At 32.0% G+C, this 144,179-nt stretch overlaps 1 protein-coding gene across 2 annotated transcripts; it reads left to right on the forward strand.

The window, feature by feature from the left end:
* The first annotated feature begins 53,064 nt into the window (after positions 1-53,064).
* On the forward strand, positions 53,065-103,558 carry LOC119601328 (protein SYM1). 2 transcript variants are annotated; one of them, XM_037952173.1, is made up of 4 exons: positions 53,065-53,347; positions 89,239-89,499; positions 89,559-89,766; positions 103,140-103,558. In XM_037952173.1, the coding sequence occupies exons 2-4, from the start codon at positions 89,345-89,347 to the stop codon at positions 103,368-103,370; spliced, it is 594 nt and encodes a 197-aa protein (XP_037808101.1). In that variant the 5' UTR covers positions 53,065-53,347; positions 89,239-89,344; the 3' UTR covers positions 103,371-103,558. The 2 variants fall into 2 exon arrangements, with proteins under 2 accessions (XP_037808101.1, XP_037808102.1); XM_037952174.1 differs by lacking the exon at positions 53,065-53,347 and adding an exon at positions 59,912-59,930 and having other exon boundaries at positions 103,140-103,425.
* Positions 103,559-144,179: the final 40,621 nt, after the last annotated feature.

A 144,179-nucleotide genomic window follows, 5' to 3' on the forward strand; every position in this document is an offset into this window, starting at 1 on the left:
GCATAAAGAATCTTTAGGCTGCCACATGCAGTGGTTGTTTTTCGTTTGTTGCAACAAACATCTTTATAAATACACAAAATAATATAAAAATTAAAAAAAAGATAGAATGTAAACAACTGAAGATATTAAAAACAGAGTGTTAAAAGAGTGTTTTTAAAAAAATAGCAATACAAAGTTGCGTTAAGAAGGAATGAGCCAAAATTTATTTAGGGTCTGTGGACTAATAGGAACTATGGTCACTGGATAATTAAGTTTCTAATCTAATAATATGATTCTATAGTCTCTGGAGTATAGAGTCTATTGTCTCTATAATATATTATATAATCTCGGTATTATAGGATCTATATTTCCAGTCTAAAAATTATTTAGTATCTGGACTATAATGTCAAAAAAATTGTATTTTTCGAAAACTATTAACGATTTTATTCCCTTAAAATCTGAATCCGACATACACGTTCCCATACAAGTGTACTAAGGTTTACACTATAAAACAAAATAACCGGCAACCGAAAGAAAGAGGTACAAACTCTAAATGACTAACAAACTAGCTGACTCGTTGTCTGGCAATCAGGCTGACTAAACTAAAGGAATGAATGACTGAGAGTACAAAAGTACAAGTATGCGAGAAGAAGCAATGCAAAGTATGGAAAAAAAGACCAAAATGAAAAAAAAACAGCATGAAAGCGCCATGCCGACGTTAAAATGTCGTAAAACATTAATCGTTGTCGGGGCATTTACAAAATGGGAACTCTGGAATATATGAAACAAGAACAGAAAAAAACAACTCGAAAAGAAAGAAAGAAATAAATAAAATACCGACGACATTCAATAACACAATCTAGTACTACAAACATATTGAGGTAGTCTCTCAAAGTCTGTCTGTCGGTTCCTCCATACAATTGTCTGTCTGTCTTTCTGTTGCTGCTTTAGATGAAGTGGCAATAAAGGAACATAAAGACCTAAAGAGGAGTAACATTTTTGAGGCCATAAAACAAAATTTATTTTTTTTATTTTACTGTTCAGTTTTGTATTTCTTTTTTTGAGGTACATAAAGAAATTTTATATAAATATTTGCTTGTATATAAAATCGGCGTTTGGTTTTATAAACTTTAGTTTATGACTTTTATCTGGTAGTTTTTTTCTTTTTATTTGTTTTCTCGTTTTAATTTACTTTTAGTTAACAAAGTTCTTTATCATTTGTGGTCCATAAAATTGGCAAAATTGGTTGTTATAGTGAGGAAACTTGAATTAAAGCAAAATAGAAAAAGTTTGCAAAAAAAAATTGATTTTACGGAAAACAAATTTCTAAGAATATAATAAGGATTTTTCTACATAGTGTGTGGAATATAAAGCCCAAAGACTCTGGACTATAGTGTCTGCAGTCTAAAGCCTATATATGCTTGACTATAAAGTCTAACGTATCTCGATTATAGAATCTATAGTCTCCGGGATACAGATACTCTATACTATTAACTATAGAGTCTGCAGCATCTGAACTAAAGAGTCTTCTGTCTCCGGATAATACAATCTATATTCTCTGGACTATAAAGTCTATAGCCTCTGAACTATAAAGTCCATATTATTATGCTACAAAGTCCATAATCTCTTGACAACAGAATCGATAGTCTCTGACCTATAAAGTCTATAATATCGTGACTACTGGTTCTCTGACTTTGTTATAAGTTCTAGTTCAGTGCTAGTTCAGTTTTAGTTCAGTTCTAGTTCAGTTCTAGTTTCAGTTCTAGTTCAGTTCTAGTTCAGTTCTAGTTCAGTTCTAGTTCAGTTCTAGTTCAGTTCTAGTTCAGTTCTAGTTCAGTTCTAGTTCAGTTCTAGTTCAGTTCTAGTTCAGTTCTAGTTCAGTTCTAGTTCAGTTCTAGTTCAGTTCTAGTTCAGTTCTAGTTCAGTTCTAGTTCAGCTCTAGTTCAGTTCTAGTTCAGTTCTAGTTCAGTTCTAGTTCAGTTCTAGTTCAGTTCTAGTTCAGTTCTAGTTCAGTTCTAGTTCAGTTCTAGGTTCAGTTCTAGTTCAGTTCTAGTTCAGTTCAGTTCTAGTTCAGTTCTAGTTCAGTTCTAGTTTCTAGTTCAGTTCTAGTTCAGTTCTAGGTTCAGTTCTAGTTCAGTTCTAGTTCAGTTCTAGTTCAGTTCTAGTTCAGTTCTAGTTCAGTTCTAGTTCAGTTCTAGTTCAGTTCTAGTTCAGTTCTAGTTCAGTTCTAGTTCAGTTCTAGTTCAGTTCTAGTTCAGTTCTAGTTCAGTTCTAGTTCAGTTCTAGTTCAGTTCTAGTTCAGTTCTAGTTCAGTTCTAGTTCAGTTCTAGTTCAGTTCTAGTTCAGTTCTAGTTCAGTTCTAGTTCAGTTCTAGTTCAGTTCTAGTTCTAGTTCAGTTCTAGTTCAGTTCTAGTTCAGTTCTAGTTCAGTTCTAGTTCTAGTTCAGTTTTAGTTCAGTTCTAGTTCAGTTCTAGTTCAGTTCTAGTTCAGTTCTAGTTCAGTTCTAGTTCAGTTCTAGTTCAGTTCTAGTTCAGTTCTAGTTCAGTTCTAGTTCAGTTCTAGTTCAGTTCTAGTTCAGTTCTAGTTCAGTTCTAGTTCAGTTCTAGTTCAGTTCTAGTTCAGTTCTAGTTCAGTTCTAGTTCAGTTCTAGTTCAGTTCTAGTTCAGTTCTAGTTCAGTTCTAGTTCAGTTCTAGTTCAGTTCTAGTTCAGTTCAGTTCTAGTTCAGTTCTAGTTCAGTTCTAGTTCAGTTCTAGTTCAGTTCTAGTTCAGTTCTAGTTCAGTTCTAGTTCAGTTCTAGTTCAGTTCTAGTTCAGTTCTAGTTCAGTTCTAGTTCAGTTCTAGTTCAGTTCTAGTTCAGTTCTAGTTCAGTTCTAGTTCAGTTCTAGTTCAGTTCTAGTTCAGTTCTAGTTCAGTTCTAGTTCAGTTCAGTTCTAGTTCAGTTCTAGTTCATAAATCCCTAATATAGTTCCACATTTAAGCCCGTCATTTTCATCTACTTTTTACTATTAGTTTCTAGTAGTGTAGGCCTCGGTTAGAAGATAAGATATTCACTATTCAATAGTGTCACTTGGATGGTGCGACAATAAATAATACTTTCTGAATAAATGATGTTTATCTTGAATAAAAGACGTTGTTTTTCATACATTTCTATAATATTTTTGAAAAATTTTGTTTAATTTTTTTTTACTTAAAATTCACATTAAAGACTTTTCTTAAAATATGTATTTCTCTTAGAATTCACCCACGTTTTAGCTAAAATAAAACAGCAACACCATTATTTTTATTGTCGTATTGCATAATTTTCAAGTTGTTTTATATAGACTTTTTGCTGTAATTTTTTTCTGTTCTTTGTCATCCAAGTCATTTGCTTCCAAGTCATTTCCCATGTTACAATTTTTGCATATAGAGCGTTGCATAATTTCATTCGTTACAGTGTTTCTTTAGATGTGTGAGTGCTTGGAAAGTTAAAGTTTATAGAAATAAGGTTTTTCTTAGTTTTCTATTCCTTAAGTTCATATTATTCTGAGGAATGTTTTTCTTTTTAAAATCTTTGTTATTTGTTCTTTTATATATGACTGTATATTTTCCAAGGAACTTTAAGAAAATTTTAAGAAAGAAGAGAAAAAAGGATGAAATAAATCCTCAGGGAGTGGTTTCTTTCTATGGCTGTAAAAAAAACTCATACACTCAAAGAAAGGAAACGAGAAATTCATAGTACTTGAATTAATCCAGATCGGTTTTAATAGTACGGTTTACTAGAATCAAGTACTAAGTTTCAAGAATTTTGAACTTGATTGATGTAATTATTTGTAGTTGATTTAATCCTAACATTGATTGAATTGATCTTGTGAAATATGAAACTGACCCAAATTAATCCCATAATAGGTTTGATTTAAACATGTTTTTTGTATAGTTTTATTGAAATATATGTACATAATTGAAAAAAATTACATTTTAAACGATTTTCACTTTTTTTAAGATATGACAACTGATTCCTCAATTTCTTTATATATGTACGTCTATATCTGAATTCTCAGCAGCACTTTTCTCCTCGTGTTGACAGGAATAATTACATTTTCCAAAACTTTGTCGTCCTTAGGTTCGACTGAAATCGTGTCGTCACAATCCCAAGCTGTAAAATGGATGCATTATGATTTTCCATTTAAATAGTTTCCCTCGATTTTCAATTCGAAGATCAAATGATGGTATAACATCTTGTCGTCCCATTTCGTATATTGCAAACTTTTATAAGTTACCAAGGTGACTACAAGTTCAAGAAATACATAAAAATAAAATAATATTAAATGACAATTTAAAATGTTCTATAAATGGGTCTGTCACAAAATTTCATTCCGATCGAAAGAGAAAATATAATAATAAACTGATTTAAACAGATATGGAATTCTGTAACAGATCCTCAAAATAAAAAATTATTTCTAAATAAAACCACTTACCTTTCAGTTAGTCATAAACCTCCGCCAAATTAAATCCCTTTAGAAACACAAGCAGACAACAATCATCAATATACATTGACCACACAAAGCAGACTGATACCAATCGCAGTTATTTTCTTGAGAATAGCCTGCAATTTAAAATATATATAAAAATTGAGAGTAGATGAGAGTGTAATTTCCACTTCTCTCAGAGATTATTTTAATCCTTTAAATAATACCTGTAAATTTGTATTTCTTTTAATTTAGACTCAAAGTAAAAGCTATTTACTAAATTTGAGAATTCGATTTTAGCAATATTAATCTAAATTTTTCAAATCAATCCCGATTTAAAGCGTTAGTACTTAATTATTTTCTGGCTAAAAATTTACCATAGAAAACTTTTCTTTCTGTGTACTCTGTGGAAAAAGAAAAAAGCAATAAAATAAAATATGCACTTTAGTTTGTAATACAGTGTGTTTTTATACCCTACACTAGGGTATTAGCAGTTAAGAGGTGATTTTTGTAACGCTTAGAAATTGTGGTTGTTTATTAATTTCAAAGTCAATGCAAACTTAGAATCCAACCGAAAATGGAATACAACTCTCATGTATGAGTCGAAGCTTGGAAGTCTATTTTAGAGCTACTCGACCGCGTACAAAAAAGGGCGAAGGTACTTATCGGTGACAGTAGGGTATCCAACTCTATTGATTCACTGGAGCACCGTCGCAACGTGGGGTATATTTCACTGTTCTATAGATACTATAATGGAATGTGTTCCTCTGAAATTACGGAACTCGTTCCCGAAACCCGTATATTTTTAAGCAGCACACGACTCTCATCAAGACCACACCCATTTGTGGTCGATTGGCCAGTGGGCCGCACAACACATTACAGGGAAAATTCATTCTTCAGCCGCACTGTTCGTATGTGGAACAAACTTCCTGCTGAAGTATTCCCCGCCACTTTCGATGTGAAAGGGTTTAATTCAAATGTCCACAAACTCTACTCCCTCTATCCTAGTTCCAGCACAATGCACTACATGAGTAGGTGCCATCCCCTGAGTGCTGGTCCAAAAAAAAAAATAGACAGTTTGTCTTTTGATAGCGAATTTTGTGTGTAAAAATATCGAATTTTAAACGTCATGCAGGACATTTTGTTTAACTTCTTTAATCCTCTTTAAAGGTTATGATGAATTTGTTTCAAAATTTTAAAAGTTCGAGATATGATTTGATTGTTCAGAAGTGGTGATTTTGATATAGAAGACAATTTGAAGACCAAGTATTGTAAAATTTAGGAGCCCCTCGAGATTCAATTTCAAATAAATTTATTGATTGCACGGAATCATTGCTAACGATGGATGATGAATCAATGACAATAACCCGGAGATTAAGAGATCGTATGTGAAGACCTCCCAACCAGCAGAATCAATACCATATATCCATGGCGCTATGATATTTGCTCTGTATTTGGTAGGACTAATAAGGTGATGTTATGAGCTGCAAAAATCTGGTTAGACCATCACAGGGAATCTTTACCGAATGTACATGGCCTCTCCTGGGACATGTTACCTTGACGATCATATTGTTATTGCAATCCGGGGGAAAAGAGGTGCTATCGATACCACTAGTCTGCTGGGATTATAAACTGGTGGAGTCAAATATATCCTCGGCCTTTCATTGGAATGATTTGACTAGGGATCGAACTAGGGAGCCTTATAATCTGGTACCACGAAAACGAATAGCCCACAGGGTATAATTTCGGACTTTGTCTGGTCCCGGTTATTGGAGAGATCGCAGGTGGTAAAGTCTATGATTCGGTATAAGTTCGGTGCTATTGCTTAGACAGCATATACTTCGAAGAGGTGTGACTGGAATTGAGTTGTATCAATTGTGTTTGATAAGGGATTGTATATGTATAGGTATGTGGACCCATCCATGCATACTGCTGGATACACCATTATCCGGGTATGTTCAGTGTTTACTCTGTTCATAACAGATTTACCACATAGTGTTTTCTAAGAGTAAGTCAAGTTCTCGGCTTACTGGTCTACCGTCTCTAGGTATTATTGTCGAATCAACAGAGGACATTCCATCTGCATGGTTGTAAACGGAAGTGATGTTTTTGCAACTCGGAAGTTAAGCAACGGATCAGAGATTAGATAGCTCGAGTACTTGAGCAAAGTATTTGTTCATGGACCGGCATGTGCTTGCCACCGTTGTGTAAGAAGCACAAAGACGCGGTTGGGAGTTGTCCAATAAGATCACCCTGTAGTTGTAAAAGTACCTGTGTGAATTAAGACCAACACGGCTGGTGTTTACGTAAAGAACTTAGAAATTCTCTACCGAATGCAACTGATTCGTTTAAACCGGCCAAACAACGCCAAATGTTGCAAATACCTGTTAAAACTATTTATAAAGAAGTGATTGTAAGCCCCGACTACTAGTTGTTTCGTTCGAATAGGGTAATCGAAATTGGCTTGATCCCTTCTTGGCCCCAAAAGATGATCAATGGGCAAATAGGAAAAGTTCGTGGCAAATATTTAATTTAATCACAAACCGTTCATAATTGAACATATTTAGAATTAAGAAAAGTCCACATCTAAAGAACACTCTAGCTCGCAAAATCGAGCGACAATATTACATGATAAATAATAACGATATAAGGTTTACTTCAGAAAATTGCATAGTATCTGTGTAGGGTATAATATAGAATTGGTTACACTGTCTCAGTTACTTTTTGTCCCTTAAAACTGCTCCTTTTATAAATTTTACTTTAAGAAAAATAAACAGCACAACAGAACCAAAAAAAAGAACTAAAGAAAAACAGATTGCACGACATGTTGTCTAGCATTTACATCAAACCCTGCACAGTAAACTACACTACAACAACCGAATGCATCATTTCAACTATTGATGTAGTTGTAGCACAATATCCCTGGCCTTTTTTCTTCATAAGTTTCCTTTTTTCACTCTGTGTGCATTTGTCCATAATGAAGGAACTCTTTGGGTATATGTATGTTTTTTCTTGATTTATTTTCTTTAGTTTTGCACAAATGGAATTTGTTCACATGTTCTTTTATTCTCTTTTCTTTTTGTTCAAATTTATATTTGTAAAAATTCATTTTAATACTTCTACATACATTTCTTAAAGTACTTACTTGTACTTGTTGTATAGAATTTTGTAATATTGTTGCCAGTTTTTGTTGTTTTTGTTATAACTGCTGCATTTTCTTATTCATCATGAAAATGTTTTTTGTTGAAAACGTAAAAAAAGTAATAAAAATTCTGAAAGCAACTACTTGAAAACTACTGTATGAATTCAAGAGTCCTTTTTTGAGTGCAAGATTGTGTTCAAATATAAGAAAAAAAAAACTTGTGTTTTTATTAAAAGTCAATATTGATTTTTCGTTTCTATTTTCTATTGAGATAGAACATCATAATGATGATGAAGAAGAAAATGTAATTTTCTACTGGAACTTTTTAACTGAAATTTTACAGGGAAGCGGTAACGGTTTAGGAATCAGAAATCAACTGTTCAACAGAACACAGAAATCTGAAATCAAACTTTCTCCATCTCCCAAGGGAATATTACCTTGTTCAAATCTCTATCTTTTCTGGCGAAAAGAGGTGCTACCAATACCTCTAGTCTGTCGGGACTATAAACTGGTGATGATCAAATGTATCCTCGGCCTTTCCTTAGAATGACTTTAAATGGGATCGAACCAGAGCGAATAATAATCCGGTACTACGGGTGGCCAGTTGTCCGCTGGGCTTTGTCCTGGCTGGTCAGTTGGTTGAGGTTCCTTCGGGATCCACGTAGTGGCTGTGGTTTAATTCCCAAATTCGAGAGGAGAGAATGTGTGATTGAGGAATGATATATCTAAAAGTCATATATGTCTGAATTCTCTCTCCGGTGTTTTTGCTCAGCAGATTTCACTGGGGGATGTGACAGATCAACTTATGTTGGATTCCCGTTGCGTATCTCTTACTCTTCGCATGGTAGGGTGCGAGTATAGGTTGGGGAATTGTCTGGTTGACATTCGGTTCTTTATGATCAGAGAATTGAACTGATGTAATCTCGGGAAAGTTTCCTTTGCCCGACGGGAGACTAGAACTGATTTAATATACCTTTTACTTTAGGGAAGTTCTTTGTGCTGTTGCCATCTCAACGGTTAAGGGCCACCACTTAACATGTTGGGGCAATTACATCCTTTATCATGTTTTCTCGATATACAGATCTGATCTATAAACTGTGTAGTTCGGGCTACCAAATACGTCTCTAGGTGCTGTTGCCGAAGCAACAGCGACTTGTGATTTGGTTGTGCGACTAAGCGACCAGAAATTTGGCTGAGCGGATCATTTGAGGATGGGAACGCTACGGCGTCGCTCATGGCATCGTATATACCTATTGGTGTGTTGTAACGAGATCACTTGGCAAAATATTAGATAGCTCGAGTACTCCAGCAAAGTTCTTGTACATGCACCGGCAGAACCATGTACAAAAATAGCCATTTGAGTGTTCTACATTTAAGTCGGTCGGTGTTGCTTGGTGGACCGTTCCAAGTCTACCCAGTGGATGAAAAAACCACCGTGAAATAAGGCCATCAAGACAGGTGTTCTCGTAAAGCACTTAGACATTTTTACTCGTCACATTAAGTTTTAAACCCCCTTTATTGGTCATAAGTAAGACGTTAATTAAGACGTGCATAGATAGGTGCAGTATCATAGATCTTCCTTATATCTTCGGCATATGATTGGGTCTTTCTAGCTTCGAATATAGTTTTTATGTTCATTTGGGTAGGCGATATGAAAACCTCTTCGGATCTCATCAGTTAACTGTGATGCATGGGTGGGGCTAGTTAGAGAATACAATTTAGCGCGCAAAATATCTGGGTTCTCGACACGGACAACGACTAATTAAGAGAAAATACAACTACAGATTCAATCCGATGGCACAAATTGTTCAGCTAACGACTAATTATGAGAAAATACGACTACAAATGTAATCTAATAAGACAAACTTTGCAGCATTCAATCGGCTAACTTCGCTCGGTTAACTATTATCAACTATACCGAGTCGATATTAATATGAACATCAAGGTGATTTTTGGAAGATAATCTTTTATGTGTATTTAAATCAATTATAGACCGAAGACCGAATTTTGATAGAGTTATGATTAGATTAGGTTGATAAGAAGATGTATACTATATCAAATCCAAAGAAATACATCTACGCCAGTTTTCATGGAAAATGTTTGTTGGTGAGAAAATCTTAAATACTGTTCACTGAATGTATTATCATTATATGTTCAGAATCACAGTTCTGTGGACGTATTCGTGAGGAATGTTATATCCGAAATAATATCACTCCCAAAATATTTGGATCTAATTTCGATGAATGACAAAGAAAGTGTTCGAGTGTTTCACTGTCCTCTCTTCATGCTCATAATTCGTCTGAATCCGCACTAGACCTCTCACTATTCAAGATTCGACTTACCAATATATATGTACAAGTACATAAGATTGCTTTCCCCCGATTTTCACTTATATTCCTTACGTAGATATGTACCAATATATAATAATTGAACATACAAATTGGTTATTGTACTACACACATACATATTTATAAAAAATAATAAAAAACGAAAGAATGAACTATTTCCAATTTATATTTGCATTACTCTTTAGAGAATAATGAAAAAAGTTATTAAAGTTTACTTCAAATATTATTATTACAACAAAATAATAATAAAAAGTAACTCTAAGTAAAATTTTATAAAACTCAAGTGGCAAAAGGATGCTTGGGAAAGAAATATACATACTTATGTAAAAAATTAAATTAAATATGTATAAAGCAAAAAAATTAAACTTTAAAAAACTTGGCAAAAGAAACTTATGCCTTAAAACTTCTTCACAAACAAATAAAACATTTTAATATTATTTTAAAAATTTTATAAAAATTTTACTAACTACATAAATACTAAATGCTAAAGTAAAAAAACATTTACTATGTAGGTTTTGCTGGAAAGAAAGACATCCTCAATTAAAAGAAAAATTAAAAAAAAATATATACAAATGGTTCAACAACAATAATTTCCTGTTGTTGTAAGTAGAAAATGTCTTAATGTTGTTTTAATTGAAAACTGTTTTTCATTTAGTAGAACATTATATTTGTTGTGTTGAAGCAGGAAAATGAGTTTTTAAAAGATAAACATCCCTCTTCAATTTGACACTAATTAAAAATAAAATTCAATAATTTATCATATTTTTCTGTAATTTCCTTTTTCAGCTGTATGGGCTTGATTTGTAGTAACAGTAGTAAATAATAATTTTATGTCATTTATTCGTTTAATTCGTTTTTTCTATTCGATTTTTTAAATATGTTTTTAGGGTTTTCAATTTCTTCAGAAATTTGAAAATATCGGAATTTATCGAAAATAGTCTAGTCTATAATATAGTCTATAGTATAGTCTATACTCTGGTCTATAGTCTAGTCTAGTCTATAGTCTAGTCTATATTCTAGTCCATAGTCAAGTGTATATTCCAGTCTATATTCTAGTCTATATTCTAATCTATAGTCTAGTCTATAGTCGGCCTATAGTCCAGTCTGTAGTCTAGTCTATAGTCGGCCTATAGTTTAGCCTGTAGTCTAGCCTTTAGTCTAGCCCATAGTCTAGTCTAGTCTAGTATATAGTCTATTCTAAAGGCTATTCTATAGTCTATTCTATGGTCTATTCTTTAGACTATTTTATTGTCTAGTCTTTAGTCTAGTCTATAGTCTAGTCTATAGTCTAGTCTATAGTCTAGTCTATAGTCTAGTCTATAGTCTAGTCTATAGTCTAGTCTATAGTCTAGTCTATAGTCTAGTCTTTAGTATAGTCTATAGTCTAGTCTATAGTCTAGTCTATAGTCTAGTATATAGTCTAGTCTATAGTCTAGTCTAAAGTCTAGTCTATAGTCTAGTCTATAGTCTAGTCTATAGTCTAGTCTATAATATAGTCTATAGTCTAGTCTATAATCTAGTCTATAGTCTAGTCTATAGTCTAATCTATAGTCTAGTCTATAGTCTAGTCTATAGTCTAGTCTATAGTCTAGTCTATAGTCTAGTCTGTAGTCTAGTCTATAGTCTATCTATAGTCTAGTCTATAGTCTAGTCTATAGTCTAGTCTATAGTCTAGTCTATAGTCTAGTCTATAGTCTAGTCTATAGTCTAGTCTATAGTCTAGTCTATAGTCTAGTCTATAGTCTAGTCTATAGTCTAGTCTATAGTCTAGTCTAGTCTAGTCTATAGTCTAGTCTATAGTCTAGTCTATAGTCTAGTCTATAGTCTAGTCTATAGTCTAGTCTATAGTCTAGTCTATAGTCTAGTCTATAGTCTAGTCTATAGTCTAGTCTATAGTCTAGTCTATAGTCTAGTCTATAGTCTAGTCTATAGTCTAGTCTAGTCTAGTCTATAGTCTAGTCTATAGTCTAGTCTATAGTCTAGTCTATAGTCTAGTCTATAGTCTAGTCTATAGTCTAGTCTATAGTCTAGTCTATAGTCTAGTCTATAGTCTAGTCTATAGTCTAGTCTATAGTCTAGTCTATAGTCTAGTCTATAGTCTAGTCTATAGTCTAGTCTATAGTCTAGTCTATAGTCTAGTCTATAGTCTAGTCTATAGTCTAGTCTATAGTCTAGTCTATAGTCTAGTCTATAGTCTAGTCTATAGTCTAGTCTATAGTCTAGTCTATAGTCTAGTCTATAGTCTAGTCTATAGTCTAGTCTATAGTCTAGTCTATAGTCTAGTCTATAGTCTAGTCTATAGTCTATAGTCTAGTTATAGTCTAGTCTAGTCTAGGTCTATAGTCTAGTCTATAGTCTAGTCTATAGTCTAGTCTATAGTCTAGTCTATAGTCTAGTCTATAGTCTAGTCTATAGTCTAGTCTATAGTCTAGTCTATAGTCTCGTTCATAGTCTAGTCTATAGTCTAGTCTATAGTCTAGTCTATAGTCTAGTCTATAGTCTAGTCTCTAGTCTAGTCTATAGTCTAGTCTATAGTCTAGTCTATAGTCTAGTCTATAGTCTATCTAGTCTAGTCTCTAGTCTAGCTATAGTCTAGTCTATAGTCTAGTCTATAGTCTAGTCTATAGTCTAGTCTATAGCTCTCGTCTATAGTCTAGTCTATAGTCTAGTCTATAGTCTAGTCTATAGTCTAGTCTATAGTCTAGTCTATCGTCTAGTCTATAGTCTAGTCTATAGTCTAGTCTATAGTCTAGTCTATAGTCTAGCTATAGTCTAGTCTATAGTCTAGTCTATAGTCTAGTCTATAGTCTAGTCTATTAGTCTATAGTCTAGTCTATAGTCTAGTTTATAGTCTAGTCTATAGTCTAGTCTATAGTCTAGTCTATAGTCTAGTCTATCGTCTAGTTCTATAGTCTGTTATAGTCTAGTCTATAGTCTAGATCTATAGTCTAGTCTAGTCTAGTCTAGTCTAGTGAATTCTATAGTCTAGTCTATAGTCTAGTCTATAGTCTAGTCTATAGTCTAGTCTATAGTCTAGTCTATAGTCTAGTCTATAGTCTAGTCTATAGTCTAGTCTATAGTCTAGTCTATAGTCTAGTCTATAGTCTAGTCTATAGTCTAGTCTATAGTCTAGTCTATAGTCTAGTCTATAGTCCAGTCTATAGTCTAGTCTATAGTCTAGTCTATAGTCTAGTCTATAGTCTAGTCTATAGTCTAGTCTATAGTCCAGTCTATAGTCCTAGTCTATAGTCTAGTCTATAGTCTAGTCTATAGTCTAGTCTATAGTCTAGTCTATAGTCTCGTCTATAGTCTAGTCTATAGTCTAGTCTATAGTCTAGTCTATAGTCTAGTCTATAGTCTAGTCTATAGTCTAGTCTATAGTCTAGTCTATAGTCTAGTCTATAGTCTAGTCTATAGTCTAGTCTATAGTCTAGTCTATAGTCTAGTCTATAGTCTAGTCTATAGTCTAGTCTATAGTCTAGTATAGTCTATCTATAGTCTAGTCTATAGTTGGTCTATAGTCTAGTCTATAGTCTAGTCTATTGTCTAGTCTATATTCTAGTCTATAGTCTAGTCTATAGTCTAATCTATAGTCTAGTCTATAGTCTAGTCTATAGTCTAGTCTATAGTCTAGTCTATAGTCTAGTCTATAGTCTAGTCTATAGTCTAGTCTATAGTCTAGTCTATAGTCTAGTCTATAGTCTAGTCTATAGTCTAGTCTATAGTCTAGTCTATAGTCTAGTCTATAGTCTAGTCTATAGTCTAGTCTATAGTCTAGTCTATAGTCTAGTCTATAGTCTAGTCTATAGTCTAGTCTATAGTCTAGTCTATAGTCTAGTCTATAGTCTAGTATATAGTCTAGTCCAGAATCTAGTCTATAGTCTAGTCCCACAGACTTCTTACTTTCTAAGATTTGTTACGTCATCTGAAAATCCAATCTGTAGACTTTAAAAAAATGTTTTAAGGTCTGTTTCGTTATATTTTTAACTTTATACAGTTCGAATTCCCGGTGAAGAAGAACCCTATTTGTGATATAAAAAAAGGGAAAATGATGACTGTTCGCCGTAGCATATGGAGAATGCTCTATATACAGCCCTTCCTCAATCTATATTGTGAAGAAAAGACTGAGAAGTTAGTAAAATTAACTAAGTGTAGCCATGCAGAGCATCAAGAAAGTTAAGTTGGAAATTTTTTTAAAATATTTACGTTTAAGAGATTTGTAGAGACATAACTCATATAAATATTTATTTAACCCGGTGAACAAAGTAACTTTTTTAAAGAATTGAGATGCGCTGAAATTGATCCTGCTTCAAATCGAGGTTTAACCTTTATTTTGTAATAAATTCAAGCAGATTCGTACTCAGAGCTTTTCAATCCTTGGTTTCTGAGTAGCTGCCAGTGCCAGTCTTGATTCCAAAGTCTTGCATGGGAGTCAGGACTAGTGGGAGTTTTGAAAACTTTGGAAAAAGAATGAATTAGAATCCATGGTTTTTATTTTTTCCAACCGACCCTTAGTTACTTTTTAGTAAAATACCCAAAATAAAAAGTAAAAATAAAATGTTATACAAAATTTTAGAAGAAAACTAACAACAGCAGCTAAAAAACAAGAATCAAGAACTGAACTGAACAAGTACAAACATTGTCATTAAACTGACAAATTGCTTAATTACATACTTCCCATTACATTTTCATGGAAAAGACGATAATATAATTCACATACCTGCAGTTCGGGATGGGTGTTCCAAACTATTGATTTCATTCCCCATTAAGCGTTTCACCTTAATGTTAGGGTTGTGGGAGAAAGGTAGTTGTTGCAACCCGGATAAATGTCACATTTTAGTTCGAATATGTATGAATGAATTACTGTACTCAAGATTAAGTATTTTTCTTCCAATATATAACTACTTGCTAGACTACTAGGAGGTGATGATTATTATCACACAAAATAAGGAGAAAAGTAACTTCTTCTCTAAAGTGCAAAGAGTAGAGTGTATACAGTCCGAAAAAGAATACATTGACTTCTTATAAAACTACCGGGAAACATGCACATGCAGGCGCACTCTTGCACTTTTGTATATTTAATCATCACATAAACATTTCCTCATTTTCTTTGGAAGTAAAGAAATAAAAGAAAGAAACATAAAAATTTTATACTCGATCATAGTACTGATAGTAAAAAAAAAACCTATAAACATTGAAACACAACTGCCAATGTGCAGCAGTTTCACATGACTAAATATTTTACATGAAAATCTCGAAAAAAAGAGTGCAAAAAAGAAATCTAAAGAAGAAGAGTGTTAAATTCGGCCATACCGAATTTTATATACCCATCATCAAAGTAGGTATTTGTCGGAAATTTGTTGTTGTAAAACCTAAAACTATTCACTTTTAATACGGTAAATCTGCTTTGAGGTCCAGAACTCATTTGTCTATGACGTTTTGACATTCGAACATCCCATATGCTGGACATATATTAGGGTTCTATAGGCGTTTAGGCTGTCGTTTTATCACGATCTTAGTTATGCCAGAGGAACTCCTGTTTTCCACAGCAGGGTTTTCTCTATTTTAAGTGGTGGGCAAGTATGGTATTCTTGCGATATTGCTAGAGTCTCTGTGAATGTCATTCGGAGCTGCTGTATACGAAGGACGATCAAAATGATCTCGCACATAATTTCTTATAATCTCTTAGTATACAAGAATGCTAAAGTCGGGAGGACTACTCCACTGACATTACGTTCCTTGACTAGGAGCGCCTTCTTAACCCATTACAGACGGTAGATCAGCATTTTCATATCTTTGAAGGTTTCAGCATGGGGTATCGTTCAGGGAAGGGCATCACACTGGTTCATCATAATTGAATTGGACCCCATCGATTACGACTTTGTCTCTCGGCATCAATTCGTATGGTACCCAATTTTCCTGCTTTTGGGCGAATCCTACTGCTCCCCATGATTTTGCAAGCTATTGTTGGGTTTGACAACAATCTTCAAGGAGAAATAATACCAATTCTTAGACTTTAAACTTGGAATATATTCACCATGAGCAATCGGTATTTCAGTTACCGAAATTGCTGATACATAATTCTACTTTCTGCACAACAAATTATGATTACGATAAAAAAAAATTCCAAAACTATATAAAAGGTATACTTTGTTCGACCTGTCCCTACCTAATAATCTGACTTGCTACTGTGTTTTCCCCTTCAATATTTATGCACTTTTGTAAAGTAAAACGCTACGTGTGTTTGACTGTATATTGTCTCAAGTAAATGCAGCCTTTCTGCATTTTGCCACAACACAAAAATTGTTGACGATGACAACGGAATTATGTTACAGAATTTATGCTTCAATGCTACTTGCAAGTTGCAACATATAAATTATAAACAAAATACAAAAATATACAAACTTTTACCCATGTATGGATGTTCACTGGTTGGTGATAATTATAAAAGGTCTTAACTGCAAATTCGTAAAAAAAATATTCAAAATAAAACATCAAGAGGTAAAATTCTAAAAACTTTTCTTAATTTGTATTTAAATAATTTTTTAATTGTTATCAACTTCATGTAAAACACTATGGAAAAAGAAAATCGAAGATGCACTTAATACACAGAGAAAAATTAGAACCAATATCTCGTAATAATTAAAAAATCTCTTATCAACATTTGCAACACATCCCTCAGTCAATTCAAAATCAAATCTGGTCTAACTTTCCTTGTTTGAAGTCAAATCGAATTGAGGTTTTATCAAAACAATTTTTCTCTGTGTATTTAGCAAGTAATTCATTTTTGTTATTTTTTTTTTTTGCAAAATGTACATGTCAAAGCACTATTAAAGTAAGGTTAAGATTTTGTTCAAAACAAAAAACATGAAAATAACAACTTAAATGATGTGAATTTTTTACAAGAACTACGGAATAATTTAAAACATAAAACGACTGTGTAAAGATGAATGATGTATACGGATGAATTATCTTCATGGAGGGTTTCTCATATTTTTTATGCGCGACTTCTTCAAAAATACATAATTTTAGTCATAAATTTTCGTCAAATGTTATTTGCTTTATGTGGCGATAATTAATTTAAATTGACTACAAAAATTTATGATTATATCAAGGAAATAAAGACAAGGAGAGGATATAAACGGTTTTACTTATATTGCTATAAATGAGTAATAGACATAGAACTGCACTGGAACTAGAACTGAACTAGAACTCAACTAGAACTGAACAAAAACTGAACTAGAACTGAACTAGAACTGAACTAGAACTAAACTAGAACTGACTAGAACTGAACTAGAACTGAACTAGAACTGAACTAGAACTGAACTAGAACTGAACTAGAACTGAACTAGAACTGAACTAGAACTGAACTAGAACTGAACTAGAACTGAACTAGAACTGAACTAGAACTGAACTAGAACTAGAACTGAACTAGAACTGAACTAAACTGAACTAAACTGAACTAGAACTGAACTAGAACTGAACTAGAACTTAACTAGAACTGAAAGAACTGAACTAGAACTGAACTAGAACTGAACTAGAACTGAACTAGAACTGAAACTAGAACTGAACTAGAACTGAACTAGAACTGAACTAGAACTGAACTAGAACTGAACTAGAACTGAACTAGAACTGAACTAGAACTGAACTAGAACTGAACTAGAACTGAACTAGAACTGAACTAGAACTGAACTAGAACTGACCAGAACTGAACTAGAACTGAACTAGAACTGAGCTAGAACTGAACTAGAACTGAACTAGAACTGAACTAGAACTGAACAAGAACTGAACTAAAACTGAACTAGAACTGAACTAGAACTAAACTAGAACTAAACCAGAACTGAACTGGAACTGAACCGGACTGAACTAGAACTGAACTAGAACTGAACTAGAACTGAACTAGAACTGAACTAGAACTGAACTAGATCTAAACTAGAGAACTAGAACTGAACTAGAACTGAACTGAACTGAACTAGAACTGACTAGAACTGAACTAGAACTGAAGTAGAACTGAACTAGAACTGAACTGAACTGACTAGAACTGAACTAGAACTGAACTAGAACTGAACTAGAACTGAACTAGAACTGAACTAGAACTGAACTAGAACTGAACTAGAACTGACTAGAACTGAACTAGAACTGAACTAGAACTGAACTAGAACTGAACTAGAACTGAACTAGAACTGAACTAGAACTGAACTAGAACTGAACTAGAACTGAACTAGAACTGAAACTAGAACTGAACTAGAACTGAACTAGAACTGAACTAGAACTGAACTAGAACTGACTAGAACTGAAACTAGAACTGAACTAGAACTGAACTAGAACTGAACTAGAACTGAACTAGAACTGAACTAGAACTGAACTAGAACTGAACTAGAACTGAACTAGAACTGAACTAGAACTGAACTAGAACTAGAACTGAACTAGAACTGAACTAGAACTGAACTAGAACTGAACTAGAACTGAACTAGAACTGAACTAGAACTGAACTAGAACTGAACTATAACTGAACTAGAACTGAACTAGAACTGAACTAGAACTGAACTAGAACTGAACTAGAACTGAACTAGAACTGAACTAGAACTGAACTAGAACTCAACTAGAACTGAACTAGAACTGAACTAGAACTGAACTAGAACTGAACTAGTACTGAACTAGAACTGAACTAGAATGAACTAGAAATGAACTAGAACTGAAAGAACTGAACTAGAACTGAACTAGAACTGAACTAGAACTGAACTAGAACTGAACTAGAACTGAACTAGAACTAGACTAGAACTGAACTAGTACTGAACTAGAACTGAACTTGAACTTGAACTGAACTAGAACTGAACTAGAACTGAACTAGAACTGAACTAGAACTGAACTAGAACTGAACTAGAACTGAACTAGAACTGAACTAGAACTGAACTAGAACTGAACTAGAACTGAACTAGAACTGAACTAGAACTGAACTAGAACTGAATAGAACTGAACTAGAACTGAACTAGAACTGAACTAGAACTGAACTAGAACTGAACTAGAACTGAACTAGAACTGAACTAGAACTGAACTAGAACTGAACTAGAACTGAACTAGAACTGAACTAGAACTGAACTAGAACTGAACTAGAACTGAACTAGAACTGAACTAGAACTGAACTAGAACTGAACTAGAACTGAACTAGAACTGAACTAGAACTGAACTAGAACTGAACTAGAACTGAACAAACTGAACTAGAACTGAACTAGAACTGAACTGAACTAGAACTGAACTAGAACTGAACTAGAACTGAACTAGAACTGAACTAGATCTGAACTAGAACTGAACTAGAACTGAACTAGAACTGAACTAAAACTGAACTAGAACTGAACTAGAACTGAACTAGAACTGAACTAGAACTGAACTAGAACTGAACTAGAACTGAACTAGAACTGAACTAGAACTGAACTAGAACTGAACTAGAACTGAACTAGAACTGAACTAGAACTGAACTAGAACTGAACTAGAACTGAACTAGAACTGAACTAGAACTGAACTAGAACTGAACTAGAACTGAACTAGAACTGAACTAGAACTGAACTAGAACTGAACTAGAACTGAACTAGAACTGAACTAGAACTGAACTAGAACTGAACTAGAACTGAACTAGAACTGAACTAGAACTGAACTAGAACTGAACTAGAACTGAACTAGAACTGAACTAGAACTGAACTAGAACTGAACTAGAACTGAACTAGAACTGAACTAGAACTGAACTAGAACTGAACTAGAACTGAACTAGAACTGAACTAGAACTGAACTAGAACTGAACTAGAACTGAACTAGAACTGAACTAGAATTGAACTAGAACTGAATTAGAACTGAACTAGAACTAAAGAAGATCTGAACTGGAAGTCAACTTTTACCCCTTGCAAGTAATATTTCGTTCCTTGCACGAAAGTTTATTCGCTGCCAATAATAGATCAAACTAATTTAATATTAATTTTATAGATGATTGTATAACTAATTATTATTTTTTTAATATATACTATTTTAAAGTTAAAAGTTAATATGTATATGTATTTAACAATAAACCTATAGGCCAAATTAAGGTCATGCATGCATGATTCACTTGTGTTTCGTTTTATTTCATACTCGTATCAAAAACTATATTGTAATTGAAAATGTTTAATCTTTTAAAAATTTCATAAGAAACCTTACAGCAATATTAAGGCGTTTCCTTTAATGTAATACAAGATTCATTTTTTTCCAATATTTTTTCCTCTTCAACTAAATTTATAAATTCAATATTTTCCTCTTGTTTTGTTGGGTCTGTATGTTTGTAGCTGTAAGTATGAGTAGTTTGCAATATAAAATTCAATACTGCAATGACAGATTGAATTACAACCCTGAATAGTGATGCACAAGCATGTACAAAAACAGAAACAAAAAACTCAAAACAATATTACAGGGTTTGACACTTGTTTTTATGGTATTGTCATTGTTATTTTTGTTGTAGTTGTTCTTGTAGCCAACACAACACAAAACTCGTAATCATGTTACTTGCATGATGCATGATGGTTTTGGGGATTGGCTGCTACCGCAACATCTGATGACTGTTTGTGTGGCTATGTCTGCTTATGGGGAAATACTCAGTGCTGTTGATGACATGAGAAGAAAGCAACAACACACCGCAACTGCAGCAGCATCAGAAAACACAATAATAATGCAAAAAAAAAAAATATAATAGCAGCAGCACCAAAACTATAAAAACTGTAATGCAGGTCATGTTACATTGAATGCCTGAAAATGACATGAACAATTTTATTTTATTTTTGTTTTTGTTTTCAAATTCATAAAAACCAGTATGTAGTCTTAAACACGAGGAGGAACTGGCGTACTGATAAATATAGACAATACTTATTTAAGATATAAATTATATTTTTCTTGTATAAAGAGCGACCTTATGTGTTTCTTGTGTCAAGTCTCAGCTGATGAGAAACATATTTTCTAAAGAAGTCTAACTAAACATGCGCTAGATGTTAAAGGTCTATGGCATTGTACTAATTAATATAATTTTCTTGAAATTCTTTAACAATTACATAATTAATTCATAAACAATTTTTTAAACTCTGTTGATGAAGATCTCCGTTTTGTCAATCAAGCCTAGATTTTTACACAGTCTCAGCTATAATCAGTCATAGTTTGTAATAGTTCAATTCCACCATTGTTGTATGACTAATTGAAAGAAAAAAGAACTGAACTAGAATTGAACCAGAATTGAACCAGAATTGAACTAAACTAGAACTGAACTAGAACTGAACTAGAACTGAACTAGAACTGAACAAGAACTGAACTAGAACTGAACTAGAACTGAACTAGAACTAAACTAGAACTGAACTAGAACTGAACTAGAACTGAACGAGAACTGAACTAGAACTGAACTAGAACTGAACTGAAACTAGAACTGAACTAGAACTGAACTAGAACTGAACTAGAACTGAATAGAACTAGAACTGAACTAGAACTGAACTAGACTGAACTAGAACTGAACTAGAACTGAACTAGAACTGAACTAGAACTGACTAGACTAGAACTGAACTAGAACTGAACTAGAACTGAACTAGAACTGAACTAGAACTGAACTAGAACTGAACTAGAACTGAACTAGAACTGAACTAGAACTGAACTAGAACTGAACTAGAACTGAACTAGAACTGAACTAGAACTGAACTAGAACTGAACTAGAACTGAACTAGAACTGAACTAGAACTGAACTAGAACTGAACTAGAACTGAACTAGAACTGAACTAGAACTGAACTAGAACTGAACTAGAACTGAACTAGAACTGAACTAGAACTGAACTAGAACTGAACTAGAACTGAACTAGAACTGAACTAGAACTGAACTAGAACTGAACTAGAACTGAACTAGAACTGAACTAGAACTGAACTAGAACTGAACTAGAACTGAACTAGAACTGAACTAGAACTGAACTAGAACTGAACTAGAACTGAACTAGAACTGAACTAGAACTGAACTAGAACTGAACTAGAACTGAACTAGAACTGAACTAGAACTGAACTAGAACTGAACTAGAACTGAACTAGAACTGAACTAGAACTGAAGAGAACTAAGAACTGAACTAGAACTGAACTAGAACTGAACTAGAACTGAACTAGAACTGTAACTAGAACTGAACTAGAACTGAACTAGAACTGAACTAGAACTACTAGAACTGAACTAGAACTGAACTAGAACTGAACTAGAACTGAAACTAGAACTGAACTAGAACTGAACTAGAACTGAACTAGAACTGAACTAGAACTGAACTAGAACTGAACTAGAACTGAACTAGAACTGAACTAGAACTGAACTAGAACTGAACTAGAACTGAACTAGAAACTGAACTAGAACTGAACTAGAACTGAACTAGAACTGAACTAGAACTGAACTAGAACTGAACTAGAACTGAACTAGAACTGAACTAGAACTGAACTAGAACTGAACTAGAACTGAACTAGAACTGAACTAGAACTGAACTAGAACTGAACTAGAACTGAACTAGAACTGAACTAGAACTGAACTAGAACTGAACTAGAACTGAACTAGAACTGAACTAGAACTGAACTAGAACTGAACTAGAACTGAACTAGAACTGAACTAGAACTGAACTAGAACTGAACTAGAACTGAACTAGAACTGAACTAGAACTGAACTAGAACTGAACTAGAACTGAACTAGAACTGAACTAGAACTGAACTAGAACTGAACTAGAACTGAACTAGAAACTGAACTAGAAACTGAACTAGAACTGAACTAGAACTGAACTAGAACTGAACTAGAACTGAACTAGAACTGAACTAGAACTGAACTAGAACTGAACTAGAACTGAACTAGAAACTGGAAACTAGAAACTGAACTAGAACTGAACTAGAACTGAACTAGAACTGAACTAGAACTGAACTGAACTAGAACTGAACTAGAACTGAACTAGAACTGAACTAGAACTGAACTAGAACTGAACTAGAACTGAACTAGAACTGAACTAGAACTGAACTAGAACTGAACTAGAACTGAACTAGAACTGAACTAGAACTGAACTAGAACTGAACTAGAACTGAACTAGAACTGAATAGAACTGAATAGAACTGAACTAGACCTGAACTAGAACTGAACTAGAACTGAACTTGAACTGAACTTGAACTGAACTTGAGGTGAACTTGAACTGAACTGGAACTGAACTTGAACTAAACTAGAACTCAATTAGAACATGATCTAACGAAAACATACATTTTTTGTATGTCAAAATTGGATCTTTTCTGGGAAAAATAAAGTTACCCTAACTCCATTGAAATGTACACAACTTATGTGTATTACTTACTTATACTAGAAGAATTATAAAAAACATAACCCATCAGTTCGACAAAGACAAAGAGCCACCTAGTTGGCTCTAATTCGTCTTTCGTCACCGAAGTACTCTTTGTAAATGAGTCGCTTTAGTTAGCGAGAGAGTGAATACTTAAAAAACAAACATAAGCTTTTTGTCTGGGTTACGATTGGCTTCCTCGTTGGACAAGCACATGTGAGAATAGCTAGACACCTGGCCAGTCGGTGGCTAGGGGTAACCCTAAGTGGTAGGTTAAATACGTAGTTCGGAACTGTCCAACAGTACTGCTGGGAATACTCATATAAAGTAAATTTCTAAAGATAACATTGTGACGTGAGTTTGACATCCTTTCATACTCTACAAATACCCAGGAGTAGTTGTGAAAGAGCAGCATGTTGCACACACAAAACCAATATACTCACGCACTTACATAATCCATTATTCTTTCAGTCCGACATTTAAATTCTGATGTGGTTCGTGTGCAATTCTCATGGTTGTGCATGCTTTTTTTCTTTTGTTGGAAAAACATGTTTCATAACAGTTTGTGGGCCATAAATGCAATTGTAAATACCCACCAAATACCTAGTAAAGAAAATATATTTATCACAAGTCGAAGTTTAGAAACACTCTAACAAAAATTTAATGAATTTCTTCTGAAAATTTAATTTATTTTGAAGGACAAAATGTGATATCATTTTGATAAACGGGTTTTCAAAGCTGGATCTGATTTTATGTACATGTAACAGTAGCCCATTCTAAATTCGTTTTAGCCGCAATCATTCTGCAGTCACATTTTTTGCCGTAAGACACATGGATGTTTATATTTTATTACGATTTAATATGCTGATGTTTATATTTCCGTTTCACATTTTTTTACATTTGTGCACTGAAATTCTTTTGGATTATGGTCGTTTGTAACGTGCTTGTAATTTTTGTTATTGGTTGGTTAAGTAAATGTGAAATGATTATTTAGTTTATTAAAGATATTAAATGTTCATATCAAATATTTATTTGCAGCAAGAAAATATATTATTTGAATAATAAAACTCTGTGGTTTCGAATGCAGTAAATTTAATCTAATTTTATTAATTAAATAGTAATTGCATAGAAATTGCAGCATTGTAAGGATCTCATGTGTAAGATTTTCCTTTGATAATAGAATTTCTTGTTATTTTATTATAACTATTGAATTCCTTAAATTAGTTTGACTTAACAAACTTATGAAAATGTTCTTCTAATAGATTATCTTTATTTTATAATTGAAAATATCGTCTAAACAAAAAATTTTTTCTATAATTAATATAATTTTTACATAACTGCTGATATCAAATATCATTATGTACATTATTTTATAATTTAAATTACATTCATTAAAAATTTTTCCAATTACATACAAAGTTTATGATAATACGTAATTTTTAAATTAAATAATATTAATCATACGCCCACAATTGTTATCATCTTAAGTTCTACATTAATCATTCGCCACAATTTAAAAAAACTAGGCTCTATAGTTTTACGTTCGGTACGTCAGTTCTAGTTCAGCTCTAATTCAGTTCTAGTTCAGTTTTAGTTCAGTTCAGTTCTAGTTCAGTTCTAGTTCAGTTCTAGTTCAGTTCTAGTTCAGTTCTAGTTCAGTTCTAGTTCAGTTCTAGTTCAGTTCTAGTTCAGTTCTAGTTCAGTTCTAGTTCAGTTCTAGTTCAGTTCTAGTTCAGTTCTAGTTCAGTTCTAATTCAGTTCTAGTTCAGTTCTAGTTCAGTTCTAGTTCAGTTCTAGTTCAGTTCTAGTTCAGTTCTAGTTCAGTTCTAGTCAGTTCTAGTTCAGTTCTAGTTCAGTTCTAGTTCAGTTCTAGTTCAGTTCTAGTTCAGTTCTAGTTCAGTTCTAGTTCAGTTCTAGTTCAGTTCTAGTTCAGTTCTAGTTCAGTTCTAGTTCAGTTCTAGTTCAGTTCTAGTTCTAGTTCAGTTCTAGTTCGTTCTAGTTCAGTTCTAGTTCAGTTCTAGTTCAGTTCTAGTTCAGTTCTAGTTCAGTTCTAGTTCAGTTCTATTTCAGTTCTAGTTCAGTTCTAGTTCAGTTCTAGTTCAGTTCTAGTTCAGTTCTAGTTCAGTTCTAGTTCAGTTCTAGTTCAGTTCTAGTTCAGTTCTAGTTCAGTTCTAGTTCAGTTCTAGTTCAGTTCTAGTTCAGTTCTAGTTCAGTTCTAGTTCAGTTCTAGTTCAGTTCTAGTTCAGTTCTAGTTCAGTTCTAGTTCAGTTCTAGTTCAGTTCTAGTTCAGTTCTAGTTCAGTTCTAGTTCAGTTCAGTTCTAGTTCAGTTCTAGTTCAGTTCTAGTCAGTTCTAGTTCAGTTCTAGTTCAGTTCTAGTTCAGTTCTAGTTCAGTTCTAGTTCAGTTCTAGTTCAGTTCTAGTTCAGTTCTAGTTCAGTTCTAGTTCAGTTCTAGTTCAGTTCTAGTTCAGTTCTAGTTCAGTTCTAGTTCAGTTCTAGTTCAGTTCTAGTTCAGTTCTAGTTCAGTTCTAGTTCAGTTCTAGTTCAGTTCTAGTTCAGTTCTAGTTCAGTTCTAGTTCAGTTCTAGTTCAGTTCTAGTTCAGTTCTAGTTCAGTTCTAGTTCAGTTCTAGTTCAGTTCTAGTTCAGTTCTAGTTCAGTTCTAGTTCAGTTCTAGTCAGTTCTAGTTCAGTTCTAGTTCAGTTCTAGTTCAGTTCTAGTTCAGTTCTAGTTCAGTTCTAGTTCAGTTCTAGTTCAGTTCTAGTCAGTTCTAGTTCAGTTCTAGTTCAGTTCTAGTTCAGTTCTAGTTCAGTTCTAGTTCAGTTCTAGTTCAGTTCTAGTTCAGTTCTAGTTCAGTTCTAGTTCAAGTTCAGTTCAGTTCTAGTTCAGTTCTAGTTCAGTTCTAGTTCAGTTCTAGTTCAGTTCTAGTTCAGTTCTAGTTCAGTTCTAGTTCAGTTCTAGTTCAGTTCTAGTTCAGTTCTAGTTCAGTTCTAGTTCAGTTCTAGTTCAGTTCTAGTTTAGTTCTAGTTCAGTTCTAGTTCAGTTCTAGTTCAGTTCTAGTTCAGTTCTAGTTCAGTTCTAGTTCAGTTCTAGTTCAGTTCTAGTTCAGTCTAGTTCAGTTCTAGTTCAGTTCTAGTTCAGTTCAGTTTCTAGTTCAGTTCTAGTTCAGTTCTAGTTCAATTCTAGTTCAGTTCTAGTGCGCTTGTAAACCATCAGGCACTAATCCGAAGGATTTGATCATTTAAATGTGTAAGCATGGAGAGAAACAAATTCTGAACATCCCTTAAAGTCGTGCAGAAGAATTTAATCCGAAGATAATCACAGAACGTAGTTCACAGAAATCCATGCTGCATGCACATCTACGGCATAATTCACTTCACGCCAACTCTATTTCCAAAATGATTATATGAATATATGTAAGTAAATTGAATTTATTTGAAAAACTCGTATATTTTATAGCTGTTGTTATTACACTTGCCACGTGTGGTATGCAAATAATTTCCTTTGTTTAATAATTTTCCCCATTTATTTTTCAGTTTTATTTTTGCTGCCACTAAGTGTATAAATCTGTTTGGTTTATCGACTGATGACAATTGATAATATTTGTTTATGGCAAAGTACGGGTGCATTATATTACTCTTACCACAAATTGTTGTAAACCAATGAATCGATTGATAATAATACTAAAATAATACAAATACTACACGGATATTAAGTATTTTAAGGGATTCGAAATTGTAAATGCGTTTGAAACACAAAATGTAATTGAGTGTGTTTGTAGGTTGCTAGTGAGTGTGTGTGTATGTGTGTGTAATAGTGTATTTAAATTGCGTTGCAATAATATTGATAGTCTGCATATATAACATAAGCACACACAAGTTACGGGCATGTGTATTCATCACATAAAAGTACATATCGATTGTAGACATATTGTGGCATGTTATTAAAATCCATGATTATGATGACGATGATGACATTTGTAAAACTATAGTTAAAATTAAAACGAATAAGAGAATGAGGATAAAATTACAAAAGTGACTACTGTTTAAAGGATGCAGCTCATGTTCAATGCATGTGATAAGTTTATGCCGCTGCTGCTGGTATTGTTTGGTGGTTGTGGCATTATTGGGGCTACTTCTGCTACAACTCATGCTGCTGACACTTTTGTTAATGGTTGAATGATGATGATGATGATTTTCATAATGAAATAAAATGAAAATGAGTCAAGTGTATTGTCGTTTTGTGTACATTTCTCAATATATGTTTGTCGGTGTAATATAATGTCAATCTGACGGACTGACTGTCCACCCATTCATTCAGACGTTTATTCGTCTGTTTGATTTAAGCCACGCACAAAATATGTGTGAGTGATAAACGTGCTTGTAACAAGTGATGAATGCCACAATGTGTTGCATGTTGATGTCTGTATATTTTGTATAGCAAAGTGTGAATGTATTTTAAAATTACATTTGTTGGTCGGTCGATTGGCTGGTTGGTTGTTTGGTCGGATGGATGTTCAGCATCACGTTATGAATATAAATTTTGTGTTTAATTAATAATTAAATACAAGTTTATACACGCTATTTGGGAAAATAAATTTATGTGGAAATTTCATGTTTATCTTTAAAAACAGAAAATAACACATGCCAACAAAAACGAATAATCATACAATTTTTTATCTAGTTTTCTTGGATATAATCAGGAAATATAATAATAAAATAAATAAGTTATTTAGAACTAGAACTGATGTTGAAAGAAAATCGATATGAATCTGACTACTGGTTTGAAGAGTTAAATAAGCGTGAGAATTATATAGTTATTTTTGATTAACAAACATTGGGAGAAGTTTAACAGGAATGTAGATGTAATACTAATATGTATTCTATTACACAACATTGTAACTTAGGACACTGAAGCTCGCTCTAGTTCAGTTCTATTTCAGTTCTAGTTCAGTTCTAGTTCAGTTCTGTTCTAGTTCAGTTCTAGTTCAGTTCTAGTTCAGTTCTAGTTCAGTTCTAGTTCAGTTCTAGTTCAGTTCTAGTTCAGTTCTAGTTCAGTTCTAGTTCAGTTCTAGTTCAGTTCTAGTTCAGTTCTAGTTCAGGTTCTAGTTCAGTCTAGTTCAGTTCTAGTTCAGTTCTAGTTCAGTTCTAGTTCAGTTCAGTTCAGTTCTAGTTCAGTTCTAGTTCAGTTCTAGTTCAGTTCTAGTTCAGTTCTAGTTCATTTCTGTTAATTCTAGTTCAGTTCTAGTTCAGTTCTAGTTCAGTTCTAGTTCAGTTCTAGTTCAGTTCTAGTTCAGTTTCTAGTTCAGTTCTAGTTCAGTTCCTAGTTCAGTTCTAAGTTAGTTCTAGTTCAGTTCTAGTTCAAGTTCTAGTTCAGTTCCTAGTTCAAGTTCTAGTTCAGTTCTAGTTCAGTTCTAGTTCAGGGACTAGTTCAGTTCTAGTTCAGTTCTAGTTCAGTTCTAGTTCAGTTCTAGTTCAGGTTACTAGTTCAGTTCTAGTTCAGTTCCTAGTTTCAGTTCTGTTCAGTTCTAGTTCAGTCCTAGTTCAGTTCTAGTTCAGTTCTAGTTCAGTTCTAGTTTCATGTTCTAGTTCAGTTCTAGTTCAGTTCTAGTTCAGTTCTAGTTCAGTTCTAGTTCAGTTCTAGTTCAGTTCTGTTCAGTTCTAGTTCAGTTCTAGTTTCAGTTCTAGTTCAGTTCTAGTTCAGTTCTAGTTCAGTCCTAGTCAGTTCATTTCAGTTTCTAGTTCAGTTCTAGTTCAGTTCAGTTCAGTTCTAGTTCAGTTCTAGGTCAGTTCTAGTTCAGTTCTAGTTCAGTTCTAGTTCAGTTCTAGTTCAGTTTCTAGTTCAGTTCTAGTTCAGTCTAGTTCAGTTCTAGTTCAGTTCTAGTCGTTCTAGTTCAGTTCTAGTTCAGTTCTAGTTCAGTTCTAGTTCAGTTTCTAGTTCAGTTCTAGTTCAGTTCTAGTTCAGTTCTAGTTCAGTTCTAGTTCAGTTCTAGTTCAGTTCTAGTTCAGTTCTAGTTCAGTTCTAGTTCAGTTCTAGTTCAGTTCTATCAGTCTAGTTCAGTCCTAGTTCAGTTCTAGTTCAGTCTAGTTCAGTTCCTAGTTCAGTTCTAGTTCAGTTTCTAGTTCATTCTAGTCAGTTCTAGTTCAGTTCTAGTTCAGTTCTAGTTCAGTTCTAGTTCAGTTCTAGTTCAGTTCTAGTTCAGTTCTAGTTCAGTTCTAGTTCAGTTTAGTTCAGTTCTAGTTCAGTTCTAGTTCAGTTCTAGTTCAGTTCTAGTTCAGTTCTAGTTCAGTTCTAGTTCAGTTCTGTTCAGTTCTTCAGTTCTAGTTCAGTTCTAGTTCAGTTCTAGTTCAGTTCTAGTTCAGTTCTAGTTCAGTTCTAGTTCAGTTCTAGTTCAGTTCTAGTTCAGTTCTAGTTCAGTTCTAGTTCAGTTCTAGTTCAGTTCTAGTTCAGTTCTAGTTCAGTTCTAGTTCAGTTCTAGTTCAGTTCTAGTTCAGTTCTAGTTCAGTTCTAGTTCAGTTCTAGTTCAGTTCTAGTTCAGTTCTAGTTCAGTTCTAGTTCAGTTCTTCAGTTCTAGTTCAGTTCTAGTTCAGTTCTAGTTCAGTTCTAGTTCAGTTCTAGTTCAGTTCTAGTTCAGTTCTAGTTCAGTTCTAGTTCAGTTCTAGTTCAGTTCTAGTTCAGTTCTAGTTCAGTTCTAGTTCAGTTCTAGTTCAGTTCTAGTTCAGTTCTAGTTCAGTTCTAGTTCAATAGTTATAGTTCAGTTTCAGTTCAGTTCTAGTTCAAGTTCTAGTTCAGTTCTAGTTTCAGTTCTAGTTCAGTTCTAGTTCAGTTCTAGTTCAGTTCTAGTTTCAGTTCTAGTTCAGTTCTAGTTCAGTTCTAGTTCAGTTCTAGTTCAGTTCTAGTTCAGTTCTAGTTCAGTTCTAGTTCAGTTCTAGTTCAGTTCTAGTTCAGTTCTAGTTCAGTTCTAGTTCAGTTCTAGTTCAGTTCTAGTTCAGTTCTAGTTCAGTTCTAGTTCAGTTCTAGTTCAGTTCTTGTTCAGTTCTAGTTCAGTTCTAGTTCAGTAAATACTACAGGAATAATCCATCGTCTACTATTGAGGCCAGAGTGTATTTTATATAGCCTATAGAATCTACTATAGCCCGATAATATTCATAATAATTGTAATTCGTACTACAGTTTTATTTCTCAAATAAATATAAAAAGAAAACAATTTCTGTTAATTTTCATTTTATTCTATTTAAGGTCTTGATTGTTTGGATTTGGTAGTACCCACAGATATTGAATAATAGAAATAACAGCAGCTGTTTTATGGTTGAAAGAAATCCAAGAAGAAGAAAAAGTAATAACTCCAAAAATAATAAAACAAATTGTTAAAAACTAGCAGCCTTATACGTTCATAAGGCAACATTCAAACGCACATTTTATTTTAACCACATGGCCCAGTTGTCCAATAAAGGTCTTAACTTCATATTTTCCTTTTATATTATTACTTTTCACTCCCCCTCTACAGCAACCACTAGCAGTATACCATAACTCTTTAAATAAATATTGGTCATATTAAAATACACACAGTTTATACATTATACATACAGTTATTATTATGATACACGAAGTAATATTTGTTTGCATTGAATTGCTGGCTGAATGGCTTGGATGAGTGGCTGCTTGGTTGTTGGAGTTTTTGTTTAATATGCTTGTTATGCCTGACTGATCAATTGTTGGAAGTTCAAAACCCAATAATATAATTTTTTTGTTAGTTTTCTTATTTTTTTTGGACTCTATGTATTTCATTGTGTTAAATTTTGTATAGTTTATGCCTGAATAGTCAATTATGGCCACAAAACTTCAAAATACATAAAGTGTTCTCTTACCCACCATGTGTGTCTAGAATTGTACAAAATAAATATAGACTTATTTTACATTCTCTTGTTTATTTTGTATGAATATGATATTTCTTTTTTCATCGCATTTCATTCATGCGAGTAAAGTTTGCATAAGAAGCGGATTTACGAAGGTGGTATCAAAAGGAAATAACACATACATTTTCAAATCACTGCAAAATGTCCTATCTCTCGTATGTCTTACTTCTCGTGAGGGCTCCTGCATAAATCTTGGACTTCATCTAAGTTCTGATATTAAAAGAATTAGACTCCTTACACAGAAAAAATTATCAGTAGTTTATTTTCAATTAACATGTTTTTCTCTTTCTTTAGTTTTAATTTAAGCAATTTTTTATTTGTCTTAATTATCTCGTTGTTTAAAACCTAAGTTTACAAATTTGATTAAATTTTCAATTGATTCAATTAGTTTTTTAATTGATTGAAAAAAATGTTCTGGCCAACTTTTCTATTTTAACTTTTTTTAAATATTTTATTTTGATTTCTTATGCTAACAATGTTTATAATTCTTAAATAGTCAATACGATTTTAGGCATATAATATTCAAGTTTCCTGACATTTTATAAAACACTTTATATGTTCAAATTTGATAATAAAGTGATATTTTTTGTAAATGCTCAAAGCTTTGTTAAAGGTCATGCATTCCTTTAACATTGTGAGTAATCAGTTAATAATTTGATTGTTTTAATCATCAACTTAATTGGTTTTTAATACATTTTCTACCAAACAAACTAATTCATTTGATTAATAAATTAATAAAAATTAGATTTTATTTTTATTAAATATTTAATTTATACAATTAATGAATTAATCAATTTTAAATTTTGTCTCAATTATTGATATTAATTGTTCTGATTAATTCGTTATTTGGAAAAAAAAAGTATTTTTTTAATTTTTTTTACAAATTTGATAATTGATATCATCATTTTGGTGATAGGTGCAAAACTTGCTTGATACAATTATTTTGATAATTGAAACATATTTTTAGTTTTTTCTGTGTATGAAATCCTAGCTGTTGAAAAAGTAAGTCTTTTATACCACCATTTTAATATCATTCACGAACTGTTGAAATACCACAGAAATTTAGTCAATAACATTCAACCACAAAAGCATTTGTGGTAAATTTGTTTCAACTTGCCTCATGTCTTCTGTATGGTTTTGTTTGTTAGTCAGTCAGTCAGTCAGTCAGTCAGTCAGTCTGTCTGTCCATCCTTTTTGTCTGCCTATCTGCCTTTAAATACTAAACTTTATTTGCTTTCTTCGTTAAATATTTTATGTTAATTTCGTTGTGTGTTCGTTTGTATATATTTTCTTTATCGTCATTATTATTTTTTCCCCTTTTTCTTTCTACTTTAAAGTTTTGAAGTGTTAATTTGATATGCAAATTTGTTTATGATAAGAATTTTTTATTAATTTATTTTTAGTTTTTGTATTCATTAGTTGTAGTTTTAGCTCTATAGTTTACAAATTGGTTTTGAAAAATGATCTCAATTATATGTTTGTATATGTTATATATTTGAACGTAAGTCAAGTAAAAAAAGGGTAATTTAAATTTAAAACATGTGAGAAAATCGATATTTTAATGTACCACAAAACATGTTTTGAGTTTAATCAGAGTCCAATGAAAAATATCGACAACCGATGAGGTGATTACAAGTAGTTGCGGATTTGAATTCTAATATACAATGGATTCTATTCTTAAGGCTATAGTTATTTCTAGAGTCAATTAAAAAGTCGACTTTGAAGTCAAGAACAATTCTATTTTAGTTCTAGTTCAATTCTAGTTCAGTTTTAGTTCAGTTCTAGTTTCAGTTCTAATTCAAATGTAGTTCAGTTCAGTTCTAGTTCAGTTTTAGTTCAGTTCTAGTTCAGTTCTAGTTCAGTTCTAATTCAGTTCTAATTCAGTTCTAGTTCAGTTCTAGTTCAGTTCTAGTTCAGTTCTAGTTCAGTTCTAGTTCAGTTCTAGTTCAGTTCTAATTCAGTTCTAGTTCAGTTCTAGTTCAGTTCTAGTTCAGTTCTAGTTCAGTTCTAGTTCAGTTCTAGTTCAGTTCTAGTTCAGTTCTAGTTCAGTTCTAGTTCAGTTCTAGTTCAGTTCTAGTTCAGTTCTAGTTCAGTTCTAGTTCAGTTCTAGTTCAGTTCTAGTTCAGTTCTAATTCAGTTCTAGTTCAGTTCTAGTTCAGTTCTAGTTCAGTTCTAGTTCAGTTCTAGTTCAGTTCTAGTTCAGTTCTAGTTCAGTTCTAGTTCAGTTCTAGTTCAGTTCTAGTTCAGTTCTAGTTCAGTTCTAGTTCAGTTCTAGTTCAGTTCTAGTTCAGTTCTAGTTCAGTTCTAGTTCAGTTCTAGTTCAGTTCTAGTTCAGTTCTTTCAGTTCTACTTCAGTTCTATTTCAGTTCTATTCAGTTCTAGGTCAGTTCTAGTTCAGTGGCTAGTTCAAGGTTTCTAGTTTCAGTTCTAGTTCAGTTCTAAGTTCAGTTCTAGTTCAGTTCTAGTTCAGTTCTAGTTCAGTTCCGAGTTCAGGTTCTAGTTCAGCAGTTCTAGTTCAGTTCTAGTTCAGTTCTAGTTCAGTTTCTAGTTCAGTTCTAGTTCAGTTCGGTTCAAGTTCTAGTTCAGTTCTTAGTTCAGTTCTAGTTCATTCTAGTTCAGTTCTAGTTCAGTTCTAGTTCAGTTCTAGTTCAGTTCTAGTTCAGTTCTAGTTCAGTTCTAGTTCAGTTCTAGTTCTAGTTCAGTTCTAGTTCAGTTCTAGTTCAGTTCTAGTTCAGTTCTAGTTCAGTTCTAGTTCAGTTCTAGTTCAGTTCTAGTTCAGTTCTAGTTCAGTTCTAGTTCAGTTCTAGTTCAGTTCTAGTTCAGTTCTAGTTCAGTTCTAGTTCAGTTCTAGTTCAGTTCTAGTTCAGTTCTAGTTCAGTTCTAGTTCTAGTTCAGTTCTATTTCAGTTCTAGTTCAGTTCTAGTTCAGTTCTAGTTCAGTTCTAGTTCAGTTCTAGTTCAGTTCTAGTTCAGTTCTAGTTCAGTTTTAGTTCAGTTCTAGTTCAGTTCTAGTTCAGTTCTAGTTCAGTTCTAGTTCAGTTCTAGTTCAATTCTAGTTCAGTTCTAGTTCAGTGCTAGTTCAGTTCTAATTGGATTAGACCCTAAAGTCCGACATATTTTGGACTATATACCTCACTAAAGAGTCAACCTTAAAAATAAATGTGATACTGTATGTTTGCGATTTTTTTCAGTTCAATAATTTAACAATAGATAATTTATACACATTCAAAAAATAAACTATTTCAAATTCTCAACAGACATCAAAGGCCCATCATCTACATTATTGAAAAAATAAATTAAAAAAAAAAAGAAATAGTCAAACAAAATTCTCACAGCATGATTTTTCCATTCTCCCTGCAGCCTGGAGACGCAGTCACAAAAGTACTCGTACAACAATACAAAGGAAAAAAACTTAACAGCAAAAGAATAAATAAATAATATAAAACACTATTGTTTCAAATCCATATAGAAAAAAATAAATGAATCTATACGTATTCAAAACTCAAAAAAATAATCTAAAACAAAAACTTAACAATAATCAACTGCTGCTGCTGGGGCTGTTTCAGTCATCATCAGCAACATCTTTTTTGTTGTTGTTGTTGTGTATTTCGAAAAACAATTGAATTCAATTGTATGAAGATTTTTTTGTTGTATATTTTTAGAATAATCAAACGTCTAACGAACTAAAAACCACTTCCAAGCAATTCAAATTCATTCATTAAAAGTTGACAATACGATATTTTTAAAAACAAATTCTAAAAAGCAACAAGAAACACATCTTTTGTATATAATTTTTAAAAGAACAAAAAGAAAAAAACTAAACAAGTATTTTGAAAATAACATTAACAAACGAATGGTTGGCAGTTTATATGGGTTTAAGTATCTTTATATATTTTTTTTTTGTTTCAATTATTATAAATCAATCAACAAGAAGTCTTTAAAGTTTTTTCTTTTATTTATTTTTGCTTATTGTTTTCCAAATGGTTTCCTTTAGCTGTTAGTGTAATATATGAAATATTTCAAAGAATTGTATAGAAATAAAAAATTTGGTTGTATGTGAGGCGATTTTGCACTCTAGGTGCAAAATATATTTTTCATTTTGGGATTTATAATTATATCATTTCAAAATCATATATTTACTTACAAATTAGAATTTTAAAAATCTTATACACATTGTTGTCTCTGCAATATCAGACATTAACATAAAAAATAGATTCAACTCAAGCTTTCAACAGCCTAATGACAGTTGTACTAGATGACGCCAGTGGATACTAACTAACTCATACTCTCAAGAAATTGGTAGACACCAATTTAAGATTTTATTTTATACTCTACATCACTATCTGTACTATAATAGATGTTATGCATTCTTACAAAGGTTTGTAACGTCTAAATATAGTGAAGCTAAATCTATCATAAAGTGTATTAAAGGACTCGAATAAGAGATTATGTCATATCCATCCGACGATTTGCTTATGTAAACCTTTCGATTAAATCTAGAATTGAACTAGAACTGGACTAGAACTGAACTAGAACTGAACTAGAACTGAAGTAGAACTGAAGTAGAACTGAAGTAGAACTGAAGTAGAACTGAACTAGAACTGAACTAGAACTGGACTAGAACTGAACTAGAACTGAACTAGACTAGAACTAGAACTGAACTAGAACTAGAACTGAACTAGAACTGAACTAGAACTGAACTAGAACTGAACTAGAACTGAACTAGAACTGAACTAGAACTGAACTAGAACTGAACTAGAACTGAACTAGAACTGAACTAGAACTGAACTAGAACTGAACTAGAACTGAACTAGAACTGAACTAGAACTGAACTAGAACTGAACTAGAACTGAACTAGAACTGAACTAGAACTGAAACTAGAACTGAACTAGAACTGAACTAGAACTGAACTAGAACTGAACTAGAACTGAACTAGAACTGAACTAGAACTGAACTAGAACTGAACTAGAACTGAACTAGAACTGAACTAGAACTGAACTAGAACTGAACTAGAACTGAACTAGAACTGAACTAGAACTGAACTAGAACTGAACTAGAACTGAACTAGAACTGAACTAGAACTGAACTAGAACTGAACTAGAACTGAACTAGAACTGAACTAGAACTGAACTAGAACTGAACTAGAACTGAACTAGAACTGAACTAGAACTGAACTAGAACTGAACTAGAACTGAACTAGAACTGAACTAGAACTGAACTAGAACTGAACTAGAACTGAACTAGAACTGAACTAGAACTGAACTAGAACTGAACTAGAACTGAACTAGAACTGAACTAGAACTGAACTAGAACTGAACTAGAACTGAACTAGAACTGAACTAGAACTGAACTAGAACTGAACTAGAACTGAACTAGAACTGAACTAGAACTGAACTAGAACTGAACTAGAACTGAACTAGAACTGAACTAGAACTGAACTAGAACTGAACTAGAACTGAACTAGAACTGAACTAGAACTGAACTAGAACTGAACTAAAACTGAACTAAAACTGTACTAGAACTGAACTAAATTTAAAATAGAACTGAATTATAACTTCACTATTGTTTATAATTCAATTCGTTTAATAAGTTTAATTAGAAAATCGTTTCACTATATTGCAAAAACAACGGTCCATACATAAATTTACGCAAAGCTAATGTAAGGCATCATATTATCGACCTTGACCGACTTTTCAATCTTATTTCATTCGTTGAATTGCATTAAGCCTCTGTCTAAATGTCTGTCTGACTGACTGTCTGCTGCATATTGAGTAGAGTAATAATATGATGGAATTGATTAAAACAGTTCATTCGTTCATCCTTCCTCGAAAAAAGAGAAAAAATCACAAAAACCGTCTGTTTGAAATCTCTTTTTATATTCTGAATTGAAAACAAAAAACCAAATTTATTTAAACAGAATTGTTGCTTAAATTGAATTTTTTATACAGAATTTATTGTTTGTTCTTCTCTTGTCTTGTCTTTTGTAATATTAATTTAGTCTAAAATATATCTGTAAAGAAAATCTTTAGTTGTAAGTTGCTGAATGAAAAGAATAAATTTTATTTGAAATTAATGCCAAGAGTGAGGAAAAAAATTCTTTATAAAAAAAATTCAACACAAGTCTTAAGAAATAGTAGTTTTTGAAACGAGTTAAAAATAAAAGTAATTTGTAGTGTAAAAACACATTTATTTTCTTTAATCTTATTTTTTCTCTTCTTAATATAAACATCGTTTATCAGTATTATTTAAGTAAAAAAGTAATGATTTAAGTTTGAAATGTGTGAGGTCCGGTTTCTTACCTAGTATGTCTCCTCATCTTATTGATTTTAACGTAAATATTTATTTATGGATTTATGTTAAAGAAGATGCTTTAAAATGCATCAGTTGTTTTCAATTCAATTTCCTTTAATACCTTATGTTTTTTCCAAAGTAGATTCTTTATGATTGTTATCGTAAAAATAACATGTTTGCAGACAACAATTGTTTTCTATTTTGTTTAAAAAAATTTCACACAATTACAGACTCATATTTCATTTAAGCACTTTATCTCTTTTTGAAATAATTAATTTTAAATTTGTCATTTGTTTTAGGTCATTTCTAGAAAAACTATTGATAAAATCATTGAAAAAGTGACAGAAAATCTTACTTAAAAATACGAAATAAAACAAATATTTTCTAAAATTTTGTATGACATTCAGTATTTCACCTTTAACATTTTTTATTCGAAAAATTCCTTAAATTTAAAAAAATATATTCTTGTAGTTTGCATTAAAATTCGAAAATTGAAATTTGAATGCTGTTCCATTTCTAATTCAGTTCTAGTTCAGTTCTAGTTTTGTTCTAGTTCAGTTCTAGTTCAGTTCTAGTTCAGTTCTAGTTCAGTTCTAGTTCAGTTCTAGTTCAGTTCTAGTTCAGTTCTAGTTCAGTTCTAGTTCAGTTCTAGTTCAGTTCTAGTTCAGTTCTAGTTCAGTTCTAGTTCAGTTCTAGTTCAGTTCTAGTTCAGTTCTAGTTCAGTTCTAGTTCAGTTCTAGTTCAGTTCTAGTTCAGTTCTAGTTCAGTTCTAGTTCAGTTCTAGTTCAGTTTTAGTTCAGTTCTAGTTCAGTTCTAGTTCTAGTTCAGTTCTAGTTCTAGTTCAGTTCTAGTTCAGTTCTAGTTCTAGTTCAGTTCTAGTTCAGTTCTAGTTCAGTTCTAGTTCAGTTCTAGTTCAGTTCTAGTTCAGTTCTAGTTCAGTTCTAGTTCAGTTCTAGTTCAGTTCTAGTTCAGTTCTAGTTCAGTTCTAGTTCAGTTCTAGTTCAGTTCTAGTTCAGTTCTAGTTCAGTTCTAGTTCAGTTCTAGTTCAGTTCTAGTTCAGTTCTAGTCAGTTCTAGTTCAGTTCTAGTTCAGTTCTAGTTCAGTTCTAGTTCAGTTCTAGTTCAGTTCTAGTTCAGTTCTAGTTCAGTTCTAGTTCAGTTCTAGTTCAGTTCTAGTTCAGTTCTAGTTCAGTTCTAGTTCAGTTCTAGTTCAGTTCTAGTTCAGTTCTAGTTCAGGTTCTAGTTCAGTCTAGTTCAGTTTCTAGTTCAGTTCTAGTTTCAGTTCTAGTTCAGTTCTAGTTCAGTTCTAGTTCAGTTCTAGTTCAGTTCTAGTTCAGTTCTAGTTCAGTTCTAGTTCAGTTCTAGTTCAGTTCTAGTTCAGTTCTAGTTCAGTTCTAGTTCAGTTCTAGTTCAGTTCTAGTTCAGTTCTAGTTCAGTTCTAGTTCAGTTCTAGTTCAGTTCTAGTTCGGTTCTAGTTCAGTTCTAGTTCAGTTCTAGTTCAGTTCTAGTTCAGTTCTAGTTCAGTTCTAGTTCAGTTCTAGTTCAGTTCTAGTTCAGTTCTAGTTCAGTTCTAGTTCAGTTCTAGTTCAGTTCTAGTTTAGTTCTAGTTCAGTTCTAGTTCAGTTCTAGTTCAGTTCTAGTTCAGTTCTAGTTCAGTTCTAGTTCAGTTCTAGTTCAGTTCTAGTTCAGTTCTAGTTCAGTTTTAGTTCAGTTCTAGTTCAGTTCTAGTTCAGTTCTAGTTCAGTTCTAGTTCAGTTCTAGTTCAGTTCTAGTTCAGTTCTAGTTCAGTTCTAGTTCAGTTCTAGTTCAGTTCTAGTTCAGTTCTAGTTCAGTTCTAGTTCAGTTCTAGTTCAGTTCTAGTTCAGTTCTAGTTCAGTTCTAGTTCAGTTCTAGTTCAGTTCTAGTTCAGTTCTAGTTCAGTTCTAGTTCAGTTCTAGTTCAGTTCTAGTTCAGTTCTATAGTCTAGTTCAAGTGTTCTAGTTCAGTTTCTAGTTCAGTTCTAGTTCAGTTCTATTCAGTTCTAGTTCGTTCTAGTTCAGTTCGAGTTCAGTTCTCGGTCAGTTCTCGTTCAGTTCTCGTTCAGTCTGTTCTAGTTCTAGTTCAGTTCTAATTCAGTCATCATTTAGTTTTGAAATAAAGATACATATATATTTTACTATCCTTTATCCAAAACAATTATAATATTTGTACAATTCATTTGTAAATAACAAATTTTTCATTAAAATTGTTTATCTTAAAAAAATATTATTTTTTAATTAAATACTTATTTAAAAATTCCATATTTTTTGTCTTTAAATAAATTATCAAAGATGTATTGCTATAAATATTTTATTATTTACTAAATTAAATAAAATTTCCATTATCATAAATAACGTATTGTGGGTATTTATTTTCTGGTGTTCAATTTAAGTTTTCATTTTGTTTATATTAAATTTCAAAAAAGTGAGTATTGCGGAAATCAATATTTAGGCACGTTTAATTATTAAATATTTTTTAAAATATTTATTAATAATAAATAAATAAACATACAAATGTATATTTTTTTGAAATATTTATAAATATAATGAAATATTTATATGCAGTTGTTAAAATGAGTTTTTGTATATAATTTATTTCTTTATTTATTTGCAGTTGAATGTCAAACAAATTTAATTTGTTTCAATTAATAAATGTTTTATATATTGTGAAGTATAAAAATAGCAAATATTTAAATTAAAAAGCAAAAAAAATAATAATAATAATATTTAATTAAATTTTATAGAATACGCTACAGTTCAAGGGACAGTTAGTTAAGAACTGTTAATTAATATAAAAACAGGAAATATTGTAAAAAAATTTAATTAACATATTAACAAAGATTTTATGATTTGTTTAACGATGTTTTTTAAAATTTTGTTGTGATTATTTTTTATATTTAAATTTTAGTTAAAATTTCATATTGTTTGTTTACTTTTGCATTTATTTTCTACACACGCTCGTTATTTTTTTAATTTTATTATTTTATTTATTTATTGTGTTAAACAATCATACAATACGAGCAAATAAATCGTGATAATATTTTATAAACATAAAAAATGCCTCTGCCAGATTTAAGTTGCGATAATTTCACGATTTTTTGTTTGTTTTGCTTTGAAAATGCATAATTTGCCTGGTTTTATAATAAAAAAAATACTAAAATACTTTAAATATTTTTAACATGTTTAAAGCTTTTTTTAGTATTTAATTCTTTTTTTATGGCTGACAGTTATTTTTGAATCGTTTTTTGAAAATACTGGCTTTTTCTGATAACAAAAACGCAATAAAAGAATTTCACAAGCAAACATATGGAGTCACATCATATAAAGATTAAGTTTTATCCCACAATCATAACTGTCTGGTAGATTAAAAGTGAATATCCGTATGTTGCCCTATATATGTATATGGACTTGACCCATTATATATCAATACTTTCGGCATTTAAATAGCCAGCACCCTGGATACCCTAAAAGAGTTCCTTGCCAAAATTACTTAAACATTTTCCTCTAATTACAAAATTTTTTAAAATTACTTTTTACAATTAAAATGTTTAACATTTTGTTTTATCTTTTATTTTATGTTTCTATTTAATGTTTATTCATATTTAATGTAACATTATGAATTTAATTTCATTTTTAGCATTTTAATTTCTTTTAGAAGTCATTAAAGCCATTGTGTCAAATTACAGTTGGTTTTTTTTTGACTATAGTTGCTTTGGTTGGTTGCTTGTTGTCAGTTGTTTTTTTTTGAAATGTCACATGAATAAAGACATAAAAACTGTTCAAATAGAAAAAACTAAAACGAGATCACTAAAAACAAACAAAAAACACACACATTCAGTTAAACAAAAAAAAAAGTTAAATATTGTCTAATTTTAATGTCTTACTTAACTTTTAACCTTCATAATGTTCATATTATTACAGAATATTAAAAATTTGTTATTATTAATACCCTACAGCATAGCGATATGTAAATTTTTTATATTGTCAGATCTTTTGTTCAACAATTTTTCAGTTCCGCCAGTGTATACATTTTATAGCTTACGCAATGAATATATTGCTTTAAAAAAAATATCGCTGTTGATGACCGATTTAACGATAATTACCTAAAGTAAGATATATATTTCGTTGACATATCCAGTGTGAATCATGTATTTTTAAAGTGGTACATTGGACAAAATACTAAGCCTATTGAAACTGGCCTAAATCGGTAAACCGCCCAACGTTCAGCAACTCCTTAGAAATTTTTAATCAGTGTTATGAGAAAAGGAGTTGCAAGAATTTAACTGTCCCCTCCATATGCTCTACATCCGCCTGTATTCGCTTGTCGAATTTTGTACGGCTGTTGCCGTGAACCGTTCTGTCCACTAAGAATGCGGACCAACATACTAGCCACGGTCTTATTCATTCTGAGGAGACCTCTCGTTGAACGGCGTTTCATTCTTAAGTGCCGCTTAACCAGTTAGTAAGTTAGTAGTTAGTTAGTTAGTTAGTTAGTTAGTTAGTTAGTTAGTTAGTTAGTTAGTTAGTTAGTTAGTTAGTTAGTAGTTAGTTAGTTAGTAGTTAGTTAGTTAGTTAGTTAGTAGTTAGTTAGTTAGTTAGTTAGTTAGTTAGTTAGTTAGTTAGTTAGTTAGTTAGTTAGTTAGTTAGTTAGTTAGTTAGTTAGTTAGTTAGTTAGTTAGTTAGTTAGTTAGTTAGTTAGTTAGTTAGTTAGTTAGTTAGTAGTTAGTTAGTTAGTTAGTTAGTTAGTTAGTTAGTTAGTTAGTTAGTTAGTTAGTTAGTTAGTAGTTAGTTAGTTAGTAGTTAGTTAGTTAGTTAGTTAGTTAGTAGTTAGTTAGTTAGTTAGTTAGTTAGTTAGTTAGTTAGTTAGTTAGTTAGTTAGTTAGTTAGTTAGTTAGTTAGTTAGTTAGTTAGTTAGTTAGTTAGTTAGTTAGTTAGTTAGTTAGTTAGTTAGTTAGTTAGTTAGTTAGTTAGTTAGTTAGTTAGTTAGTTAGTTAGTTAGTTAGTTAGTTAGTTAGTTAGTAGTTAGTTAGTTAGTTAGTTAGTTAGTTAGTTAGTTAGTTAGTTAGTTAGTTAGTTAGTTAGTTAGTTAGTTAGTTAGTTAGTAGTTAGTTAGTTAGTTAGTTAGTTAGTTAGTTAGTTAGTAGTTAGTTAGTTAGTTAGTTAGTTAGTTAGTTAGTTAGTTAGTTAGTTAGTTAGTTAGTTAGTTAGTTAGTTAGTTAGTTAGTTAGTTAGTTAGTTAGTTAGTTAGTTAGTTAGTTAGTTAGTTAGTTAGTTAGTTAGTTAGTTAGTTAGTTAGTTAGTTAGTTAGTTAGTTAGTTAGTTAGTTAGTTAGTAGTTAGTTAGTTAGTAGTTAGTTAGTTAGTTAGTTAGTTAGTTAGTTAGTTAGTTAGTTAGTTAGTTAGTTAGTTAGTTAGTTAGTTAGTAGTAGTTAGTTAGTTAGTTAGTTAGTTAGTTAGTTAGTTAGTTAGTTAGTTAGTAGTTAGTTAGTTAGTTAGTTAGTTAGTTAGTTAGTTAGTTAGTTAGTTAGTTAGTTAGTTAGTTAGTTAGTTAGTTAGTTAGTTAGTTAGTTAGTTAGTTAGTTAGTTAGTAGTTAGTTAGTTAGTTAGTTAGTTAGTTAGTTAGTTAGTTAGTTAGTTAGTTAGTTAGTTAGTTAGTTAGTTAGTTAGTTAGTTAGTTAGTTAGTTAGTTAGTTAGTAGTTAGTTAGTTAGTTAGTAGTTAGTTAGTTAGTTAGTTAGTTAGTTAGTTAGTTAGTTAGTTAGTTAGTTAGTTAGTTAGTTAGTAGTTAGTTAGTTAGTTAGTTAGTAGTTAGTTAGTTAGTTAGTTAGTTAGTTAGTTAGTTAGTTAGTTAGTTAGTTAGTTAGTTAGTTAGTTAGTTAGGTAGTTAGTTAGTAGTAGTAGTTAGTTAGTTAGTTAGTTAGTTAGTTAGTTAGTTAGTTAGTTAGTTAGTTAGTTAGTTAGTTAGTTAGTTAGTTAGTTAGTTAGTTAGTTAGTAGTTAGTTAGTTAGTTAGTTAGTTAGTTAGTTAGTTAGTTAGTTAGTTAGTTAGTTAGTTAGTTAGTTAGTTAGTTAGTTAGTTAGTAGTTAGTTAGTAGTTAGTTAGTTAGTTAGTTAGTTAGTTAGTTAGTTAGTTAGTTAGTTAGTTAGTTAGTTAGTTAGTTAGTTAGTTAGTTAGTTAGTAGTTAGTTAGTTAGTTAGTTAGTTAGTTAGTTAGTTAGTTAGTTAGTTAGTTAGTTAGTTAGTTAGTTAGTTAGTTAGTTAGTTAGTTAGTTAGTTAGTTAGTTAGTTAGTTAGTTAGTTAGTTAGTTAGTTAGTTAGTTAGTTAGTTAGTTAGTTAGTTAGTAGTTAGTTAGTTAGTTAGTTAGTTAGTTAGTTAGTAGTTAGTTAGTTAGTTAGTTAGTTAGTTAGTTAGTTAGTTAGTTAGTTAATTAGTCTGCCTGGCTAGTTAGTCTGTCGGAGACTTTTACCTATTAATATAAGGTATTGTAATAAAATGTTTATGGGAATCATTCAATAACTGGCAACATTCCTTTAAATATAGTCATAGTTGATGTTGGGTATCACAAAGTCGCGTTTACCCTACTAAACTTTCTTACTCATTGATATTTTATTTAATTCGTTTTATAACAGTCATGTCTGATGGTTTCATGTTTCCAAAAATAAAAGGTCTGTGTTTTCGAGATTATAAACAATGTAGATTAAAAGATAATTCTTTATTGTACTATGTGCATAATAAGAAGATTTCTTAAGAACTAAGCATAAATTAAGTTAGGAAGGTTGTGGTTTCTTGTTTTATGTAGCAGAATCTAAGAAATCTTTCACATTAAAAAAATAAAATCTTGAAATTTTAATAATATCATTTCGTTGTTGAAACCAAAAGTGGATCATGAAAATCTTATTAACAATAAATGTTCGGAGAAATAATTCTTTCGGTCTCTATACAAAGACATTTTCAAGGTTGACATTGATAGACTCTGTTGACCATATTTGCATCGCCAGGGTCCGTATTGACTATTTGATAGTATGGGTATCTCGTTTTTAAGTGTCGTGAATTCGTTAACATGATCGTGCGTTTTGGTTATGTTAGAATTTTAAAAAGCTTAAAGTCTCTGCTAATAATTGACAATTAAGCAATGATATCAAACTCAACTTAGTGTTGTAGCAATTACTGATGTTTATATTTTTCTCACAATCGAACAGATTAAATAGTTTTTACTTCAATATCGTTTTATTTAATACTCTCAGGAAATATTATATCATACAAGTTTTTATTCAACAAACTTTTTCCTTAAACAAAATCAAGCGGAGTGACAGTTAAAATTGAAACATTCATAAACATGTGTATGTATGTTCATATACATAGTTAAGTATGTATGTATTACAAATTGAAAATTATTTAACATTCCCTTCTAAAAAAAATTAAATAATTTAATTTTATGCCCAAAGGCCTACAAAAAAAACCACAATTGTAGACAACAAAATTAAAACGAAAATTTTTAATGGCATTAAAAGATTTTTTAATTAATTTTATTGACAAACAAAATACAATTTAATGAAACAGCAACAATAAATAATTGCGAAAAAAATCGTATTGTTTATGGCAGTTTTGCTACATTTAGGGATAAATAATATAAAATGACTTAAACAGTAGTAAAACTTGAAATAAACATGACTGGTTGGTTGCTTGACTGACTGAGATTACTTTATGCATTCACTGATTGTGCGATTTGAGAAGGGGCTGGTTATTGCTTTTAAAAATTGTACATAAAATTGTAAAGGAAATGTGGTACTTACTTTTGTTTTATTGGAATCCATAAATGTACTTATGTTTTATAACTTGTAACAACAATGTAATGCAAAATATGTATTTTTTCATGAATTTTCATATTTGACATTTAAGGTATTTTTTGTTCATTATACATACATAAATAATTTATTATTATTAATATTTATGATGTACTAGGGAAAAAGCCATTAAGATATGAAATAATGGACCGATTTCAAACATTTCCAATAGCGTTTGTCCTGGACCATAAGAGGCGTTCATGCCAAATTTCATCAAATTATCTACAGACAGACGGATATAGCTTAATCGACTCATAAAGTGAATCTGAGCCAATTGGTATACATTAAGGTGGATGTAGGACCAATATTTTTAAATGTGACAAACATCAGCACAAACGCATAATAACCTCCCCACTATAGTGATGAAGGGTACAATTAGTTGATAACTTAATTTAATTAAATATGTAAATTTATTTTTAATATAAAAACTTTCATAAAATGTTATAATTTTTTATTTCATCAAAATTCCCGAAAATTTTTTATTTTAAGCAATTTGTGGTACTACATTGAGGTCTTGAGCTGCAAAAATTTGACATTCCAGATTAGTACTTAAGCTGAATCCAAAAATTACCTGAGACCAATATTTCATCAAAATTTCTGAACAAAATTTCAGAACAATTTTACTAAAAAATTGTATTTCATCTGAAAATTTTCCAAAATTTCCACTACATTGGGGGGTTCTTGTCTTGACTATTGAAAAAATTTGCTAGCCAAGACGAGAACCTCACATATTGGACAAATTTTGATGTGAAATTAAATTTCATGGGATGTTTGGTTCAAAATATCTGTGCTGAAGTTTTTATTAAATATTGGACCTAGCTCAATTCTGAAACCATTTTCGGATTCAGCATAGATTTTAGTCTTAAATGACAAGTTTCAAGTTCCCTCGGCCTTAAGATCCCAAAATAATAGTATAAATTGTTCAAAATAAAAAAAAAATGTCGGGAATTATGATGAAGCAATGGACCTAGGTCCATTCTGAGTCCATTTATTGGATTCAGCATGGGATTTTACCAGTAAGTTTAGTTTCCAGCCAGTTGTTTTCGAGATTAAAGCAAACATAAAAACAAATTTGAAATTTTGTTGTTGTATGGGTCCTAGGTCCAATATTTATCAAAATTTCAGATTTTTTTTATTTTTGCTTCAAACTCGGAAACTAGTGGTCGAATTTGACTGGAAACTCATATTTCTGGTAAAATCACATGTTGAAAAAATGGAGTCAGAATGGACCTGGGACCATTATTTTATAAAAATTCTAGAAAATTTTTATTTTAAGCAATTTGTGGTACTACATCGGTGTCTTGAGGTCTAGAGCTATCTATCTATCTATCTATCTATCTATCTATCTATCTATCTATCTATCTATCTATCTATCTATCTATCTATCTATCTATCTATCTATCTATCTATCTATCTATCTATCTATCTATCTATCTATCTATCTATCTATCTATCTATCTATCTATCTATCTATCTATCTATCTATCTATCTATCTATCTATCTATCTATCTATCTATCTATCTATCTATCTATCTATCTATCTATCTATCTATCTATCTATCTATCTATCTATCTATTTATGCATTAACCGAAATTGTCTGCCACCTTATTTAAACTTATTTCGAAAATACTTGTGCCATATGACTAAATTTAAATTCTTATGTTATTATTGTAAATAAATTTTTAATCTCTTAAATCTGTTTAAGACGCAATTAAAAATTTCATGGCTCAGATGTAATATGTTTCAAAATTAATATGTTTTTTTTTTTTTTTCAAAATATATACAACTTAAAATACTTTTTGAACCCCACAAGCTCTAAAATCATTATAAATGCTTAACAAAAAATTACAGCCAATTATAAAACTCAAAGCAAAAAAAAAAACTCAACTAAAGATTACAAACTCCAAAGAAAAATTGAAACAAAACAAAAGATTCTTTAAAAACATGCAATTAGTTGAAAACTATAATAAAGTTAAATAATTGTATAGATACAGCCACAGCAGGTCATTAAATGATGATCTTGAACTATTATTCATTATTCATGGCTATAGAAAAACAAAAAATAAAAAACTGCAAGCTGAAAATAAACTACGACTAGAATGAAAATGAAAAAAATCACAGGTTTTGAACTCCCAACCCAAAAATATCTTTCGAAAAAAACAGAATACTACCTATAAACAAAAAAAACCTAAAATACTTAAAAGTAACAGACTGAAAATATCTCATCTTACCTCTGCTTACAGTTTACCTGCCTACTTGGAGGTGATGGTAGGTTGTTTGGTGGTATATTATATATTTGGTACTTAAATTACTGACTATTTTGGCCTCTGGCTTAAGAAGATAGATTTAACAAAAAGAAAAAAAAAACTCAAAAGAACAGCATGATCGTTTTGGGTTTCCTTTAGTTGAACACGTTAAATTTGAACCATTAATTTTGATTTTAGAAGAAAAAACTTTTTTGTTCTTATCTTTCAAAAGAATCTAATTTTATGGTGAAAATTGAAAACAATTGACTAATATCTCTCAATTTTGCAATATAAGCTAGTTGGCTAAGTTTAGGTTGGGTTGTGTAATGAAATGGAATGGATATAAAGGTATTAAAGTATAATGCTAAACAATAAAACAATTTTGATGCTTTGGATAATAAAAAGGGTTTCTACCAAATTACTAAATAGCAGTTTTTTTGTCATCTTACTTAAGAAATAATATTCAGCAACAGCTGTGATTGAAAACCCAACGGATTCCATAAAATACTGCTGTCAATGATTCGCTGTGTCGAAATAAAGCTACGGATGAAACTTAAGGGGATAAAGACCAAAGACAATAGTTAAGTCTTTAATGTATAGACTAGACTATAGACTAGACTATAGTCTAGTCTATAGTCTAGTCTATAGTCTAGTCTATAGTCTAGTCTATAGTCTAGTCTATAGTCTAGTCTATAGTCTAGTCTATAGTCTAGTCTATAGTCTAGTCTATAGTCTAGTCTATAGTCTAGTCTATAGTCTAGTCTATAGTCTAGTCTATAGTCTAGTCTATAGTCTAGTCTATAGTCTAGTCTATAGTCTAGTCTATAGTCTAGTCTATAGTCTAGTCTATAGTCTAGTCTATAGTCTAGTCTATAGTCTAGTCTATAGTCTAGTCTATAGTCTAGTCTATAGTCTAGTCTATAGTCTAGTCTATAGTCTAGTCTATAGTCTAGTCTATAGTCTAGTCTATAGTCTAGTCTATAGTCTAGTCTATAGTCTAGTCTATAGTCTAGTCTATAGTAGTCTATAGTCTAGTCTATAGTCTAGTCTATAGTCTAGTCTATAGTATAGTCTATAGTCTAGTCTCTAGTCGTCTATAGTCTAGTCTATAGTCTAGTCTATAGTCTAGTATAGTCTAGTCTATAGTCTAGTCTATAGTCTAGTCTATAGTCTAGTCTATAGTCTAGTCTATAGTCTAGTCTATAGTCTAGTCTATAGTCTAGTCTATAGTCTAGTCTATAGTCTAGTCTATAGTCTAGTCTATAGTCTAGTCTATAGTCTAGTCTATAGTCTAGTCTATAGTCTAGTCTATAGTCTAGTCTAGTCTAGTCTATAGTCTAGTCTATAGTCTAGTCTATAGTCTAGTCTATAGTCTAGTCTAGTCTAGTCTATAGTCTAGTCTATAGTCTAGTCTATAGTCTAGTCTATAGTCTAGTCTATAGTCTAGTCTATAGTCTAGTCTATAGTCTAGTCTATAGTCTAGTCTATAGTCTAGTCTATAGTCTAGTCTATAGTCTAGTCTATAGTCTAGTCTATAGTCTAGTCTATAGTCTAGTCTATAGTCTAGTCTATAGTCTAGTCTATAGTCTAGTCTATAGTCTAGTCTATAGTCTAGCTAGTCTATAGTCTAGTCTATAGTCTAGTCTATAGTCTAGTCTATAGTCTAGTCTATAGTCTAGTCTATAGTCTAGTCTATAGTCTAGTCTATAGTCTAGTCTATAGTCTAGTCTATAGTCTAGTCTATAGTCTAGTCTATAGTCTAGTCTATAGTCTAGTCTATAGTCTAGTCTATAGTCTAGTCTATAGTTAGTCTATAGTCTAGTCTATAGTCTAGTCTATAGTCTAGTCTATAGTCTAGTCTATAGTCTAGTCTATAGTCTAGTCTATAGTCTAGTCTATAGTCTAGTCTATAGTCTAGTCTATAGTCTAGTCTATAGTCTAGTCTATAGTCTAGTCTATAGTCTAGTCTATAGTCTAGTCTATAGTCTAGTCTATAGTCTAGTCTATAGTCTAGTCTATAGTCTAGTCTATAGTCTAGTCTATAGTCTAGTCCATAGTCTAGTCTATAGTCTAGTCTATAGTCTACTCTATAGTCTAGTCTATAGTCTAGTCTATAGTCTAGTCTATAGTCTAGTCTATAGTCTAGTCTATAGTCTAGTCTATAGTCTAGTCTAGTCTAGTCTATAGTCTAGTCTATAGTCTAGTCTATAGTCTAGTCTATAGTCTAGTCTATAGTCTAGTCTATAGTCTAGTCTATAGTCTAGTCTATAGTCTAGTCTATAGTCTAGTCTATAGTCTAGTCTATAGTCTAGTCTATAGTCTAGTCTATAGTCTAGTCTATAGTCTAGTCTATAGTCTAGTCTATAGTCTAGTCTATAGTCTAGTCTATTGTCTAGTCTATAGTCTAGTCTATAGTCTAGTCTATAGTCTAGTCTATAGTCTAGTCTATAGTCTAGTCTATAGTCTAGTCTATAGTCTAGTCTATAGTCTAGTCTATAGTCTAGTCTATAGTCTAGTCTATAGTCTAGTCTATAGTCTAGCCTATAGTCTAGCCTATAGTCTAGCCTATAGTCTAGTCTATAGTCTAGCCTATAGTCTAGTCTATAGTCTAGTCTATAGTCTAGTCTATAGTCTAGTCTATAGTCTAGTTTATAGTCTAGTCTATAGTCTAGTCTATAGTCTAGTCTATAGTCTAGCCTATAGTCTAGTCTATAGTCTAGTCTATAGTCTAGTTTATAGTCTAGTCTATAGTCTAGTTTATAGTCTAGTCTATAGTCTAGTTTATAGTCTAGTCTATAGTCTAGTCTAGTCTAGTCTATAGTCTAGTCTAGTCTAGTCTAGTCTAGTCTAGTCTAGTCTATAGTCTAGTCTAGTCTAGTCTAGTCTAGTCTAGTCTAGTCTAGTCTAGTCTATAGTCTAGCCTAGTCTAGTCTATAGTCTAGTCTATAGTCTAGTCTATAGTCTTGTCTATAGTCTAGTCTATAGTCTAATGCTAGTCTAAATTTCTATCTATAATATATTATATTTTACATATATTTTATTGAAAATAAATGTGAGTCACTGTTTCACAATTATTGCCATAACTAATTCGAACTAAAATAATTAAATAATTTTTATGCCATTATCAAACCATTAGCTCCACATTAAATAAATAATTCTTTATGATTGTTAATAGAAAAAAAACAACGACAGTAATTTTATTTTAATATCTTTTTAAATTTTTAAAATAATAGTTTGCTGTTTGTCGTTCATTGCATTATAATGAAACGTTTGTAGTGATTATTTTATAGTTACGACAAGTATTTTATATTTATAATTTTATTATTTTTTTCCATTTATTTATTTATTTGCAATTTGTTATGGCTGGAATACATTTAAACAAATCATTAAATTGTAGGGGATTTTTTATGATGGTGGGGCGAAACATGGTAAATAGTAATTTCATTTTAAATATAAATTATCAAACAATTGTTATTTATTGTTAAATACTTTAATGGTCTCTATTCAACAGCATTTATTATGATTATTTTTAATTCAATATTATTGCTGTTGGTTTTTATATATATTTTTGTAATAATACTATTTTTCTAATTTGTTTATAATTCTGCAGTTCCGGAGTAACTAGTAACGTTCGCTGGAGAAAATAAGAAACTTGCGCGGAATGTTGATATTAAGTGGAGATTGGAAAATTAGTCCAATGGTGCCTTGTTAGGCTGCATTGCTTGCGCTATCATTTAGTTTAATCATCTGGTTAATGACTTTTATAATAATTGTATATTATTAAATTATTATTATTGAATAATTATGGAAACTACATATTTGTTATTGTTTATGAATTAGTAACAACTAATTGAGGCAAATGTAAAAGTTTTGCTATTTAACGGAAACGGAAATGAAATAAATTAATAACATTCTGGAGAACTAAATTCTTATAAAAACATTTTTAAAATCAACTATCTTGTGAAACGATAGATAGGATAGATAGATAGATAGATAGATAGATAGATAGATAGATAGATAGATAGATAGATAGATAGATAGATAGATAGATAGATAGATAGATAGATAGATAGATAGATAGATAGATAGATAGATAGATAGATAGATAGATAGATAGATAGATAGATAGATGGATAGATAGATAGATAGATAGATAGATAGATAGAGAGAGATAGATAGATAGATAGATGATAGATGATAGATAGATAGATAGAAGATAGATAGATAGATAGATAGATAGATAGATAGATAGATAGATGATAGATAGATAGAGATAGATAGATAGATAGATAGATAGATAGATAGATAGATAGATAGATAGATAGATAGATAGATAGATAGATAGATAGATAGATAGTAGATAGATAGATAGATAGATAGATAGATAGATAGATAGAAGATAGTAGATAGATAGATAGATAGATAGATAGATAGATAGATAGATAGATAGATAGATAGATAGATAGATAGATAGATAGATAGATAGATAGATAGATAGATAGATAGATAGATAGATAGATAGATAGATAGATAGATAGATAGATAGATAGATAGATAGATAGATAGATAGATAGATAGATAGATAGATAGATAGATAGATAGATAGATAGATAGATAGATAGATAGATAGATAGATAGATAGATAGATAGATAGATAGATAGATAGATAGATAGATAGATAGATAGATAGATAGATAGATAGATAGATAGATAGATAGATAGATAGATAGATAGATAGATAGATAGATAGATAGATAGATAGATAGATAGATAGATAGATAGATAGATAGATAGATAGATAGATAGATAGATAGATAGATAGATAGATAGATAGATAGATAGATAGATAGATAGATAGATAGATAGATAGATAGATAGATAGATAGATAGATAGATAGATAGATAGATAGATAGATAGATAGATAGATAGATAGATAGATAGATAGATAGATAGATAGATAGATAGATAGATAGATAGATAGATAGATAGATAGATAGATAGATAGATAGATAGATAGATAGATAGATAGATAGATAGATAGATAGATAGATAGATGATAGATAGATAGATAGATAGATAGATAGATAGATAGATAGATAGATAGATAGATAGATAGATAGATAGATAGATAGATAGATAGATAGATAGATAGATAGATAGATAGATAGATAGATAGATAGATAGATAGATAGATAGATAGATAGATAGATAGATAGATAGATAGATAGATAGATAGATAGATAGATAGATATGGATGGATAGATTGTTAGCGAGGTAAGCTCCCACAAACGAAAAGACACTCATTAAATCAAACCTCTTCCATTAAAAAAGCTAATATTCTCCTTATTAACCCAAACGCTCTCACAAAAACTATTTAAAGAGATCTCTCAACTAAAAGAAACGGATGGCCACTCTAACAATTGTGCATTTTCCTTTTTGTATGAATTTTCTTTGAAAAATCTCAATGTAAAATTTCAAAATTTTTTCGTGCCATTGACATTGAAACAGATTTTGAACAAAATTAGTTTAATTGTAAAATTACGGACGGCATGTTTAACTAAAACTGAATCATTTTTATTTGTTTATAAAAAAAAATAACGAAAAATACACAAAATAATATTAAATAAAAAAAATTTAATTAAATTATTAATGTTTTTGCCAACCAATAAAAACAAAAATTAATAGTTTTAATTAAAAAAACAACAGATGATTTTCAACAAGAAAAACCTCCAAAAACCAAATTATTAATGTTAATCATAAAACATTACGCAAGAAATTTATTAAACAAGTAAGTGTAGTGTAAAAAATAATTTAAAAAAAATATAAAATAAAGAAATACAAACAACTAATTGCTGTAGTTTTTAGCTCAATTACCATGAGTAGGCCTGTTAATTTTGTAAAAAATATATTTTTTCTTTCAATTGCAATGCAAGTGCTTCAAAGTTAAAAAATTATTCATAAATTATTTATAAGTGCCTTAATTTAAATGATTGCACAATTTATGTATAAAAATGAAAAAAAAAAAATTATAACAAAAAATTGCAAAAACTATATAAATAAATGAAACCAGCTGTCTGTGCATTAATAAAGAAATAAATAAATGTAGAAAAAAAAACTCAAATAAAATTAAATTATATTTTTTTTTTGTATTTAATTCATTTCTAAATTTAAATCACGTGCCATGTTCATGATTTATTTCGTAAATGAATGTGAGTACAAGTGACCGCCGCACAAGAATTGGTGCGTATCGTAAAATGATTGAAAATGTGTTTTTCATTTAATTTCATCTACAATTGATGAATTCATTAGAGTCATACGAAATAAATTTGATTTATTTGATTTTTCATTAAAACGACAAAATTTGTTATTCATTTAATGACTTATGTATGTATTTTTCTTCTAAGAATTTCTATTAACAATTTACGATCAGGGGTATTGTTTGATAAATTGTTTTTATTATATCTTCTTACGAAATTGATTTCTTATTTAGGCAATTTAGAAATCTATAGGATTCGATAAGTGTGTTATGGGTTTTTGGCTGAGAAATTTTTCACACTACAACTGCGCATTATATTAGATACTTTTGGCTGCATTTGTTATAATATAAATACTTATGTATGTATGAATGTAAGTATGTACTTGTTATAGTAGTGCTTATGTATTACACTTAGCCATGACCTATAAAATATCCTATTATAATCGATTGAGTTTTCAAATTACGCGCCATTAGCTATTTATCAAAATTCTTTTGTGTATTTGGAGCCAACTAGTATGTAACGATGCTCTCGGTGATACTTACGGCGTAATTGTTTGAACGTAATATGTCTCAATAGCCATTTCTTATGCAAGATATGTGTGCATAAAATATTTGTAGTAGATTCGATATGAAGGCCAAATTAGCTGACAACTTAAGAATTCTAATAATTCAGAAGTCATTGTACCATGATCAGACTTTAGACATCGGTCATTACGGTATGTTTGCCAGAAATTTTGGAGACCATCTGGAACTACATGCTCGATTTTAAAAATACATTATCTCTATATAGGTGCAGTAGTGAGCAATGGACTGGGACTGCGGTTAGCCTTGTAGCACTACGCAGTCGATTTCTTAAGACCTCTTGGATATTTTAAAACTTATTTAATATGTCCATTAACCCATCTTGTACCTAAACATTGGTGGTGACATGAGGTAAGTTTGTTTGTAGTTTATCACAAATGAACCGTATATTAAAACCCAAATGATTCAAGCTGAAATAACTCCACCTGCTTATCAAGCTGCCAAACCATTGAAATACTATTCTGAATCACTTGGAGAAATAAACATTTTCAATATAAAGCCAGTCGCCTCCTGAGAAATTGAAAGTAACGAGCTCCACTTACGCGCTTAATGGGTGTGATTTAACTATCATAGTTAGTTAGTTAGTTAGTTAGTTAGTTAGTTAGTTAGTTAGTTAGTTAGTTAGTTAGTTAGTTAGTTAGTTAGTTAGTTAGTTAGTTAGTTAGTTAGTTAGTTAGTTAGTTAGTTAGTTAGTTAGTTAGTTAGTTAGTTAGTAGTTAGTTAGTTAGTTAGTTAGTTAGTTAGTTAGTTAGTTAGTTAGTTAGTTAGTTAGTTAGTTAGTTAGTTAGTTAGTTAGTTAGTTAGTTAGTTAGTTAGTTAGTTAGTTAGTTAGTTAGTTAGTTAGTTAGTTAGTTAGTTAGTTAGTTAGTTAGTTAGTTAGTTAGTTAGTAGTTAGTTAGTTAGTTAGTTAGTTAGTTAGTTAGTTAGTTAGTTAGTTAGTTAGTTAGTTAGTTAGTTAGTTAGTTAGTTAGTTAGTTAGTTAGTTAGTTAGTTAGTTAGTTAGTTAGTTAGTAGTAGTTAGTTAGTTAGTTAGTTAGTTAGTTAGTTAGTTAGTTAGTTAGTTAGTTAGTTAGTTAGTTAGTTAGTAGTAGTTAGTTAGTTAGTAGTTAGTTAGTTAGTTAGTTAGTTAGTAGTTAGTTAGTTAGTTAGTTAGTAGTTAGTTAGTTAGTTAGTTAGTTAGTTAGTTAGTTAGTTAGTTAGTTAGTTAGTTAGTTAGTTAGTTAGTTAGTTAGTTAGTTAGTTAGTTAGTTAGTTAGTTAGTTAGTTAGTTAGTTAGTTAGTTAGTTAGTTAGTTAGTTAGTTAGTTAGTTAGTTAGTTAGTTAGTTAGTTAGTTAGTTAGTTAGTTAGTTAGTTAGTTAGTTAGTTAGTTAGTTAGTTAGTTAGTTAGTTAGTTAGTTAGTTAGTTAGTTAGTTAGTTAGTTAGTTAGTTAGTTAGTTAGTTAGTTAGTTAGTTAGTTAGTTAGTTAGTTAGTTAGTTAGTTAGTTAGTTAGTTAGTTAGTTAGTTAGTTAGTTAGTTAGTTAGTTAGTTAGTTAGTTAGTTAGTTAGTTAGTTAGTTAGTTAGTTAGTTAGTTAGTAGTTAGTTAGTTAGTTAGTTAGTTAGTTAGTTAGTTAGTTAGTTAGTTAGTTAGTTAGTTAGTTAGTTAGTTAGTTAGTTAGTTAGTTAGTTAGTTAGTTAGTTAGTTAGTTAGTTAGTTAGTTAGTTAGTTAGTTAGATAGTTAGTTAGTTAGTTAGTTAGTTAGTAGTTAGTAGTTAGTTAGTAGTTAGTTAGTTAGTTAGTTAGTTAGTTAGTTAGTTAGTTAGTTAGTTAGTTAGTTAGTTAGTTAGTTAGTTAGTTAGTTAGTTAGTTAGTTAGTTAGTTAGTTAGTTAGTTAGTTAGTTAGTTAGTTAGTTAGTTAGTTAGTTAGTTAGTTAGATAGTTAGTTAGTTAGTTAGATAGTTAGTTAGTTAGTTAGTTAGTTAGTTAGTTAGTTAGTTAGTTAGTTAGTTAGTTAGTTAGTTAGTTAGTAGTTAGTTAGTTAGTTAGTTAGTTAGTTAGTTAGTTAGTTAGTTAGTTAGTTAGTTAGTTAGTTAGTTAGTTAGTTAGTTAGTTAGTTAGTTAGTTAGTTAGTTAGTTAGTTAGTAGTTAGTTAGTTAGTTAGTTAGTTAGTTAGTTAGTTAGTTAGTTAGTTAGTTAGTTAGTTAGTTAGTTAGTTAGTTAGTTAGTTAGTTAGTTAGTTAGTTAGTTAGTTAGTTAGTTAGTTAGTTAGTTAGTTAGTTAGTTAGTTAGTTAGTTAGTTAGTTAGTTAGTTAGTTAGTTAGTTAGTTAGTTAGTAGTTAGTTAGTTAGTTACTTTCTTCACTAACTGATACTAAATTTTTGAGGCCACAAAGCCCACACCTGCTACACAGTTTGGTGCGGATTACTAAAGTAAGAGTAAAATAAACAATAATTAAATTTACACAGAATCTATTAAATATTCATACCAAAATGAAAACCGCAAACGTTTTAAGATGCAAAAATAAATAATTAAATGGCCTTAAACAAATTTACATTCATACATTTTCAAGTGAAATCATTTCGTTTTAAAATTTAAATATTTTATTAGTTTAAACGTACTCATTTCATTTTCACTTGTAAATTTGCTAAATAAACAAAATTTACTTAAAATGCGTTTCTTGAAAATGCTGATTCACTACTTAGGAGCTAAATAATATAATCTTTTAGGCGGATTTGTATAACATTTTATAAGTCATAAATGTAAATTTAATACTTTACAGTGAATTTTATGCAGGAAAAAAATTCAATTAAAAGTTAAATGGATTTAAAATTCAAGGTAAATATGACATAAGTACATGACAATTGAATGGATTCAGAGTAGTAGAGATTAAGAATTTCAAAGCTACCAACTAGAAGTCCAGTCTATAGTCAAGTTTATAGTCTAGTCTATAGTCTAGTCTATAGTCTAGTCTATAGTCTAGTCTATAGTCTAGTCTATAGTCTAGTCTATAGTCTAGTCTATAGTCTAGTCTATAGTCTAGTCTATAGTCTAGTCTATAGTCTAGTCTATAGTCTAATCTATTGTCTAGTCTATAGTCTAGTCTATAGTCTAGTCTATAGTCGAGTCTATAGTCTAGTCTATAGTCTAGTCTATAGTCGAGTCTATAGTCGAGTCTATAGTCGAGTCTATAGTCTAGTCTATAGCCTAGTCTATAGTCTAGTCTATAGTCTAGTCTACTCTATAGTCTAGTCTACTCTATAGTCTAGTCTATAGTCGAGTTTATAGTCGAGTCTATAGTCTAGTCTATAGTCTAGTCTATAGTCTAGTCTATAGTCTAGTCTATAGTCGAGTCTATAGTCTAGTATATAGTCTAGTCTATAGTCTAGTCTATAGTCTAGTCTATAGTCTAGTCTATAGTCTAGTCTATAGTCTAGTCTATAGTCTAGTCTATAGTCTAGTCTATAGTCTAGTCTATAGTCTAGTCTATAGTCTAGTCTATAGTCTAGTCTATAGTCTAGTCTATAGTCTAGTCTATAGTCTAGTCTATAGTCGAGTCTATAGTCGAGTCTATAGTCGAGTCTATAGTCTAGTCTATAGTCTAGTCTATAGTCTAGTCTATAGTCGAGTCTATAGTCGAGTCTATAGTCGAGTCTATAGTCTAGTCTATAGTCTAGTCCATAGTCTAGTCCATAGTCTAGTCTATAGTCTAGTCCATAGTCCATAGTCTAGTCCATAGTCTAGTCTATAGTCTAGTCTATAGTCTAGTCTATAGTCTAGTCTATAGTCTAGTCTATAGTCGAGTCTATAGTCTAGTCTATAGTCTAGTCTATAGTCTAGTCTATAGTCTAGTCTATAGTCTAGTCTATAGTCTAGTCTATAGTCTAGTCTATAGTCTAGTCTATAGTCTAGTCTATAGTCGAGTCTATAGTCGAGTCTATAGTCTAGTCTATAGTCTAGTCTATAGTCTAGTCTATAGTCTAGTCTATAGTCGAGTCTATAGTCGAGTCTATAGTCGAGTCTATAGTCTAGTCTATAGTCTAGTCCATAGTCTAGTCCATAGTCTAGTCTATAGTCTAGTCCATAGTCTAGTCCATAGTCTAGTCTATAGTCTAGTCTATAGTCTAGTCTATAGTCTAGTCTATAGTCTAGTCTATAGTCTAGTCTATAGTCTAGTCTATAGTCTAGTCTATAGTCTAGTCTATAGTCTAGTCTATAGTCTAGTCTATAGTCTAGTCTATAGTCTAGTCTATAGTCTAGTCTATAGTCTAGTCTATAGTCTAGTCTATAGTCTAGTCTATAGTCTAGTCTATAGTCTAGTCTATAGTCTAGTCTATAGTCTAGTCTATAGTCTAGTCTATAGTCTAGTCTATAGTCTAGTCTATAGTCTAGTCTATAGTCTAGTCTATAGTCTAGTCTATAGTCTAGTCTATAGTCTAGTCTATAGTCTAGTCTATAGTCTAGTCTATAGTCTAGTCTATAGTCTAGTCTATAGTCTATAGTAGCTATAGTCTAGTCTATAGTCTAGTCTATAGTCTAGTCTATAGTCTAGTCTATAGTCTAGTCTATAGTCTAGTCTATAGTCTAGTCTATAGTCTAGTCTATAGTCTAGTCTATAGTCTAGTCTATAGTCTAGTCTTTAGTCTAGTCTATAGTCTAGTCTATAGTCTAGTCTATAGTCTAGTCTATAGTCTAGTCTATAGTCTAGTCTATAGTTTAGTCTATAGTCTAGTCTAGAATTTAGTCTATAGTCTAGTCTAGTCACTTTTAACAATTGCTGCAACGGTCGACTTTTTTCTTGTCAAAGCAGCGAGTTGAAAGTATTTTTTTAATCAACTGAATTTATAAATTTTTGTGGTCGTGCGAAAATATATTCCGGAAACCCAACTGCTCCTTATTTAACTCTTATATAATTCCCGCATTTTTACCTTTGAAATCGGTTCACACGAAATAATTAAATCTAAAAATACTTAAATGAATTACAAAACAATTTTCTCAAGAATTAAACCATAGAATTTTACAATTGACGTAAAATCTTTTAATGTCAATAGAATTGCAAAACAGCGAGAGAGAAAAACCCAAAATAAACTAAAATAAATGCAAACGAGAAGATAATAAAAACCTAAATAAAAGAAAAAACTTGAATGTATTGTCATTTATCACATGCTTTTACGTTGAAATTTACAACGAGGGCAAAAAATTAAATAAATTGAACAAAAAATGATTCGTTCAATTTAGAAGGACATTTACAAAAACGTGTCATTTCGCTAAGAATGTGTTTTAAGAGAAAAAAAGATTCATCTAAATTTAGACTATTGTAGTCTCATGTACGTACAAATATGTAACCCAAAATTTTTGTCGTAATTCATACAAAAAAAAAAAAAATTGTCTTACTTGTGCACAGCAGTGTCATTGTAAGTGCTAAAGAAGAAACGTAAAAAAATAGTTCAAATTTTTTAAATAGATGAACGAAGAAGAAAAATGTACAAAGTTTTGAGAAATTTTTTACTGTCGTACAGACAGAATTGCACCAAAAGTTTGTTTTTTGTTAAATGGTATTAAAAATAAATTAAAATAAACTCACTTTATAAAAATTATAAAAAAATTACGAGTAATATGAAAATAAAACACAGTGGGTGTGGAACTATAAAATTTTAAAATTATCAATCATTTAAAAAACATACAATGTATAAGTGTCATACGTTAGGGTTAGGTTGCATATATTGAAAAAACTTGTCTCATAACTTTGCAAAAGTTGTAATGTTAGTGTGACGAATTTGTCATTGTATTTCCTGTCTTAAAATTTTCGCCATCAATTTGCAATCAATCATGGCAACAGCTGTCAATTTCGTTACATAGTTGTAACAAAGAGTCGATTTTGGCGGGGAGATTTAATTAAGTTCAAAAACAAATTACGTAGCTTTAGAATAACTTATAATACCAAAGAAGTACCACCAGTTTCCAGAATTACCCTTATAAATTTGTAGTTGTTTGGTGGAGCAATGTGGAATAAGGAAAAGGCAAAAGTTCCCAACCACTTTCTTCTAAATAGCACTTTACAGGTATTGCAAAATGTCTTCAAGCGTTTTCCGGTAATTTTTTTCTAACGAATCAGCATAATTCGAAAAATGTTTCCTGGGACGGTCCAGCCGCTAAATCTCGTACGTTTCGGGTTATCATAATGGATCCATTTTGCATCGACGACTCAGTGTAGTCATAGAAAATTCAGCATATGGTCTAGTCAATACTCCAGTCTAGTATATAATCTAGTCTTGTCTATAGTCTAGTCTATAGTCTAGTCTATAGTCTAGTCTAGTCTATAGTCTAGTCTATAGTCTAGTCTATAGTCTAGTCTATAGTCTAGTCTATAGTCTAGTCTATAGTCTAGTCTATAGTCTAGTCTATAGTCTAGTCTATAGTCTAGTCTATAGTCTAGTCTATAGTCTAGTCTATAGTCTAGTCTATAGTCTAGTCTATAGTCTAGTCTGTAGTCTAGTCTGTAGTCTAGTCTATAGTCTAGTCTATAGTCTAGTCTATAGTCTAGTCTATAGTCTAGTCTATAGTCTAGTCTATAGTCTAGTCTATAGTCTAGTCTATAGTCTAGTCTATAGTCTAGTCTATAGTCTAGTCTATAGTCTAGTCTATAGTCTAGTCTATAATCTAGTCTATAGTCAAGTCTGTAGTATAGTTTATAGTCTAGTCTATAGTCTAGTCTATAGTCTAGTCTATAGTCTAGTCTAGTTTAGTCTATAGTCTAGTCTATAGTCTAGTCTATAGTCTAGTCTATAGTCTAGTCTATAGTCTAGTCTATAGTCTAGTCTATAGTCTAGTCTATAGTCTAGTCTATAGTCTAGTCTATAGTCTAGTCTATAGTCTAGTCTATAGTCTAGTCTATAGTCTAGTCTATAGTCTAGTCTATAGTCTAGTCTATAGTCTAGTCTATAGTCTAGTCTATAGTCTAGTCTATAGTCTAGTCTATAGTCTAGTCTATAGTCTAGTCTATAGTCTAGTCTATAGTCTAGTCTATAGTCTAGTCTATAGTTTAGTCTTAGTCTAGTCTATAGTCTAGTCTATAGTCTAGTCTATAGTCTAGTCTATAGTCTAGTCTATAGTCTAGTCTATAGTCTAGTCTATAGTCTAGTCTATAGTCTAGTCTATAGTCTAGTCTATAGTCTATAGTCTAGTCTATAGTCTAGTCTATAGTCTAGTCTATAATCTAGTCTATAGTCTAGTCTAGTCAATAGTATAGTCTAAAGTCAAGTCTATAGTCTAGTCTATAGTTTTGTCTATAGTCTAGTGTTAAGTCTAGTCTATGGTCATGTTTATATTATAGTCTATAGACTAGTCTATAGTCTAGTCTATAGTGTAGTGTAAAGTATAATCCATACTTTAGTCTATATTCTACTCTTTAGTTAATACCTAAACTTGTATAACAGTTGGACTTAAGACAGTCTTGTATCAAATAAGCGTGATTTTTTTATCTGTAAGTATGTAAATGTTTTATTTTCAAAAAATCTACTTTAAGCACTATTTCTGAAGAAAAAAAAAGAAGTAAAACCCGATCTTGTTATTAAAATTTTTCTTATGTTGCTCTGATGTCTTTACAGTTTAGCAAGATTTGCATTTTTCTGTTGGCTTTTGTTCGCAAACAATATCAAAGAAGAATAAGTATAAACAATGTGTGTTCAGAATTCGTACAATTATTTCGTAGAAATATCACAAGATGAAAAATAAAATAACAAAAAATAAATAAAAATTTAAACTGAAAAAAGTAAAACTACAAAAATTCACGTTTAATTAGATTTCGTGCCGGATTTTGGCATATGTGTCATGTCTGTTGCTTTTATTGAATGTTTTTTTTTTTTATATTTTCAACGATTTTTTCTTCGTTATGCGCAATGCACAGTGGTCAACTTCTAGGTAAAGAATGTAGAAAAATTTATGTAATGAAGAAGACAATTTTAGGACAAAAAATTTTTGAATTACTAGCGGAAATGTTAAAATAAATCAATATAATGTTTGAATTTTTCTCAAAATGAGCCACTGTGCTATATGAAATATATGGCATTTGAATGACATATCTGTCCTTCCGTGTCTTTAGGTTTTGAGAGTAACTTATGTGTGGAAATTACATAAAATATTTGAATATATGTAAATCTGTTGCTGCATAACTGTTTGTCATTATATATTGAAGGTAAATATTTGTTGTTGTTTTATTTTAATATTTTAAATAAGAAAAACAAGGAACCCAAGTACGTCGAATACTATCATCTAATCTATAAATTCTGTCATTCATGCGAGTACTTGTACATTGTCATATGTACATTGTACAATCACTGTCGTACTCATTATTAATATTATTATTTGTAGAATTTATTTACAAAATTTATTTTTATACCCTCCTCTACTACAGTGCATTGGGTGTTATAAGTTTGTGGACAATTATGTCGTTAGAATCAGAGAATAGTGTTCTAATTGATTTCTAGATCTTGATCCATCGGACTACTATTTCTTTCGATCGGAATACGTTTCACATAAGCTTTCTATATTAAGCTTCCATCATATATTCGTTGCCAAAATCACTGCTGTAGGGCATCTGATAACGCATATACCCATCAACACTTCCTCACTTTAGTACAATTTCATAATTGTTTATTCTTTCTTATCTGTTGTTTAAATAAAGTAACCAGTTTAATTTTCTCATTGTTTACTTTAGTAATTTCATATTGGATTATTTGTTTATTTATCTAAATATTAAGTTTTCTTTAAATATTTAAACAGCTCACTTTTAAAGCATGTGCGTGTGTTTGTGTGTTTTTGTTTATTAGCGTCCCCTAAATAAACAATGAATTTGTATTTTATTTAGATTGCGTTCACACTTGCAATGTTATTTTTAATTTTTTTTTTCAAGATTAATCACATGTTAATTAAATTTAGACGATTTTGACGTAATAGAAATGAGGCAAAAGTGACGTTGATAATTTTCTTTTGTATAATAGGGTTGTGATAAATAACGTGATGTGAAACTAATTTATGACAAATTATATAAACGATCGTTTGTATTTTTTATAATAACTTTGAAACATTTCTTTTTATTAATAATATTATAATAAAAAAACTTTATTATCTTTTTTATGAAATTTATTAAAGATCAAAAATAAAACAGTAAAGAATTACACTTTACGCGTTTGAGTTTTCGCTAGTAAGAACTTTTTTTAATCTCTATAGTCTATAGTCTAGTCTATAGTCTAGTCTATAGTCTAGTCTATAGTCTAGTCTATAGTCTAGTCTATAGTCTAGTCTATAGTCTAGTCTATAGTCTAGTCTATAGTCTAGTCTATAGTCTAGTCTATAGTCTAGTCTATAGTCTAGTCTATAGTCTAGTCTATAGTCTAGTCTATAGTCTAGTCTATAGTCTAGTCTAATAGTCGAGTCTATAGTCTAGTCTATAGTCTAGTCTATAGTCTAGTCTATAGTCTAGTCTATAGTCTAGTCTATAGTCTAGTCTTAGTCTAGTCTATAGTCTAGTCTAGTCTAGTCTATAGTCTAGTCTATAGTCTAGTATAGTCTAGTCTATAGTCTAGTATATAGCTCTAGTCTATAGTCTAGTCTATAGTCTAGTCTATGTCTCGTCTATAGTCTAGTCTATAGTCTAGTCTATAGTCTAGTCTATAGCTAGTCTATAGTCTAGTCTATAGTCTAGTCTATAGGTCTAGTCTATAGTCTAGTCTATAGTCTAGTCTATAGTCTAGTCTATAGTCTAGTCTATAGTCTAGGCTATAGTCTAGTCTATAGTTAGTCTATAGTCTAGTCTATAGTCAGTCTAGGTCTATCTATAGTCTAGTCTATAGTCTAGTCTATAGTCTAGTCTATAGTCTAGTCTATAGTCTAGTCTATAGTCTAGTCTATAGTCTAGTCTATAGTCTAGTCTATAGTCTAGTCTATAGTCTAGTCTATAGTCTAGTCTATAGTCTAGTCTATAGTCTAGTCTATAGTCTAGTCTATAGTCTAGTCTATAGTCTAGTCTATAGTCTAGTCTATAGTCTAGTCTATAGTCTAGTCTATAGTCTAGTCTATAGTCTAGTCTATAGTCTAGTCTATAGTCTAGTCTATAGTCTAGTCTACAGTCTAGTCTATAGTCTAGTCTATAGTCTAGTCTATAGTCTAGTCTATAGTCGAGTCTATAGTCTAGTCTATAGTCTAGTCTATACTCTAGTCTATAGTATAGTATAGTCTAGTCTAATCTAGTCTATAGTCTAGTCTATAGTCTAGTTATAGTCTAGTCTATAGTCTAGTATATAGTCTAGTCTATAGTCTAGTCTATAGTCTAGTCTATAGTCTAGTCTATAGTCTAGTCTATAGTCTAGTCTATAGTCTAGTCTATAGTCTAGTCTATAGTCTAGTCTATAGTCTAGTCTATAGTCTAGTCTATAGTCTAGTCTATAGTCTAGTCTATAGTCTAGTCTATAGTCTAGTCTATAGTCTAGTCTATAGTCTAGTCTATAGTCTAGTCTATAGTCTAGTCTATAGTCTAGTCTATAGTCTAGTCTATAGTCTAGTCTATAGTCTAGTCTATAGTCTAGTCTATAGTCTAGTCTATAGTCTAGTCTATAGTCTAGTCTATAGTCTAGTCTATAGTCTAGTCTATAGTCTAGTCTATAGTCTAGTCTATAGTCTAGTCTATAGTCTAGTCTATAGTCTAGTCTATAGTCTAGTCTATAGTCTAGTCTATAGTCTAGTCTATAGTCTAGTCTATAGTCTAGTCTATAGTCTAGTCTATAGTCTAGTCTATAGTCTAGTCTATAGTCTGGTCTATAGTCTAGTCTATAGTCTAGTCTATAGTCTAGTCTATAGTCTAGTCTATAGTCTAGTCTATAGTCTAGTCTATAGTCTAGTCTATAGTCTAGTCTATAGTCTAGTCTATAGTCTAGTCTATAGTCTAGTCTATAGTCTAGTCTATAGTCTAGTCTATAGTCTAGTCTATAGTCTAGTCTATAGTCTAGTCTATAGTCTAGTCTATAGTCTAGTCTATAGTCTAGTCTATAGTCTAGTCTATAGTCTAGTCTATAGTCTAGTCTATAGTCTAGTCTATAGTCTAGTCTATAGTCTAGTCTATAGTCTAGTCTATAGTCTAGTCTAAAATCTAGTCTAGTCTAGTCTATAGTCTAGTCTATAGTCTAGTCTATAGTCTAGTCTATAGTCTAGTCTATAGTCTAGTCTATAGTCTAGTCTATAGTCTAGTCTATAGTCTAGTCTATAGTCTAGTCTATAGTCCAGTCTATAGTCCAGTCTATAGCCTAGTCTATAGTCTAGTCTATAGTCTAGTCTATAGTCTAGTCTATAGTCTAGTCTATAGTCTAGTCTTAAATCTAGTCTAGTCTAGTCTAGTCTATAGTCTAGTCTATAGTCTAGTCTATAGTCTAGTCTATAGTCTAGTCTATAGTCTAGTCTATAGTCTAGTCTATAGTCTAGTCTATAGTCTAGTCTATAGTCTTGTCTATAGTCTAGTCTATATAGTCTATAGTCTAGTCTATAGTCTAGTCTATAGTCTAGTCTATAGTCTAGTCTATAGTCTAGTCTATATTCTAGTCTAGAGTCTAGTCTATAGTCTAGTCTATAGTTTAGTCTATAGTCTAGTCTAGTCTATAGTCTAGTCTATATTCTAGTCTATAGTCTAGTCTATAGTCTAGTCTATAGTCTAGTCTAGTCTAGTCTATAGTCTAGTCTATAGTCTAGTCTATAGTCTAGTCTATAGTCTAGTCTATAGTCTAGTCTATAGTCTAGTCTATAGTCTAGTCTATAGTCTAGTCTATAGTCTAGTCTATAGTCTAGTCTATAGTCTAGTCTATAGTCTAGTCTACAGTCTAGTATATAGTCAAGTCTATAGTCTAGTCTATAGTCTAGTCTATAGTCTAGTCTATAGTCTAGTCTATAGTCTAGTCTACAGTCTAGTCTATAGTCTAGTCTATAGTCAAGTCTATAGTCTAGTCAAGTCTATAGTCTAGTCTATAATCTAGTCTATAGTCTAGTCTATAATCTAGTCTATAGTCTAGTCTATAATCTAGTCTATAGTCTAGTCTATAATCTAGTCTATAGGCTAGTCTATAGTCTAGTCTATAGTCTAGTCTATAGTCTAGTCTATAGTCTAGTCTATAGTCTAGTCTATAATCTAGTCTATAATCTAGTCTATAGTCTAGTCTTTAGTATAGTATTATGCTATATACTATAGTATAGTCTGTAGACTAGTCTATAGTTTAGTCTATATGCTAGTCTATAGTCTAGTCTATAGTTTAGTTTATAGTGTAGTCTAGTGTATAGTCTAGTCTATAGTATAGTCTATAATCTAGTCTATGGTCTAGTCTATAGCTGGACTTTGAAAAGGGAAGAGAACTGCCATAAGAAATCTATACTTTACATTAATACGCTTCGATTGATAGGTATTTCTACATGGGATTCTTCAATCTCGGGATTGGTGAGAAGAAACACAAGTTTCTGTACGATTGTGAATTGTAGAAATTTTATATGATTCATATTGAAAAGTGTTTGTCTAATTGAGACCAGTAGATAACAGACTGCTTGCCAATTACTTTCTCTAAGGACAGCTGGGTCTGATCTAGAAAGTTTCTTCTGTGTAGCTTTTCAATTCCCCCTCGCAAAGCTAACTTTTAATATTTCAGTTTATTAAATTTTAAAACTATTTAAAAATGCTAAAAAATTTAAATTGAACTTTAATGTATTTATTGCAGTTCAACATGCTAAAAACAAATTTGTTCTTACTCTTACAATCAATTTCGTTTTATTTACTTTAAATTGAAAATACAACAATTATTTTCTTTCTTTAATAAGGAAAGAATAATAATTTCCAAAAAAGGGAAATAAATTTAATGATTATGAATGATTTCCCGTTAGCGTGTCTATTTTTCATCATTAACATTATGGTCATGATGATGGCATCCTGCTAAAAATGATTTCGAAAAATTGAAATGGTTTTTTTTTTTTTTAATTCACCCCTTTCGTTACAATACGTTTATTTTTCTTCCCCTTTCTGCAATTTTAATTAAGGCTGTTCGTTTGAAATCCTGTGGTAATGAAATTTTCTTTATATTTCTTTTATACTTTTAGTAAATGTGGCGTATAACATCAAAGTACAATTAAGATTTGTTACACCACTGCGTTCAAGTCTTTTGATATTTTATTTTCCGAGGGAGTGTTGTTTTTTTCTTCTGTTAATATAAGTGGAAGTATGTGTTTTTTCATGGGTTGGTGGTGTTTTTGATTATTTTTTCTGTTCATTGTTCTTGGTATTTTCTTAGGTGTCAAAATATATTATAGGAATACATATGTACTTATTGAAACTACAAGAAAAAAAAATGGAAAAAATCCATTAATTGATTGAGTATTGTAACGCCTTAAGATGGATTGATAGTAAATAGAGGTGGATAAAAAGCACATGTGTGGGCTCACCCCTTTTTTAACAAAATATGTTAAATAGTTTGTAATGCATATTTATAATAAATTTCATTTTATATGACAACGGTTCCTATTTTATCTTTAAATATAATTAAGTAAAACCGTGTCACCATATTTCTGATATCAAAGACCTTCCTTTCAAAGTACATATTGTATAAAACATCTATAGACCAGTCAACAGACTAGTCATTCTATGGACTAATCCACAAACTAGTTAATTGACTAGTTCATATATTAGACAAACTAGTCAATAGACTACCCCATATATTAGTCAATAGACTAGACTTGACAATATTCTAGACCATAGACTAGTCAATAAACTATTTCCGAGAATAGTTAATAGACTAATCCATGGACTAAATCACTGACCAGTCCATAAGGTAGACTAAGGACTAGTCAATAGATTAGACCATAGACTAGTCAATAAACTATTACATAGACTAGTTTCTGTGGACTATAGTCCAATCCACAGACTAGGTAATAGTCTAGTACAAAAACTAACCAATATTATAGTCCGCAACTAGACAATAGGCTAGTTCATAGACTAAACTAGTCCACAGACTATTCATTAATATAGTTCACAGAGTAGTTAATAGACTAGTCTATCGACTTGTCCATATACTAGTCAATAGACTAATCAATAGATTGGACCATAGACTAGTTAATCGATTAGTCCAATGACTAGTACACAGACCAGTCAATAAACTAGTACACAGACTAGCCAACACTTTAGTCCACAAACTAGCCAATAATCAAGTCCACAGACTGTACCATAGACTAGGTCGTAGACTAGTAGTCTAAGGACTAGTCCACATACTAGTCAATAGATTCCAACAATATACTAGTCAATAAACTATTCCATAGATTAGTCCACAGACTAGACAATAGTCCAATCCACAGACTAGCCAATAGTCTAGTCCAAAAACTAACCAATATTATAGTCCGCAGACTAGACAATAGGCTAGTTCATAGACTAAACTAGTCCACTGACTAGTCATTAATATAGTTCACAGAGTATACAATAGACTAGTCTATAGACTGGACCATCGACTAGTTAATTGATTAGTCCATAGACTAGTACACATACCAGTCAATAAACTAGTACACATACTAGCCAATACTTTGGTCCACAAACTAGCCAATAGTGTAGTCCACAGACTGGACTATAGTCTTGGCCGTAAACTAAGCAATAAACTAGTCCACATACTATCCAATAAGCTAGTCTACAGACTAGCCAATAGTCTAGTTCACCGACTAGACAAAGGACTTGTCAATTGCACAGATTACACAATAGACTAGTTAAAATACTAAGTAGTCAATAAACTAGTCCATAAACTAATTAATAGACTAGTCCATAGTCTAGTCAATAAACTTGTCCACAGACTAGTTAATGGACTTAGTCCTTTGTTCCAATATTTTCCAATAAAATGCCCTTGTAATTATTTAAGAAATCTTATAAATAAACCGAAAAGTAGTTTGGTACTTTTAGTCCTAAAAAGTACGATTTTTTAAAAGTTACTACTATTTCATAATTTTTCTCGGTTTATGAGACCCCATAAACGTATGCCGTCTTAATTCTTTGCCGTTTAAGTCTTTAAAATTTTCGTTCATTATTTGTTTATTTTTTCTCCTTACGACTTTTTAACAATTTAAAATCAAACCAATCAATCAGACCAAAGCTAAACCCCCTTACCGACTAAAAACACCAAACAGCCAACATGTGATGTTTACATATCATACGATGAAAAGAGGAGTATTTATCATTTATTTCGATCAATCTATCAAAAGACAGTTTTTATGAATCCAAGTATCTAAATATGTACTTTTCAATAAACATAAAAATACAATAATGTACGTATGTATGTATGTACGTACTACCAAACAAAATTGTTTACTAAATGTTTCCATGTATGGGGGGGGGACATGATTATGACGATACTGATAATAATAGAATTTCCACTCTTTGTAGATATTTTTTCGTTACCGATGTGACAAATGTTTTTGACATGCATTTGAACAGCCAGAGACAATAATTTCGATTACATGTTAAAACTACAAGTACAAAAGTTTTTCGATTTTCTCTTCTTTTTTTTTGTCATTTTGCTTGAAATATTTGAAGATAAAAGATATTTCTTGTACGTAGAGTACTCTACTTAGGATGACATTTTTCAATGTAAGAGAAAGAGACACATGCTTTAGAATACATACCTGTAATGGAAATTTCGTTTAATACCTAAAATAACACAGTTACCTTCGAAATTACAAATTGAACAAAATAATTTATCATTACATTCGCAAAAATACAGAGTCTTATATGAACTCTTTTGATTTGAGCCCATCAAACACCATCGAATATATGTATGATGACGCTGCAAAAAGTATTAATGCGAATCACCCCACCCCTTTTAAAATAGCAGTTATTGACATTTTCTATAAAGAATTAAAGTGAACTGTTATTTGACATCTGTCAAAGTGGGTGTGATGTTAGAAATCAACAATCAAGTTGAATTTTAAACAATCAAGTTGAATTTAAAACGAACTATGTAGTTACGTTTCAGTTAAAAATAAACCTTTCAAAATTGGGACATGTGGATTATAAAGTTCTTTGAATAATTCCCCAATTACAAGGAAAGTTCTTTAAAAAAATTAGTAAGAAACACTGATCTATTTGAACTGGTTATAATATATAGGAAGCTCGCATATTAGCAAGCACAAGAGGGCCAGAAAGCACCAGAACCTTCCTAAAGTGGGCGTCTGAATCATCCGGTACTTTTAGCAAACTTGACTTGATTCCTTAGTGACACATTTTTGAGATAGTCAGATCATAAAAGACGTTTCTACCAAGATACATATTTCAGTCACATCAAAGGTTTTATGTTGATACTTCCTAACGTTGCATGGTTAGCGCATACGATCTTCCATGCGTCCAAACAGAGTCGTAATAGATATCAGTCTGTTTACATAGATGTTAATTATTGACGTCTCCAAACTATCTCGAGATGAATAGGCATTAGTTACTCAATCTATTGGAGAATAAGAGACAAGCTCTTCGAATAAGATATCCGATCTAGTAAGCATAATTTTTTCTGAACCATATTTGGGACAGTGTTTGATGTCCAGTTTTCTTTTGTTGGTATTTTTACTCGGATGATCATATCAAAGCTTGGTGAAGGTTTTGTGGTTCTACTTGCAGAGTAAAAGTGAAAGGCCATGCAATCACGGAATGTGTTAACATAAACCTTTCTTCTTTATCCCTTTCATTGCAATATTTGACCAAATTGATTGAAGCAAAGCCCAAGCCGATATTTCAGTTATAAGATGACTAGTGCATCTTATAACATTTTAACTTGGGCACCTCTACATGTGTCTAGAAAAGTTTTGAAGAAAAATCTCGCCGATACTACCCCAACGAAGTTGCAACTAAAACAGTTTTGAAGATATCCCAAGCAGATCTTGTTCTGTCGCTCGTCTGCTAGTTAGTTTGTAAATAGGATGTAGTCTATAGTCTAGTCTATAGTCTAGTCTATAGTCTATTCTATAGTCTAGTCTATAGTCTAGTCTATAGTCTAGTCTATAGTCTAGTCTATAGTCTAGTCTATAGTCTACTCTATAGTCTAGTCTATAGTCTAGTCTATAGTCTATTCTATAGTCTATTCTATAGTCTATTCTATAGTCTAGTCTATAGTCTAGTCTATAGTCTAGTCTATAGTCTAGTCTATAGTCTAGTCTATAGTCTAGTCTATAGTCTAGTCTATAGTCTAGTCTATAGTCTAGTCTATAGTCTAGTCTATAGTCTAGTCTATAGTCTAGTCTATAGTCTAGTCTATAGTCTAGTCTATAGTCTAGTCTATAGTCTAGTCTATAGTCTAGTCTATAGTCTAGTCTATAGTCTAGTCTATAGTCTAGTCTATAGTCTAGTCTATAGTCTAGTCTATAGTCTAGTCTATAGTCTAGTCTATAGTCTAGTCTATAGTCTAGTCTATAGTCTAGTCTATAGTCTAGTCTATAGTCTAGTCTATAGTCTAGTCTATAGTCTAGTCTATAGTCTAGTCTATAGTCTAGTCTATAGTCTAGTCTATAGTCTAGTCTATAGTCTAGTCTATAGTCTAGTCTATAGTCTAGTCCTATAGTCTAGTCTATAGTCTAGTCTATAGTCTAGTCTATAGTCTAGTCTATAGTCTAGTCTATATCTAGTCTATAGTCTAGTCTATAGTCTAGTCTATAGTCTAGTCTATAGTCTAGTCTATAGTCTAGTCTATAGTCTGTCTATAGTCTAGTCTATAGTCTAGTCTATAGTCTAGTCTATAGTCCTAGTCTATAGTCTAGTCCTATAGTCTAGTCTATAGTCTAGTCTATAGTCTAGTCTATAGTCTAGTCTATAGTCTAGTCCTATAGTCGAGTCTATAGTCTAGTCTATAGTCTAGTCTATAGTCTAGTCTATAGTCTAGTCTATAGTCTAGTCTATAGCTCTAGTCTATAGTCTAGTCTATAGTCTAGTCTATAGTCTAGTCCTATAGTCTAGTCTATAGTCTAGTCTATAGTCTAGTCTATAGTCTAGTCTATAGTCTAGTCTATAGTCTAGTCTATAGTCTAGTCTATAGTCTAGTCTATAGTCTAGTCTATAGTCTAGTCTATAGTCTAGTCTATAGTCTAGTCTATAGTCTAGTCTATAGTCTAGTCTATAGTCTAGTCTATAGTCTAGTCTATAGTCTAGTCTATAGTCTAGTCTATAGTCTAGTCTATAGTCTAGTCTATAGTCTAGTCTATAGTCTAGTCTATAGTCTAGTCTATAGTCTAGTCTATAGTCTAGTCTATAGTCTAGTCTATAGTCTAGTCTATAGTCTAGTCTATAGTCTAGTCTATAGTCTAGTCTATAGTCTAGTCTATAGTCTAGTCTATAGTCTAGTCTATAGTCTAGTCTATAGTCTAGTCTATAGTCTAGTCTATAGTCTAGTCTATAGTCTAGTCTATAGTCTAGTCTATAGTCTAGTCTATAGTCTAGTCTATAGTCTAGTCTATAGTCTAGTCTATAGTCTAGTCTATAGTCTAGTCTATAGTCTAGTCTATAGTCTAGTCTATAGTCTAGTCTATAGTCTAGTCTATAGTCCTAGTCTATAGTCTAGTCCTATAGTCTAGTCTATAGTCTAGTCTATAGTCTAGTCTATAGTCTAGTCTATAGTCTAGTCTATAGTCTAGTCTATAGTCTAGTCTATAGTCTAGTCTATAGTCTAGTCTATAGTCTAGTCTATAGTCTAGTCTATAGTCTAGTCTATAGTCTAGTCTATAGTCTAGTCTATAGTCTAGTCTATAGTCTAGTCTATAGTCTAGTCTATAGTCTAGTCTATAGTCTAGTCTATAGTCTAGTCTATAGTCTAGTCTATAGTCTAGTCTATAGTCTAGTCTATAGTCTAGTCTATAGTCTAGTCTATAGTCTAGTCTATAGTCTAGTCTATAGTCTAGTCTATTGTCTAGTCTATTGTCTAGTCTATTGTCTAGTCTATAGTCTAGTCTATAGTCTAGTCTATAGTCTAGTCTATAGTCTAGTCTATTGTCTAGTCTATAGACTATAGTCTAGTCTATAGTCTAGTCTATAGTCTAGTCTATAGTCTAGTCTATAGTCTAGTCTATAGTCTAGTCTATAGGGTCTAGGTCTATTAGTCTAGTCTATAGTCTAGTCTATAGTCAGTCTATAGTCTAGTCTATAGTCTAGTCTATAGTCTAGTCTATAGTCTAGTCTATAGTCTTCAGTCTATAGTCTAGTCATTAGTCTAGTCTATAGTCTAGTCTATAGTCTAGTCTATAGTCTAGTCTATAGTCTAGTCTATAGTCTAGTCTATAGTTAGTCTATAGTCTAGTCTATAGTCTAGTCTATAGTCTAGTCTATAGTCTAGTCTATAGGTCTTAGTCTAGTCGTCTAGTCTATAGCTAGTCCTATAGTCTAGTCTATAGTCTAGTCTATAGTCTAGTCTATAGTCTAGTCTATAGTCTAGTCTATAGTCTAGTCTATAGTCTAGTCTATAGTCTAGTCTATAGTCTAGTCTATAGTCTAGTCTATAGTCTAGTCTATAGTCTAGTCTATAGTCTAGTCTAGTCTATAGTCTAGTCTATAGTCTAGTCTATAGTCTAGTCTATAGTCTAGTCTATAGACATCGCAGACTAGTCTATAGTCTAGTCATTACACTAGTATAATCTATTGTCTAATCTACAGTCTAGTCTATAGTATAGCCTATAATCTAGTCTATTGTATAGTCTGTTAGTTAGTTTGAAATTCACCTAGGCCTCTATCGGGCCTTTATAAAAGAAGTATCATCTGGCTCTCGACAAAAGTATTTCATCCTGAAAAACACTACAGTTATTCGGATGGCGTTGACAGGATCTTAGTCAGCTTCATCGCAGAAAACACTAGAATCAACAATGCAGTTAACCATAGATTCTAGTGTTAAATTCCTTGCAAAAGTCGCTTCTGGCAGGAATTTTTACATTATTTTAACTATATTGGCACTAAATTCTCATTCCAATCCGAAATTCTTATTTTAGTTTTTGTATACCAGCTATTGAGCTTTTTGGAATAATGCATGTACATTACAAATCACCAAATCACAATTTATATTGGTGGAAGTATAGTGTCTGTACATGACGGTATATCTGCTTACATCTATACTTAAACATGATTTCCTAAGCAACATGTATATCCCTTTCAATAGTCTGCTAATGACAAAGTTGTGTCAAAGGAAGTTCCCCCTTTAATTCTTAGACTTGTTGTTGAGTGAATACTCCGTTTATCAAAAGATTTATTTTTTCTTTGATGCCAACGAAACTTAAGTGAAGTATAGGAGGGAGTATTAGTTTAATAGTTTGACTTTTAAAGTTTCGTATAGGGTGTACAACAGTAAAAGGTTATTTGAATACAAAATTTTCAAATTCCAAAGCAACCATATAGTATGATAGACTAACCTAAACACTTGTCGCCAAACAACTCTATCCAAGCTTATCATTAACAACATCTAAATGCTTGCCTGGCAAATGGAAACGCATAAATAATACTTTAATATTAATTGCACTAAATTGTTTAACAACTTCCGTAAAACATTTATTGTTTTTCTTATATTATGTAAATTTATGCATTTCTGTTTAATTTAAGTTATGAACTTTCAAATGTTTTCAAATTTTTACGTAGAACAAACGTAGCAGATATTTATTTAAATATGCCAAACATGTTTGTACATAAAATTTTTGGCTTTGAGAAAGAAACCCTTAGTTAGGTACGTAGTAGGTAGTATGTTGCATGTAGATATTTTTTTAATTTAAGACTGCGGATGTTTAAACGTTAAGTATCCGTAACACATGACTACTAAAAAGTTTAAGGCAAACCATAAAGCTTAAAATCCCAAAAATGAAATGCCAAAAACACAACAAAATGAAAAAAAAAACGACTCAACATACACGACATTAGTATTAGAATTCTATGTAACAATGCTATTAAAGGTCTATATAATTTTATTTCTTTGAATTTCAACAGCTGCCAAAAAAAATTTCATACATTTCAAATAGCAATTGCCACAGCAACTACACGTTCAACAACAGCTATAATCCCAAAAACGAAAAATTAATGTACGTAAAAGTAATTAAGGAAAAAAGTAACAGCTATAAGTGTATGAATGACTATTATGTCTGCAACTACAACTAAAATTTAAACAATACAATACGACAGTTAGCCAGCCAACTTACTCATCCAACCAACAGAAACCACTACGCCAACGTATGTACACTTGTGGTTAGATAAATAGTTGTATGCTTTCCGAACTTTGATCATTATTAGAGAGTAATCCTGCCAAATTCCACCTTCCTAAGTCCCCTAGTTTAGGTCCTATAGCATCTTTTCTGCCAAATTTCAACTTTCAAGGTCCCTTCGTTTAGACCCTATAGGATCCCTTTGGACGACGATTAATCCGTTCAATTGATTTTATGATAAGTTAGATTAGTTTCAAAAGACAGCACCTATATAAGTAGCTACGTTGGGTCCATACAAATTCTGATTCCTTTGTGATACTCTAGTGGTTGCAGGAGTCTGTACTGAGTATTATTCACTGCTCCCTGTTTCGCTCCCTTATTCACTGCTCCCGGTTTCGTTGATTTATTTCAGATAGCTTGTCCATACCTGACAGGAAGGGAGTATCAAAGTGACGTTCTCTATTGCCAGTAAATGCCGGACAGTATCAAAACTGATATAGCTTATGCAGTAGTCATTTTATTCAAGACCTATTAATCACTGATAACAGCATTCTTATCTGCTCTCTGCGATAGCTTGTAAGAAACTTATATTTGAGAGCATCATATAGAGGTTACGTAGACCTCGAAGTATTATAGATGGTTTCTTTGACACCAGATTTGGGTTTTTCTATATATCTGCACAATTTCTATAAGGGACAGCACTTGAGACTTCAATTTCTTCATACCCATTATTGCGCCATTCTTGGCTAGTTTATCAGCTATATAGTTATCCTAACAAGTGTTGCGGCCAGGGACCTATATTGCCATTATCATAGAATGTTATCCAGATAGCACCTTTGCTATCTGTAGAAACACTTACGTACATAAGTACTTATATCCCTGATATATCGGAATAATGAACACTACAATAATAAGGAAGTCTGATGTATGATTTAATCTCAAATCGTTCAATAGAGAAACCATCACACATTTCAGCCCTACTTTTGGAGACGTCAGTGTAAACTTTCGTTACATCGGAAGGCGAATGAGGCTCTAGTACTGAATCTCATTCTAGAATCCAGATGAGAAAGAGTTTATGGAAACTGAAATAAAATTCTACCAGTCAAGTTAATCAGTCAAGACTAAATCAATTGTAGGCCAATTCCGAAGGAATTTAGTATATCGGTTTTCTCATGCATTTGTCATGAATTTTATTACATAATCGATATTAATTCGAAATCTATAAAGTTTAATTTTGCAAAGGATTAAGCTGTGAGATATCGATTCTGAGATATCGTGGTTTAATAGATATCGTTTCATTATCAGGTCTCATACGTAGCCAAAAACGGGGATTTTCAAACTTTATTATGATGGAGAAATTCTGGGACCCGACATTTTTAAAATTTTGTTGGAATATGTTTGAAATAACATCTTTTTTCTACACCCTTTCTCTAAGCTAATAAATTTTTTAAAGGAACTAAGGATCTATAACCAGAACTGATTCTGAGCAGATTGGTACTATTTATGTTGGGTGTAGAACCAATATTTTGGGGCCCATTAATGTGGTATTTTCCAGCTAATGTAGTTCGATTACAAGGTTTACATAGACTGAGGGACAGACAGTTCTTTATCGAAACTGATGCCGATTGCTATACTTGGGTATCACAATCATCAGCATAATAGACTTTATTTGGGTGTAGGGACTAACAATTTTAGGAAATGAATTACAAATAGTCCTTCAAATTCTTTAACAAAATAAAATCTAGATATTTATTATCAAAATCCTTAGAAGGTTGAAAAAAATTTCTTTTTAATAGATTAAATACAGCTGCTAATAATACAAATTTGCACATAATTTTCTCTGCCAATGTGTAAATGTACACACAATAATAATACAATTACATAAATGTACGTGTAGAGATGTTTGGTTTGTAGGTAATATTAAACATCCTGCTTACAGCAAAGACAACAACAAAATAAAAACAACGTCATCAACAAAAAATATTAAACGACCTGAGGCTAATTTTCCATACAAAGAAAAACTATACGTGGAAAATACACCCTTTTTTTCATTTTTATGTACATTTTCACCAAAATGAATAAAAAGCAAATCAAAGACAAACAATAATGACACTTGAGCCAACGAGCGAAGGAGAACCCAAGCAAACAGCTAAACGAGCTAACGAACGTAGTAGGAACGAACAAACGAATGAACGTTGGCATTTAAATGAAAATTACAAAATGTGTTTTTAAATGCATGAAATTACCACAAGGCAGCGACAACAACAACAACAAAAACTACAACAGCGGCAATATGAGTGAGCACAAGTCAAAGGCAGTCATACAGCCAGGCAGGCAGGCAGGCAGTTGGGTAATCAGACAGACATCGAGGCCGCCAGACAAACAGGCTGTCATACTATATGACAATGTAGTTGGAGTGTTAGGGAGTGGAATGGTTTTAACCCTGTAAAGACAATTAATAATGAGAACGGATATGTATGACGAATTTTTAATCTCTTTGCTTTTTGGTATATGACAGCATCGCTAAGCCCGATGTTTTTATGATACATGGGCTTAGAACGTTTTGTTTTGTGTGCTATTAACGTTCTTAAGAAAGTATTATAAAATTTAGAATGCTGGATTTAAAATACAGTGGACGTCCACTAGTACGAATTATATAGTGTCAGGCCCTTTCGTAATACCGAAAAATTCGTAATATTGAACAACACATTTTGTATGTTTAAATTCAAATAATACACATAAAATATTGGATTTTATTTATTTTTGTTTTATTTTTCATGAAAAATTACATAACGGAACAAAATATAATAAATGTGTATTATTTTAAATAAATTTCTTGTACATAAACAGGCATAAAAGGGACATATTTACGTATATGAATTGTTAATTTTGAAAGTATCGTGAGTCCAATGGTTGAAATGAGATATATGTAGAAGGTTTTAAATTTTAATGTTTTTAAAAAGATGGTGTGCCAAAGACAATTTGCAATTTACATATGTGTTCTGAAATGTATAACAAGTAAGAGTGTTATATTCGGCCATGCCGAATCTTATATACCCACCATCAAATCATCCTTATAAATAAACTTTGATATTATCGATCTATGTTGAATCATATGTCGATATTATTATGAACATCAGGGAAATATTTGGAAGAGGGAATTTAATAAAGGCTAAAGCATGGACCGTGCTCTTCCGAATTAAAAATATTAATTTTGTTTGATCCAATATTTATAACCATAAAATCATACAAAACTTGTTTATGTGAAATTTCATCGCTGTAGTCGCATTTGAGCGTTACAGCCAGTAACGAGCGTTACAGTCACTATCTGAGGGGGACCTTATATGGAGGGTGGGGTCAGTTATAGACCGATCCCCATAAAATGTGATAAATAGTTTTTGGCTAGTACAAAACTTGTTTATGTAGAATTTCACTGCTGTAATAGCATTTTTGAGTCAGTAATGAGCGTTAAAGTAATTTTCCGAAGGGGACCTTATAGGGGGGTATGGTCAATTACAGACTGATCCTCATAAAATTTATTGAGAGATTGTAGCTAATACGAAAATTGTTCATGTCGTACTCAGTACTCGCAGTTTTAAGCTAGTAATGAGCTTTAAAGTCATTTTCTGAAGGGGACCTTACAAGGGGGATAGGGCTAATTAAGGACCGATCCTTATAAAATTTGATAAAGAACTTTTGGCTCACACAAAACTAGTTTGTGCCTTAAAGTCATTTTCTGAAGGAGACCTTATATGGGGGGTAGGGTCAATTATGGACCCACCCTCATAAAATTTAAGAAAATGATTTTAGTTCCTATACAAATTTTTTATGTCGAATTTTATTGCTATATATATGAACATATGTTTCTTAAGGTCAGAAATGAGCATTAAATTCATTTTCTGAAGAGGACCTTGTATTGGGGGTAGGGTCATTTATGAACCGATCCTTATAAAATTTTACGAAGAGATTTAAATTCTTATAAAACATGTTTGTGCCGAATTTCATCGCTATTGATGCTTTTCTTAGCCAGTCATGGGCGATAAAGTCATTTTCTGAAGGGGACTTTATATGGGGGGTAGGGTCAATTATGGACCGATCCTTATAAAATTATATGAAGAGATTTTTGCTCCCATAAAACATGTTTGTGCCGAATTTCACCGCTATTGATGCTTCTCTTAGCCAGTTATGGGCGATAAAGTCATTTTCTGAAAGGGACTTTATATGGGGGGTAGGGTCAATTATGGGCCTATCCTTATAAAATTCCACGGAAAGATTTATGTTCCTATAGAACATGTTTGTGCCGAATTTCACCGCTATTGATGCTTCTCTTAGCCAGTTATGGTCGATAAAGTCATTTTATGAAGGGGACTTTATATGGGGGGTAGGGTCAATTATGAGCCTATCCTTATAAAATTTTAAAAAGAGATTTAGGTTCCCATGAAACATGTTTGTGCCGAATTTCACCGCTATTGGTTCTTCCCTTAGCAAGTTATGAGCGATAAAGTCATTTTTGAAGGGGACTTTGTATGGGGGGTAGGGTCAATTATGGACCGATCCTTATAAAATTTTACAGAGAGATTTAGGTTCCCATAAAACATGTTTGTGCCGAATTTCACCGCTATTGATGCTTCTCTTAGCCAGTTATGAGCGATAAAGTCATTTTCTGAAGGGGACTTTATATGGGGGGTAGGGTCAATTATGAGCCTATCCTTATAAAATTTTAAAAACAGATTTAGGTTCCCATAAAACATGTTTGTGCCGAATTTCACCGCTATTGGATCTTCCCTTAGCAAGTTATGAGCGATAAAGTCATTTTCTGAAGGGGACTTTATATGGGGGGTAGGGTCAATTATAGACCGATCCTTATAAAATTTTACAGAGAGATTTACGTTTCCAAAAACCATGTTTGTGCCGAATTTCACCGTTATTGATGCTTTTCTTAGGCAGTTATGAGCGATAAAGTCATTTTCTGAAGGGGTCTTTATATGGAGGGTAGGGTCAATTATGGACCGATCCTTATAAAATTCTACGAAGAGATTTAGGTTCCCATAAAACATATTTGTGCCAAATTTCACCGCTATTGGTTCTTCCCTTAGCAAGTTATGAGCGATAAAGTCATTTTCTGAAGGGGGCCTTATATGGGGGCTAGGCGAAATTGTGGACCGATATTGCCCATTTTCAATACCAAACAAACTGCATTAACTAGAAGTATCTGTGCAAAATTTCAGCTCGCTAGCTGCTTCCATTTGGACTCTATCGTGTTTTCAACAGACAGACAGACGGACAGACGGACAGACGGACAGACGGACGGACATGGCTAGATCGTCTTAGAATCTTATAAGGACCCAGAATATATATACTTTTATGGGTCTTAGACGAATATATCAATGTGTTACAAACGGAATGACAAAAACAATATACCCCCCATCTTTTTTGATGGTGGGTATAAAAATGTTCAGATTACATAAAACTTTTATTAGAAACTTGAATGGAATATACCTCAATTCTCTAATTTATAATTTTCTCTTAAAAATTAGAATAGTTATCCTTAAACCCATTGTTTGGAATGTGGAGTCACACTACTTTCAAAATTAACAGTTCATACATACATATGTATATAAATATTATTTTACTTATTAAAAAATCCATCATTTAACATCGATATTTATTACATTGTAAAATGATTCTTACGGCTTTTTCAATAACAGCGCTTTTGAGGCTTCAATATTGTTCTCAGCAGAGTTATTGTCGGGAACTAATAAAATACTTTCCACATTGGCGTTATCATCCAATTTAATTCTTCTCTTGGGTCATCAAAATTCCAATAAAATAAATTAATAACACTAAATAATTGTTGATTTGAAAATATACATGCAGTAAATTGTGTGTATAGGATTTTTAAAAATACAAAACACTTGTAATAAATACAAAAAAACTTCAAAATTACTGAGCTTAAGGTGAATGATACCGAAATAATAAAATAAAAACATAAAAAAAACTTCATTCATACGTAAATAAAACCAAAATTCCCATAAAAAATGCGTTATTCGTACTATCGAACAGAAAAATTGTGACTTTATTCGTACTATAGAGTAGACAATGCAACAATTTTGCCATTCGTATTATTGGATATTCGTAATAAAGAGTATACGTACTATTGGACGTCCACTGTACTTTCATAACCTATTTTCAAGAGGCTTAACATGATCAACTTGCTTCGGTTTCGAATGTTATAATAACCTAAGCCGATGTTAAGCTCAACAGCAGTCTAATAAGGCTCTGATAGAAAACTTGAATTACTCTAAAAACTGAAGACGGTTTTAATACTTATGCTTCCATTTCGAAGAATAACGTCACTCTATGTATCCATAGTTTTTAAAATTTTACTTTAACATCAACCATCGTTTAACTTTAACATCATCCAAATGACAGAACTTCCATTTTCATATCGGAAACCCTTTCACATCAGCATTAGACTTTTTCACCAGTTGGAAAAGAAAACTTTTACAAAGACTTCTCAAATACATCTTAATAACATGTATGAATATATAAGAGACGCCTTAGTATTTGAGGAGTTCAAGAAAGAGTATCGATCGATTGCAACCGTTAGACCTGTGTCTTCAAAAATACAAATTAAGAAAGATATTGAGGATATAAATAGGTAGTTCCGTGGAACAATATCGCTGAATTCGATTGTTATTGATTTGTTAAACTCGATGTTAAAAATAATGGCTTCACAAATATTGTTATCCATGAGAATCTTTATCAAACAGAAACTTTTTCTGAATGTGATTCTCCAGAACTAATGATTCTCGTAATTCTCGTCGAGGTTAAAGAAGTATGGTCTAATGGAGGTATAATGCCAAAAGTCTTCAAAAGATTTGGAATTCAAAAAATTGATGGATTAGAAATTATTGATGGTTCTGTAAGTTGACGTCCAATCAAATCAAAAATCAAATTGATGTTTCGTCCAAGCGCTCCAATTTTCGACTAAAATAGTTGGATGTTTTAAGGACGCTGCTCTAGGTCCCTGGACAAAACTCAGGTTGTTAAAATATGCTAAAGTTTTGATGTTCTTGTACACATTTAAAGCGTAGATTAACAGTCCTTATCTTTAGGAAAATTGACCAAAAGTGGCTATAGGATATATCATCATTGTATACTGGACACTTTGGAATGCTATACGCAAACATCGAAGAATATGTTGGAAAATTTGAGGTATTTAACTCAGATATCATGGCCAAGAGGATTTGCATATGTAACGATAATCTAGATGCCAGCTTTGCACCATATGGGTACCGGAAATGGAGAACCTGATGAATCTAAAATCGCATACTAGAGTTAAAATGTGTTGAGAAGTATGAGGCATTTATCTCGGATGGAATACCATGGCCAAGAGGATCACCAGAGATTTACATATTTAGCGATAATCTAGATGTCAGCTTTGCATCATGTGGATACCAGGGAAGACAACTTGCGAAAGTTAAATTGACGAAAGCAAAGTCGCATAGCAGAGACAAAATGTGTTGGGAAGTTTGAGGCATTAATTTCAGATATAATGTCATGTCCAAGAGTATCACTAGAGATTTACATATTTACCGATAATCTAGATATCAGATTTGCATCATATGGTTACTAGGGAGAAGAACTTGCGGAAGTGAACCTGACGAATGCGTCGTATTGTTAACAAAATCCACTACGAACACTTGAAATGAAGAAATGGTGGAGAGATTTAGAAAGATCCAACGGGAATGATCTGAATGATAAAGTTCGAGGTTAGTATAATGATACATATTCTGAACGGTCACAACTATATACAATAGGACAAATGGATTCAGACGTATGTAGAGAATGCGTAGAGAACAATAAAACGCTGGGAGGTGAGTTAAGAATTCTACGGATCTACGTCCCGGTTAGTATGATGGTACATATTGTGAGCGGACATATAGGATTACGAGTACAACTATACACAATTGGATGGATTCAGATGTATGTAGAGAATGCAGAGAGGACAATAAAAATCTGAAACATTTTCTTTATCAAGCTTTAGTGGAAATAAGATCCAAAGAGAGCAGGATTCTAAGGATCTTCGTAAAGGAAACTGAGTTTTTGAACATCGGTCAATTATATGTACTTCATAAATCGGTTTTCCCACCAATACTTCCCATGTAATAGAGCGCACAACAAATCTAGTAGTGGCCTAGCAGGCACATTCCTTTCAACCGGAACCAATCTAATGCGGCAATTATTGGAAGAAAACATTGATAATTTTTTCGGACATTGAGGGTTTTCGTTTCAATTATATCTCAAAAACTAGCCGGTTTTTTTGGGTTTCATAACAATTACTCCTATATATTATAGCAGTTCCACTCTGGTCTCTTTTGCTCACATTAGGGTTAATTTACAGACCGCCTTTTAACATTGAAAATTGTTAGTTACACTGCTGACAAATAGTAATAATAACATTGTAAATTAAATGAAAGAGTAACGCGATGTCTTTAAATGTTTTTTTTTCACCAATTTCATATTTTAAGTGGCAAGTGCATAAGCGCTAAAGGAAAAGGGAAAAAATCCAATAAAAAAAAACACACACAACCAAGTAAAAATAATAATATGAAGGGTACAACAAATGTTGAAGCCATACGGTTACGTTCAATTTACCCTTTCTACAATTTAACAAAATGTTTGATGACGATGAAGTCAATAAGATAAATCCTTTATAAAAACATTGAACCGTTTCGTAACGATAACATGCTGAGTATATCAGGAGGGGAGGTGTGTGAGTGTGTGTGTGTGCTTTCAAATCGACAACCAAAAGAAATTTAAACGAAAATATAGTGATAACAACAATCAATGAACGGGAATATCTTGGCAGTTTAATCTCCCCTCTTGTCGGTTAAAATATCTTTTTTTTCGTTTTTAGTTTTGTATCTTGTTATTTTTTTGTATTTTTTTGTAATTTGGAAATTCAAGTTTGTATTTACTTTAAAGAGGAACTCACGTAAAACATGAAACATTTACTGCACGACCGCACATTTTTCAAGACTGCACCCCTTTTATGTTGGTGTTACTGTTTACTTTTTATCTTTTTATACCCACCATCAAAAAAGATGGGGGTATATTGATTTTGTCATTCCGTTTGTAACACATCGAAATATTGGTCATAGACCCACAAAAGTATATATATTCTGGGTCCTCATTAAATTCTAAGACGATCTAGCCATGTCTGTCCGTCTGTCTGTTGAAAGCACGAAGAGTCCGAATGGAAAGAGTTAGAGGGTTGAAATTTCACATAAATATTTCTTATAGGTAAGGTTTGTTTGGTATTGAAAGTGGGCAATATTGGTCCACGTTTTCGGATAGCCCCCATACAAGTGGCCCCTCGAAAAGCAGCTTTAATTCGACATAAGTAAGTTTCTTATGATCAAAAATCACCGTGCAAAATTTTATGAGGATCGGTCCATAATTGACCCTAACCCCCATATAAGGTCCCCTTCAGAAAATTACTTTAACGCTCATTACTGGCTTAAAAATACTAGTATATAGATGAAATTCGACATAAGTAAGTTTCATACGAGTCAAAATCTATCTAAAAAATTTTATGAGGATCGGTCCATGATTGACCCTACCCCCCATATAAGGTCCCCTTCAGAAAACGACTGCAACGCTCATTAAAAATACGAGTGTAGCGATGAAATTCGACACAAATAAATTTAATACGAACCAAATTCTGTCTACCAAATTTTATGAGGATCGACCCATAATTGACCCTACCCCCCTATATAAGGTCCCCTTCAGAAAATTACTTTAACGCTTATAACTGGCCTAAATATACGAGTATATAGATGAAATTCGACATAAACGCGGTTTGATGGTGGGTATATAAGATTCGGCATAGCCGAATATAACACTCTTACTTGTTCGTATTATTTTTTGCTTTCAAAATAAATAAATGAGTTTTCCAAGGGGTTAAGAACGACTTTTGGACACATTACAACAAGTGTTTGGTTTAGATACTCTTATATTTGAATATCCCAAAGACTATAGAATCAGGAGTTTCTCGTGATCGGTGAATGAATCATGAAATCAATCAACAAAATTCTTGGGAATCCGAACAATTCTTAACATGTCACCAACCCAACAACTAATTCAAAACATTCCCCCAATTTCTCCCTAATGGATGGCAAACTTTAACTAGTGGCATTCAACAAAAAACACTCCACAAAGAAACTTTCAACTTTAAGCAAATAAAACGGTTTCTACAAAAACTAACGGAGGGACAGACAGACATATTATTACATTCTGTGGCTACTAAATTATCTTTTTTTTTCGTTAGCAAAAACTAAGGGGAAAAAAGTAACAACTATCAAGTGGTTAAATGGCAACAGTAGAAGACCAAAAAAAAAATCATTTAGAAAAAATTTCAACTAGCAAAGGGGTCGTTAGTTTAACAGTTGCTACAATCAGTTTTGTCGGTGAAGTTTTGTCTTTTATAGGAAATCTATACAAAAAAAATATGCAAAGAGTAAAAATAATACAAAATACTTAAATATTCAAGCAAGTATAGTTGGAGGCATAAATAGTTGTTTGAATAATTAAGGAAGTTCATTCAAGACTGTTTAAGGTTAAATTTTTTGTTTAATTCTTACTACCCACTATTTCGCCAATAAATTAGTTAAAGCTATAATGGGTTGTGATTTTAGCGGCTCAAATTATTTGGACTTCGTTTTTTAGTAGTATTTTGGTAGCCTTTTAAATTCTTCTTTAGGTTTCTTTGTAGCTTCCAGAAAAAAAATTTTCAATGTATTTAGGGAGATATTTATAATGTCGCAATGTTTGAAATCTGAGTTGAAATTTGTTGTTCCTATTATGAATTAGGTCCTTCTGGAGCGGAAATCCATGCACCCGTAGCACATGTTAACCTCAGCGATGGTGCTACCAATACCTATTTAACTGTTAGACTTCTAAACGTCATTCCTTAGAGCTCTTTGATTGGGCGTCTGACCAGAGAACATAATATAGTACTGCGGAAGTCGATGGCGCACAGCTTTCATCTTTTGCCTGCTATTGGCTGAGGTACGTTTGGAGTTTACGTGGCTGTGATTAAAGCCGAAATCGCAGAAAGAAAATGTTGTTTAAACCTTTCACGCACAAAGCTCAAAATCGAGAGAAATTTAAAAAAAATCTTGGGACACAGGTGTCCCGTATACGTGACAGAGTTAAAAGCCGGTCTAAGTTCAGTACAGTTTCTATTGAAAAGAATCCCTCTATGAAGTTGGGTACTAAATGTTGGGTATGACTTGACAACACAAGGATCAGAAAACATAATTAATCAGGGGTATGCAGAACTAACCCCAATCATATACCCAAATTAATATGCCGGATATTTTTCTCTATGTCTTACAACAGAGTTCTTTGATGGGGTTAAATATGATGGATCTGTTATCGTGAAAATCCCCTTCTTTTTCATGGTATTTATGGCTTACTCTGTCTCTGTTTTATTACCGTGTGTCCTCTTGGGCTTACTCACCCAAATGTTTATTGATCAAGATCATACTTCTGTCTACTAAATTCGTCTCTAGGTACTGTTTCCAAATCAACAGAGGTTGTGTGGTTATTGTCCAGAAATGCTTTTGACATGGTCTGATGATAGCCGGGGAGGAAGAGGTCTAAGAATCAAATACCTAAACAACGTGCTGTGTATGGATCCGCAACACCTGTGCACAAAAATTTTCACCTACGATTTCTTTGGAGGTCACAGTAGCGGTTTCGCAATTTCTTTGATATTTGAACCGTCAACCTATGCCAGTTCACTTCTAGTTCACTTCTAGTTCAGTTCTAGTTCAGTTCTAGTTCAGTTCTAGTTCAGTTCTAGTTCAGTTCTAGTTCAGTTCTAGTTCAGTTCTAGTTCAGTTCTAGTTCAGTTCTAGTTCAGTTCTAGTTCAGTTCTAGTTCAGTTCTAGTTCAGTTCTAGTTCAGTTCTAGTTCAGTTCTAGTTCAGTTCTAGTTCAGTTCTAGTTCAGTTCTAGTTCAGTTATAGTTCAGTTATAGTTCAGTTATAGTTCAGTTCTAGTTCAGTTCTAGTTCAGTTCTAGTTCAGTTCTAGTTCAGTTCTAGTTCAGTTCTAGTTCAGTTCTAGTTCAGTTCTAGTTCAGTTCTAGTTCAGTTCTAGTTCAGTTCTAGTTCAGTTCTAGTTCAGTTCTAGTTCAGTTCTAGTTCAGTTCTAGTTCAGTTCTAGTTCAGTTCTAGTTCAGTTCTAGTTCAGTTCTAGTTCAGTTCTAGTTCAGTTCTAGTTCAGTTCTAGTTCAGTTCTAGTTCAGTTCTAGTTCAGTTCTAGTTAGTCAGTTCTAGTTCAGTTCTAGTTCAGTTCTAGTTCAGTTCTAGTTCAGTTCTAGTTCAGTTCTAGTTCAGTTCTAGTTCAGTTTAGTTCTAGTTCAGTTCTAGTTCAGTTCTAGTTCAGTTCTAGTTCAGTTCTAGTTCAGTTCTAGTTCAGTTCTAGTTCAGTTCTAGTTCAGTTCTAGTTCTAGTTCAGTTCTAGTTCAGTTCTAGTTCAGTTCTAGTTCAGTTCTAGTTCAGTTCTAGTTCAGTTCTAGTTCGGTTCTAGTTCAGTTCTAGTTCAGTTCTAGTTCAGTTCTAGTTCAGTTCTAGTTCAGTTCTAGTTCAGTTCTAGTTCAGTTCTAGTTCAGTTCTAGTTCAGTTCTAGTTCAGTTCTAGTTTAGTTCTAGTTTAGTTCTAGTTCAGTTCTAGTTCAGTTCTAGTTCAGTTCTAGTTCAGCTCTAGTTCAGTTCTAGTTCAGTTCTAGTTCAGTTCTAGTTCAGTTCTAGTTCAGTTCTAGTTCAGTTCTAGTTCAGTTCTAGTTCAGTTCTAGTTCAGTTCTAGTTCAGTTCTAGTTCAGTTCTAGTTCAGTTCTAGTTCAGTTCTAGTTCAGTTCTAGTTCAGTTCTAGTTCAGTTCTAGTTCAGTTCTAGTTCAGTTCTAGTTCAGTTCCAGTTCAGTTCTAGTTCAGTTCAATTGTAGTTTAGTTCTAGTTCAAAATAACGTTTGAAAATTATTTCATTTAATTATCAAAGTTCTTGATACGCCGATTTTGATTGACGAAACCGTCAAAAAGACAACCATTGTTATCATTTCAACTACTAATCATTTCTATGAAGGATTGTTGTCATTATGACAACGCATTGTTGTATTGATACCAACGTTTAACTTTCCTCTCTAGATTAGTCTCAATCTAGATTTTTGTAGTTGTAGGTACCCTTAAACTTGTGTCCATTGAGAATACGTACCGTCGTACTTCATTGGAAGTGCAAATTTTTCCAGCAGGAAATCTGCTTTAGATCAGTTTTAATTTTTGTCTTAATGTACTTTTTCCATATTATTAGAGAACAGTTGAAGCTTAGAGTCCAAAATTCTTCACCAAAATACCGTGTAAATAACATTTGATACTAAAAATGGCCAAGTTATATCCAACTGAAAAGATACAACACATAAAACAAAACGATTCGAATAGTTATAGAAAATTTTAGAATAAGTATCACTCAATCCTAATGGGACTACTTAGTTACAGAACTAAAAACTACAGTTTAATTTAAAATGAAATTTTAAAAATCCCATACTCTATATAAATCCTTTATTAAATGTTTCAATCTCTTTTCTTAAATTACAGCCTCAGTATTACCATTAACTCCTTTAAGACGAACATCTCCACTAAATAGCATCTAAATTTTCCAGCTTTAAAATTTACCAGGATAGCATAAATAAATCTTAGAAAAATGTTTGTTAAAAGATTTGTTGAATTCAGCCATAAATATAAAATCATACGTGGTATGATTTCCTACGGATTACTATATCCCTGTGGTTCTTTGGCCGAACAGACTCTGATAGAGAAGAAGACATTTAAGACGTATGATTGGAAGAAATGTGCCAAGTAAGCGAAAATTATTTTGTGCTTTAAAATCGACGACTTTAACAACACTTTCTGTATAGATTTAGTTTATTTGGTTTTTTCTTTATGGGTCCAACAATCTATGCCTGGATGCGTTTGGCCAGCATTATGTGGCCACGCACCGACATTAGGTCCTCAATGTGTAAAGCGATAACAGAGCAAGTAGCCTATGATCCAATGGCGATAAGTACATTTTTATTTACCATGAGTTTAATGGAGGGTAAAACCATAGAGGAAGCTAGACGAGAGGTAAGTGTAGATATTTGTTTACATTTTTTTTTCTGGAGCAGCTCTTAAATATAATATTATTATTGCCTTAAGTAGCACGAGTAAGTATGTACTGATACTCGTAGGGGCACTTGTGTTGATTTATGTGCATAAAAAATACCACCCAATATAATTTTTATTAAATTAACAAGGTTCTGTTGTACTTGTAGTATTTTTGCTTAAGTAGTCTACTTTTGTTTGAGCTACTTTTTGAAGACATTTTTGTTGAAAATGAAATATGTACTAAACTAACTGACTGTCTGACAGACGGACGGATGGACGGATGGTTGGTCTTATAGAATATTTTAAGAATAGTAGTTAATTGTACATTGAATTATTTTGTACGACATTTAAATTCATATCATGTTGGAATTATTTGTTTTTTATTTCTGCTGTGTTCTCATTTTTGTAATTTTTAGTTCAAGTATGTAATATTCCGTGTTTGTATGTTATTTCTTAAACACACTTAAACGTTCAACATTTCCTACAGTGAGTGCCTCAATTCAAAAATTCACATCCATAAATGTTTTTCTACATTTATAGGAGAATAAAGACTATGTTTGTTTAAGTGAGAGGTGGTGGACAGTGGTTTCTAAAGGACCAGTATCTCGATTTTCCAAATATATTAATGTAAATACTAGAATATGTTTCTTCAGGAGTCGAAAAATCTGGCATCGTTGCTTACTCACCATCCAAAAAGTTGTCATTCCCTTTCTAAGTCAATTAACTAAATAGCAACGCCCACCCGTTTGTGTATTAAAATCTCGATATGACCCAAAAGAAAGAAGCTAGAAGGCTGAAAATTTCCACCAATTTTGTCTATTGATAATATATAACTAGACTATAAGGGTCTCAAGTGAATCCCGGGAATACACCCACAAATATATTGCTTATGTTGCAATCGTTAAGATATAGTATATAGGTTAGTTTTAGACGTGCCTGTTCTTTTAGCAGACCCAGATATTTTCCGAAACTCTCAAGCTCTAATACCAAATAGGTCAAACAATTAGAAAAAAAGTCTGGACGAATCTGTTGCTACTGAACAGACCCAAATATTTTCCGAAACTCTGAAGCTCTAATACCAAATAGGTCAAACAATTAGAGAAAAAGTCTGCTGAAATATGTTGCTACTAGAATGGTACTAATCAAGGGAACAAAACGGCCAAGAATGTTTAAGTGGATTAAATTGATTATAGCACCAGCCAAGAGGATATTATAGTGATATCGATTAATTAAGAGAACTATAACCGATTAATCTTCCAGAAGAAAATTCTTTATCAGATGGACACCATGACATTCTCGGATAATCAGAAATGAAAGAGTGAAATCACTTGTTGTGCATTGAGCTTGAAAGATTTAAAATGCTGAATACAAATCCGTATTCGGTGCAACCAGAACAGAATTAAAACATGGCCAGGAGTATCCTAAACGCCCTCTTCGAATAATGGAACGATGGGTAAAAACTTGAGAAAATATCTCACTTTCCGAAAAAGTTTATACCGAGAAATTCTCCCAAATTCTAAGAAATTTCCGTGAAACTTTTCATGAAAAAATCTCTCAATTTCTAAGAAATTTTCCATATATAAAATTGGTGGCCCAGAACACGACTCATTAAGCTTTTTCTTAAAATTTTAAGCCTCCCGCGAGTTACACTTGAGGTTACTCACATTATTATAAATGACGGTTAGGAAGATTTACAGGTGCAAAAACTTTACATCCTGTTAATGGATCCTTAAGCGTGGCTAGCTTATAGAGAGGACTCTATGAGACGCAGAAGATTGTGAAACCTGGTCGTCGAAATTTAAACCAAAAGCCAGATAGCGGCTATTTTTTGTCTTCCTATATGATATGGTTTTCCAACCTCCTTAGAAATTAAACTAGTTTTATGACGATTATTAGATCATATTTGACTCTGGGATCCCTAAGAGGTCTCCTCAAAATAATACATAGCGATAAAATTTGAAAACCAAAACCAGTTAATCAAAGTTCATAAGGATCGGGTCATTAACTCCTCTTGGAGAAAAACAATTTATTGATGTGGCTTAAAATCATTTAAAGATTCATAAAGGACCTTAGATTTATTTGACTAATTTTCATCTCCTGTGTATTCTATTGTACTTTCGAAATTATTTTTACGAAGACCCAAAAAGTATATAATAAATATTCGGATCTAAGACCGATATCTGATGTACTACAAATGGAATTACAAAATCAATAACTTTTTGAAATTTTTCTAATCAAATTTCTTACTTTCTGTTTGTAAAAATGTTGTGTACCTTATTGGAATGTATTCCCCCCAATTCTGATGTTTTCCAATTTCCTTCAAATAAATCTGCAGACCCAAACCACTGTCATACACATTTTGCCACTAAAATGTCATTGTTATTGTAAGCGTCATCACCATCAACAAGCACAACAATATCACCATCAACATTGTCGACGTCGTCGTCGTCTTTCTCCACTTCATCATCAGCAACAGCAGTAGAGGCAACAACAGCAACAAAACAATAATATACCATTACCTCACTGAACAGTCAGACAGGCACTAACTACTCATATTCAAGCAAATAACGAATCATACAAAGATAAGTACGCAAACACAACAATTGTCAAGCAGTAACCATTCCAATGCATATGATGATGATGAGAATACATCTTCTATCTAACCAGACAAATACACAATCAGACAGACATGCCAGCCAGTGAGACAGTCACCACAGCAGTTAGTGCGTCACAATGCCAGCCATTTTAACTAGTCATCCATTCAACAATCAAACAAGGCAAGACGCAACGCAACATCAGGCATACAAGTAAGAATCATTGACGACGATGTTTGCTGTTTTTTTTTTGTATTTTAGTTGCCTTCTTCATACTTGACGCCGCGTCAATTGTCTTCTTGAGCTTCAGTTGTTTGTTTGCTGCGTTCTTTTTTTATTTCGAGGATTTAAGAAGAGACAGTGGGATGATGAACTTACGTTCTTGCTGCTGTTGCTGATACTTGTACAATGTACAAGTACATCCATATATAATAACAATATTATTAAAGAAGCTTTTTTTAATGTGTGTTGTCGATTCAATGTGCTGTGGTGCTTGTTGACGCCGTTTGCAATTTAAATTGGAGCGCACATACGATTGAATATTGACATACAAGAGATACTACTTAGTTTGTGGTAGAGTGTTGGGTTAAATGAAAAGTACTTTTCTGTGGAAAATAAATTCTTTATAAGTACCTTTATGGAACAATTAAGGGAAAATCTTCAATACATCCATATCTAACTAAGATACAGGATACTGTTATAGAATCTTAGGCCACTCAACTTTAATAGCAAAATTCTATACGAATCCTGATTTCCTTTTGGGGATACATGCATCGGTTACCTCAATATACTAGGCCATAGGGTAACATTCTTTGTATGAAAGCCTCGCAAATGGTTAAACTAGAGCAATGTTGCAAACATATTCTTGGAAAAAACACCTAAATACATAACTCAAAACTTGAGGAATCAGATCGTAGTTGAATGTGAAAATGAGAAATTGATATTGAAGAGATCAGATCCTATATGATTGTAAAAATTCGACCTTCTTTAATTAAACTTAATACCGAATGCCTTTGATCATTTTCAAGAACCTTTAACAATCTTCTATAAAGCCAGGTCTTTCAATATCTAGGAAATTGCATTGATTCTATGACTTAAAAAGTGATCCAAAACAAGATGCTTTGACAGCGGCGTTTATCGAAGCTTAATTATTCAGTACATTAAAGTTTATAATCATTGCTCTGCAGCGCTCGAGTTGTAGATTCGACATTATTGGATTCAGTACACCCAGGGCATGTTTCCGTGATGGTGTATTGCAATCCCGGGCTAAAGTGGTGGTACCAGTACCCCTGGTCTGCCGGAACTATAAACTGGTGATGTCATTTCACTCCTCGGCTAGTCCTTGAAATGATTTGACATGGGGTCTAACCAGAGAACTACATAATCTGGTACTACGAGTGGGCAGTTGCCCGCTAGACTTGTCCTGGCTGGTCAGGTTCCTTCGGGATCCACATAGTGGCTGTGGTTTAAACCCAAATTCGCTGGAAGAGTAAGTTGCGGTTAAAATACGGATGTACGGTGAAATATATATTTTGGGATAAGTTCGGTGCTGTTGCCGAATGACAACAGATACCCCGCAGAGGAGTGACTGTGGGACTAAACATTGCAAATTAGTTGGTGTTGATTGTATATGATATTGGATGAATGTAGGGGTATACGGACCTTGCCAACCCGTTAGAGTAAGAGTATCAGATTTTGTTTTCTATTGAATGTGTTGGATGAATAAGAAATGTGCTGGGTTGAATGGTGATGGATGAAAGGTATCTTATACAAGTGATACCATTGAATTTTCCTTCCTTGTTCGGGTATGTTCTGTTCATACCAGAATTACCACAGTGTGTCACTGTGAGTAAGAACAAAGTCTCGGCTTATTAGATGGATTCGTACTTCGGTCTACCGGTTACGTCTCTAAGTGCTGTTTCTCGCCACCGACAGAAACGAAATGTCAGCAGATCAATTTATCGCGAAACAACGATTGTTGCTTTGAAAAGCTTTGAGATAAAAAAGAAAAAATTGTGAGCAGATCCATCAAAAGTTAATTTATCAGTCTGATCTGAATATTAGTATGAACAGATCAAAGACCCTGATAATTTTGAATCTTATTTTTGGGTCTCTTTTGTCACCTATGGCGTTCTTGTAGTTTTGAGTTACGCTAGTAACTTTATGTAAGACTCATTATTCGAAATCTTAGATAAAGAGGAATCTATATACAGGTCATTCGGTTGCAGGCCTTGTTTTGGACCTACGCTGTAACGAGAAAGTTAAGTAGATTACTGAAAACCAACTTCTACAATGTCTTGCCTTCAGCAGTTGAAATCCCAATTGATCGCATAGAATCAGTCACTATAACACGAGCCGAATTGCCGCTAACATGCTTAAGTAAGACTGATCGTAATTTTCAATTGAAATCCCAATAGATCACTTTTATAACAACTTGTCACCGGCACAAACAAATTATGCTTCGAAAACCTTTGAAGCAGAACTTGTATTTGTGTTGCCTAGACTAGAGAAATGCTTGCTTCTTCAATTATATAGAAAACGAAATTGTCAGTATATCATTCTATAAAGACATCATTAATTGTACTGAATATCAGTAATAACAGATCAAAGACCCTTTTTCATAGAATCAGTCACTATAACACGAGCCGAATTGCCGCAAACATGATCTGGTAAAACTGATCGTAATTTTCCTTTACGAAAAATTTTGTATTTTTACATAACTTCGATATCGAAATGTGCGAAAACTTATTCGATCACTAAGCAATAATTCGGTCGCAGTTCAGTTGCGCTCTCTCCCTCTCTCTATCTCTCTTTTGTGATAAAAGTGGGTTTCAAAAATTAATATTGATCAACATTGTGGCTTATAGGTTATCACGGCTTTATATGCGCTTAGTACCTTTAAATTAGTACTCATGTAAAAAGCGCCCATCACTGACTACCTCTAGCAATCTTTTTCCGTTGTTCCCTGATGTAGATGTTATTATTGTTGCTGTATCGTGCCTTGTTGATGTTATTTAAAGTGTTTTATTTTATAATATTTTTTTTTTTTCGTTCTTATTATTTCGCTGAAAATTGAGAATTCTCACAACAGGTTTCAATTATCACTTTTCAATAAGTTTTTTTTTTCTTCATTTTGTTTTTGTACGGAAAATTGATGTGAAATTTTGATGGCATTAACGTAAGTTTGTTTGTTTGTGTGTGTCTGTTTAAAATGTTTTAAAATATCATATAGCACAGACATTAAGAAAAGCTATATAATAATGATGACTTTGTGAATGATTTTAATTGCCAAAAACTGATAAAAATAAAATGAAAAGTTGATTTGTTGTATTTTTTGAAATTTCTTGAAATTTTTTTTTTGAACGTAATTAATGAGAATATAAAATTTTAATTATGACAGTTAAATAAGTGGAATGAGAATGGAGTGGAGGGCAGTAAGTAGTTGTTTGGGGGAAAACGAAGTGAAAATGACATTGATGAATGTTTAACGAGAGATATTGAGGAATTATTTGAGACCTATGGAAAGTAGGCAGAGTTATTTTTATTTTCATGATGATTGAATGATGGAGATACTTTTTTTTGTAGATGTACGGTAACTTCCTGACATCAATTACAAATAATTGGAATTTTTAATACAATGTAGTAATAGGAAATTACTTTAAATATAAAGAGAAAATATATAAATTTGGGTTATTACAATTCCGAGAAATCCCGAAAAAAATTTAAAAAATTCCTACAAATCAAAAAGAAAACTTTCTATTAATAGAAAATTATTAAAAATTTTTAAATAGCGAGAATTTATCAACAATTTTATGCAAAAATAAAATTTTTCTGAAATTTTCTACAAAAAAATAAAATTTTTTGAAAATTTTCTTGAAATTTGTATATATTTCCCTAAAACAAACTTTTAAATTTCCACTTGACAGCTCTCTCTCTTTAGACCTGTGCACCCTAAAACTCCCTGCTGTGCCATATCATATAACCAATTATATTTATTTTGTAATTTCATAAAAAAAATGTTATACCTGTTGTTGTCTTATTACATAAAAATACAAAATATTGATTGGCTGACCATAACCGGCTCATTATGTCCAATTTATTTTCATTAAAAATTACATGTCATTAACATTTTTAATCATATACATACGTAAATTGTTATGCAAAATTATTTGCAATATATACAAAAAGTATATATTTTTATTTATGCACTGGTATTTACAAAAAATATTAAATAAAATACAATAATAAAATCAAATTATTACATGCGGTAGCCTTCATGTAAATGCGCTAGTGGGATGAGAAATTTTAGGGAGACACTTTGGATCAAGAAGTTGTAAAAAATTAAACTGACAAATACATACTTATAGTGTAGAGACCCAGTAGGATTTTGAGTTAACTTAAAACTAACTTATGGTTAACCACAAATGAGTCAGAGGTGACTCAAAAGCTAACCATTTTGCTTATAAAATACTATTCAGTTTTTCAATGTGATGTCATAGGAACGAGTCAGTACTCACTCACTATACATCAGTTTCAGTTAACCAGAAGTTACCTCAAGATGAGTTAGCTTCTAGTGCATAAATAAAAGATCAGCTGTGAGTTACCTGTGCAATTTTCTTATATTTTTATACTATTTTTAACAAATTGTTAGTGATTATAAATGCGTTCAATATGCAGCAACATTTCCTTCCTATATACACCATTATCTATGTCTTATATTCCTGAAAATGTTAATTTAATAATAATAAATTCATTTTTCATTGCTGAAACAAATTTTCATTTTCATAATTTAATTTTTTCAATACAAATTGTTTGACAAATTTGATACGAGTTTCTATTTTATTTTTTATTTAAAATTTTATTGAAATGTTTGTTCATTTTCTCGATCATTTTTGAGTTACTTTGAAGCTAGTCATAAGAAGTTATCAAAAAGTTAACTTGATTTTTAGTTAACTCACAAAATCCTACAGGGGAGTAGACAAATCTAGTCAATATTCCTCTCTATAGTGTAGTCTATAGTATAGTCAATAGTCTAGTTTATAGTCTAGACTTTAGTTCTGTAGTCTACTCAATAGTCTAGTCATAATCTACTATAGTCTAGTCTATAGTCTAGTCTATAGTCTAGTCTATAGTCTAGTCTATAGTCTAGTCTATAGTCTAGTCTATAGTCTAGTCTATAGTCTAGTCTATAGTCTAGTCTATAGTCTAGTCTATAGTCTAGTCTATAGTCTAGTCTATAGTCTAGTCTATAGTCTAGTCTATAGTCTAGTCTATAGTCTAGTCTATAGTCTAGTCTATAGTCTAGTCTATAGTCTAGTATAGTCTAGTCTATAGTCTAGTCTATAGTCTAGTCTATAGTCTAGTCTATAGTCTAGTCTATAGTCTAGTCTATAGTCTAGTCTATAGTCTAGTCTATAGTCTAGTCTATAGTCTAGTCTATAGTCTAGTCTATAGTCTAGTCTATAGTCTAGTCTATAGTCTAGTCTATAGTCTAGTCTATAGTCTAGTCTATAGTCTAGTCTATAGTCTAGTCTATAGTCTAGTCTATAGTCTAGTCTATAGTCTAGTCTATAGTCTAGTCTATAGTCTAGTCTATAGTCTAGTCTATAGTCTAGTCTATAGTCTAGTCTATAGTCTAGTCTATAGTCTAGTCTATAGTCTAGTCTATAGTCTAGTCTATAGTCTAGTCTATAGTCTAGTCTATAGTCTAGTCTATAGTCTAGTCTATAGTCTAGTCTATAGTCTAGTCTATAGTCTAGTCTATAGTCTAGTCTATAGTCTAGTCTATAGTCTAGTCTATAGTCTAGTCTATAGTCTAGTCTATAGTCTAGTCTATAGTCTAGTCTATAGTCTAGTCTATAGTCTAGTCTATAGTCTAGTCTATAGTCTAGTCTATAGTCTAGTCTATAGTCTAGTCTATAGTCTAGTCTATAGTCTAGTCTAGTCTATAGTCTAGTCTATAGTCTAGTCTATAGTCTAGTCTATAGTCTAGTCTATAGTCTAGTCTATAGTCTAGTCTATAGTCTAGTCTATAGTCTAGTCTATAGTCTAGTCTATAGTCTAGTCTATAGTCTAGTCTATAGTCTAGTCTATAGTCTAGTCTATAGTCTAGTCTATAGTCTAGTCTATAGTCTAGTCTATAGTCTAGTCTATAGTCTAGTCTAGTCTATAGTCTAGTCTATAGTCTAGTCTATAGTCTAGTCTATAGTCTAGTCTATAGTCTAGTCTATAGTCTAGTCTATAGTCTAGTCTATAGTCTAGTCTATAGTCTAGTCTATAGTCTAGTCTATAGTCTAGTCTATAGTCTAGTCTATAGTCTAGTCTATAGTCTAGTCTATAGTCTAGTCTATAGTCTAGTCTATAGTCTAGTCTATAGTCTAGTCTATAGTCTAGTCTATAGTCTAGTCTATAGTCTAGTCTATAGTCTAGTCTATAGTCTAGTCTATAGTCTAGTCTATAGTCTAGTCTATAGTCTAGTCTATAGTCTAGTCTATAGTCTAGTCTATAGTCTAGTCTATAGTCTAGTCTATAGTTCTAGTCTATAGTCTAGTCTATAGTCTAGTCTATAGTCTAGTTCTATAGTCTAGTCTATAGTCTAGTCTATAGTCTAGTCTATAGTCTAGTCTATAGTCTAGTCTATAGTCTAGTCTATAGTCTAGTCTATAGTCTAGTCTATAGCTAGTCTATAGTCTAGTCTATAGTCTAGTCTATAGTCTAGCCTATAGTCTATAGTCTAGTCTATAGTCTATAGTCTAGTCTATAGTCTATAGTCTAGTCTATAGTCTAGTCTATAGTCTAGTCTATAGTCTAGTCTATAGTCTAGTCTATAGTCTAGTCTATAGTCTAGTCTATAGTCTAGTCTATAGTCTAGTCTATAGTCTAGTTTATAGTCTAGTCTATAGTCTAGTCTATAGTCTAGTCTATAGTCTAGTCTATAGTCTAGTCTATAGTCTAGTCTATAGTCTAGTCTATAGTCTAGTCTATAGTCTAGTCTATAGTCTAGTCTATAGTCTAGTCTATAGTCTATTCTATAGTCTAGTCTGTAGTCTAGTCTATAGTCTAGTCTATAGTCTAGTCTATAGTCTAGTCTATAGTCTAGTCTATAGTCTAGTCTATAGTCTAGTCTATAGTCTAGTCTATAGTCTAGTCTATAGTCTAGTCTATAGTCTAGTCTATAGTCTAGTCTATAGTCTAGTCTATAGTCTAGTCTATAGGCTAGTCTATAGTCTAGTCTATAGTCTAGTCTATAGTCCAGTCTATAGTCTAGTCTATAGTCTAGTCTATAGTCTAGTCTATAGTCTAGTCTATAGTCTAGTCTATTGTCTAGTCTATAGTCTAGTCTATAGTCTAGTCTATAGTCTAGTCTATAGTCTAGTCTGTAGTCTAGTCTATAGTCTAGTCTATAGTCTAGTCTATAGTCTGGTCTATAGTCTAGTCTATAGTCTAGTCTATAGTCTAGTCTATAGTCTAGTCTATAGTCTAGTCTATAGTCTAGTCTATAGTCTAGTCTATAGTCTAGTCTATAGTCTAGTCTATAGTCTAGTCTATAGTCTAGTCTATAGTCTAGTCTATAGTCTAGTCTATAGTCTAGTCTATAGTCTAGTCTATAGTCTAGTCTATAGTCTAGTCTATAGTCTAGTCTATAGTCTAGTCTATAGTCTAGTCTATATTCTAGTCTCTAGTCTAGTCTATAGTCTAGTCTTTAGTCTATAGTCTAGTCTATAGTCTAGTCTATAGTCTATTCTATAGTCTAGTCTATAGTCTAGTATATAGGCTAGTATATAGTCTAGTGTATAGTCTAGTCTATAGTCTAGGCTATAGTCTAGTCTATAGTCTAGTCTATAGTCTAGTCTATAGTCTAGTCTATAGTCTAGTCTATAGTCTAGTCTATAGTCTAGTCTATAGTCTAGTCTATAGTCTAGTCTATTGTCTAGTCTATAGTCTAGTCTATAGTCTAGTCTATAGTCTAGTCTATAGTCTAGTCTGTAGTCTAGTATAGTCTAGTCTATAGTCTGGTCTATAGTCTAGTCTATAGTCTAGTCTATAGTCTAGTCCATAGTCTAGTCTATAGTCTAGTCCATAGTCTAGTCTTTAGTCAAGTCTATAGTCTAGTCCATAGTCTAGTCTATAGTCAAGTCTATAGTCTAGTCTATAGTCTAGTCTATAGTCTAGTCTATAGTCTAGTCTATAGTCTAGTCTATAGTTGTCTTAGTCTATAGTCTAGTAGCTAGTCTATAGTCTAGTCTATAGTCTAGTCTATAGTCTAGTCTATAGTCTAGTCTATAGTCTAGTCTATAGTCTAGTTCTATAGTCTAGTCTATAGTCTAGTCTAGACTATACGTCTGGTCTATAGTCTACTCCTATAGTCTAGTCTATAGTCTAGTCTATAGTCTAGTGTATAGTCTAGTCTATAGTCTAGTCTATAGTCTAGTCTACAGTCTAGTCTATAGTCTAGTCTATAGTCTAGTCTATAGTCTCGCTATAGTCTAGTCTATAGCTAGTCTATAGTCTAGTCTATAGTTTCTAGTCTATAGGCTAGTCTATAGTCTAGTCTATAGTCTAGTCTATAGTCCAGTCTATTAGTCTATCTAAGTAAGTCTTATAGTCTGTCTAAGTCTAGGTTTATATCTAGTCTATTGTCTAGTCTATAGTCTAGTCTATAGTCTAGTCTATAGTCTAGTCTATAGTCTAGTCTGTAGTCTAGTCTAGTCTAGTCTATAGTCTAGTCTATAGTCTGGTCTATAGTCTAGTCTATAGTCTAGTCTATAGTCTAGTCTATAGTCTAGTCTATAGTCTAGTCTATAGTCTAGTCTATAGTCTAGTCTATAGTCTAGTCTATAGTCTAGTCTATAGTCTAGTCTATAGTCTAGTCTATAGTCTAGTCTATAGTCTAGTCTATAGTCTAGTCTATAGTCTAGTCTATAGTCTAGTCTATAGTCTAGTCTATAGTCTAGTCTATAGTCTAGTCTATATTCTAGTCTCTAGTCTAGTCTATAGTCTAGTCTTTAGTCTATAGTCTAGTCTATAGTCTAGTCTATAGTCTATTCTATAGTCTAGTCTATAGTCTAGTATATAGGCTAGTATATAGTCTAGTGTATAGTCTAGTCTATAGTCTAGGCTAGTAGTCTAGTCTATAGTCTAGTCTATAGTCTAGTCTATAGTCTAGTCTATAGTCTAGTCTATAGTCTAGTCTATAGTCTAGTCTATAGTCTAGTCTATAGTCTAGTCTATTGTCTAGTCTATAGTCTAGTCTATAGTCTAGTCTATAGTCTAGTCTATAGTCTAGTCTGTAGTCTAGTATAGTCTAGTCTATAGTCTGGTCTATAGTCTAGTCTATAGTCTAGTCTATAGTCTAGTCCATAGTCTAGTCTATAGTCTAGTCCATAGTCTAGTCTTTAGTCAAGTCTATAGTCTAGTCCATAGTCTAGTCTATAGTCAAGTCTATAGTCTAGTCTATAGTCTAGTCTATAGTCTAGTCTATAGTCTAGTCTATAGTCTAGTCTATAGTCTAGTCTATAGTCTAGTCTATAGTCTAGTCTATAGTCTAGTCTATAGTCTAGTCTATAGTCTAGTCTATAGTCTAGTCTATAGTCTAGTATATAGTCTAGTCTATAGTCTAGTCTAGTCTATAGTCTAGTCTATAGTCTAGTCTATAGTCTAGTCTATAGACTAGTCTATAGTCTAGTCTAGACTATAGTCTGGTCTATAGTCTAGTCTATAGTCTAGTCTATAGTCTAGTCTATAGTCTAGTGTATAGTCTAGTCTATAGTCTAGTCTATAGTCTAGTCTACAGTCTAGTCTATAGTCTAGTCTATAGTCTAGTCTATAGTCTAGTCTAAAGTCTAGTCTATAGTCTAGTCTATAGTCTATTCTATAGTCTAGACTATAGTCTAGTCTATAGTCTAGTCTATAGTCTAGTCTATAGTCTAGTCTATAGTCTAGTCTATAGTCTAGTCTATAGTCTAGTCTATAATCTAGTCTATAGTCTAGTCTATAGTCTAGTCTGTAGACTAGTCTAGTCTATAGACTAGTCTATAGTCTAGTATATAGTCTAGTCTATAGTCTAGTCTATAGTCTAGTCTCTAGTCTAGTCTCTAGTCTATTCTATATTCTAGTATGTAGTCTTGTCTGTAGTCTTGTCTATAGTCTAGTCTATAGTCTAGTCTGTAGTCTATTAAATAGTGCAGCTTATTGTTATTAAAGTTTGTTGTCTTGACTATAATCTATTAGCATTATCTGAGATATGGCCTATACCATAATTGGTCTGGATTTTAGGTTTATATGTTGTCTGGACTCTAGTTCTGTACCAATTTTTAGATAGAACTATCTATAATTTCTTCAATAGTGTAATAGGTATTTCAGACATTTTAAAAAATAATCACTTTAATCATTATCGCACAGCCCACGTTAATGAATTAAAATTTATAACGACGGTATAATAATTGAAACAATGTACACACTATATACATTTTGACATGACAACCATAAATTAAGCAAAAAAAAAAAAAAAAAACGCAAGTACTAAATAAATGTTTCCCCAAAGTATAATTTTGTAACATGAATTAATGATAATTATAATAATTAATGTTTCTTTTGTTTCTACATCTACAACAGCCATAGATTATACAAAAATTTAATAATAATTATTGCAATATATTATAAATAATATTTTACCTTACCTTATTACTTTACACGATTGTTACTTATTTTAATTTATTTTCTTCTTTTTTCTTTTCTTTATTATTTTATCGAAATCAGGTCAGCTCTAAATTCTTTGATGCATACAGAATTGGTATAATTTATTGGCCATGTGTGCAAACGATTAATTTTGCATTTGTGCCAGTCCAGAATCAAGTCATTTTTACATCATTCTTCAGCATGTGTTGGACAACATTTTTAGCGTATATTAAATTTTTGGAATTACCACACGTTGATGTCGATGATCATTTGGATCATCATTTGGATTTACATTTTCATATACATTTTTGATTTGGATGTTAATATGTAAATGGATGTAGTACTTAGCGCCATGTATCAAGCGGGCTTGTTAAAGGAGTGTTGTTTTAAAGTACCTATTTAGATAATAATAAACATTTTTGAAAAAAAAGTTGTACAATAAATTTTGCAATAAATGGATAAATAAATAAAGTAATGTGTTTAGTGTATGAAAAACAAAATTTGATTTTATGAACTCAGACGACTTATTTCTACCTCCGGATATGGTATAGTCGATAAATAACATATTTTTTGTACAAAAAACTGATAATATATCGTTACGATACAAAATCAACAGACATTGAGAAAACGGGGGAAATAATGTTCAAAATCTAGTTCCAGTTTACACTATAGTCTGCACTATATATTAATCTATAGTATAGACTATACCTTAGTCTATATTCTGGACTATAGTTACATATACAGTATAATCTAGTCCTAAGTCTTTACTTTACTTTGGACAATAGTTTAGTTTATAGTCTGTCTATAGCCTAGACTAGAGTATAGTCTATAGTTTGCACAAGGGTATGGACTATTATTTGTCTTATATTAGGGACTATAGTTTAGTCTATAGTCTGGGATATAGTTTAGTATATAGCCTGTAATATATTTGAGTATATAGTCTATGGTCTGAACTATAGTCTGGGCAATAGTTTAGTCAATAGAATGGAATATACTTTAATCTGGACTGCAGTCTATTGTCTGGTCTATAATCTGGACTATATAGTCAAACCTATACTTTAATCTGTAGTTTATATATGCTCTAATCTATGGTATGGACTAAAGTTTGGCCTACAGCCGGGACTATAGTTTAGTCTAAAGTCCATACTCTCGATAGGATTTAGTATAGTCCATATTGTGAACTATAGTCTAGTCTATAGTATGGATTTATAGCCTAGAATATAAACTGTAATATGGTCTAGTATATAAGGACTATAGTCGTTATTTATTCCATAGTCTAGACTATAGTTTAATATGTAACTTGACTATATTTTAGTCTTTTGGCTGGACTATGGTTTAGTCTATCGTCTGGGCTATAGTTTAGTCTATAGTCTTACCTATAGTCTAGTGCAATGTTTGGACTATAGTCTAGTCTATAGTCTCGACTAAGCTTCGTCTATAGTCTATTATATAGTCTGCCCTGTAGTTTTGTATACAGTCTGGTTTATAGTCTAGTATACAGCCTGGACTATAATCTAGTCTATAGTCTGGACCTTTGACTAATATATTGTCTGGACTATAGTTTAGTCTACAGTCTGAATAATATTCTTGTCTAAATAGACTAAGGTCTATTATATAGTCTAGACAATGTTGGGCTAGTCTATATTTTCTAGTTTATAGACTGGATTATACTTCTGTCTATAATCTGGCCAATAGTCTATTATATAGTCTGAACTACAGTCTAATCTATAGTTTGGACTATAGTTTACTCGCTGAACTATACGTTACTCGCTTGACTCTATAGTTTGGACTACCGATTGGTCTAAACTATTATCTAATCTATAGTTTATAGTTTGGATTGTAATATATTCTATTTTCAGGATTATAGTCATTTCTGTGATCTAGATTTTAGTCTAGTCTATTGAGTGGACTTTAGTATTGTCTTGGCTATAGTATATTTCCTAATTTAAACTATCTAGGACTAGTCTCGACTACAGCTGGTCCAAACTTTAGAAACTAACTATATTTAACTTACTAGCCTTATTATTAACTAATTAATTTTCGATTTATTTAAACAACTCTATGTAAACCACATTGTTATAAAAGTCATTAAAATTCCATAATGACTTCCTTCTAAATTATTAATATTTCCTAAGTCTACTTATCATTTCATCCATAGGTCTGTCCATCAGTGACTGGCTCTAATAATTGCCAGTTATCTTTGTAATTACTTTGATAATTTTTATTGTTATTATTATTGTTTTTTTTTTTAATAGTTTAATAGTTAGTTTGGTAAGGTATGACTTTCTATTGCTAATGAATGACGTTCAGCTTAAAATATACTACAAACAACATTTAATTATACCCTACACCACTTTAGTGGGGAGGGTATATTGGGTTTGTGCTGATGTTTGTAACGCACAATAATATTGGTCCTATACCCACCTTAAAGTATACCAATCGGCTCAGAATCATTTTCTGAGTCGATTTAGCTATGTCCGTCCGTCTGTCCGTCCGTCTGTCCGTCTGTCCATGTAAACCTTGTAATCAAACTACAGGTCGCAATTTTGAAGATAATTCAATGAAATTTGGTACATGATCTTCTATTGTGCCAGGGACGAAGCCTATTGAAAATGGTTAACATCGGTCCATTATTTCACCTAGCCCCCATACAACTGAACCCCCCAAAAGGGCTTGTAATCCTTGTAATCAAACTACAGGTCGCAATTTTGGAGATAATTCAATGAAATTTGGCACATGATCTTTTATGGCATCGTAGACGAAGCCTATTGAAAATGGTTAACATCGGTCCATTATTTCACCTAGCCCCCATACAACTGAACCCCTCGAATAGGGCTTTTAAAATTTGTAATCAAACTACTGGTCGCAATTTTGGAGATAATTCAATGAAATTTGGCACATGATCTTTTATGGTATCGTAGACGAAGCCTATTGAAAATGGTTAACATCGGTCCATTATTTCACCTAGCCCCCATACAACTGAACCCCCGAATAGGGCTTTTAAAACTTGTAATCAAACTACAGGTCGCAATTTTGGAGATAATTCAATGAAATTTGGCACATGATCTTTTATGATACCGTAGACGAAGCCTATTGAAAATGGTTACTATCGGTCCATTATTTCACCTAGCCCCCATACAACTGAAACCCCCGAATAGGGCTTTTAAAAGTTGTAATCAAACTACAGGTCGCAATTTTGGAGATAATTCAATGAAATTTTGCACATGATCTTTTATGGTACCGTAGACGAAGCCTACTGAAAATGGTTACCATCGGTCCATTATTTCACCTAGCCCCCATACAACTGAACCCCCGAATAGGGCTTTTAAAAGTTGTAATCAAACTACAGGTCGCAATTTTGGAGATAATTCAATGAAATTTGATCTTTTGGTACCGTAGATGAAGTCTGTTGAAAATGGTTTACATCGGTCCATTATTTCACCTAGCCCCCATACAACTGAACCCGCCGAATAGGGCTTTTAAGTTCATAATTATGTTTAATATACTCATATCTCGACAAAAAGCTGCAATAACCAAGTTGTATACAGGACTTGATGACACCCACGAATTCCATAATAATAGGTTCTCATATGACCCTAGCCCCTATGAAAAGCCCCCATCAAAACTTCACTTAAATGTCCACAATTTTATTCAACAATAAACGGCTTAAGTATGTATATCTAATGCAAGGTACAATTCAACTTAAATGCTTTATTATGGCAACTAAATCACATTATATTTTTGTCAAAGGTGTAGGGTATTATATAGTCGGCCTCGCCCGACTATAATTTCTTACTTGTTTTATATTATTTTTGCTTATTCACGAAAAAAAAACATGGCCATTAATCAAAACACTGGGTCATATTAAGCTATAATTGCCATTGTTTTTCGATGAAACAGGTAAGAGCAATAAGAGGCACTACAAAGTAAAACTAAACCTAAGAATGCTAAATGGAATTAACTTTAAAGACTAATACATGTAATAGGGATTACTTGGAAGTAGTTAAATAATGACTTGCTTGTTAGATAGATGCTTAGCCGTTGCAAAGGGAATTGGTCTTTAATAAAGAGTAGCATATATTTAGCCTTCAGGGAAATAATCCAGAAGCCTTTTATTAAATTCTAAAAATTACCATAAATTGCCCATCACTGCATCACACTCATGAGTCACGAGGCAAGCAGCTTTTATTTGATAGATGGCAAAAGTAACAATAAACCAAAAATTAACCATAAACATACAATTGCACATACAATAAACTAAATAAACAATCAAAACGATTTTTTTCCAAAAAAAAAAAAACTTTGTGAAAAAAATCGTTTACAAATAAAATACTTTACACTCATAGTCACACTATAATATGAACTCGCAAATTAAACTCATATTCATTCATTACATATTTTCTTCTATTTGTTTATTTATTTGTAGTTTCGATTATTACGAGTATTAAATAGATAAATAAACAATGCATATGAACTAAAATGGTAACAACTATATAAAAAAAAAAAAACTGCCTGCTCTAATCACTTTGGCTCCAATGTTTGTAATGCAACGTGCATGATTGTTTGTCTGTTTCATTCAGTTGGAATGATTGAAACTAATAACATGTCTAAATACAATTTATCTGAATGGTATTTTAGTATCAAAGTGTATGTGTTTGTGTGTGTATTTGCGTGTAAGTATGGGTAGTTAAAATGTTATTGCCATTACCGGTTTAACTGACTGCCTCCCCATTACTCAATCATACAATTTTACACATTTACAAAACAGAAATAATACAAATTACAATCGAGCGTATGCAGTAGTAATTGACAAAGCGAACAGTGGTTTGGTGAGGTCAATATTTAAGACTACTTGTAGACCAGTCATTGGATTATAATCCAAAGTTTACTCTATAAAGGCAGTAATCTAGTCTATAGTCTAACCTAAAGTATAGCCCACTATGTAGTCTAGAAATTAGTCTCTTGTGAAGTCTCGTTCATAGTCTAGTTTATAATCTAGTCAAGGGTATAGACTATATATTTAGTCTATATATAGACTTGACTATATACTAGACTATGTAGACTAAGACAAGACTATAGACTAGACTTTAGACGGTAGTCTTGTCTATAGTCTAGTCTATAGTCTAGTCTATAGTCTAGTCTATAGTCTAGTCTATAGTCTAGTCTATAGTCTAGTCTATAGTCTAGTCTATAGTCTAGTCTATAGTCTAGTCTATAGTCTAGTCTATAGTCTAGTCTATAGTCTAGTCTATAGTCTAGTCTATAGTCTAGTCTATAGTCTAGTCTATAGTCTAGTCTATAGTCTAGTCTATAGTCTAGTCTATAGTCTAGTCTATAGTCTAGTCTATAGTCTAGTCTATAGTCTATTCTATAGTCTAGTCTAGTCTATAGTCTAGTCTATAGTCTAGTCTATAGTCTAGTCTATAGTCTAGTCTATAGTCTAGTCTATAGTCTAGTCTATAGTCTAGTCTATAGTCTAGTCTATAGTCTAGTCTATAGTCTAGTCTATAGTCTAGTCTATAGTCTAGTCTATAGTCTAGTCTATAGTCTAGTCTATAGTCTAGTCTATAGTCTAGTCTATAGTCTAGTCTATAGTCTAGTCTATAGTCTAGTCTATAGTCTAGTCTATAGTCTAGTCTATAGTCTAGTCTATAGTCTAGTCTATAGTCTAGTCTATAGTCTAGTCTATAGTCTAGTCTATAGTCTAGTCTATAGTCTAGTCTATAGTCTAGTCTATAGTCTAGTCTATAGTCTAGTCTATAGTCTAGTCTATAGTCTAGTTATAGTCTAGTCTATAGTCTAGTCTATAGTCTAGTCTATAGTCTAGTCTATAGTCTAGTCTATAGTCTAGTCTATAGTCTAGTCTATAGTCTAGTCTATAGTCTAGTCTATAGTCTAGTCTATAGTCTAGTCATAGTCTAGTCTATAGTCTAGTCTATAGTCTAGTCTATAGTCTAGTCTATATCTAGTCTATAGTCTAGTCTATAGTCTAGTCTATAGTCTAGTCTATAGTCTAGTCTATAGTCTAGTCTATAGTCTAGTCTATAGTCTAGTCTATAGTCTAGTCTATAGTCTAGTCTATAGTCTAGTCTATAGTCTAGTCTATAGTCTAGTCTATAGTCCAGTCTATAGTCTAGTCTATAGTCTAGTCTATAGTCTAGTCTATAGTCTAGTCTATAGTCTAGTCTATAGTCTAGTCTATAGTCTAGTCTATAGTCTAGTCTATAGTCTAGTCTATAGTCTAGTCTATAGTCTAGTCTATAGTCTAGTCTATAGCTAGTCTATAGTCTAGTCTATAGTCTAGTCTATAGTCCTAGTCTATAGTCTAGTCTATAGTCTAGTCTATAGTCTAGTCTATAGTCTAGTCTATAGTCTAGTCTATAGTCTAGTCTATAGTCTAGTCTATAGTCTAGTCTATAGTCTAGTCTATAGTCTAGTCTATAGTCTAGTCTATAGTCTAGTCTATAGTCTAGTCTATAGTCTAGTCTATAGTCTAGTCTATAGTCTAGTCTATAGTCTAGTCTATAGTCTAGTCTTAGTCTAGTCTATAGTCTAGTCTATAGTCTAGTCTATAGTCTAGTCTATAGTCTAGTCTATAGTCTAGTCTATAGTCTAGTCTATAGTCTAGTCTATAGTCTAGTCTATAGTCTAGTCTATAGTCTAGTCTATAGTCTAGTCTATAGTCTAGTCTATAGTCTAGTCTATAGTCTAGTCTATAGTCTAGTCTATAGTCTAGTCTATAGTCTAGTCTATAGTCTAGTCTATAGTCGTCTATAGTCTAGTCTATAGTCTAGTCTATAGTCTAGTCTATAGTCTAGTCTATAGTCTAGTCTATAGTCTAGTCTATAGTCTAGTCTATAGTCTAGTCTATAGTCTAGTCTATAGTCTAGTCTATAGTCTAGTCTATAGTCTAGTCTATAGTCTAGTCTATAGTCTAGTCTATAGTCTAGTCTATAGTCTAGTCTTAGTCTAGTCTATAGTCTAGTCTATAGTCTAGTCTATAGTCTAGTCTATAGTCTAGTCTATAGTCTAGTCTATAGTCTAGTCTATAGTCTAGTCTATAGTCTAGTCTATAGTCTAGTCTATAGTCTAGTCTATAGTCTAGTCTATAGTCTAGTCTATAGTCTAGTCTATAGTCTAGTCTATAGTCTAGTCTATATTCTAGTCTATAGTCTAGTCTATAGTCTAGTCTATAGTCTAGTCTATAGTCTAGTCTATAGTCTAGTCTATAGTCTAGTCTATATTCTAGTCTATAGTCTAGTCTATAGTCTAGTCTATAGTCTAGTCTATAGTCTAGTCTATAGTCTAGTCTATAGTCTAGTCTATAGTCTAGTCTATAGTCTAGTCTATAGTCTAGTCTATAGTCTAGTCTATAGTCTAGTCTATAGTCTAGTCTATAGTCTAGTCTATAGTCTAGTCTATAGTCTAGTCTATAGTCTAGTCTATAGTCTAGTCTATAGTCTAGTCTATAGTCTAGTCTATAGTCTAGTCTATAGTCTAGTCTATAGTCTATAGTCTAGTCTATAGTCTAGTCTATAGTATAATCTAGTCTATAGTCTAGTCTATAGTAATCTAGTCTATAGTCTAGTCTAGTCTATAGTCTGGTCTATAGTCTGGTCTATAGTCTAGTCTATACTCTAGTCTATAGTCTAGTCTAGTCTAGTCTAGTCTAGTCTAGTCTAGTCTAGTCTAGTCTAGTCTAGTCTAGTCTAGTCTAGTCTAGTCTAGTCTATAGTCTAGTCTATAGTCTAGTCTATAGTCTAGTCTATAGTCTAGTCTATAGTCTAGTCTATAGTCTAGTCTATAGTCTAGTCTATAGTCTAGTCTATATTCTAGTCTATAGTCTAGTCTATAGTCTAGTCTATAGTCTAGTCTATAGTCTAGTCTATAGTCTGGTCTATAGTCTGGTCTATAGTCTAGTCTATACTCTAGTCTATAGTCTAGTCTAGTCTATAGTCTAGTCTATAGTCTGGTCTATAGTCTAGTCTATAGTCTAGTCTATAGTCTAGTCTATAGTTTAGTCTATAGTCTACAGTCTAGTCTAGGGTCTAGTGTATTGTCTAGTCCATCCTATAGTCAAGTCTTCTATGGTCTAGTTTATTGTTTATAGTCTAGCCCATTGTCTGGATGTAGTCTAATCAATAGCCCAGTCTATAATCTTGTCTACAATCTTGTCAATAATTTGGTCTCGAGTCTTGTGTACAGTTTAGACAATGTGTGACGACATTTTCTAATTTAAACCACACTTTGGTCGATATTTGATACTACAGTTTGTAACGGTTCTGATTGGATTTCAAAAGCTATTTCGTAGATGTTACTTTCCGGTGGATTTTTGATATTTCTTTTCCCACATACGCACACATATTTATATGTTCGCTTTTCAATAACAAATTTAATACTTTCAATTCCTTTTATTTAAAATTTATTTTAATCCGATTAATATTATAAACCACAGTCCATTTGCGTGTGTGTAAATTTGTTACTGCATGCCCGTGAGTGTTTGTATGCTTAGTATGTATGTATGAACATAAGGCTGTGTGTGCAAGTGTTGTACGTATGGTAAATGAGTTTGTTGTAAGCTATTGGCGTCAATTTTGCTAATTTAATTATGATGCCCCACAGCCAAACAAGCATACGGGCCGTCAGGCAGGCATGCCAGCCAGTCCAGGCTAAATTAAACCAAAGCAAACCAAACCAAATTGTACACATTCATAAAATACTAAATAGTCTATAATTTTTTTTTGTTGTTCATAAACTTGTATATTAGATGGGTTCAGAAAAAATGTATTGATGTTCGAAAGACAGTGAGTGACTGATAGGCATTATATCAGTTGTGGATTCTGTTTCCCTGAATTTAGGTTTAGAGTTTTTATTTTGAATTTCGGAAGATCGAGATTTTAGATATCTCAATAGTTTGAGGCAGGTTACTACACCTGCATATATACATACATATGTATGTATCTAGATCCATATAAAGATATTTATTATTACATTTGTTTAAGCAGCTTTTGTTGTTTTTGTTGCTGCCTGCTGCAGCTTTTATTGTTCTGTTAAATTTTCATTTTATTGTTATTTCATGTTATTGCAATTATTTGTTGTTATCTTGTGTTGGCTTTTTTGTTGTTGTTGTTGTTATTTGTTCGTTTGTTGTTGCCTCCATCCAGATTATTGCCGTTGTTAAGCTACGTTCAGACCTGTAAAATATTTGGTCCAAATATTTGTTATAAATATTTATAAAGTTGCGTCAAACAAACGCAATATTTATTTCATGTTCAGACTTGAACAAATATTTGATGGTATTGTTTTATCAAACAGTGCAAAAATAATTTGGTTCAAACACACACATGTTTTGCAGCCACAGTATATCGTATATTTTCATGCAAGAAAAAAACAATTTGGCAATTTGTTTTAATTTTAACTATTTTTATTAGGTTTAAAATTAAATTTTTATAATAAAAGTGTATAATATTAATATATAACACTATTGAAAAAACTTTGTTTGTCGAATCTGAACATAAAATATTTCATGTTAACAAACAGCAATGCGGATGATTTTCATAAAACAAATTGATTTGCTGGCAAATAAATATTTTCTCATTGTTTCATCAATGTGAACACCAAAAGTCAAATAATTTACGTCATTTTGGTAAAATAATTATTTGATCTTGCAAACCAAATGTAAGATCAAACAGCGTCAATGACAGCTGTTCTTTGTTTATTTTCTGAAAATGAGTGTTATCACCTCATACAAAAATGTAAATAGTCGCTTATATGACTGGTTTTATTTTATTTTTTATAAAATATAAATCTGAGACAAAGTTGTGACATTTAATTGAAATTCAAGCAATTGCGTAAATTAATGATAATTATTATTTTTGTTGTTTGTTTTGTTATTTATTGGTTGGTAACAACATACTATATATAGTTATGTTACATAATATATGCATCTATAGTCTAGTTTGCAGTCTAGTCCAACGGTTCCCAAATTACAATTAAATAAGAGATACTGTTATCTCGGAGTATGAAGTTAGGCCACATTTCATAATTCAAGGACAAGCTTATCACAGATTTAAGTTTGTCAAATTGTAAACAAAAGTGTTCTTGTTTGGAAGGACTAAAATAATATATTTCCGAAACAGAGGTGACTCTTTATTCGTTTTCAATACGTTAATCCAGGTAATTTTATATATAAATATTCCATTCCGACGTGATACACAGATTTTAACTTGATTTTGTTGACCAATATTATTAAATTAACATCAGAAAATGCGTAAATAGTCAAAACCATGCAGTAAAATTCACAGTACTTTCGCAAAGAGTTCAAGTCATATATTATGCGGATAACGCATTCCGCAACAATATCGAAGAAGTTCAACTTTCTTATATTATTTTCCCGAAAAATTAGCTAACATACTTAGTTCACCCGTCTGCAATCGCAAAAAATTTTTGCAACATGACTCTTTAAGCACATGTCGACGATATTTGATGAAGAAACCTTTTCGTTACTTTAAAGAAAAATGAACGTGAAAGATCTCACGATCATAAAATTAAACATCATGTTAACATTTCAACAATGAAGTCATTCTATCTTTAAAAACAGGCAATTGAAACTTCTCTGAAATATTAATTATTCTCAATGTACGGGAATATTTTATTACTCAATTTATTTAAACAATTATTTATTATATTAATGGATATAAAAATATATTAATAATAAACAATTCTCTATAATTTTAAATTTTATAGATATGTAATTTAATGAAAATTATTTATAATTTGGTTATTTCCGGGCTTATAGCGATTTTTTTGAAATCGCTATAAACCGTTCCAAACAACCAAGGTTTTTCGCTACATTGACTATACTAAATAGCAACAACATGACAGTAAAGATCCATTATCTATCTCTTTTCCACTTGCACAAGGTATTGAAGTGTAACTTCAATACCTTGTGCAAGTCTATCTATGTCTTTTCCACTTGCACAAGGTATTGAAATGTAATTTCAATACCTTGTGCAAGTCCATCTATCTCTTTTCCACTTGCACAAGGTATTGAAATGTAATTTGTATTTTTTTGTTGTAAAATTTTGATGAAAAACAATATTAAATGAAATTTTAGAATATATAGAAGTTATTATTCAATGATATAGCTTTTTAGTAAATATAAACACATACATATATTTTTGGCTTTTGGTTTGGTTGCGCATTAGCTGTTCTTGTTGTTATGTTCCTCTTTGCCTGCAAACAAAATCTTGTTTTTTTACTGTTTTATCCGTCAATTGTTTTACGAAATTATTTGTTGTAATGTGAACACCGGGCAAACAAACTTTTACTATTTGTATTGAATTGTGTTTGGCTTTGTTTCTTCAAACAAAACGTCAAAATAGAAATACTCATTTTAAGCACATTATGAAATAAAAATGTATTTAATTTTTTTTTTTTAGGCAGAAATTTCTATGAAATCGTAAAAAATATTATTAAATAGTTTTTTTAACGTTTAACAAAAATGTTTCATGTTTGGTGTTCACATTGTGTTCACATTAAGAAAATATTTGTAGGTTGACATATAAAAATGTTTCAAGAAAAACAGCTGATATTTTGTTTGCTCTTCAAAAATATTTTGTGTTCACGTTACAGCCAACAAATATTTGATAAAAAACGTCAAATATTTGATAGGTGTGAACGTACCTTTAGTTGTGCTGTTGCTGTGTGGTGCGAGTTGAAACAAACCATTAATTGAAACTGATAAATGAGTTGTGATAATTTTTTTGTTCGGAATCTTGTATTGTAAATGTATTTATTGTTGTTGCACGTTGTTCGTTTTCTGTGTACTTTCAAATTAAACAACCATCATACATCATTCTATTGCAAGTTTTTTACGGCGTTTTTTGGTACTTTTTTTAAATTACATTGTTTCAGAAAAAAGTCATCAGTCTTTAGAAATTAAGCTTTTTAAATGTTTAGTTTTTTGTTTGTTTGCGAAAATAGGGTAATTTAAAGGTATGCAATCGTTAAAAATATATATTTTCAAAAAGTTTCTAAAAAGTATTTTTTTTTTAATTTCTACAAGTAATATCGGCCAGTCTAGGCCAAGTATTGGTGGTTTTACTCCGTGAAGATAGTTGCTTCAGCGAGCAACAGGTTTATTCCAAAACGGAACAATTGGGTAACATGCTAATAGAATACGATAGACCTTAAAAGACGATTTTCAATGTCCGAAAACCTGCTTAAACGCTTTAAGAGAAAATAATTTTTAGACTAGGCTAAAGTCTAGTTTATAGTATAGTCTAAAGTTTAGTCTATAGTCCAGTCTATAGTCTAGTCTATAGTCTAGTCTATAGTCTAGTCTATAGTCTAGTCTATAGTCTAGTCTATAGTCTAGTCTATAGTCTAGTCTATAGTCTAGTCTACAGTCCAGTCTATAGTCTAGTCTATAGTCTAGTCTATAGTCTAGTCTATAGTCTAGCCTATAGTCTAGTCTATAGTCTAAAGTCTAGTCTATAGTCTAGTCTATAGTCCAGTCTATAGTCTAGTCTATAGTCTAGTCTATAGTCTAGTCTATAGTCTAGTCTATAGTCTAGTCTATAGTCTAGTCTATAGTCTAGTCTATAGTCTAGTCTATAGTCTAGTCTATAGTCTAGTCTATAGTCTAGTCTATAGTCTAGTCTATAGTCTAGTCTATAGTCTAGTCTATAGTCTAGTCTATAGTCTAGTCTATAGTCTAGTCTATAGTCTAGTCTATAGTCTAGTCTATAGTCTAGTCTATAGTCTAGTCTATAGTCTAGTCTATAGTCTAGTCTATAGTCTAGTCTATAGTCTAGTCTATAGTCTAGTCTATAGTCTAGTCTATAGTCTAGTCTATAGTCTAGTCTATAGTCTAGTCTATAGTCTAGTCTATAGTGTAGTCTATAGTCTAGTCTATAGTCTAGTCTATAGTCTAGTCTATAGTCTAGTCTATAGTCTAGTCTGTAGTCTAGTCTATAGTCTAGTCTATAGTCTAGTCTATAGTCTAGTCTATAGTCTAGTCTATAGTCTAGTCTATAGTCTAGTCTGTAGTCTAGTCTATAGTCTAGTCTATAGTCTAGTCTATAGTCTAGTCTATAGTCTAGTCTATAGTCGAGTCTATAGTCTAGTCTATAGTCGAGTCTATAGTCTAGTCTATAGTCTAGTCTATAGTTCAGTATATAGTCTAGTCTATAGTCTAGTCTATAGTCTAGTCTATAGTCTAGTCTATAGTCTAGTCTATAGTCTAGTCTATAGTCTAGTCTATAGTCTAGTCTATAGTTTAGTCTATAGTCTAGTCTATAGTCTAGTCTGTAGTCTAGTCTATAGTCTGGTGTATAGTCTAGTCTAGCCTATAATCTAGTCTATAGTGTAGTCTAGCCTATAGTCTAGCCTATAGTCTAGCTTATAGTCTAGTCTATAGTCCAGCCTATAGTCTAGTCTATATTCTAGTCTATATTCTAGTCTATAGTCTAGTCTATAGTCTAGTCTATAGTCTAGCCTATAGTCTAGTCTATAGTCTAGTCTATAGTCTACCCTATAGTCTAGTCTATAGTCTAGTTCATGGTCTAGGCTATAGTCTAGTCTATAGTCTAGTCTATAGTCTAGTATATAGTCTAGTCTATAGTCTAGTCTACAGTCTAGTCTATAGTCTAGTCTATAGTCTAGTCTATAGTCTAGTTAATAGTCAAGCCTATAGTCTAGTCCGCATACTTGGTGCTTCATTAAAAAGTTATTTTATAGCGCTATTTCGAATAGTTTTTACATGAAAGTATAACCCAATATTTTTTGAAAAAACTTTCTACCATTTCAAAGTTCTGCACCCTCAACCATTCCTCCCCTTTAAAATGTGTCCCTATTGTGGTTTCGGTAGGTAATATTTCTAACTTTTTGTTTATTTTAATCATTAAATAAACTAATTAAAGTGCCAAGCTCTTTTTTTGGTAAAAAAAAAACTACAAAAGAAAACGAATAATTATGTAGTTTTTGTATAAATAATAGAAACTACTGGTAGTTTAAAAAAAAAGAACTTTAATGTATGAGTCTTGCAGAACAATTTATGTGTTTGTCAGGTAATTAAGATGATTATAAACAAAAAAGGACCATTAGTTAGTTGATGGCTTCTTGCTGTGGTCTCTCGCGGAAGGTAGTCGCCAGACGACTTGGTAATTGATAATTTGTTTTATAATTTCAAAAGATGGATGAAGTGTGATAGCGTTGTTTTTTGGGAAAGGAAGTCTTATTTGTATAGACTAATTTATGGGTCTAAGAGTTGAAAGCTTTAAAGGGAATGACCGCGATTGTATCGGTCGAACTTTCGTGTTATAGCCATGAGAAAAAGAATTAGTTCGTTGCTGTTATATTTATAAAAAAATAATTTGTAAGATATCTGAGGATTAGAAATGGTATATAAATCTAAATATCAATTACTTTTCATTTAAAACTATTATCCGCTTAAAATCATTTCTACAACCCTTATAAATCACAGCAAGTTCTAAAATTAAATCATCTAATACACAAAATATTTGCTATTTTTAAAACCAAACATACAAAAAAAACGAGATAAAAACAATAAAACTAAAATAAACAAAACACCATAAAACTTGGCCAAATCATGTGTTCATATCAACGTCATTAAAAATAAACTACAAAAAAAAAAACTTTAAATCACAAAATCCCATCATAAACACTAACAGCAACAATAACAAAAGTAATAATAACAATAATAAAAATTTCAACCATATGATGGTATAAACAAACACACACTCCCTCACATTTAAAGTACACATGCCAGGATAAACAAACTCTGACAAATCCATCCATTTATACATACATCCGTCTGTCCGTCCGTCCGTTCATCCATATAGTCACCAACCTACCAACCACTCTTGATGATAAATAACATTCAGGCGACGTTTGGGCATTTGGACGTAAATTAAACACAGTAGCACTATACAAACAAGTCTATTTACGTTCATATATATGAATAAAATAATATTGTTTAGAGTAAATATTTTATATAAATATAAACAATTAAAATTTATAAATCCTGTATATATGATCGTCAACATTCATGCTGGATTGCTTGCAGGCTGGCATGCATTACCCCATAAAACCCCAGCAAATATCATGATAAAACTTTGAGCTGAAATAACAACACATATAACAATGTTATAATAAAATATCATAAATATTTCAACACACATCATTTTATTTACTGCCTTATTTTTAAGTTAAACAAAAAAAACTAAATATTTGTGGGTTGTTAATACTAATAAAAGTCTACTTGAAGCAGTTAAAGTATACATCTCGTCACAAAATTATAGTCATGTTTGCTTTAAATGACAAGGGTATCTGTAACAAACATCTCTATTTCATCTTCTAAAAATATTTCGCGGAAATAGTTAAACATTGGTATTTCTGTGTTAACTATCATCTAGATTAGATTGTTTTTGATATGTAAAGTGATGTTTATGTCTTAAAAGCAAAAGTTGTAATTCAACCTAGTTTTCAATTAGTTTGGGGAAGAGCAAATGACATGTTCAGGGCGCAGGTGAAATTACATAATAAAATAAATCATTCGGAATTCAATTCACCACCAGGATACTTTTTTATTGGTTGGGGAGTGATCTATCGAGCGATCGAGCGAGCGAGCGAGCGAGCGAGCGAGCGAGCGAGCGAGCGAGCGAGCGAGCGAGCGAGAGAGAGCGAGCGAGCGAGCGAGCGAGCGAGCGAGCGAGCAGCGAGCGAGCGAGCGAGCGAGCGAGCGAGCGAGCGAGCGAGCGAGCGAGCGAGCGAGCGAGCGAGCGAGCAGCGAGCGAGCGAGAGAGCGAGCGAGCGAGCGAGCGAGCGAGCGAGCGAGCGAGCGAGCGAGCGAGCGAGCGAGCGAGCGAGCGAGCGAGCGAGCGAGCGAGCGAGCGAGGAGCGAGCGACGAGCGAGCGAGCGAGCGAGCGAGCGAGCGAGCGAGCGAGCGAGCGAGCGAGGAGCAGCGAGCGAGCGAGCGAGCGAGCGAGCGAGCGAGAGCGAGCGAGCGAGAGAGCGAGCAGCGAGCGAGCGAGCGAGCAGCGAGCGAGCGAGCGAGCGAGCGAGCGAGCGAGCAGCGAGCGAGCGAGCGAGCGAGCGAGCGAGCGATCGAGCGAGCGAGCGACGACGAGCGAGCGAGCGAGCGAGCGAGCGAGCGAGCGAGCGAGCGAGCGAGCTAGCGAGCGAGAGAGGAGCGAGCGAGCGAGCGAGCGAGCTATCGAGCGAGCGAGCGAGCGAGCGAGCGAGCGAGGAGCGACGAGCAGCGAGGAGCGAGCAGCTAGCGAGCGATCGAGCGATAGCAGCTATCGAGCGAGCGAGTATCGATCGATCGATTCTAGCGAGAGAGTATCGATCGAGCGAGATCTATCTCATCTATCTATCGATCTATCTATCTATATCTATCTAACTATCTATCTATCTATCTATCTATATCTATCTATCTATAACTAACTAACTAACTAACTAACCTTCCGGTTCCGAATGCCGCATATTCATTTGATGCTCAGCATTGGTATTATTCGTTCGCTTGAGTCTGAATTTATACTTTGTCAGAAAGATGACCAAAGCCTTTAATAAATGTATATTTTGCAATCATTTAAAAATTAAAGCTAAAGATTTCACGAAAGTCCCACGTTTTTAAGTTTTACACCCAATACATAATTATTTTAAAAGGAAAAATTACAAACCAAAAAATCCAGTTACATATTTTGGAAACGAGGATGTCTAATCATCTAAACATTGAACGCGTTTTCGAATATTAATAATTTTCGAAATTATTGACATGCAATCATTCAAATCATTTGTTAAAATAAAAGCCCACAATAACCCAAAATATAGTGCTATTTCTATACGCCCACTTGTATGACAAATGCAAATATCAAAAGGTAAATTATATATTTATTATGCATACGAGAATAACGAATGAACAAACAAACACCCCCACCACTACATTCAGAACCCCTACCAATTCGTTCAATAAACGCAAATCCACAACGTCACAACAAACCCATGTTGGCAGTTAGGCGGGCGGATAGGCAACCCCTTTTTACTTTTGAATCAACATTAAAATTCGCATTAATCACTCATTCACACGGAGGGCATACAAAATAAACATTGCACGTATGAGCGAAAGGACGGACAGACATTTTAAGGGACAGACGGACAAATTTACGTAGTTTAACAATTCTATAAATTATATACGAATAATTGTGTGAGTTTAGGTGTGTGTGTGTGCTATTGTAAGTTGCAGAGGTACATGCCACATATTGTAAAATATTTGCTGTTGTTGTTCATTCAACTTCCAACAATATAAAAAATAATAAATTCCAATTAAAATTCAACACAAGATGACAACTGAAAATTTAAATTACGGTCACAACTGTGAACAATGTTATTTGTACGTTTTACGAGAATTTTTTTTCTTTCTCCTCCTTCTGTTTAGTTTTCTACAACAAGGGACTAATGCCTACAACAACAACGACAACAATGTTGCAAGTACATTTATGCCGCACAACCCTCGTTGTGTGTGAGTTTCTTTTCTACGGGGAGGTTGCTTTGCTAAAATGATTATGACGGTCATACTATATTCCTCGGCACTAGACTTTTGTCGTTGAAATGAAAAATGAAAATTAATAAGGCCACCACAGCAATATTCTCATCAGTCCGGGACAACATGTTGTGCGTTTGTTTGACTGTTGTGCATTGTAAATGAGGAAGGGAAGACGGTCGGTAGGGCAGGGCAAATTAAAAAGAAATTTATACAAAAAAATTGAAAGCGTTGACACTTTACAAAAGAAATCTATACAACAAAGTGTTATTTTTGTGATAAGTTTTAAAATGCGATTATTTTTAAAAAATTATGATTACTAAGCGACAGATTCTATGAAGGGTGCCTTATAAGCTAAAGAAGGGGGAACAGTGGGTCAAAACAATAGAAAAAAGTATAAAAGTTTTTCGAATAGACAAATATATGGCAAATAATAGACTTGACTAGACTATGGACTAGACTAGACTGTAGACTAAACTGTGGAACAGACTATAGAATAGACTATAGATTAGACTATAGACTAGACTATAGACTAGACTATAGACTAGACAATAGACTAGGCAATAGACTAGACTATAGACTAGACTATAGACTAGACTATAGACTAGACTATAGACTAGACTATAGACTAGACTATAGACTAGACTATAGACTAGATTATAGACTAGACTATAGACTAGACTATAGACTAGACTATAGACTAGACTATAGACTAGACTATAGACTAGACTATGGACTAGACTATACTATAGACTAGACTATAGACTAGACTATAGACTAGACTATAGACTAGACTATAGACTAGACTATAGACTAGACTATAGACTAAACTATAGACTAGACTATAGACTAGACTATAGACTAGACTATAGACTAGACTATAGACTAGACTATAGACTAGACTATAGACTAGACTATAGACTAGACTATAGACTAGACTATAGACTAGACTATAGACTAGACTATAGACTAGACTATAGACTAGACTATAGACTAGACTATAGACTAGACTAGACTATAGACTAAACTATATACATGAAAAACAGAAAAAGGAAAATTTATAAAATTTTCTAAAAAGAAAAATTTATAGTATATTTTCCTAAAAAGAAAATTTTATAAAATTTTTCCTAAAAAGAAAAAATGATGAGATTTTTTCTAAAAGAAAAAGTTATGTTTTTTTTTAGAAATTTAGTTTTTTTCCATCCCACTGTCATACATTATGACAATAATAACAATAATACCAGTAATGATTATGACCTGCCTTTTTAATATCTTCCATTCAAAGCCATACGGGTGAATCTATAGTACAAAAACCAACAACAACGAAAATGTCTTTCCATTGAACCGCAATTTTAAGTTCATCCATAAATTTAACCATAAACTCACAACACAATATAAAAATGTAAATAGAAAAATCAAATCCCAAAAATTCAGAAAAAGAAGAAAAAAACTAAACAATAATTCGTCCATTCAACCAAAAAGAAAAGAGGAGGGTGCCTTTGGGAAAATGTTATAAATTCAATGGTGCGGGATCTGTATGACGATTCGACTGATGTTTTTCGTTTGTTCTGCTGCTGCTGCAGCTATAGCAATCAAGTTAATCGTAAATGATTTTGAAAAACCCCTCACACACACTCGGTGTTTTGATGGGATTATGATGACAAAGCATGTCTCTGTTTAGTTTTGCCAAACTGATTGTCTGAAACAAACATAGATAGACAGACAGAGGGATTTATTTATTTTTTGTTTGTACCAAAATAAAAGTAAGTATTGAGTGCAATTTAGTATTTGTGTACTTTAACAACATGTGTCTATCGCTGTAATCAAATATGAGGCAGGCATGGCAGTCAGACTAACTGACAGTCTGACTGTCTGCCTGCCCTATTTGCTGGCATAAAATTTACAATAGTCATGTAAAATGTGGGGCATTTACCTCAATTGGCAGTTGCCATTGTAGTCGTCGTAATGTAATCTTATAATTGAGTGTATTAAAAGCGTGACCAAAACGAAAATGTACGTTAGAAAAATTATTAATGAAGGCAAATAACAGCAGCAGCCGCAACATTTTGATAATAAGAAAATATTACTTATTATAAGTAAATTGTGAAAAAAAAATATAACAACAAATATTTAGGGCGTTGCTAAAAATTTTGTTTAAGGGAAGTCAAGGTGTGTATTAAGGCTTAATCTAGCTTAGTTTCATATTTTCTTATTAACAACAAAGGCAAGTTTTCTTGACAAATGAAAAATAATCTAATTTATATTGTTATAATTATAATTAAGTAAGAAAATTGGGGAAAAAGGAATGGAAATAAAATTTAAATTTATTAGGGAATAAGTAACAGAAATGAAGATTTGTATATGCAAAACATTACAACTAAAAATTAAACTAGGAGTAGCCCGATAGATACATATTTAACTTATATTCAAAATTGTCTATCTGAATTAACATAAGTTTACGGGGGAACAAATTCAATAGTTAGTGAAGATTTTAAAATATTAAATCCTTATATATATTTAGCACTTTGCTCAAGTTCTCGAGCTATCTAAACTGTGACCATTGCTGCTCCGTTGCTTAACTTCCGAGGTGCAAAAACATTACTTCCGTTTACAACCACGTAGATGGGATGGCCTCTGTTGAATCGGCAACCACATCTAGAGACGTAATCGCTACACCGAAATACAAATCCATCAAATAAGCCAAGAACTTGTCCTAACTCACAGGGAACACACTGTGGTTAATCTGGTTTGAACAGAGTAAACCACGAATGTACTCGGACAAGGAAGGAAAATTTAATGGTATCACTTGTATAAGATACACTAATTGAGAAAAACATACGACTAACGCACTCTAGGTATACGGGTGGTAAAGGCTCGCAAACCCCTACATCCGTCCTGTATCATATGCACCAACTCATTTCCATTTCATTTACCACGTATCAGACTTTTAACCAACACTCTCATCCCGCGAATTTGGGTTTAAACCAAATCCATTACGAGCACCCCAATGGGACCTCTCCAATAACCGGGACAAGACAAAGTCCGAAACATTGCACTGTGGGCTACCGGTTCCCTTGGTACCAGATTATGTGATTCGAACACATGTCAAATCATTCCAAGGAAAGACGTTTGCTTATCACCAGTTTATAGTCCAGGCATACTAAAGATACTGGTAGTATCTGCTTTCCCCGGTATTGCAATAACACCAAGGTGGGGGAAGATTCATTAAGGTAACCATATGGCTATGGATATGGATAAATAAAACTATTCTTCATCGAAGTATTGGACATCTCCAATAATCGGGACAAGACAAAGTCTGAAACTCTGCTCTGTAGGCTACCGGTTCCCGTGGTAACAGACTATGTGATTCTTTTGTTCGACCCCATGTCAAATCATTAGAAGGAAAGACTGAGAATACATTTGATCATCACCTGTTTATAGTACTGACATACTAGAGATACTGGTAGCACTTATTTTTCCCGGGTTTGCAATAACATCAAGATGGGGGAAGACTCATCACGGTAACATGCCCCCGGGTTGGTTGTAAGTTGAAGTAGATTAGATACTCGCACATGCCTTGGCTAAAATCCTCCTGGAAGTTGTAAAAAAACCGATCGTCAAATACATGAAGACAAATCATGAATGCAAATCTCATAAAAGCTGGTTACATATGGCCTGAGACTATATGGATATGGATAAGGAGAAGTAGAAGTAGAACGAGTCTTCAACAAAATATTGAGAGACAAGGCAACGTTCGAAACTCTGCCCTGTTGACTATAGGTTCCAGTGGTACCAGATTATGTGGTTCTTTAATTCGCTATACCTCTTTCCCTGGGATTGCAATAACACCAAGATGAGGGACGATTCATTGGAAGTGGATTACACGCACATCCCTTGACGCTACCCTCTTGAAATTTACGATACTGGTCAAGTACATAGAGAGAGAGAGATTATCAACCATGCCTATGGATAAGGCGAAGTGAAACGAGTGCCGTAACTCATCCCATATTGGACGTAGACTCACAAACGAATATTCTGTGTTCTTATTCTAAGACGATTTAACTATGTTCATTACTCGGTCTGTTTTAAACGGGAGTAGCTAAACATTTTCCCAAATATTGTCCATTGATAGTCACTCTCTGGTATTGAATATGGACAATTTTGGATTACGATTTCAAGTTTCTAACGAAATACGGTTAAAACGACCACAAACAGATCCCTCGCACAGAAAACGGTTTAGTCTCAAGAAATCGTTTATAAGATAAAATTTAATTAACAAAAATGATTCATTCTAGAAAATTTAACACCATTTTTACAAAGTTGTATCTATAATTGACCCTAGACCCCATTCCGAAAATCACCCCGATGTTCATATTAACATTGAATTTTAACTTGAACACATTCTCATATTATTTGGAAAATGTTATTGAAAAGGTATTTCGCTCAGAGCCCGGCCAAATTATATTCGACTTTCTGTTACAAAATCTGAATGTTTAAAGCTTTAGAGGTCAAAGGTCATAGTTTGAAATACATATATATATATACATATGTATTTTTTAAAGGATTAACAAAAGTAATGACAATATATTTTTTTTTGAATTTATATTAGATACAAACTTTAGATTAAGATATCTCAAAGAAGAAAGAATATATAAATCAGTATAAAGCTCTATTTTTAAGTCGACATATTGGACTTTTAGATGACGTAAATAACGTCTCAAAATGGAAAGGGGTTTCCCAAAATACAAATTTAAATAATTTAAAAATATCTAAATAAATTAAAAATAAAATTCCTGCTATAGGTAGTAAATAAATATTTCAAAAATTTCCTTTACAACATTGTATTTAAAAATAAATATTATAAAAAAAAAACAAATATTCATCTTCCTAATGAGTTTTGTCTCATGTGATCTTAAAGACATTTTAGCATTATTATTCATTTTATTTATTCTCTATTCAGTCATTAGAATATTTTTCACAATTGTAATCCACTAATTACAATTACAACAACAAAAACAAGACTACTCGTATCTACAAACAGCAAATCTTTGAAAATAAAGCAAAAACTATACACAAGATAAAAGAACTTAAGAGTAGAAACGCAAATAGAAACGAACTAGAGAGAGAAAATAGAAAATAATTTATCACAGATGACTGTCTTTCATTGTAGCAGGCAACATTAATCTCTACACTGTTTCATGTTTCATTAATTATCAGTTTTTTGTTGTTTGTTGCACGAATAGTATATGAAGGCTGCTAGCTACTTTTAGAGGATGATGAAAATCCCAAAAGAAAATCATTGGCGGAAAAAATAGTAAAACAAAAAAAAAAATTTACACATTTGTTTTGTGTGGCATGATGAAAAAAAAAACACGAATTAAAGAGGTTGTTTTTGTTTTTTTGAAGAACGTGCCAAGAAAAACTGATTAGTAACGGAATTATGCCTAATGAGAAAGAAACATAAATAAAAAAAAAAAAAAAAAAAAAACAAAATAATTCATTTACACACACGTCTTTAGCCATAAAACTGCGAAAATGTGACATGCAATGCCAATAATTTTATGTTTTCATATAAGTTGAAAGAATCCACCACATTCGCTCTATACATTCATGTCTTTATACAAAACCACTTATCCCCTGTTTCCGGCAAAAACTCATATAGTAGTATAGGGTGCCACCCAAACACACATACATACCTACTTACAGACGGAATTTCTTTTAATTACACGGGAAGTGGCATAAATTAGAAATTAGATTCAAACATTCTTTCATCAATCATTAGAGAAAAAAATTGAATCAGTTATTTGAAAAAGACAGAACTATGAGGAAAATTTGATTAGCAGAGGAAATTTCTTTCAGAAAATGTTGTGGAAAATTAGAAAAACTAAGAAATAAACTCAATGAGTAATTATACTATAAATCAGAAAGAAAAAAACTTGAAATTGACAAAACTTTGCAAAACTTTATTTAAGCGAAAAAACTTCTTTAAGTGGAAACTAGCTTTTTTTCATATGAAAAATACTTTTTAAACTTATTGATTAATTTTTAAGTGAAAAAAGCTTTTTATGTGAAAAAGTTTTTTATTAATGAAATTAGCTTTTTTGAAAAATAGCTTTTTTCATATGAAAAATAGCTTTTTTTATGAAAAATACTTTTTAAACTTATTGATTAATTTTTAAGTGAAAAAAGCTTTTTATGTGAAAAAGTTCTTTATTAACGAAATTTTCCTTATTAATTGATGTGAAAAAAGCTTTTTTATGAAAAGCTTTTTTGTCGGAAAAAACTTGGAAAGAGCTATTTATGCTGCAAAGGTGTTAAAACGTTAATTTTATGAAAATAAAATTTTTAGTTAAAAAAGCTTTATGTAAGGAAATTTTTTATTAAAAATATATAAAACAGTTTTTATGTAAAAAGTCATTTATTGGAGGTAATAGCTTTAGTTATTGCAAGTGAAAAGACTACTTTTTTGAAATAAAAAAGTTTTTTAATTCAAAAGAATTTATCTGTGCAAAAAGCTTTATAAGGGCATGTGAAACTTTATTAAAATCCCACCAGAAGTTTAGAAACTACAGTTTCATACGGTTCAACAAACTTTTTGTTAAAGACAAATTTTTAGTCTAAGCTTGGGCTATTTATGTTCTCTGACGTTCTAAATATTTAATTTAAAATGTATCGATCTCTACGAATTATTATTAAAGAAATAAGAAAATCAGTATTTTTATGAGTGAAAAAAGCTTTTTATGTGTAAATGCTCATTACGAGAGGAAATTGTTTCATTTGAGCGAAAGAGCTTTCTTTATGTGAAAAAAATCTTTTAGATACAAAACTGTTTACAGGCAAAAGCTTTTAAAAGAATTATTTTTTATGCGAAAAGCTTTTAAGCAAAAAACTGCTTATAGGCAAAAACTTTTAAACGAATTATTTTTTATGTTAAAAACAGTTTTTTATATAAAAAAGATTTTAAGCAAAAAACTGTTATATGCAAAAGCTTTTAAACGAATTGTTTAATATGCGAGAATAGTTTTTTATACAAAAGGCTTTTGTGTGAAAAAAGCTTTTTATATAAAAAAGCTTTTATGTGAAAAAAGCGAAATAGCTTTCGTTATGTGAAAACTTGCAAAAGCTTTTAAATAATTATTTTTATGCGAAAAGCTTTTAAGCAAAAAACTGCTTATAGGCAATAACTTTTAAACGATTTATTTTTTTATGCGAAAATAATTTCTTATATAAAAAAGCTTTTGTGTAAAAAAAATCAAAAAAAAACTTTCTTTAAGTGAAAAACTATTTTCCATAAAAAAGCTTTTATCTTAAAAACTGTTATAGGCAAAAGCTTTTAAACGAATTATTTTTTATGCGAAAATATTTTTTTATACAAAAGGCTTTTGTGTGAAAAAAGCTATTAGATTGAAAAATGCTTTTTTGTTAAAAATAAATTAATGTGAAAAAAGCTTTAATAAAACTTTTTAAATTGTTAAACATTTCTTTGTTTAAAAAAAAAAACATTATTTACGTGAAAAAATCTTTTATGCGACAAAAAAATTGTTTTTTATGTAATAAGTCCTTTTATGTGCGAAAACAGTTTTTTCAATAAAAAATCTTGCGTGAAAAAAAGCTTTTTGATTGAAAAAATCCTTTTTGTTAAAAAATAAATTAAGGTGAAGAAAGCCTTAATAAAAATTTTTAATGAATGTTATTTGTGGTGAAAATTTTCTTTGTTCAAAAGAAAGAGCTTATTTGTGTGAAAAAAACTCTTTTATGCGGCAATAAGTGAGTAAAGCTTTTTTATAGGAAAAGCTCTTTTATGCGACAATATGTGAGTAAAGCTTTTTTTATTGAAAAATGCTCTTTTATGTGTTAAACCTTTTTATATCAAAAAAGGTTTTTTATACAAAAAAACTTTTATATAATGTTTTTTACTTTCAAAATAGCTTTTTTATATGAAAACAGCTTATGTAACATAAGAATGTTTATGAAAAAACTTTATTTAAGTAAAAAAAGTTTAAAATTATTTAAGTAAAATAAGCTTTTATTTAACAATAAAGCAATTTTATTATTATTTTTTTTTTTTTTGCTTTTGACAAAAGCTTTTTTGATATTCCATAATATTAATTTAAGTGAAAAAAATATATTTTCAAACGGACTTTTTATGCAACAGCAGCATTTTGGATTTTTAATGAAAAGAGGCTATTATGTGAAAATTTTACTTGTTTACTTTTCAAATACAATTTTTTTAAAGTTTTTTTTTTATATTAAAACAGCTTTTGTGGAATATGTATGTATATTTATGAACAAGCTTTATTTAATTAAAAAACGTTTTAAGATAAAAATGCTTTGAACTGAGCTTTTTGTGAAAAAAATTAAGTGCGAAACATATTTTAAGTAAAAAAGCTTTGAAATGGTTTTTATTGTGCAATAATAAAAAAATTGTAAAATAGTGAAAAATTTCCATTATGAAAAAATGTTATTTGTAAGCAAACAGAGAAGCTTTTTATTTGGAATAAGTATGTCTATGTGAAAGAAGATTTATTTTACTGAAACCAATTATTAAAGTTAAAAAAGCATTTAACATAATTTTATTTAACAAAAGCTTCAGGTAAAACCAAGTTTTTACCTTTATGTAAAATGTACGTATGTAAGTAAAATAAGCTTTTTAGAGAAATATATTATATTTAAGTGAATAAAATAGTTTATGTTAGCTTTCAAAGAGACTTTTTTGAAATAAGTTTTATTTAAGTGAAAAAATAGCTTAAGGTCAAACAGCTTTTCAAGAGACTTTTTATAAAAAAAAGATTTTTAAGTAAGAAAGCTTTTTAATTGTGAAAAGGGGTTTTACTGGGAAAAGGCTTTTTAAGTAACAAAAGCTGCTCAATTGGAGGAAAAAATATGTATGTGAAAGAAATAAGCTTTATTAAGATGAAAAGTTAGTTTAAAAAGTTTTTGTCAAAAGCTTTTGTAAAAAAATAAAGCTTTTAATTATGAAAAGAATTTTTCCGTAACAAAATATTCAACGTTGAAAAGCTTTTTAATTAATAAAAGTTTTTCACAAAAAAAATAAAATTTAAAAAAGCTCTTTTAAATAAAAAAGTTCTTATGTGAAAAAGTGAAAATTAACTGTGTATCATTATTGATTGTATCCTGATTTATTATTAAAAACTTAAATCTCTACCTGAATATACCTATTTCCTATTAACACACCCTTTTTTCTAACTAACTTAATTTATCTTCAAATTCTTTTCAAAATTATTATAAAGAATGGCATCTTTCTTTTTGTATTATTATGAAAAAAAAGACCTTAAATTTTAAAATAGTTTGTGAAAATTATGGTTTCATGTAATCAATTATTCCATGTGCCAAATCACGACTGTTCCGTCATTGTGGTGCTGCATGAAATAAAAAAAGAAATAAATGATTTTTCAAGATAAGTACTTTTTTGTTTAAGTTACTCAGTTATAATCATTTATTGAGTTTGTGGTTTTAGTTTTTTTTTTGTTCATACTTTTGAAAAGTTATTTGCTTCGTTGGCTCTTTTGTTCCAACGTTATAATAAGTTCTTAACAATTTTTTTTTTGTTCTAAACTATGTATATTGAACACAACAATGTCAGAAGAACCTAAAAAAAATTCAAAAATACTACAATGAAAAAAAGGTAAAGAACTGTATTAAGAACACCAACTGATATTTTTGTGCTGTTATTAGTGGTTTTAACAGTGCCAGACCATTTTTATACCTTTAACTAAAGCTTAGGAGCAAAAAACGGTCATAAATGGAACAGTTCTCATTCATTTAGCCAACCAGCCATTCAAGTCAGCCTATCACATTGTAGTCACCATTATCAACAACATCATCATCATCATGTCGACGTCGTCATACAACAAAAGCACTGTAATTATCGTTAAAGCATTCATTTCATTTCATTCCATTACAATCATCAGCCCAACCACTGTTACGTTTGTTCAGCAAAAACGTTTTCATTTCATTTTTTTGTCTTTGGTCTTTTAGCTTTTCAAAATTACTCGTATTCACACAAACGAAAGCATTTAAGCAACATCATCATCATCACCATCAATATCATCAGAAAGCAACGACAGAAATAGTTGAGTATAGTCAAGGGGAAATTCGGCGACCGGGATTATATTCACTTCAGTTAACAGCAAATTGGTTCTTGTGGTAATTAACAGTAAATACGTCCACGACAAAGACCAAAATAACCGAAGTATCCGGAGTTGTTAAGCAACGGCGAAATACAATGTATGTATTTGTACATACATATGTATAATATATAATCTTTCAGTAAAGTAAAGGACAAAAGTGAAAAGCGGAAAAATAAACTTTTATTTTTATCTCCTTGAATTAGAAAATTAACGAAGTGAATATTAAGTAACTTTATTATTTATTTTTGTATAAACTATTTAGTTTAATTCATAATTTGTATAAGTAGTAACAATTATGACAAAAGGAAATGTAGCACAAAAGACCACTATTTTATAACCTGCTTAAGTATTAAGGAAATTTAAGATTTCCAACTATAAGTTCGGCGACATCCCTTCTTACAGATATAAGTAATTTGAACTTGCAGTACATATTATGAATGAATGGTATTTTCCCTTTAGCAGAAATTATGAGAACCTGAATTCTTCTAGAGTTTACTTTAAAAACCTTTTGTCATTCGTATTCTTATTAGAGATTAAGAAAGATCACCTGAATACTTCCTGACTTCGCCATGGTTAAACCAATACATTCGCATAGGGGAGACTATAGAATAAACTATAGACTAGACTATAGACTAGACTATACTATGGACTATACTATAGACTAGACTATAGACTAGACTATAGACTAGACTATAGACTAGACTATAGACTAGACTATAGACTAGACTATAGACTAGACTATAGACTAGACTATAGACTAGACTATAGACTAGACTATAGACTAGACTATAGACTAGACTATAGACTAGACTATAGAATAGACTATAGACTAGACTATAGACTAGACTATAGACTAGACTATAGACTAGACTATAGACTAGACTATAGACTAGACTATAGACTAGGCTATAGACTAGACTATAGACTAGACTATAGACTAGACTATAGACTAGACTATAGACTAGACTATAGACTTGACTATAGACTAGACTATAGACTAGACTATAGACTAGACTAGACTATACTAGACTATAGACTAGACTATAGACTAGACTATAGACTAGACTATAGACTAGACTATAGACTAGACCATTAGACTAGACTATAGACTGGACTATAGACTACACTATAGACTAGACTATAGACTGTACTATATACTAGACTATAGACTAGACTATAGACTATAGACTAGACTATAGACTAGACTAGACTAGACTAGACTAGTTAGTTAGTTAGTTAGTTAGTTAGTTAGTAGTTAGTTTAGTTAGTTAGTTAGTTAGTTAGTAGTAGTTAGTTAGTTAGTTAGTTAGTTAGTAGTTTAGTTAGTTAGTAGTTAGTTAGTTAGTTAGTTAGTTAGTTAGTTTAGTTAGTTAGTTAGGTTAGTTAGTTAGTTAGTTAGTTAGTTAGTTAGTTAGTTAGTTAGTTAGTTAGTTAGTTAGTTAGTAGTTAGTTAGTTAGTTAGTAGTTAGTTAGTTAGTTAGTTAGTTAGTTAGTTAGTTAGTTAGTTAGTTAGTTAGTTAGTTAGTTAGTTAGTTAGTTAGTTAGTTAGTTAGTTAGTTAGTTAGTTAGTTAGTTAGTTAGTTAGTTAGTTAGTTAGTTAGTTAGTTAGTTAGTTAGTTAGTAGTTAGTTAGTTAGTTAGTTAGTTAGTTAGTTAGTTAGTTAGTTAGTTAGTTAGTTAGTTAGTTAGTTAGTTAGTTAGTTAGTTAGTTAGTTAGTTAGTTAGTTAGTTAGTTAGTTAGTTAGTTAGTTAGTTAGTTAGTAGTTAGTTAGTTAGTTAGTTAGTTTGTTTATTACTTTCTACCTATTAATCTTCAGTTATCTATACCCGGCACTATAGACTTATTTGCTTACATACATACGTTCTGAATTACTGATCATTTCCCTCGATTTTTCTCCCCACTGTACATTTACTATTCAACACTCATACAAAATATATATAAGTACATCACACACGAGAGTATGTATGTGCTCCGGCTATTAGCGGTTTATTGTATAATCAATGGTTTAATTACAAGTTTATACAAAGTTATGACCAAAGTTATCTATTACTTTACCAACATACATAAGTACATACATATACCAGCACTTGTAACTGCTATGTATTTGTGTTAGTATGCATGATCATTTAGTATGTCTTCATAATGTATGATTAAGCAAATAAATTGTTTATTCTCTTTGTTCAAAATTATGGTGGTAATGATGGGTGAATAAATGGCTTTTACATTCAAATATATATTACTTTAGTCGTTCATTAACGACATTCAATATGCGGCAATTGTCCAGCATTAAAATCTGTTTTATGTATCGCTGGATCTTAAGTAGGATTATGGTTTACGAGTGTGGTCATTGATATTGATGCAAAAAGCTTTTGCAAAATTTACATGTGTACGGTTGTAGGTAGGACAGTGTGTAAATGAGTTTTGGAATGTGTGTGAAGCATAATACATCTTTTATGTTTTTTTAATCTTAAAAGGAAGAGTTAAATTTATTATTCCATTGCAAGTCTTGCAATTACACGTGGCGTTGTTGAAACGTCTATATATTCAGAATGATTTGCCAGACTTAGTAAGCTTGTAAGTTATATCAAGCTTAAAAACAAACTTTATATCAAACTAGCTATACCCAGTGTGCTTTGCTACCCTAAAAGGAATATGTATAAATAAATACCAGATTTATTATATGTTACATTTCTATCTATCGCCAATTTCTATCTATCTACAAAAAATTTGAATAATATAAGAGTTTCCAAGATGCACGAAATTTTGTATTTAATTCATATATGTGGTGCCAAGCCCCCCATTGAAAGTCCGCCCGTTATTCTCTAAATGTTCACATGAATGTCAAAGTTCTTCATGTAAAATTTTAAGATTCTAGCTCTAATAGTTTCTCAGATATACGAATTTAATTCATGTGGGGGCTTCAAGCCCCCCTGATGAAAGTCCGCCCTTTTTCCTCCAAAATATTCAGATGATTATTAAAATAATTTGTTCAAAATTTGAAGAATCTAGTTCTATTAGTTTCCCAGTTAAACGAAATTTTGTATTTAATTCATATGGGAGGTACCAAGTAACCCATTGGAAGTCCGCCCGTTATATTCTAAATGTTCAGGTGAATGTCAAAGTTCTTCAAGTAAAATTTAATGATTCTAGCTCTAATTGTTTCTCAGATATACGAATTTTTCTATTTTATTCATATGGGGGCTCCAAGCCCCCCAGATGAAAGTCCGCTCTTTTTTCCTTAAAAATGTTCAGATGAATATTAAAGTTCTTCGTGCAAAATTTTAAGAATTTAGTTCTATTAGTTTCCCAGATAAACGAATTTTTTACCCAAAATGTTTATATGGATGTTAAAGTTCTTTGTGCAAAATTTTAAGAATTTAGTTCTATTAGTTTCCCAGATAAACGAATTTTTGTATTTAATTAATATGGGAGGTGCCGCTCCCCTCATGGGTAGTCCGCCAATTTATTACCCAAAATGTTTATATGGATGTTAAAGTTCTTCGTGCTAAATTTTAAGAATTTAGTTCTATTAGTTTCCCAGATAAACGAATTTTTGTATTTAATTTATATGGGAGGTACCACGCCCCCTAATGCTAGTCCGCCTACTTTTTGTCCTAAATGATCATATTGACACTAAAGTGGCTCCGACAAAATTTGAGGACTCTAACTGTTATATTATCTAAAATATACGGATTTTATATTTTCTTAATGTGGGCGTGACTCATCGCCCATTTGAAATTTCGAAATAAAAAGTAGCCTATTACCTATTCCAGACATGCAGGAATATGCTGTGAAAATTTCAAGAAAATCGGTTCAGCCGTTTAGTAGTCTATAACGTTCAAACATACAAACATACAAACAAACACACATTCATTTTTATATATATAGATATTACGTTTTAACACTAAAGACATAAAAGTTTAATTTTATGATTTTCAAAACTATTGAACATTAAGTCCAACACTATCTACCAAATTATTACAAAAGGATATAAAGCCTTTACTTAAACTCTGCTTCTTATATTAGACCCTGTTTGACCCCCAAAATGAAAATCTGCCATAAATATTTATGATATCATTTTATGTTCAATTTTTATGATCTTCATCACATGGTATGAATTGTATGTATTGAAGTATGTGGAAGTATATATGGATGAAAAATAAAAATATTTTTTAATTTATAAAGTCATAAAAAAGCACTTCTTCAATTTCATTGTTATTTCAATATGAAATTAATGGCATGTTGTTGTTCTTTTCCAAAAATAAAAACATACGATTTTACGAGTATGAGGAATATTATAAAACCAAGAAATACATACTTGAGGGAAAAAACACTATAAAACACAAATTATGTGAAAAGCAATAAGAAACAAAAAGAACAAAAATGTTTTGAAGTAATAATAAGTTGGCAGGCCATAAAAAGCGCAGTCAAGTAGCAATCACGTAGTGAATGGACACACACACACACGCGCTCTCTATACAACACACTCAATCGTCATCAGCCATCAGTTAGACTATAAGGCCTGCCCCTGCTTGATGCATGCATTCATGCATATGTTCATTGCGATAAACAAAATACAAAAGAATCAAATTTATAATTCCCAGACCCATTAAACAGGCATTACCAACATGCCAGCATACTTATCGAAAATCCACAAAAAACCGTAAAACAAACAAAAAAAACAACCCCTTTTTTGGGAACAAAACAAGCAAAACAACAATCAATTCATTCAAAAATATTTGGCACAAAGAACCCCCCGGCCACGGTTTATTATATTTTTAATTTTTTGCTTAAATTCAATGTATGTGTGGAAAAAAATCGTTTGGAAATTTGAAAAAAAAAATTAGTGCAGCTCATTAGTTTCGTTGAACATAAACAATCAACCATAACATTCTGTATAATTTAATTTCTCTTTTCAAAAAAAATTTATGTCTAAAGATTCAATGAATTCTATTCGGAAAAAAAACGATTTTTTTTATCAGGCTGTAGCAGCAAACACTTTAGTTCTCATACTTGAATTCAGTTTTGGGAACTAAGTACATTTACATACAATTTTTTGTTGCAGGAAATTATAATTATATGTGTCGTGAGAGCTACATAGAATGGCAGATTATATTGGGAAGTGTTATGGATTTGGTTACGCTTGAATGATTGATAAAGGGCTTAACTTTAAAAGCAAATCAAATGCGATCAATATCTTAGATATTGGGCGGTTTTTTGTCGAAAAAGATCTTCCATTTCTAAAAAAACTAGTATGGACAGTTCCTCAAAAGACGTTCTTTGATATTTTAGTTTTCGAGAATCTTAGGTACTCCTGATAAATACCTGCACTGATTTTAAGGCTAAAAATAATGAGACAGATTTGGCTGTGAGAAACATAGGAGAACAAAATCTCGAGGTACCGACCATAAACGTTTAAATCTGTCATTTACAAATGGGTAGTATACTAACTAACTAACTAACTAACTAACTAACTAACTACTAACTAACTAACTAACTAACTAACTACTAACTAACTAACTAACTAACTAACTAAACTACTAACTAACTAACTAACTAACTAACTACTAACTAACTAACTACTAACTAACTAAACTAACTAACTAACTAACTAACTAACTACTAACTAACTAACTAACTAACAACTAACTACTAACTAACTAACTAACTAACTAACTAACTAACTAACTAACTAACTAACTACTAACTAACTAACTACTAACTAACTAACTAACTAACTAACTAACTACTAACTAACTAACTAACTACTAACTAACTAACTAACTAACTACTAACTAACTAACTAACTAACTACTAACTACTAACTAACTAACTACTACTAACTAACTAACTAACTAACTAACTAACTAACTAACTAACTAACTAACTAACTACTAACTAACTAACTAACTACTAACTACTAACTAACTACTAACTACTAACTAACTACTAACTAACTAACTACTAACTAACTAACTACTAACTAACTAACTAACTAACTAACTAACTAACTAACTAACTAACTAACTACTAACTAACTAACTAACTAACTAACTAACTAACTAACTAACTAACTAACTAACTAACTAACTAACTAACTACTAACTAACTAACTAACTAACTAACTAACTAACTAACTAACTAACTAACTAACTAACTAACTAACTAACTAACTAACTAACTAACTAACTAACTAACTAACTAACTAACTAACTAACTAACTAACTAACTAACTAACTAACTAACTAACTAACTAACTAACTAACTAACTAACTAACTAACTAACTAACTAACTAACTAACTAACTAACTAACTAACTAACTAACTAACTAACTAACTAACTAACTAACTAACTAACTAACTAACTAACTAACTAACTAACTAACTAACTAACTAACTAACTAACTAACGAACTAACTACCTAATCTAAAAAAACCATCTAAGGAAAATTTCATGTCAATTCGTTTGTACCCGTTCGGATCGTGTTTTCGTCTAAAAGACGAAGTTTTACAACACCTTTAATATTAATAAGGACTCTGAATATATAAACTTCTGTAGGTCTACGACCCACATTTGATTCTGTAGGTCTACGACCCACATTTGATTCTGTAGGTCTACGACCCACATTTGATTAGTATTTAGTTGTTATTTTGACAACCATTGCTGTCATTTTGACAACTAAGAGTTTCCATTCTTATAAAGTACCCATACATATTGGGTACTATACGAATTGAAACCGATAGAACTTGAAGAACGATTTTGCGTGTCCGAAATTCTGCTTCAAATCTATAAAATAAAAAAAATTAAAAAATCAAATAAATAGGACGATAATCTGAAGCGTATGATATCACATGTTAAGCCCTAGTCGACATCAAAGCCAAACATGCATGACGGCAAGGTAAGGCATTGAGTTTTTGGACCAAATACTTACATCCTGAAATCTGGATAGATTATCATTGAACCAAATGCAACGGATCCATTTAAAACGAGCATTTGGATTAAAAATGTCCAGAAAGTGCGGCCAAAAATTAAACTCATTAGTGAAACTCTCGAAATTTAGGGGCGCAGAATGCATATGTTGCCAGAAAAAATATATTGTGAAAACATTTCAAAATGGAAGTTAAAAATGGGAAAAATTCTGACATGATACTAACGTAACTAATCAAATTTGGTAGAAATTCTTTGGAACTTTCTGTTCTCTTAGAAAACATTTTGAGCTTTTCACAAGAGACCAAATGGCCTTCGTGGGTTCTCGTTAAAGCAAATTTAACATATAACCTAACATTTTATTTCAGTATTTTCCTTTAATGTTTCAAAAATTTTACTGGAAACTGATTTTCACAGTCGTTTTAGTCCTAATTAAATAAAAACATTTATACATGCTTCGGAATTATATTCAAAATTTAAATTTATTTTTAACTAAAAAATGCAACAAATGTAAATCATCCGCAACACTATCAACAAAGATTGCGCGCCAATGAATTGGCGTCAGTAACGTCATCGACATCATCATCATCATTGTCGTTGCCATGATCATCAGCCACCACCAACTTAAAAAAAAAACTAACCGTTTCACAAACATAATATCCATATCAAAACTAAATTGAAACCAAAAACAAAAAAAATCTCCAACATTAGCAACAAACGTGCAGTTTTGTTGAAATTTGCAATTTTGATTTGTTTTTCGTATTTTTTCAAAAATTTTATCTAAAGAGTTCACAAACAAAAGTATATAGTTAGTTAGTTACTACATATTAATGAGTTTTTGTTTAAACATTTGCATTTTTTTTATGAAAATAAATTTGGTTTTTTTGTTGTGTTTATTTAGTAATTTAATTTTTTCCAGTGATTTATTACATGTGAATTCACACATGCATAATAAAAGTAGCAGCATTTCAGAAATTGAAAAATTAAATAAATAAATATGAACAAAAAATGTTGTGCGATTGATTATAAACGACTGCATCCGCTTAAAAATAATGGTATTTATTTGTGCAGTTGAAAAAAAAACACAAAAAGTAAAATGAACTTTATCAGGGTTGAAAGTTCTAAAGCAATTCAATGAAAATATGTATTTATTTTGGAATAAAATTACATACATACAAACATATATTTTCAAATTTATTATACCCATTTGCCCCTAATTATTCTCACTTTTTTATGAATATGACATTTGTTTATATCAAATTTTACCTCACACATAAATCAACTCTTCTATCTCTTAAAAAAATAACAAAACTTTATGGCGACAATAATTTCTCAAGTTAAACAAAACAAAAAATCACTTAAAATTAAAGTAAATTAATTTTTACGATTTTTTTTATAACATGGCGCACTGTTTTAACATCCCCTACAGCAGTGATCATAAAAACGACCTCCTGCCCTTTAGCTTTACAACGCCAACAAGATAAACTAAAATAACACACAGACAGACAAACAATAACAAACTCAAAGATCTCATCATTAGCTACAACTTGATAATTTTTATGTCACCTAAGAAAACATCCACACACACAAAAATCAAAGTGGTTGGTTGTAGTCTTACTAATACCAAAAAAAAATTAGAATTCTAAATATGGTTGTATTTCTTATTTATTGGACTCCTCTTTCTTGCTGGTTGGTGTTTTTTTTCTAAACTAAATCCGTATATAATTCATTAGCGTACACTTTACGTGACAAGCAATTGCATCACCTGACAAAGTGTCAAGTCATAAAAAAATCCCATTAAGTGTAACAAGAAGAATTAAAGGCACTTTCTTATGGTGGTTGTTGCTGTTGTTGGTGTTTTTAGATGTTGAATATTGTTTTTGTCATAGTCTCTAAAAGTGCTTAATAAACATTTAATGCAGTCGTTTCAAGAGTCAGAGTCAATCGGTTCGTCTGGTTGCCAAACACTTTACAGTAAAACGTGTTTAACCGGGCAACAGATATCTCTATAGTTTATTTGTGTGGAAATTGTACACTTCGTTAGTTAGTTCTCTAATAAGTAGGAGTGTTTAAAGTTAATTTCGGATGGTGGTCCTATATGTGTATGGACATAGGGCTTATCGGAATTATCTCTTACTCATTTCTTGGATGCTTGTCAAATTGAAAAAAGACTAGTATAAGGTATTAAGGTAGTTATATAGTTAGATAGATAGATAGATAGATAGATAGATATAGATAGATAGATAGATAGATAGATAGATAGATAGATAGATAGATAGATAATCGCTCGCTCGCTCGCTCGCTCGCTCTCGCTCCTCGCTCGCTCGCTCGCTCGCTCGCTCGCTCGCTCCTCGCTCGCTCGCTCGCTCGCTCGCTCGCTCGCTCTCTCGCTCGCTCGCTCGCTCGCTCGCTCGTCTCGCTCGCTCGCTCGCTCGCTCGCTCGCTCGCTGCTCGCTCGCTCGCTCGCTCGCTCGCTCGCTCGCTCGCTCGCTCGCTCGCTCGCTCGCTCGCTCGCTCCTCGCTCGCTCGCTCGCTCGCTCGCTCGCTCGCTCGCTCGCTCCTCGCTCTCTCGCTCGCTCGCTCGCTCGCTCGCTCGCTCGCTCGCTCCTCGCTCGCTCGCTCGCTCGCTCGCTCGCTCGCTCGCTCGCTCGCTCGCTCGCTCTCTCGCTCGCTCGCTCGCTCGCTCGCTCGCTCGCTCGCTCGCTCGCTCGCTCGCTCGCTCGCTCGCTCGCTCGCTCGCTCTCGCTCGCTCGCTCGCTCGCTCGCTCGCTCGCTCGCTCGCTCCTCGCTCCTCGCTCGCTCGCTCGCTCGCTCGCTCGCTCGCTCGCTCCTCTCTCGCTCGCTCGCTCGCTCGCTCGCTCGCTCGCTCGCTCGCTCGCTCGCTCGCTCCTCGCTCGCTCGCTCGCTCCTCGCTCGCTCGCTCGCTCCTCGCTCGCTCGCTCGCTCGCTCGCTCGCTCGCTCGCTCGCTCTCGCTCGCTCGCTCGCTCGCTCGCTCGCTCGCTCGCTCGCTCGCTGCTCGCTCGCTCGCTCGCTCGCTCGCTCGCTCGCTCGCTCGCTCGCTCGCTCGCTCGCTCGCTCGCTCTCGCTCGCTCGCTCGCTCGCTCGCTCGCTCGCTCGCTCGCTCGCTCGCTCGCTCCTCGCTCGCTCGCTCGCTCGCTCGCTCGCCTAGCTCTCTCGCTCGCTCGCTCGTTCCCGGCTCCTTCCCCTCTTGTTCCCGCGCCCTCGTCCTTTGTCGTCTTCCTGTCGGTCCCTGTTTTTTCCTGCGTGATAGGATCTAAATCTTTTTGAGGATGTGTTATAAAGAATGATTTTAGAAAGATGGGATATCTTATGGATGAAATTCACTAGAGTTCACTGTACGATAAAGGAAACGAATGAGAAAGACAACGTTAAAAGGCCATAAAACAACTAAAAATTCATGAATTTCAATCTCTAGACAAAATTGAACCAACAAAACCATACAGGAACAGCAAACAATTTCATTTACGCTTAAAAACATTGAAGTTAAAAGTGGTAGAGTGTCAAGGTGATGAAAACCCATGGTGACAACAAAGATGATCTTTCTTTACTGTTTGTGCACACACATTGAATGATGCTTAGACTTTGTAGGATGTTGTGTTGTAAAATCAATATGAAAGACTTTTATATACATCCTATGGCTAACGTATGTTTCCATAAGTAATTGTAATGCTTTTCGAGAATTTCTATATTTGAAAAAATGTGTAAAATATTTCTTAAATTCGTTTTCATCATGTCTGTCCGTCCTTATACCTATGTATAGCGTAATAATGATTGGTATTCCATAATAATTCCAAAGTACTTCGGAGTTTCTGTATTTGCATGTTGATGCGTTATGCGTTACCCTGCTTCTAATGAGATCACCTTAACTTAGATCAAACTTAACTTAAAATTAAGAATAAACGAGTTCATTCTTTTAAATGTTGTGCAAGTGCACAAACATTGTTTATTTTATCTTCATATAAATTTTAAATGTTGCATGTTGCCGCACTTAGCGTAGTGCTAGCTGACTGTGTGCTACTTTCAATTGGTCGCTTTAGTAATTTACTTTAAAGAGGAAAGAAAATAATGTTTCTTTTTATTTTTTTAGCCAAAACAAATAAAACGTTTCTTTTTAAATAAACTGTGTTGTTTTTAATTTCTAGTGAACATTTTGTTAAACAAAAAATGCATTAACAACAAAACCCTTTTATGTTAATGAGGCAAACTGATTAAATAGACTTAACAACTCAATTAAACGAAAGTAGAAGTGGAAAGGTATTGAAAAAATATTTATTTTAAGAAAAAAAAAAAAGATTTTTAAATGGAAAAAATGTATCTGTAAGTGAGAAAATATTATAAATGAATACTGTTCGGTCTTGAATTGAAATCCTATTTGAGAGAATAGTCCATGAATCAGTCAATAGCCCATTGACTACTCCATTGACTAGCACATTGATTACTTCATAGACTAGTCCGTAGACTAGACCATAGACTAGCATACAGTCTAAACCATTGACTAGTATGCAGACTAGACCATAGACTAGTACACAGACCAGTCCATAGACTAGTACACAAACTAGTCAAGACACTAATCCAGAGATTAATCAATAAAGAAGTTTGAAGGAAATAGTGCAAAACCTAATCCCCGAAAGAACTAGTTCATAGTCCAAACCTTAAACTAGCCAATAGATTAGTTCATGCGCTAGCGAAAAGGCAAGCGCCTAGACTACTCCATAGACTAGTCTAAAGATTGGTCTATAGACTAGACCATAGACAAGACCACAGACTACTACAGTGACTAGTTGATACACAAGACCAGAGACTAATCAATAAACTAGTCCGATGACTGGTCCATAGACTAATCCGTAGACCATAGACCATAAACTAATCAGTAGTATAGCCCATGGACTAGCCAATAGGGTGGTCCATATAGTAGTCATTAAGGTACTCAATAGACTAGACTAAAGACTACTCCATCGATTAGTTAATAGGTCTGAAGACTAGTCCCTACACTAGTCAATAGATTTTTATATATATAACTAATAGACTAGTACATAGAATAGTCCAAAGACTAGACCATAGACTAGTCCATAGACCAATCAATAAACTAGTCCGATAGAATAGTCAATAGACTAGTCCATAGAACAAAACCATAGACCAGTCAGTAGACTAATCCAATGACTAGTCCGCAGACTAATTCATTGACTAGTACACAGCACATTGACTACTCCATATACTAGGCCATTGACTACTTCATAAACTAGTCCGTATACTACACCATAGACTAGTATACAGTCTAGACCATAGACTAGTACACAGACCAGTCCATAGACTAGTACACAAACTAGTCAAGACACTTATCCAGAGACTAATCAATAAAGAAGTTCGATGGAATAGTCCACAGACCAAACCATAGACTAGTCCAATATCTGATCCCTACACATGTCAATACATTATTATATAGACTAGTATATAGACTTGTCAGTAGACTAATCCAATGACTAGTCCGCAGACTAAACCATAAACTAGTACCAAGACTAGTCCATAGTCCAATAGAACAGACAATAACTAGTCCATAATCCAAACCATAAACTAGCCAATAGATTAGTCCATGCGCTAGCGAAAAGGCTAGCGCCTACACTACTCCATAGACTAGTCCAAAGATAGGTAAATAGACTAGACCATAGACCACATCATAGATCATAACTAGTCATTAGTATAGCCCATGGATTAGCCAATAGCATGGTCCATGTAGTAGTCAATCGAGTACTTAGTAGACTAGACTATAGACTACTCCATTGATTAGTTAATAGGTCTAAAGACTAGTCCCTACACTAGTCAATAGATTAGTATATAGACTAACCAATAGACTAGTACATAGAATAGTCCAAAGACTACACCATAGACTAGTCCATAGACCCATCCATAAACTAGTCCGATTGAATAGTCATAGACTAGTCCATAGAACAAGCCATAGACTGAACCATAAACTAGTCAATATACTTAAAATGTTGTAAGCAAAAAATGTTATCTAGTTTGTGCTCAATTAAACTTGATTGGTTTTATTGCGATCTCTTTCGTAAGACCCTTATAAAAAACATGATTTCAAGGTTGTTTTATACTCTACCAAAACTTTTTTTTTCAAAACTTAACTATTTACTAGAATTTTTTTTAAATGTTTCTAGTTAAAAGAACTTGTCTGTCTAAATTTTACTATTGACTTAACATTTTTAAGTTTATTTTAAATTATTTAAAAATTACTCACGTCTTATCAGTTCAAAATCTTAATGACTCTATCTATTCTTAGTAATGTACATGCAGTAAAATCTTAAAAAAATAAAACTGAAATATTTTTGAAAATTTATACGTTTTCTCTGTTAATGATTGTGTATCTGTCTGTCCATACGTACGTCCGTCTGTCTGTGTTAAGTGTCTGTTTCAATTTAATTGTAAACATACTAACTCGAACATT

Source organism: Lucilia sericata, unplaced genomic scaffold (genome assembly GCF_015586225.1).
Source record: "Lucilia sericata isolate MDLA Ls3-8-SP2 unplaced genomic scaffold, ASM1558622v1 Contig000157F_arrow, whole genome shotgun sequence".
NCBI lineage: Eukaryota > Metazoa > Arthropoda > Insecta > Diptera > Calliphoridae > Lucilia > Lucilia sericata.

Bases quoted from the DNA above. Each gene is read 5' to 3' on its own strand.
- LOC119601328 (XM_037952173.1), top strand. From the start codon at position 89,345: ATGTTTGTTAAAAGATTTGTTGAATTCAGCCATAAATATAAAATCATA. The intron at 89,500-89,558 runs GTAAGCGAAAAT...CTTTCTGTATAG, and splicing joins GATTGGAAGAAATGTGCCAA to ATTTAGTTTATTTGGTTTTT. The intron at 89,767-103,139 runs GTAAGTGTAGAT...TATCGAAATCAG, and splicing joins TAGAGGAAGCTAGACGAGAG to GTCAGCTCTAAATTCTTTGA.